General features: G+C 44.0%; 7 protein-coding genes, 1 non-coding gene and 1 pseudogene across 13 annotated transcripts; 6 read left to right on the forward strand and 3 right to left on the reverse strand.

Moving 5' to 3' along the window:
- The first annotated feature begins 8423 nt into the window (after positions 1–8423).
- LOC139394059 (enoyl-[acyl-carrier-protein] reductase, mitochondrial-like) lies at positions 8424–18718 on the forward strand (annotated as a pseudogene).
- Positions 18719–19049: 331 nt separating this feature from the next.
- Positions 19050–24414, reverse strand: LOC139394043 (sphingomyelin phosphodiesterase acid like 3B). The gene is made up of 9 exons (XM_071142118.1): positions 24226–24414; positions 23569–23739; positions 23184–23397; positions 22853–22950; positions 22589–22732; positions 21931–22100; positions 21490–21670; positions 21090–21223; positions 19050–19931 (listed from the first exon to the last, which is right to left on the reverse strand). The coding sequence occupies exons 2-9, from the start codon at positions 23648–23650 to the stop codon at positions 19569–19571; spliced, it is 1386 nt and encodes a 461-aa protein (XP_070998219.1). The 5' UTR covers positions 23651–23739; positions 24226–24414; the 3' UTR covers positions 19050–19568.
- Positions 24415–28754: 4340 nt separating this feature from the next.
- On the forward strand, positions 28755–38591 carry LOC139394107 (replication protein A 32 kDa subunit-A-like). Its single transcript, XM_071142131.1, has 9 exons — positions 28755–28911; positions 29500–29585; positions 29811–29912; positions 30065–30178; positions 30390–30464; positions 35942–36061; positions 37160–37291; positions 37643–37737; positions 38019–38591. The coding sequence occupies exons 1-9, from the start codon at positions 28899–28901 to the stop codon at positions 38104–38106; spliced, it is 825 nt and encodes a 274-aa protein (XP_070998232.1). The 5' UTR covers positions 28755–28898; the 3' UTR covers positions 38107–38591.
- On the reverse strand, positions 37469–54836 carry LOC139394075 (protein THEMIS2-like). 3 transcript variants are annotated; one of them, XM_071142119.1, is made up of 7 exons: positions 54686–54836; positions 54312–54486; positions 43092–43232; positions 42432–42860; positions 40957–42143; positions 39534–39648; positions 38523–39299 (listed from the first exon to the last, which is right to left on the reverse strand). In XM_071142119.1, the coding sequence occupies exons 1-7, from the start codon at positions 54755–54757 to the stop codon at positions 39199–39201; spliced, it is 2220 nt and encodes a 739-aa protein (XP_070998220.1). In that variant the 5' UTR covers positions 54758–54836; the 3' UTR covers positions 38523–39198. The 3 variants fall into 3 exon arrangements, with proteins under 3 accessions (XP_070998221.1, XP_070998220.1, XP_070998222.1); XM_071142120.1 differs by lacking the exon at positions 54686–54836 and having other exon boundaries at positions 37469–39299; positions 54312–54504; XM_071142121.1 differs by lacking the exons at positions 43092–43232; positions 54312–54486; positions 54686–54836 and adding an exon at positions 42976–43064 and having other exon boundaries at positions 38838–39299.
- A 500-nt stretch (positions 54837–55336) lies between these two features.
- On the forward strand, positions 55337–62570 carry LOC139394128 (nuclear inhibitor of protein phosphatase 1-like). The gene is made up of 7 exons (XM_071142164.1): positions 55337–55427; positions 55632–55692; positions 56477–56630; positions 56847–57073; positions 57354–57498; positions 59202–59266; positions 59440–62570. The coding sequence occupies exons 1-7, from the start codon at positions 55375–55377 to the stop codon at positions 59791–59793; spliced, it is 1059 nt and encodes a 352-aa protein (XP_070998265.1). The 5' UTR covers positions 55337–55374; the 3' UTR covers positions 59794–62570.
- On the forward strand, positions 56069–56231 carry LOC139406237 (small Cajal body-specific RNA 1). The gene has a single exon (XR_011633958.1). It is a non-coding gene; the product is annotated as a small Cajal body-specific RNA 1 (non-coding RNA).
- A 2423-nt stretch (positions 62571–64993) lies between the features above and the next one.
- Positions 64994–74749, reverse strand: LOC139394113 (cytochrome P450 4B1-like). 2 transcript variants are annotated; one of them, XM_071142144.1, is made up of 12 exons: positions 74411–74749; positions 74094–74238; positions 73933–73977; positions 73349–73476; positions 72976–73106; positions 72462–72616; positions 71909–72015; positions 69945–70135; positions 68895–69028; positions 66760–66824; positions 66191–66273; positions 64994–65568 (listed from the first exon to the last, which is right to left on the reverse strand). In XM_071142144.1, exons 1-12 carry the CDS (start codon positions 74600–74602, stop codon positions 65391–65393), a joined length of 1554 nt encoding a protein of 517 aa, XP_070998245.1. In that variant the 5' UTR covers positions 74603–74749; the 3' UTR covers positions 64994–65390. The 2 variants fall into 2 exon arrangements, with proteins under 2 accessions (XP_070998245.1, XP_070998253.1); XM_071142152.1 differs by lacking the exon at positions 73933–73977.
- On the forward strand, positions 67172–80364 carry LOC139394137 (mediator of RNA polymerase II transcription subunit 18-like). 3 transcript variants are annotated; one of them, XM_071142188.1, is made up of 3 exons: positions 67172–67443; positions 78302–78404; positions 79398–80364. In XM_071142188.1, the coding sequence occupies exons 2-3, from the start codon at positions 78332–78334 to the stop codon at positions 79949–79951; spliced, it is 627 nt and encodes a 208-aa protein (XP_070998289.1). In that variant the 5' UTR covers positions 67172–67443; positions 78302–78331; the 3' UTR covers positions 79952–80364. The 3 variants fall into 3 exon arrangements, with proteins under 3 accessions (XP_070998289.1, XP_070998276.1, XP_070998283.1); XM_071142175.1 differs by lacking the exon at positions 67172–67443 and adding an exon at positions 77735–78035; XM_071142182.1 differs by lacking the exon at positions 67172–67443 and adding an exon at positions 77858–78081.
- Positions 80365–90036: 9672 nt separating this feature from the next.
- LOC139405936 (forkhead box protein O6-like) lies at positions 90037–126690 on the forward strand. Its single transcript, XM_071148389.1, has 2 exons — positions 90037–90531; positions 123815–126690. The coding sequence occupies exons 1-2, from the start codon at positions 90037–90039 to the stop codon at positions 125525–125527; spliced, it is 2208 nt and encodes a 735-aa protein (XP_071004490.1). The 3' UTR covers positions 125528–126690.
- The last annotated feature ends 16538 nt before the right edge of the window (positions 126691–143228 follow it).

Genomic DNA, 143228 nt, shown 5'->3' on the forward strand with positions numbered 1-143228 from the left:
ACTAGTTAATAAAAAACATCTGCCAATATTCAATGTGTTTCCTGGTGTAGTTTTTTCTCCCAATGCAACAATATGCACAATGCTGCTCATACTTATAATTTGCATTAAATGGTCGGAAACTGTTCCGCATTCATCCGCCAGAGGCAGGGGCAGTCTACTCTTGTTTATACTCTGACCAGAGTATGTGAGCAGAGCGCAGCTGGAGCGGTGCGACTAGACCAATTATTTCTGGTCCATTTAGCGCTCTCGCTAGATGTTGAATACTACTTTCTCTCTTTATGACCACAGATTGCATTTTTCCTTTCACAAAAGCTGTTCAATAACGCTTTCCATAGGTTTTCTAGTCGTCTTCTTACTTGAGTGGCGGCCAGATAATAGCGGCTGACGGTTCCCACCACTTCCAAATTCGACAAACGAAGTTCCGCACCCAATCATTTTCAACGGGAGCACGCAGAGCAATGTGCAGGGGATTGTGGGAAGATGAGCGGTGTGAACCCTGCTAGCGGAGCGATAGAAAAAGGTCAGCTCTGCTATACTTTTTGCAAATTGCACGCCACAGCTGCGGTTAACCAATCAGGTGAGGAGCAGATGTTTGCTTGAAAATCTTCCTTTCATGAAACATAGTTCCGCCTGTCATTAGTTCCGGGCAAGCAAAATCAGAAAAGATGGAGGACAGCCAGTCATTTTTTAAATATAACTAGACAAGTCAGTTTTGAACCTTTATTTAACTAGGCAAGTCAGTTAAGAACAAATTCTTATTTGCAATGATTGCCTACAGTGGGTTAACTGCCTTGTTCAGGGGCAGAATGACAGATTTTTTTACATTGTCAGTTCAGGGATTTGATCCAGCAACCTTTTGGTTACTGGCACAACACTCTAACCACTAGGCTACCTGCCACCCCAGTTAAGAACAAATTCTTATTTACAATGACGGCCTACACCGGACAACGCTGGGCCAATTGTGCACCGCCCTATGGGACTGCCAATCACAGCCAGTTGTGATACAGCCTGGATTCAAACCAGGGTGTCTGTAGTGACGCCTCTAGCACTGAGATGCAGTGGCTTAGACTGATGCGCCACTCGGGAGCCCACTAGTCATCGCTGTGTCTGGTTTTCCAATTCCATATGATTTTGCTTTACTAGAATACAGAGACAAAATCATAAGGTCAATGGCATGGAGGAGGATTGCAGAGATTGCTGGAGTGGATGGTGTGTGAAGAGAAATTTGCACAACAATATTTGCTTGTGCTGCTAGCTAGCTATGAACATCAAGCAACCTTAACCTCAAAACGGTGATCAAAGCCACCATTTGTGAATGTGTTGAGTAAATTAAATTGTGGAATGTGCCCACCAAAGGACAGAAATCACCAGTAACATACATTATAACATTGTAAATGAAACACTAACCATCAATTGAATTTATGGATTATGGTATCAATTGGATTATGGTATCTTAACATTAGGATTCTTATATATTTTAGGTTATTGCTCATTCATTATACTTGTATCATGACTGATTGTTATATCACTTCCTGTAAAATACATAGGCCTACATGCACATGAATGGGTACTTTGTGTAAAGGAAATTGTGGCTTTGCAAATATATCTGTACCCACCTTCAACACCAATATCTCTGCAATCCTCCTCCATGCCACTGACCTTCTGATTTTGTCTTTTTATTCTAAAATCATTCTCAGAAAATAAACAAGGTATTTTTAATTAGGCTACAAATTGCCAGCTCCTTATTTTCAGGCACAGTGCTGTACCTAGAACACAAGTATTGGATTTGCAGTAAACAATTTTATGTTGGAAAAATCATTTAAAATCAGGTTTATGGTTAGCCTCAAATACATTATCTACGGGTATCATTTTAAATTGAGAACATATAGCTAGCTCATCAATATGCAAATTATGTGTGAGTTTAGCTATTCTCTGCTTCAGATGTGCAATGACAAGAGGCACTTTGATTGCACAGTTATACCATCAAACTGTAGGCCTCTTGGCTTCATTGGTGATGCATGACATTATGATAAGCTGCAAAATGACAGAGTGACAATCAAATAAAACCGATTGGAAAGCTCCCAACTGGATAAAAAGGCCATGTTCATTTGCGAAAGCAACACAGAAACACAGAAACACAGACATATTAGAGACAGATTCCCTTCACACCTTTTCTATTGCAGAATTGTGATCTGTGATGAATTTACATTGACACAAGTTCATTTTGAATCATGTTTTTAAGTTAACAATTAAAACAAGTTCAAACACTTCCCTTCAATTAATGAATCAAAATATATTTCAAAATGTAGAAATAACCTAACTTGTTCGTAAATGTTACACATCTTCATAAGCTATTATAACTAAAGCATAATTTCTGGTGAAAAATAGTCCATACCAGATGTGGCCACCAGAGCTCCATTACCTGATCTGAGCAGACTTCTATTCCAACCCAGCAATAATACCCATTATAGTCAACTCATGAGCTTTGATAAATTGAATCAGGGGTGTTAGTGCTGGGCTGGAACAGAAGCCTGCACACCCAGCATACCTCCAGGAGAAGGATTGGCCTGCTACAGTTGCAATACGTTTGTAGCCTACATTGTGTGTTATATACAACATTTGCTAACATATGTATACATACAACCCATGGCATACAATAATGTGCCAGCGGTCTCTTGGGACATTCACTGGGGCCTCTTCATCTGCAGACAGGCTTTGGCAGCTCTCCATATCTGAGGACGGACATAAAAAATACAGGCTTCAATTCAATTTTTTACCTAAAAAACCTTTAGGCCTAGCTAAAGGTTTTTCTCTTGGCCACCCTGCCCAGCCTGCCAAGAGTGACCAAAATGGTGTTGAGCATCCCCAGCGCTTAAGCGCGGAAGGGAAATTCTCCGTTTCTGGCCTGCTCTCCAGGCACCGTAGCATGAGGGTGAAGCCACAGATTAAGGCCAAACTGGTGTTTCTAAAAATGAATTCAAAGGCACTGTAGACTGAACCTAATATGGGATTTTCGTTTAATTTAGTTATTGATTTTTGATTTTTTTTTGCCCTTTTTCTCCCCAATTTCGTGGTATCCAAATATTTAGTAGCTACTATCTTGTCTCATTGGTCCTCCGATACACAACCCAACCAAGCCGCACTGCTTCTTAACACAGCGCATCCAACCCTGAAGCCAGCCGCACCAATGTGTCCGAGGAAACACCGTGCACCTGGCAACCTTGGTTAGCGCGCACTGCGCCCGCCCGCCACAGGAATCGCTAGTTCACGATGAGACAAGGATATCCCTACCGGCCAAGCCCTCCCTAACCCGGACGATGCTAGGCCAATTGTGCTTCGCCCACAGACCCGCGGTCGCGGCCGGTTACGACAGAGCCTGGGCGGAACCCAGAGTCTCTGATGGCACAGCTGGTGCTGCAGATTTTCGCTTAATTTGTATTTAATTATAATTAAGTCAGCCTATATGCGCAATTTAATTACTATGCTGATTTAATACAATGAAATGTTGTTTAAATGCTGAGCGTTTAATGTCAATGACTCCCTACCAGTCTAGTGTCTCACTCGCAAATTCTTCACAATGTATTTCTTTGTAGGCTATAGCCTTGAAATAATTGAAATAATATAGCCTAAATAATTCATTTCCGTTCCTTCTTAGGCTCCCTGTCTGGCCCCTGACCTATTTAGAGTGTTTATATGCAGTATAATATAACATGTAGCCTATTTGAAATGATGAGAGCTTCTTACATTCACCTTTTCATGTTTATTAAAATACTTTTCATTCCAATCATATAGTTTGGTTTCAATACTTCAAAACCAAATGGTAGGTCCAGGTAGTCACAAAAATAGATAGGTGTTGGTTAAATTGTGATTTTAATGAATGGAACGAATTTGGTGCCACAGTTGTTTTTTTTCCTGTGAGTGGAGCTGTTTTTAGCAGAGCGCTTGGAAAGAATGTGGCGAGTCCTGCGTAAACACCACTCCATATGTATGATGAGCGGGATTTCCCGACCACTCAACCCCTGCTCACATACACTGCTGTAGACTGAGCCTAATAATGCCTTTTTCGTTTAATTTGTATTTCATTCTAAGTAAGTCACAGCCTATATGCCAATTTATAGACTACAGGCCTAATGATTTAATACAATGAAATGTTGTTTAAATGCTGAGCACTTAACGTCCATGACTCCCCACGAGCCTAGTGTGTCCCACTTGAAAATCATTCACAATGTACTTCTTTGTAGGCGAAAGCCTTGAAATAATAGAAATAATATAGCCTAAATAATTCATTTCCATTCCTCTTAGGCTCCCTGTCTGGCTCCTAACCTATTTAGAGTGAATATATTCTGTGTAATATGACATGTAGCCAGAGTTGGGAAGTAATCGGTTACATGTAAGGGATTACAAATAACAGTAACTGTAATCCGTTACTTTACCAGGAAAAATATTGTAATCAGATTACAGATACTTTTAGAAAACTAGATGACTACTTAGAGGATTACTTTTAAACTCATAAAGTATGTTTATTAGTATGTGATTCACATCAATGCGCTATGTAGATATCAATAATAAGTGATATCCCTATCGCCGTAGACTATACCAATGCTGTCATCCTTACCTCCAAGCGTTTATTCAAATTGGATAATCTTTGCATGCCGACAGCAGTCACACCATTGGAAGACATACCTTGGACTGTAGACTACAAAAGCCTATTCCTGTGCTTTTCCCGCGATCGATCAAACACATTTGGTGTGTCATCATAGTGGGCTCTGACTTGTGGTCAGACTCGCTTAGGTGGAACAAACTTAAATTTGCGCCTTTTTTTTGAATGTCATTGAGAATGTTTGCAAAAGTGCACCTGGATGTTCAACAGCGCTACTGGCAAAATATTCTGTGGACTGCTGAAACTACAGTTGAGTTGTTTGAAAGGAACACACAACACTATGTGTGGAGAAAAAAAGGCACAGCACACCAACCTCATAAACTCATCCCAACTGTAAATTATGGTGGAGGGAGCATCATGGTTTGGGGCTACTTTGCTGCCTCAAGGCCTGGACAACTTGCTATCATTGACGGAAAAATTAATTCCCAAGTTTATTAAGACATTTTGCAGGAGAATTGAAGCTCAACAGAAGTTGAGTGATGCAACAGGACAACGACCCAAAACACAGAAGAGTGGCCCAGTCAGTCCTGACATCTACCCAATTGAGATGCTGTGGCATGACCTCAAGAGAGCCGTCCACACCAGACATCCCAATTATATTGCTGAATTGAAAAAGTTTTGTAAAGAGGAATGGTCCAAAATTTCTCCTGGCCGTTGTGCAAGTCTGATCCGCAACTACAGAAAACGTTCGGTTGAGGTTATTGCTGCCAAAGGAGGGTCAACCAGTTATTAAATCCAAGGGTTCACATACTTGGAATTCCGAGTTGGATGACCATTTAAAACGTATTTCCCAGTCAGAGCTCGTTTTTTCTCAGAGTTCCCAGTTGTCTTGAACTCACTGAAGTCTGAGATTTCCCAGTTCTGAGTTTCCAGTTGTTTTGAACGCGACCAATATATTAAAACTTTTCTTTTTTTGCGGTGATGTAGTATCCCCATGACTGACAGAAGGATGAACCAATCATGGCGTAACTAGAGAACATGACCAACCCCTATGCTCCGTATTTTCTGCTTGCTGTCCCACCACAGCAGAAAGCACTGAGCTAGACTGAAACACCTGCATTTTGGACATTGCTTACTCAAGAAAGCAAAAAATAAACCAAGTTTGTATCCGGCTTTATCAACTGAATGATTTTCTTTTTTTACCTTGTTTGCAAACTGATACGTGACATGTATTAATGCCAAAATAACATGAAAAACAGGCAACAAAAAAACATTTTGGGCTCAAAACAGGTGGGTATTTGCCCCACCTGCAGTGAATGACGAGTCGCCATTGAGTAGGTATAGTAGTTAGATAGGGCAGGTTGTGGGATGACATGAAAATATTCTTCAGTTTTAGTCTCTAGAGAGGTAAACAACAAAGACAGAGAGATAATAGGGCTGTCTAATTGTAATAAATTGAAGCCTGTTTTTCAAAGTTCGTACATTTAAAAGCAGGTCAGTGACATAAAGTAGGATTGCAGAGATATTGATGTTGAAGGTGGGTAAAGATATATTTGCAAAGCCACAATTTCCTTTACCCAAAGTACCCATTCATGTGCATGTAGGCCTGTGTATTTTACAGGAAGTGAGCTATAACTATCAGTCATGACACAAGTATAATGAAATAACAATTAGCTAAAATATATGAGAATCCTAATGTTAAGATACCATAATCCAATTGATAGCATATTACATGGTAAATTCATGCTTTCTCTATCATTTACAATGTTATAATGTGTGTTACTGGTGATTTCTGTCCTTTGGTGGGCACATTTCACAATTTCATTTACTCAACACATTCACAAATGGTGGCTTTAATCACAGTTTTGAGGTTAAGGTTGCTTGATGTTCATAGGTAGCTAGCAGCACAAGCAAACAGTGCGCAAATCCCGCTTCACCCAGCATCAACACCAACAGTCGCTGCAATCCTCCTCCATGCCATTGATTTTGTCTCTTTATTCTAAACTCAGCCAAAAAAAAGACACGTCCCTTTTCAGGACCCTGTCTTTCATAGATATTTTGTAAAAATCCAAATAACTTTACAGATCTTCATTATAAAGGGTTTAAATACTGTTTACCATGCTTGTTCAAAGAACCATAAAAAAAATAATGAACATGCCCCTGGTAATGGTCCTTAAGTCACTAACAGCTTACAGATGGTAGGCAATTAAAGTCACAGTTATGAAAACTTAGGACACTAAAGAGGCCTTTCTACTGACTCTGAAAAACACAAAAAGAAAGATGCCCAGGGTCCCTGCTCATCAGCGTGAACGTGCCTTAGGCAGGCTGCAAGGAGGCATGAGGACTGCAGATCTGTCCAGGGCAATAGATTGCAATGTACATACTGTGAGACGCCTAGGACAGGAAGACAAGGAGACAGGACGGACAGCTGATCGACCTCGTAGTGGCAGACCACATGTGTAACAACACCTGCACAGGATCGGTACATCCGAACATCACACCTGTGGAACAGGTACAGGATGGCAACAACAACTGACCAAGTTACACCAGGAACGAACAATCCTTCCATCAGTGCTCAGACTGTCCTCAATAGGCTGAGAGAGGCTGGACTGAGGGCTTGTAGGCCTGTTGTAAGGCAGGTCCTCACCAGACATCACCGGCAACAATGTTGCCTATGGGCACAAACCTACCATCGCTGGACCAGACAGGACTGGCAAAAAGTGCTCTTCACTGATGAGTCGCGGTTTTGTCTCACCAGGGGTGACAGTCAGATTTGCATTTATCGTCAAAGGAATGAGCTTTACACCAAGGCCTGTACTCTGGAGCGGGATTGATTTGGAGGTGGAGGGTCCGCCATGGCCTGGGGCGGTGTGTCACAGCATCATCGTACTGAGCTTGTTGTCATTGCAGGCAATCTCAACGCTGTACGCTACAGGGAAGACATCCTCACATGGTACCCTTCCTGTAGGCTCATCCTAACATGACCCTCCAGCATGACAATGCCACCAGCCATACTGCTCATTCTGTGTGTGATTTCCTGCAAGACAGGAATGTCAGTGTTCTGCCATGGCCAGCGACGAGCCCGGATCTCAATCCCATTGAGCACGTCTGGGACCTGTTGGATCGGAGGGTGAGGGCTAGGGCCATTCCCCCCAGAAATGTCAGGGAACTTGCAGGTGCCTTGGTGGAGGAGTGGGGTAACATCTCACAGCAAGAACGGGCAAATCTGGTGCAGTCCATGAGGAGGAGATGCACTGCAGTACTTAATGCAGCTGGTGGCCACACCAGATACTGACTGTTACTTTTGATTTCGACCTCCCCCTTTGTTCAGGCACACATTATTCAATTTATGTTAGTCACATGTCTGTGGAACTTGTTCAATTTATGTCTCAGTTGTTGAATCATGTTCATACAAATATTTACATATGTTAAGTTTGCTGAAAAAAACGCTGTTAACAGTGAGAGAACGTTTCTTTTTTTGCTGAGTTTAGCAAAGCAAAATCATATAGAATTGGAAAACCAGACATAGCAATGATTTGCTTTCCTCCATCTTTTTTGTTGTGCTTGCTCAGAACTAATGACAGGCTGAACTGTGTTTCATGAGCAATCTTCTACTACTCACCTACTTGGTTAACCGCAGTGGTGGCAACGTGAAATTTGCATAAAGTACAGCAGAGCACCGCTCCTGCTCGTGCTCCTGTTGGAAATAATGGGGGGGCGGAACTTTCTCTGGCGAATTCGGAAGTGGTGGAACACCTACTTGACTCTGACATGCCAAGGGTTAATCCAAGATGGCCAGGGTTGATGCTTTTTATGATTTAAAATGAAGGTGTCAAGTATTGCATGGTTATTATGTAAAATAACCGAGGTGATGAGGCATACAGTATGTAGAACCTTCACCAGTGGATCCACCACTCAACAACAACAGCTATCAAGCGCAAGGGGTAGTATTTGTAGGTATTCAACTGAATCTTCAATCAATGGTTGTATGGCCCTATTGTACAGAAACCACGGGGAGCCTTCTCAAGTTGTTCAGTAAGAATGTTAGCTATGTTAAAATATTGAGTACTATGTACCATTGAGTCTGGATGTAAATGCAATGCTGCCGTGACGTACTGTCATAGTTACAGATGTATCGGAAGAGAGAACCCAGAAGACTTCAAATGTGTCTTGTGTGTTTTACAGGTTGGAGAGCATGGAGCTTCCCTCTGTTGGTGCTAAGAGTGTCATTGTAATGTTGTTGGCAGCCCCCGTCAATCCTTCTCACATAAACATGATCCAAGGTAAAAAAAAGGAAAGAAAAAAACAACACACACTGGTGACACACACAATTACATTTATTGTTTAGTTCCTGTCATGAATGAACTGGATCGAGATCAAATTGATCCTAACCATAGTTGTTTTATATCCAAAGCCAATGTCCGTATTTGGTCCTGCAGGTACCAATGCCATCCTACCTGACCTTCCAGCAGTAGGAGGAAACGAGGGAGTGGCCCAGGTGATCCCAAGAGATGCTGGTTTAGGTGCGTTAATACTTGAATGCTCACAAGATACTACTGAGCTGAAATATCTGTCTAGGTTTACATTCAAGCCCTTCATGCCTTAGAAACCAGGGGCATCATTTATAAACTGTGCAAATCTACTAAATATACCCCAAATGTCACGTTCTGACCTTTATTAACGTTGTTTTGTCGTTATATAGTATGGTCAGGGCCTGAGTTGGGGTGGGCAGTCTATGTTTGTTTTCTATGATTTTGGGATTTCTATGTTTTGACCTAGTATGGTTCTCAATCAGAGGCAGGTGTCATTAGTTGTCTCTGATTGAGAATCATACTTAGGTAGCCTGTGTTTCACCGTTTGTTGGGGGGTGTTTTTTTATTTTTCTTTTTTTTCGTGTCTGTGTTTTTCACCACAGTACTGTTTCGGTTTTGTCATTTCACGTATTCGTTTATTGTTTTTGTATTTCATAGTGTTCAGTGTTGTTGTTATTAAAAACGATATGGACACTTACCACGCCGCATATTGGTCCTCCGATCCTTCTCGCCTCTCCTCTTCAGACGAAGAGGAGAAAAACCATTACACCAAAGCCAGCTTTCATGCAAAAGTTGTCATTTATAAAACCTGAACTTGATGTGAAAATGTGCTCACCTTCCCGCAAACTTTAGACCATGCATACTGACAGTTTATAGCGGTTGAAGTATTGCGTTGCAATTTTGTTAAAATGGGGGATATGAGGGACAGGCTTATTTATAACAATAAACAGGTTAATAACAATATGCAATCATTTGCCGTTAGTGAGAAGAGAGAAAATACATTTTATTTCTTTGTATTTTAAAAAATGAATAAATAGGCATCTATTTCCTAGGCTATTATTTATTTAATTCACATGATCATTGCATAATAAATTCCTCACCTTTTCTGTGATGGTTTTATAATTACGAGGTAGCATAGGCATAAATAGTTAGCATAGGCCTACAACAAGGATAACAGTCGTCCTATCTCTCATTTAATTGGACCCACTTCACAGCAGCAGAATAGACAAGCTAATTTAAGTATTTTGCTCTATGCCATCCGATCGGGAGCACAGTTTATTAACAGTGGAACAGACAGTTGTAGGTTACTTCTGTAGCTTACTTCTGAATACTTTAATTTCACATTTCTTGAGTAGACAATTTTGCATTCATACACATAATCCATTTTTTCATCACCATCAATAAATTCTTCACCTTTTCTGGTCATGATGGGTTCATATTCTCGTAGTAGCCATAGCCTACACAAATTATCATGCGCATCTCTCATTTAATTGGGCCTATTAGATAGGCTATTATTTCAAGTATTTTGCTCTATGTATCAGAAAGGAAGCTGGTTTATAACATACAGTAGAATTGAACAGGTGAACAGAGAGTTGATATTTTGCATTGATGTGTGTATGGCTACCACCATGAGTAGATCATGTTTCAGAATTCGGGCAGAGCAGCATAGGTTTGAGAATGAGTAAATCCAAAACATTGGTCCCTATTAAATTCAGACGGTCTGTTACAGGTCCACAGCAATTTGCAATTGTTGTTGTCTTTCATAAACCTTTTGTCTGTCAGATAGCCTAGGCCTACAGTAAATGTCACTGCAAAAGTTTAACATTCTGCCATCACTTTCGAAGACATTTGATCAAGTTTGCTATTGCTATTTCCTTTAGGAAAATGCATCGGCCTAATTCGAATACTTACAAAGTGTACAGCAAATAAGGGAATTATTGTCACCATAAAAGCTGAATGAAGGGCGTTTTTCAAAGTTTCAGGACGGGTCTGATTTATAACGGAAACATGCGAAAATGGCGTGCGCCAATTAGGCCTGGCTCAACTCCATTTAACACCTTTCATCCCAAAGGTGTTCAATGGTGCCGTTGTTGCTCCTAGACGTTTCCACTTCACAATAAAAAAGCACTTACAGTTGACCAGGGCAGCTCTAGCAGGGCAGAAATTTGGCGAGCTGACTTGTTGGAATGGTGACATCCTATGACGGTGCCCCGTTGAAAGTGACTGAGCTCTTCAGTAAGGCCCTTCTACTACCAATATTTGTATATGGAGATTGCATGGCTGTGTGCTAGATTTTATACACCTGTCAGCAACCGGTGTTGCTGAAATGGCCGAATCCACTAATTTGAAGGGGTGTCCACATACTTTTGTATATAGGGTGTATGATTTATGTTTATATGAAATTGTCTCCTCAATACATTTCACATTACAGTTCAAAGGCTAGCCTGCAAACGTCTTTAGAAAAGGTGAACCGTCTGTTCTACCATTACAATCTGAAGCTCAGTTTATCGTACTATTTACTACTGTGAAGTGTGTCCAGTTAAATGATGGGACAAATGGTCATCTATCCTAACTTGTTGTAGGTCTATAGGCTATTCTGCGAATAGCCTATGAAACCACCGCAGTCAGAAAATGTGAGGAATTTATTCGGCAATGATCATGAAAATTAAATAATAGGATACACAGTATAAGCCTATTTCTAATTATTTTAGCATGCAAAGATATAAATTGGGTTTACGCTCTTCTCACTAACCGCAAATGATTGCATCTTGTTACTATATTTCGCCACCTGTTTTTTTGTTACGAATAAGAGTGTCATCATATTACGCATTTGCACAAGGCTACTACGAGGCTACTCATGCCTTCTTGCAATGCAATACGTCAACCACTAGAAGTATCCATGGTCTAAAGTTTGCAGGAGGATAGGTACATTCTTGCGTGAAGTCCAGTTTTTATAAATGCCAACTTTTACATGAACTGGCATACTTATGTTTTGGGACATATTTTGTGCCCACACAATGTTTATAAATTAGGCCCCAGGGCCTTATTCATTAGGGTGGGGTACAGAGTATTCAAACGTTTTGCAACGGAAAACAAAAACAAGTACTTGGACAAGTTTAGGTGGTCCCTCCCTGTTTCAGTCCGTTTTCTTCTATTCGGTGCCTAATGAATACGACCCCGTCCTTTTCTCCCTCTCTCTGAGCAGGGACGTGGAGGACAGCAGCGGTTATAGCTGAAGACGATGTGATCTCGCTGCCCGATGACATCCCCCTGTTCTCTGCAGCCACACTGGGTGTTAACCCCTGCACTGCCTTTAGGATGCTCTCTGACTTTGAGGAGCTGAAACCAGGTGTGCTAAGTTCACCATTTCAACATGTAGATGCTAAGCTAGCTGTTACCCATTTTTGCCCATTGTACCTTTATCCAATACCCTTTTCACACTACTGCGGCTAAGCCAAGCAGTGCTATATGATTCTGGCCTTGTTACACATCCACTTAAGTTGCTGAAAAGTGTTAGGTTCTGATTTTCAGAGTAAAAACTCAACAGACACTATGAAAGCTTCCCAGCGGATCAATACAGTTGCAATTGACAAAAACCTTTTCACACAAGCACTGATATTTAACCCTTCCTCCGAGTCTCCTACATATCTGTACAAACATTGTGTATTTCCTGCCTACACTGTGATACGGGCCATAAACTTTTATTTCTCCCTTAACGCAGCCTGACCTGATCTCAAACCCCCCCCCCCCCCTTTCATAACTAATCCATGGCTCTCTCTCCCCTTATCAATGTCTGCCACATGAGATCGCTTTAACTACCCTCAGTACATTCCAAACTTAATTGCCCCCACCATATACTTTCCTCCTTCAGTTGGCCAAGGGGCTATTAACACCAGAGGATAATGGTTATGGCACCACTCACTCTATTACAACTAATGATTAATAAGAATTTAAAGTTCATAATTCCAAACCTATCAAAAGGAACATGAAAGTAAAATGTCAGAGCCAGGTTGGCCCAATAAGTGAAAAGGATACAGTCTTTTATACAGAACCTAACCTTCCTTCATCACAGTACACTATATAATATGTGTATTGCACTGCTCTTTGTATGTGAGTTCATTCCAGGTGACACAGTGATCCAGAATGCAGCCAACAGATGTGTGGATCAGGCTGTCATATGAGATTGCTGTTGCAAGGGAGATCCAAACCATCAACGTGGTCAGAGACAGGTAAATCCAAACGGCCAGTTTGTATTCATTAGGGCATGCAACTCAAAAATGAGTTTTTCTTCTGGGTCAAGTCCAGGTAGCCCCTCTATTCCCTCCCCGTTTCAGTCTGATTTCTTTGGTGCCGAGTGAATAGAACCAATGCATACTGCACTAAGCTACATTTCTAAAAGAGAACATCTGAATTAGTGACTGATTAAGAATGTGACCTTTCAGCAGCTGAAGTAAAACAATTTAGGGGGGGGGGGATTCCAGCCCTCATGATACCACTGGGTTATCAGCTGGGAAACTGATATAATGAAAACAGCACTGAGTCTTGTTCTATAACCGGGTTGTTGTAAGTAACCCACTGTCATAATATAGCCCATTACCCTAATAAAGTGATGTCTATGCGTGAGAGAGACTGCTATAGAAACTTCCTTAGAGAGCAGTGATTATTTTAAGCAAGGTTGCGTGTTCAAGAAGGCCCGTGTTGAAGAACGGCATGTACTTGTGTGCCCCTTTTCACAGGCCAGACCTCACACAGCTTATTGACAGGCTGAAGGCCATGGGCGCCAGTCACGTGATCAAAGAGGAGACCCTGAGGCGGCATTGATATCTGATCAAGTAAATAGTCCCCACCCCCACTTTTTCAGAGTTGGAGGGTCGGTGGTGACGTAGGGAGGGATGGCCAAGCAGCCAATCACTGTTCCTGTGGTAAGACTGCTACTTCCTGTAATACTACCCTTTTCTAGCACGTTCCTCTAGGAACTATTTCAACAGACCGTTTTCTCTCTCCCTCTCACAGACATGGTGATATCTTTAAATGCGAATACCTATGGAAACCACTTGTGTGTTGTACGTACTTACAAAAAAAATATTGTCTGTCCTCTTCCCAGAGCGCCCTGATCTTCAAAAATGTGCAAGGGTTCTGGGTCACCCAGTGGAAGATAACCCACTCTCGGGGTGAGCCAGGAGTATTTAGATACAATACATACACACACACAAAATATGTAGGAGTCTGGAGAGACAGGTCTTTGCTCTGCATTCTTCACATTCCATTATGGTAGGTCCAAGCTATGAGTGAGACACATGATACTTTTAATTTTGTCCCTCTGAATGTCCAGTATCAAACATTACTTTCAATAGCCTGCCGGTATGATGCTTTATAACCTGTTATATGGATGAGTTTTTATAATGTCTCTTTTAATAAGGCTTTTAATAAACTCAGCAAAAAAGAAACGTCCCGTTTTCAGGACCCTGTCTTTCAAAGATAATTCCTAAAAATCCAAATAACTTCACAGATCTTCATTGTAAAGGGTTTAAACACTGTTTACCATGTTTGTTTAATGAACAAAAAACAATCAATTAACATGCACCTGTGGAACGGTCGTTAAGACACTAACAATTTACAGGCGGTAGGCAATTAAGGTCACAGTTATGAAAACTTAGGACACTAAAGAGGCCTTTCTACTGACTCTGAAAAACACCAAAATAATGATGCCCAGGGTCCCTGCTCATCTACGTGAACGTGCCTTAGGCATGCTGCAAGGAGGCATGAGGACTGCAGACGTGGCCATTGCAATAAATTGTAATGTTCGTACTGTGAGACGCCTAAGACAGGACAGACAGCTGATCGTCCTCACAGTGGCAGACCATGTCACAATACCTGCACAGGATCGGTACATCTGAACATTATACATGTGGGACAGGTACAGGATGCAACAACAACTGCCCGAGTTACACCAGGAACGCACAATCCATTGCTCAGACTGTCCGCAATAGGCTGAGAGAGGCTGGACCGAGAGAGGCTGGACCCTCCAGCATGACAATGCCACCAGCCATACTGCTCATACTGTGCGTGATTTCCTGCAAGACAGGAATGTCAGTGTTCTGCCATGGCCAGCAAGTAGCCCGGATCTCAATCCTACTGAGCACGTCTGGGACCTGTTGGATCGGAGGGTGAGGGCTAGGGCCATTCCCCCCAGAAATGTCCAGGAACTTGCAGGTGCCTTGGTGGAAGAGTGGGGTAACATCTCACAGCAAGAACTGGCACATCTGGTGCAGTCCATGAGGAGGAGATGCACTGCAGTACTTAATGCAGCTGGTGGCCACACCAGATACTCACTGTTACTTTTGATTTTGACCCACCCCCCCTCCCTTTGTTCAGGGACACATTATTCCATTTCTGTTAGTCACGTGTCTGTGGAACTTGTTCAGTTTATGTCTCAGTTGTTGAATCTTGTTATGTTCATACAAATATTTACACGTTAAGTTTGCTGAAAATAAATGCAGTTGACAGTGAGAGGACATTTCTTTTTTTGCTGAGTTTATGTTATGTCTCTATGTATCTTTCTGTCTCTCCAGATGAGGGGGTCTTACAGGGACTGCTGGATGAGCTCTGCTCCCTGATCCGCCAGGGAAAACTGACCGCACCTGCCTGTTCCGAGGTAGGCCTCCAAGACTTCCGGCAAGCACTGGACACTGCCATGCAGCCGTTCACCTCAGCCAAACAGGTCCTGGTTGTGTGACCCTTCTTTTGACCAGCCCCAGCTGTTCTCAGGGTCATGTTCATTAGGCACCAAACGGAAGAAAATGGACTGAAACAGGAAGGGACTACCTGGTCTAATAAGAAACAGTCTTTTGCACTGGGTGCCCAAATGAATACGACCCTGCATACAAAACGAAGTCCCGGCACGTTCAACGGTTGCAGCCCCAAGGCTGCCGCTTCATCATTGTCGGAAAAACATTGCTCAAGCACACGTATTTTCCGTAGAGGCTCAAAGTCCACTATACAGCTCCAGAATTACTGGCACCCCCGACTGGCAATGCACAAACAATACTATAAACAATATAATTATAGAGAGAAAATCAAAATACCAACATGTGAGAAATACTGTACTTTATTAATGTTTCAATGGAACCAACCAAAATCATAAAATTATTTAAAACAAAATCAATTGAACCAGAATTATTGGCACTCCTCATTTAGTACTTAGTGCAACCACCTCTGGTAAGGATAACAGCATGGAGTCTTTTCCTGTAATGTTTGACAAGGTTAAGGAACACATTTGGAGGGATTTTGGACCATTCCTCTATGCAGATCCTTTCAAGATCCTTCACATTCTTGGGTTTGCGCTTATCAACTGCCCTCTTCCACTCAGCCCACAGGTTTTCGTTTGGATTGAGGTCCGGCGACTGAGATGGCCATGGCAGAACATCGATTTTGTTGACACAGAACCCTTTCTGTGTGAATCTTAAGGTATGTTTCGGGCCATTGTCTTGTTGGAAAGTCCACCAACGGCCAAGTCCCAGCCTTCTGGCAGAGGCAACCAGATTGTCAGCCAAAATGACCTGATACTTGGTGGAATTCATTATGCCATCAATCTTAACCAGTGCCCCTGGACCTCTGGAATTAAAACAGCCCCAAAACATCACTAATCCACCACCATATTTCACCGTGGGTATGAGTTGCCTCTCCTTGTATGCATCTCTGTTTCGACGCCAAACATGCCGATGCTGTATCTGACCAAAACTTTTGATTTGTCTCATCTGACCAGAGCACCTTCTTCCAGTCATAATTTAAAGGATGTTTGGCAAACTCCAAGCACTTGCGTCTGTGTCTTGTGGTCAGAAAGGGCTTTCTTCTGGCAACCCTTCCAAAGAGCCTGTGGTTGTGGAGGAGCCGTCTGATGGTGCTTTTTGAAACCTGGTGACCACAAGACGCCACCAAGGCCTGCAATTCTTTCACAGTGATTCTTGGGGATTTTGTTGCTTCTCTCACTATCCTCCTCCCTATCCTGGGGGGCAAAATGCATTTGCGTTTTGAAGTTTTCAACTATTCCATATCTTTTGCATTTTTTAATAATTGCCCTGACAGTGCTCAGTTGTATATTCAATCTTTTGTGGATCTTCTTGTAGCCATTACCAGATTTATGAAGGTCTACGACCATCTGTCTCTTTTGAACTGCCAGTTCTTTTGTTTTCTTCATGGTGTTGGATGACAGTGGGATATTGCATGTGTGTTACCTCATTTTTATACCCTAGTGAAACAGGAAGTGATGGATATGCTCAATATAGTTCCTTAAGGCTTAGATAAACTTAAATAAGTGGAATTTAATTTGTGGTTTATTTTTGGTAGATGTTAATTACAATAATCTTTAAGGGTGCCATTAATTGCGAAACCTTGATTTGGAGGACATTGATTTTAATTAAATCAATAAATGATTTTGGTTGTTTCCATTGAAACATTAATAAAGTATCGTGTTTCTCACATGTTGGTATTTTGAGTTTATCTCTACAATTATATTGTTTATATTTGTTTAAGCGTTATTTGTGCATTGCCAGTCAGTGGTGCCAGTAATTTTGGAGCCCACTGTATATGTTAATAGCACCACTTTAAGTAATCTTTCCTGACAACAGTTCATGGGAAAAAATTCAGAATGGTCATGGATTCCTTGACAACATTATGTATTGTCTACATGTTTATTTCTCCTGCATGGTAACATTGTTATATCCTGGTCCCAGATCGGTTTGTGCTGTCTTGGCAACTCCTATGGTTATTTTTCAGGCAATAGCTCCAGTGGACATTCCTGCAGTCAGCATGCCAATTGCACACTCCCTCAACACTTGAGACATCTTTGGCATTGTGTTGTGTGACAACTGCACATTTTAGAGTGGCCTTACATTGTCCCCAGCACAAGGTGTACCTGTGTAATGATCATGCTGTTTAATCAGCTTCTTGATATGCCACATCTGTCAGGTGGATGGATTGTCTTGGCACATGGAACATTTCTGGGATCTTTCATTTCAGCAAATTAATCATGGGACTAACACTTCGCACATTGTGTTTTATATTTTTGTTTGGTGTAAATCAAAACTAATTTAACACATTATTTAGTATACGTAAAGACAACATAAAATGAAGAATAGTCTGATAGGTGACAATATTAGCTTAACACTTGTGAATGATGTATTATCAATTGTGAATGATGCCCAGAATGTGCAGGAAGGCAAGAAACAGCACATGCCTTTTTTTTTGCATCTTTTTTTCAAATAATAGTTGCACGCCTCATGTAGCCTAGCCCATAGGCCTATGTGTTTTTACAAGGTTTGTATCACAACTAAAGTGGCCAAATAACTTCTTAATATTAAGCACCTTAATTTGCTTTACAACCGGTGTAGTTGTAAAGCTGGCATACATACGTAGATGGCGTGTGAGTTTCAAGTTTGTGGAAGATAATTTTCACCATTAAAAATGCACCTATATAATAAAGCATTACACACAATCGCATTGATTGACTGCATTTAGGAACATTTGCGCTTATAGCCTACTGTGCACCATGTGCGCATTGCTGCGCTTATAATGTGAAGAAATAGCCTAATAGTTTGTCAACATTTTAAGCTAAACGTTCTAACCTGTTGCATAAGCCTCATTGCTTTTAAAAGTTTTTTTGATGTGAGGGGTTGTATATAGCTGCATGTGCGGACTTCCTTGGAAATATTTGAGAAAATATCCTTTCTATTTTATTCAGCCATGTTCAATTGTATTCTTCATACTAGAAAATAATAAAACATAATGCCACGCAATTCTAAGAAAACCTTGTCTGCTAAATGAACTACAGCCATATTAGTGCCAAACATAAGGACAAAATAGACTACATTTTCTTCATATCATGCTTCTTTAGACGAATAAATAGTGGATTTATTGTGATGGTGTAGGCTATATATATATATATAGATTTAATTGACTTGTGTAGATGTTCCTAAGGTCTGCATCAGTGGCTTGAAGGCTATGCCTGGAAGCCAGGAGATAAATCAATTTATGTTAATTAATGGTCAGTTACCGTGAGACGGCAGTTATTTGCTTGACTATCACCGGCTGACAATTTCATGACCGCCACAGCCCTAGGTCCAACTCGATCTTCAAAAGATTATTAAGTGATTTATTAAAATAGGGACTATATAGAAAGAAATTCAAATGAAACCATTGATCATTCTTGCTACAGTCTACCACAAAGGATGGGCCTCTCTAGAGTATCAAAAAGATTTTCAGGTGGTAGAAATTACACCGATTAACATGAGTTCAAATAAGTCACAAAAAGAGTTTTGAAATCAAAGGTCTTCCTATTAAACAACTTTCTTCTAAATTTTCATAGCATAACGTACTTTAACAAGCGTGGTACATGGCTGAAATTGAGATGCACAGACTGGAAAATACCGCATGCAGTTAATCTGTGAATTCTGATTGCTATATTCAAAAAGAGGCATTCTTGACAGATCTGATGTTAGAAAAGGATACATTCATCTATCTGATTAAATCATTCAAGGTAAATGTCCTTAATCGCAACATTTGGGAGAAGGACTCCATAGATTGGAGCAGCCGTTCAGTCATTTCATTGTAGGCAGCCAGAAGTAATGGGTCCATATTTCTGGTGCACATTGAGATCATTAACAGCTTGCCCAGACAATACTGATCACCACAGAGAGAACTGACAACATGGCAACACCAGTCGATGATGCCCTCTCTTTCTCCAGACAATGCTCGTACCTCTCAAAGTCTACCTCTCTAGCAGCACACACGTGGTCGACTCGGCAGTCACTGTTGCATTCTGTCAGGTCGTAGTTGACTGAGTTGAACTCGTAGTACTTCTGCAGGTAGCAGCGGTCGCTGGCCATGCGCTCTACGGCCTGGTGCATGGAGGCCGGGGAGGCATCAGGCACACGAAAGCTCTCAGTGAAGCGGTACTCTTTCTCCCAGCGTGCCTGGGCCACGTTGGCATGGGTCAGGTTCAGGTAGTAGGTCACCATGTCCTGTGGGTTGAGAGACAGATTGGAGACACTAATACCTTTTTCACACTACCGAGTCTAGTTTCGTGAAGTCAAGTCCGAATTGATTTAAAGTGTGTTTTACATGGGTCACTCAGAACACACATTACATCATTAAAAATAGCAATAGGGAACAGCATTGAAGTAAGGGGAACAATGTGGAAAAGAGAGAAGCCATGGCACCATAGTAGCAGCCTAAGCACAGAGCTGCTGTAAATGTGTAGTCATTTTAACCAGCTGTTTTGGCTAACATTGTGTGTTTATTGCTTATATCTGATGGTTTTTACCCACACATTTTGCAGATGGACTGGCAGGTCAACTCTTTTTGGCTTGGCCAGCTACATTTTAGTCATTCAATTTTAGTAGACACTTTTCCATCCAGAGCGACTTAACGGTGCTCAAGTGCACATGGATGGATTCTTCACCTCTGGGATTCAAACCAGGGTTCTTTCGTTACTGGCCTAACGCTCTAACCGCTAGGCTGCCTGCCACCCCCTGCTAGCTGGCAATTTTTTTTACTTGAATGATGTATCTGGACACTACCAGCTGTTTTTCTTGCACCTGGCTGCTTTTGAAAACATCAATTGAGTAGTCACCTTAATCTTGAGAGGAATAGGAGATGCAGTGGGGGAATGCAGTCAGTGCTGTGACCGACGGCTCGTTGTGGGTGCTACACATTGTGAAGGAGAACTCCAGTGGCTACATGTCCTCTACAAGACAATCACCAGACTCCATCTCCATCAGCCATCTCCCTGACAAATGTCATCTGATCAAGCCATGAACTGACCTTCTCCATTTTGTTTTTTGCTTTTAAAGCGCCTTGACATTTTTTTTATTTTATGAAAAGCGCTGTAGAAGTTTAAGAAATTATTATTATTAAAGCAGAAAATACTCCACAAAGCTGGTAGCAGCAGGGTAGCACATCCAGCACAGTTGTCGACCACATGTGTGCTGCTAGAGAGGAAGACAGGAAAGAGCAATGTGAAAAGAAACTGAAACTGAGCCAGCACAGTATGGTTTGGTTCGGCCCTATAGTGTTAATCAGGCAATAATGGAGGAGGCAGAGTGGTAAGATTTTGTTTCTGAGCAACCATTAAATTGACAGATTTTTGGGGCTTTTAAGAAGAGTCCAGCGGCTCTTACTTTGACTAGAAGAGTTTGGGTGTCATATTCAAAGACGCGGATCCCAGGGTTGTTGGCTCCATCTATAACCCCGGGCAAGGTGGTCTTCCAGGGAGTGACACCAGGGGTAAGGAACATGGTACTGATGGGGGAACCTGGGGAAAGACAGTTGGTGAGATACTATAGATTAGAGGAACAAGTACTGTAAATTGGCAGCACACATACATTTTTCTCTGCATCTAATGTTTGAACAATCATGTTCAAATGTTAAATTAGCCTGGTCCCAGATATGTTTGTGCTCTTGCCAATTCTATTGCAATGTTGGCAAAAGAGCAGAAACAGATGGCCCTGCCTAATGTTGAATGTCTTGAGATGGTGGAACAAAGTTTGTAGTATGTGCCTCTGTTAAATTACACTGTACCTTCTGAGCTGTAGAACATGCGGAAGCTGTCAGTGTGATGATGGCCGAAGAACTGTCCGATAATTAGTGAGTGATGCTTCTGGATCAGTTCTAGGTAACGTTTGTTGAAGTTGGGTCGAAACCAAGGCTTATTCCGCTTCTTCTCAAAGAACCCTGGTGGAACGTGGCCAATGATGTAAACCTAAGAGAGAAATTGGTGTGGGATTGCAATTAAATCATAAAAGGATATCCTCAAAGTCTGTATGCAACATCTGCTTTTACAAGTCTCAGACAGGGCTACCTCTTCATGAGAGCTTGATTCCAAATCACCTCCACTACATACAAAGAAAACAGGAGTATGTTATCTCTATATGTCTAACAGATGATTGGCTTTTACTGGCAGAGTTACTAGGCACTTATCTTCTCTTGCTATTTCTTGCAACATAGAGAGCGTGGTAAGACCTTTTCTTTGTTGTTGGCAGCTTCTGTAAGAACTTGGTCTGCCCAGTTGAACTGGCCGGCTGGATCGTCAATGTTTTCTGTGACCTTGTTCTGGTCATAGTATAGGTTAGTGTTGAGGACTACAATCCTGTAACCTGGTCGGTTCAGCAGGTTCTCTGTATAGTATCCACCTATAAAGAATAAAAGGGAAAGACAATACAACTGTTTGGACTGGAGTTGACTAATTCCATTCCAGACTCCATGAACTGGTTTTCCAGACACAGATTAACACTAGCTCTGAACTAAAACGTTGTTTTAATTCATTATTTCAATTGAGCATGCTTTTTAGTCCAGAAGGCTTAATCTGTGGCCCGGAAACTGGCCCCAAGTGGTATACCCCTACCCATATGCACATACTGTATTACCTCAACTACCTCGTACCTCTGCACATTGACTCAGTACTGATATTCCTTGTATATATATTATTTTTATTTTATTACTATTTCCTTTTTTTATTTAGCAAATATGTGTCTTACCTTTTAACTCTAAACTGTTGTGAATGGCTCATAAGTAAGCATTTCACTGTAAAAATCTATACTTGTTGTATTCAGGGCATGTGACCAATATATATATTTTTACTTTACATGACCAGACCTAGGCAGGATCTGTTGTAGCTTACCTGTGCGGAAGGTTGTTTGAGACTCTGGTTCCAACCAGCCCTGCCACAGCTGTGCTGTCTGTTCATAGATGTTGTTCTGGACTGGGGGTAGCTGGCTCTTCGGATGGTAGTCATGATTCCCCAGCGCTGAGTACACTTTAGTACCTGAAAGGTAACATGAGTTGATCATATGGCTTTCACAAATATATCCAAAAGGAAAACAAAATATATTTCAGTTTGGCCCAGAGTGACTTCCCCCTCAAAAGCAATGGAGGTTAGACAAACTTGGAAAAACAAGCTTTATGATGTGGGTGAGGTTGCTGATAATGGAGAGAACCTCCTCTTCTCCCAGATCCTCATTCGGGACATGCGGCGTGTCATCTCTGTGGGGCAAATGTCAGGTTGTTGTAAGGGGCCTCTTTTAGATAAAGTCAATCACATGTGTAGTTTTATATACAGTACATGGGAGCAATCATCAATGTTCTACATTTGACTTTAAGAAGGTAAATGGAGAAGTAGTTACATTTACACACACACACACACACACACACACACACACACACACACACACACACACACACAAGGGCTACATAAAATAAATGTTAGTTTGTTGTACCCTGTCCAGACGATGAAATCCGGATCTGGCAGAATGTATTTCATTGCATACACTGTGGAGTTAATAAGGTCCCATGGCGCATCGCAGAGGTAGTCTCCAAATTGTCCCGCACTGGGCACAGGACGTTTTCCACTAGAAGCACACACAAGCTCAGGATTTCCGGTGTGTTTATAGGTTGGGTCCCAGTGAATATCCGTGATGTGCCAAAAGTTTCCTGGAAAAGTAAGTGCTGATGACACGCAGGTAGATCGACTACAGCCTTATCGAATGGCTATCTAACAACTAACAACACATAGCTGCATTGTTTTCTATTGTTGATCAGGCTATATTAAATACATTATTTACATTGTTGAATGTATATTGTTAGGCTATTTTATGCACTCACCTGACAGCCCCAGAACTTTCCCGCATGTGAAAAGAAGACAGGACAGGAGGATTGTCCGCATCGCAGCCATAGTGACTGTCATGGGGAAGGTAGACTCACTGGACAGACTTCATAGATTACGCCATAATCTATGAAGTCATGACTCATGTCCCTAGTTGAATAGCCTAGTCTCTAAAATGAAAGATAAGAAACAGATGTGTTTAAGGGCTGGGCTGGTTTAAGTTATACTTATTCATCTCTATATTATATTATGCCTACTAATAGACTGCATATATGGTTCAAAATATTTGTCAAAATAGGCTATAAACTTACATGTATTGTGACCTGTAGCAAATACAATTTGTAACACTAATCAACAACCAAATGTAATGTTTTCTTTTGCAATTTGGTTCCAATAAAATGGAGAGTGTGATGACCCAGCAGTAGAACATGTCCTCTGCAACAGGGACACACCCTTTTCATGCCAATTCGATAAAAAGTGACTTTCGTAGTAGGTTAGGACAGCGTCCGGTTTTGTCATTTGACCGGCAAGGGAGAAGGAAGGCAGAGAGCTCTCTTGTTAGAAATTGAAAAGTGTTGCGGTAGCTTTTGATGAAAAATAACATCAAGACAAAGCAACTGCATTATAAGTGGGATGCATTGTTTAGCGCTACATACCGTGGGGATCGTGCTGATTGTACGTAGATTGTGACAGCCGGTTAAATGGCGTCCCTTGAGAAAGCAAGAACAAGATATATGTCAGGAGAAGTGCAGTATTATCATAAGGAGATGTATACTTGGAATACGGAGGGGGAAAGAGAGGCAGAGGAGGTCTGAGAGAGGGAGGAAGGTGGTGAGCTTGAGTCTGTGAAAAATGGCTGAAAAAAGGGAGATTGTTTGCTAAAGAAGAATGGTAGAACGTGTAAGCAGAGTGCGCTGAAGACAGGAGGAGAAATGGAAGTGATTGAAGGTGAAGTATTGGAGGTGGTAGGTGTGGTGAAGTTCTCAGAGCCCGAAGCTTGCACCGAGGGTCAGGATAAAGATAAGACTGACACTAGGAGTGAAGTTTTTGGAAAAAGGGGACCCTTGCCTTTTGGCTGATCCATTTGTGGTTTCATAGTGGGTGAAAACAGAGATGGGTGCTGTGGAATTGGTGAAGGTAACCAGAAATGGTCTTGTGAGAATTGTGTTTCTGCTGGTCAGAGAGAACAGGCGCTCCGTGTTAAACGAATGGGGACAAGAGATGTGAATTGTTTTGCTGTCAAGCAAAGGGCGTGGTTACTGGGGTAGCTGTAAATGTGATAGTTGACCAATGAAAGGGAAAGATTACCCTTCAATTTTGCTATCCCTAACCCTTTCCTAACCTTAAACTTGGTCTCCTAACCTGCTGCATAAGTTCTCCTATCCTGCTTAGGGTGACCACATTTAAAATATGTTTGATCTTGCGGAAATCCTCCCCACACCACAGCACAGACAATGAAAGCTCTTACAATATTCGATGATGACATTTCTCTGAAACAGGCTATAGGCTACATGTGCACCACCAAGTCAGAACAGTGTATTCTAAGTTATGAGGGGAAAAGGGACCAAATTATTAGGGTGAGGCACAGCTTACTACACAATGTACACGTAGTATTACTTTCTTAGCTACAGTACACATATCTCCCTGGCATATTACATAATTTATGTAGCAGCATACAAGCCATTTTTGGACTCCCCTTGTTGTTCTGTGCCCACTTCAACAGGAAGGTGGCTTGGTGGTCCTTCGTTGGAAAATTCTGTCACCAAACGTTGTCATCAAAGTCTGGCATTCTCTGGATTTATGGTGCTTTCAAGACATCTGGGAACTCTGGGGGGGGGGGGGGGGGGGACAAGGTTGAATTATGATGTCAGTTATCTTCAGGTCGGCGCTCTAGAAAGATGCCTGAGTCCCCGACTTGGAATTCCGAGTTGGATGACCGTTCAGTTGTCTTGAACTCACTGAAGTCTGAGATTTCACAGTTCCGAGTTTCCAGTGGTTTTGAATGCGGCAGAAGTTCATAATGGTAAATAAGTATTTTGCAATGTTTTCCCAAAATTCTGACACAAATTTACATTCAAAGAACAAGTGAGACAGATTCTCACCTTCTTTTTCACAGAAAACGCAGATATCATCAATAGCCACAAATTTGGATATCATAGAATTACATGGATATATCTTATGTAAAATTTTACTTCCTTAACTTTGTTTGGTATACAATATTTGTAAGGCCTTAACCATGCATTTTTCCAGACAATGTCAGGAATAAGCATGTTCCAGAAAAACTTTCCTCTCGGTGTCTGTTGGTTTTGTGAATTAAGAATTTGTCTGATATATTTATTACAACAAGATATCTCAAGTAAGCCCACACCTTCCAATCCCAGTTCTGGATCAACTTTGTGATCATTACCAAAGCTAAGATGAGTTTTCATTAATGTAGTTAGACCACTGGGAACGGCTTTGATCACAGAAATAAACTCTCTGAAAGGTATTGGAAATTCTTTCAATGTTAATGTTATAAATTGTTCATATGTGAGAACATTTCCCTTGTTGTCGAAAACATCAAGAACAAAGTCAATATTCCTCTCATGCCAGCTGGGGTAGGACACTGACTTATTCCTTACAGTTATGCCTGAATTATTCCACAAAAGAGCTTTATGTGGGGAAAAATTGTGCAGGAAACATTTTCCAGGCCATTAAAGCATGTTAGTGAAACCTAGCCAATTTAGCAGGTAATCTTTCAGGAATATAATTACATTTCAGTAAAAATTGAAGACCTCCCAACTTATTAAACACATTATTTGGAATGAAATACCATATTGAATCAGTATTGATCAAACATCTTTCCAACCAGTTTATCTTGAAAGTTTATTTATGTCAACAAAATCCAACACTTCTAGACCGCCTTCAGCTCTTTTGTTTTTTGGCAGAAGTATTCCTAAATATTTAACACAGTCCTTTACAGGAATATTTTATATTTCTTTATCATCAGATTCAAATAAACATACGATTTCACATTTAGAAACATTCAGCATTAATCCTGATGCAATAGAAAATGCAGTTATAGCATTAAGGGCATGGGCGACCTGGTCTTTGTCTCTTAAGAAAAGAGTAGTATCATCAGCCAGTTGGGAAATTTTAATTTCTTTGTTAAAAATGGTTAAGCCATCCAAATTTGCATTATTCAGAATATATAGAGATAGAAGTTCCACAACCAAAATTAATATAAATGGCGAAATTGGGCATCCCTGTCATACACTTCTGTTGATACTGACTATTTTGGAAGTATTAAGGTTTAGTAACATCATTATTTATATCCTTGTAAATATCTTTGCGAATTACTTTGATAAAATTTTCACCAAATCCAAAAAGTTTAAGAGGCCTAAAGAGAAATGAATGTTCAATTGTGTCAAAGGCTTTACAGATGTCCAAAAATAAGACAATCGCATCTGAGTCAATTGCATCTGAATAATCTATAAGGTCCAAGACTAAACGAATGTTAGAGTTTATGTGATGGCCCTTCGTAAATCGTGTTTGAGTCTCATTTATAATGGTATCTATTCCTTTCTTTAATCTTTTGGCACCCCCAATTGTCAATGAGAGAAGGGTCTTTATCGGGCTTCGGAATCAATGAAATAAGGCCCTGTTTCATAGTGGAGACCATTTCCCTACTTTTAATGCAATATTGAAACATATTAAAAATCGGGGTTTCTAGTAACTCCCAAAACTGTCTATAGAATTCAACTGACAGGCCATCAGGGACAGGTGATTTCCCATTTTTCATTGAATTCAGAGCCTCTCTAATTTCTTCAATTGACACAGGTGAATCGCAAACTGATTGGAAATCATCCTCAGTTACAGGGACATAATTCTGAATGTGGCAAATGTAGCTTTCACAACCATCTTCCTGAAATTGCTGTAAAGGGTTTCATTGTAATGGGATCTTTGCATTAAACATCGTTAATTTTGAGTGCAGTTATAGATTTTATTTTGTAGTTTCTCTTTTCAAGTGCAAAAAAGTAACTAGTGTTTCTTTCCCCCATTTTGCTCTTGAATTTACAAAGGCATCTTTTGCCAGATCCGTGTTAATCTGTTCTAATTCTAGTTGTAAAGATTTGAATACAGACTCCTCTTCTTCAGATAGATTATCTTTCTTTAGAAAACTGTCAAGCTTGATCATCATCTCTTAATGGCTACCACTCTGACTTCGTTAGTCTGAATGCTAGGGGTTTGAGAAATCTTACAAAAAGGAAAGCTTTATTTTTATATTGTTAACGCAGTAACGCAGATTTTGTCCTTCTTCAGGAAACTCATTCGGGTTAAAGTGATTCGAATTTTTGGAAAGCACAATGGGGAGATATGGCCTGTTTCAGCCATGGATCAAATCATTCTGCTGGTGTTTTGACACTTATTGACAAGTTTAAAGGTGACGTTCTAGAATCCACATCTTCACAAGACGGGAGATGGGTCATAGTAACTGTTAAACGTGACAATGCTTTTTTCATAATTTGTAATGTATATGGACATAACTCACATGCTCCTAATAAGACCATTTTTACCCAATTTACCAGGAAAGTACAGAATTTAAGCAACAAATACTGCTTAATGCTTTTCTAATTATTTCAGGGGATTTTAATGAAACACCTGGTGCATCTGCTGATCGTTTTCCTCCTAGAACGAGTCAAAACCCTCAAAATAGCAATGTTATCAGTACATTATGCAAGGATCTCTGTGTTAAGGATCTCTGTGTTGAGGATGCCTGGCGTTATTAAAAAAAAAGGGTTATACCTGGACCAACAAAACTATGTCACGTAAATCTAGAATAGATTTATTCATAATTTCCTATTTTTTTGTTACACTTTGTTATAGATGTAGATCATCAGTTGGCTCCCTTTTCTGATCATCACTTGATTTCCCTGCATTTACAAGCTACTAAAAAATCAGAAGGTACTCGAAGATACTGGAAATTAAACAACACACTTCTTAAAGATACTACTCTCATTGAAAACATAAAATCGTTAGCTAAAGATATTTTTGCAAGAAAAGACTTGGGTCATTGAAGTAGATGGGTGTCCACATACCCGTGTAGTGTATCTCTGGGTATGCTAGTGCGTCTTGCAATCTCGCATGTTCATTAGTGTAGCAACCAAATCTTGTCAGAGAATCTCATTGGACAATGGATTTCGCGGCCTTTCTGTAGGGCGCATGCGTTCTATACTGTCAACGCGCGGAATTGTACAGGGGAAGGAATCGTTGTGAAGACTTTTTATACGTTATTGTCTTGCCACCTGTTTAAACATTATTTTATCCTATAACGTAAACTAACGGCACCATGTGGAACCAAGGTGAGTTTGTCTTTGTAGCATTGTTTTCTATGGCTGTCAACAATAGCTCAAAAGCGCTGCATGGTTGTTGTAAATAACGTTAGCTTGCTAGCTAGTTACTGTAGCCAGCTCTCTGTTTTGTTGTGCAAAGTTTGGGTGCCTAGCTAGCTACCGTAGCTGACTTGGCTGTATTTCTTCTGTAAACCACAAGGCGCCTAGCTTTTTGTCGTACAGTAACGAGAAACAACAGTAGCAAACGTTAGCTAGGTAACGTTGACTCTAACTAGTTACTGTAGTGCTTTTGTCAGCTAACTAACGTTAACTTATGTGGCTCGCTAGTTAATAACGTTGTGTGTAGTCTCCATCCATAAGCTACCTGACGTCGTTAGCTAGTAATGCAAGCTTGTTTACATGGTTTTAGTCAGAGAGTGGATTATTGCTGCAGTTGTCTCATTGTCACAACCGGCAGTGATTGTGCGCAGCATTATGGGACTCTCAATTGGTCCAGCGTCGTCTGGGTTTGGCCGGTGTAGGCTGTAATTGTACATTATAATTTGTTCCTAACTGACGTGCCTAGTTAAATTTAAAAAACACTGCCATTTCATGTAGGGGGATCAAACATGGGAGGTGGATACACTCAGTCCCCGGGAGGATTCGCATCACCTGCTGCCTCCCAGGGAGGAGAGAAGAAAGGGGTCTGTATTTGTCACTCACCAACTCCATATATTACACAGTTAGTGAACAGCAAGTGGAAGAGGTCTGTCATCGTAATATTAGTAGCATAACCTATGGGCAACAGTTAAATAGCTAGACAGTAAACATCCCCATGCACTGTTGTCTGCCATTGTTTTATTTTTTGTTGTAGGATAAAGTTGGCTCAATGTGAATTACTCAGACTTACTATGTATGTATGTTTACAGAGACAACGTTCCCAACAGATTGTCCCCTGCACAGTGTCCCAGCTCATGTCTGCTGCCCAAGCAGAGGATGTCTTCAAAGTGGGAGAGGTAGAGGTTGCCCAGGTAACCCAAATTACATCTGTAAATATGAGGATGGTGGTGCGTTTTGATACAGTGACTCATGGAAGATTAAAATTCAAATCAGTCTATGTACAAATAAAATGTGTGAGGAGTGCCTTGGTATCCCATGACAGTATTCTCTTTTTGTGTGCTAGGTTACAATTGTGGGCATCATCAGAACCACTGACAAATCCATGACCAACATCCAGTACAAAGTTGATGACATGACAGGGGCCCCTATGGACGTGAAGCAGTGGGTAGATACAGAGGTAATCCTCATCAGGGCAACTGAGGCTGCTAAGTACTAGGATCAGCAAGGATATACAGTATAGTCAACACTTGCAGTATAATTTCTAAATGTTAAATTAACAGATATTTTGTGACATCATGCTACACTCAAATGGGAGTTCAACTGCTAATCTGCTCACCTATGGTTCTGCCCTCCTATGGTTCTGCCCTGCTGTCTCTCCTCACCCATAGGATCCCAGTGTAGACAGCACTGTCATCCCCCCAGGCACTTACGTCAAGGTCTCTGGCAATTTGCGCTCCTTCCAGGTGAGATCATCATTCCCATACAACTACATACCTTTATCTATAGGTCATATCACAGCCCTGGATGACTGTCATTCGTATTCTATTCACCCAGCTCAATGTATAGGTTTAGGCTATTGCATAATACGCAAATTTGCCCTATACCCATGAGGTTGCTACAACCTAACCTACAAATGGACGTTTCTAGTGTAGGCACACAGGTTGAGAGAAATTGGAGTAATCAAGGTGAGACCGTGACACATTAAATACTGCCTTGCACACTCTTTCCTGCATCTAGCTGATCTGGTGTGTAATCATTTGTCCAAACAGTTATAAAATGTTCTGTTTTGCAACTAAAACAAGTTTCTATAGGACAAATTTGGGTATGTCATCCCCGTTTAGTTCCGTTTGCTTCCGTTTAAGAAACATTTTCTAACAGAAGTGAGTGAATGTACTGCTGATCACTCACACACACGGTTCACTTTCATAACAGCCACATACAGCATCATCACTTTGACCAGGTGCAACAATCTCCTCAAGCCAAACCTTCATACTACAATTGCTACACAGCCTACATCGTTGTCACCATATTAGCTAACGTCATAGTCAACAAAGTAGAACTATTAAAGCCACAATCAATCCCTGTGTACAATCACACAGTACAGTGTACAGCAGTCAGTTTAGCATTTACACTGGCAGGCCCGTGTGGCAATAAATTAATAAAACAGAAAGCTCACCTTGACTTGGAAGAGTTGCAGTGTTGGATAGCCTTAGCCACCTAGCCAACATAAATTGCATTTATCTCTGTCATGTTCTTATGTAGACTAAATCTGCTGCATTAGCTAAGTAAGTGAAAGATAAACTGAGAATTAAAAAATACATAGAAATTGCCGGAGTGTACAAAACATTATGAACCCCTGCTCTTTCGACAACAGACTGACCAGGTGAAAGCTATTATCCCTTATTGACCCAATTTGGGTGGAGTTTCCTCTCTAAACATTACATCTTTATTACTAGGCAGGTAGTTAAGGGATGTGGGCAACAAACTGTTCCTTCTCCCTTAATGTGACCTGACCTCAGCCCTCCATTCCTCACAAAACCACAACTCTACATCAGTGCCTGTATACATGTGATTGCCTTTCCTTTACTCAGTACATTCCAAGCTTAATTGCCTCCACACTCCTACATATAACCATTAACTTCTGTTGAAGAAACCAGGCTATGGCACTCAATATTTCAATATGATAGATACCTGATATTTAAAGTTTAGGAGTCGGAACCCATCAGTACCCTGTTTTGAACAATTAATCCATACTATTCAACATTACATAAACTTGGAAATGACTTATAAATAATAATAAAACATGAACAAAACAAATAAAACATGATTAACCTTCACAGTTAATGATTAAGTTTACAACTCTGAGACTTATGGCCTCTGTTCTATAATCACACTATGCACGCTCTTATTTCCATTTCTTGTCGGGCAACAGAATGACATTCTAGCTGAAGCTGTTGGCTTCCTGACATTTCAGCTGTAGCTTTTGATTTCATCTTCTGGTTCCTGAGAGAGTGATAGCACAAGTCTTTAAAAGCCAAACAACACACAACATAACAATATTAATAATGTGTTAAGATATGCATAATTATATATGCACGGGAAAAAACAAAGTTTAATAACATGACAATTCCCACTCTCTCTTCTGTTGACTCTATGCCTTCAGGATACTTTTGTGCTGGGTTCCACAAAAATGAAGGCCCTAAAAAACCTAATGCTTTCACCCAGTCTTCCCTTTCAGACCACAGGCTTCCAGACCACAGGCTTCCCCTTTCAGACCACAGGCTTCCAGACCACAGGCTTCCCCTTTCAGACCACGGGCTTCCCCTTTTCAGACCACAGGCTTCCCCTTTTCAGACCACGGGCTTCCCCTTTTCAGACCACGGGCTTCCCCTTTTCAGACCACGGGCTTCCCCTTTTCAGACCACGGGCTTCCCCTTTTCAGACCACGGGCTTCCCCTTTTCAGACCACGGGCTTCCCCTTTTCAGACCACGGGCTTCCCCTTTTCAGACCACGGGCTTCCCCTTTTCAGACCACAGGCTTCCCCTTTTCAGACCACAGGCTTCCCCTTTTCAGACCACAGGCTCCCGAGAGGTGTTCCCAAGCCATGTCAATCTCACTTTTCTCCCCTTCTCCTTCTTCCTCCATAGCCACCAGATATACACATGCGGTAGCTTTAATCAACTTCCACCTCTTCTTGAGGTAACTCAGCACTGTATGTACGTTTCAGCGTCAATGCCCTCAGAAAACAATATCCCAACAATGCTACTAAAGTAACCCCTGCTACTGCTAACACTGCCCATCACGCATGCCTCAAAATCCCTCATTTGCGCAATAGTCCAGTTCCATGCTGTTACCATAGTATCCTTCAATTATTGTCCCTACAGCGACTGCCGTGAGAATAACTACTGCCTGGAATCTGTCTCCTGCTCTTCTATTTTCATCCTTCACTGATAGATCTAGGACTGACCCTTTCAGATACTCCCTTCCTATCATCCAACTCATACCCGGTCCCTTAGCCACCAACGTCTCCAATGACGACCTGTGTTCTGCTACTGTCTGTATCTGTGGATAATACTCTCTTGTGCTCAGGATAGATCGGTCCCAATCTTTTGCAAGATATGTCAAGTGTTTTCTGGCTGTTAGAAATGGAGAAGAGATTAGTGACGTTGAAAGGGTATCCTACCTCACAAACTCTGAGTCACAGTTTTCTTAAAAGTTGACAATAGTGTCTAAAATGACATTACTATCTATGTGTAACATTCAATTTAACTTCATATTAGTCTCTATGTAGTGCACAGTTAGCTCATAGGAGAGGGACGACAACTATCTCCTGTAACAATATAAATAGTGGTATCGTCCCCCAGAGACTCACACCAACCTTAATTTATGAGCCTCCACATATCTCCCCCAAGTCACATTCCATAAATCATTCGATCTAACCAATAACACATTAGTCACTACTGTAGTTATAACCATACTAAAACATTCTCAAATCAGTTAGTCAATATACACCCATCCCTCCTCTGGAACAATTATCACTCTTATGTTCCACGACACCTAAAAATATATTGACTTGAACAGGGAAGAGAGAAAATACATGTTTAATAATTTCACACCACCCTTGATGCGACTAAGACTGGGGGAAAGAACCGTCCATCTGTTCTGTTCCCATGAGATGCTAGTCTCCATGTCCATCTCCTTCATTTTCATCTTTGGGTGTTAACACAAGACCCAGACTATGAGCCTTGTATGTAATTAATTGTACCGTATCATCCAGCAATCTATATGTATTGATGCGATTTACATTAAAATTCTGATGACATGGTAAAACAAAAACCCTTTCATCGTTGACTCGAGCTGTCATGTAGTGTTCTCTAATAACCTACCTCTCGGAGGACACTTAAAGATAAGGTTTCTAGTAGAGATGCACAATATAACGGTGAACATATCGGAATCGGCTGATATTAGCTAAAAATGCCAACATTGGTATCGGCCCAATGTCTAGTTTAACGCCAATGTGCAAAACCGATGTCAAAGTTGACGTGCATACCTATATAACTATATGACGTAATGGCGCCACGTAAAATGTTGCACGACACGTGCAACACAGCATTCCTAACCTAACAATGTCTGCTGTGTGGGTCGAGCAGTCATTTGAAAGAGTAAGAACATTTCAGCGAGACAACTCAAAGACGAAATTCATTAACGCCAAGAGAATGGAATTCCTTGCCCTTGACAGTCAACCGTGCTCTGTCGTGAGTGATGTTGGCTTTCGCGACTGGTCGAACACCTGTACACACTACCACGTGCGCTATTTATCAGATGTTGCCCTACCAGAGTTACACAGTAATAGCTTCACGACATACTATGGAACGCAGTTTGGGTCCTTTTAATTTGACACGTAAATTAACAGCTCCCTGGGCTCGAACCAGCAACACAACGACAACAGCCACCCTCGAAGCAACTTTACCCATGCAGAGCAAGGGAAACAACCACTCCAAGGCTCAGAGCGAGCGAGTGACGTTTGAAACGTTATTAGCGTGCGCTAACTAGCCAGCCATTTCACTTCGGTTACACCACCCTCATCTCGGGAGTTGATATGCTTGAAGTAATAAACAGCGCAATGCTTGACGCACAACGAGGAGCTGCTGGCAAAACGCACAAAAGTGCTGTTTGAATGAATGTTTACGCGCCTGCTTCTGCCAACCACCTCTCAGTCAGATACTTAGATACATGTATGCTCAGTCAGATTATACACGCATGACACGCTAGATAATATCTAGGAATATCATCAACCATGTGATTATGATTGATTGTTTTTTATAAGATAAGTTGCTAGCTAGCATTAAACTTATCTTGGCTTACTGCATTCGCATAACAGGCAGTCTCCTTGTGGAGTGCAACAAGAGGCAGGTCGTTTTTGCGTTGGACTAGTTAACTGTAAGGTTGCAAGTTTGGATCCCCTGAGCTGACAAGGTGAAATTTGTCGTTCTGCCCCTGAACGAGGCAGTTAACCCACCGTTCCTAGGCCGTCATTGAAAATAAGAATGTGTTCTTAACTGACTTGCCTAGTAAAAAAATAAAAAATCTGCAAAATCGGTGTCCAAAAATACAGATTTCCGATTGTTATGAAAACTTGAAATCTGCCCTAATTAATCGGCTATTCCGATTAATCGGTCGACCTCTAGTACCAACCTGCTCCGGCTTACCTTCCGGGACTTACCCTATACCATAAAGCTACGACCGGCCGTAATACAATGGGACTACTGAATAAGCTCAGGCTTTCTAGATCCGTATCCTATAATTGGTTCAGCCTATGACTCTCACCTCCCCAAGATTTCAGAATTAGTGATAACAGGTGGAGGAACTGTGCCTACGTTGTATCTGGTGCTGGCTCCTGTTCACTGATTCAGAATCTCTAGTTCAACTGTAAATCGTGACGGACCCTGCTCGCAGCGCCAACTCACGGACGATTAGTAAAGCTTAAACCAAGTTTATTTACCCATTGGGTCATACAGCTGCATAAGACATACATTTAGGTTGGAGTCATTAAACTTGTTTTTCAACCACTCCACAAGAGCAATTTCCAAACGCCTGAATGTACCACGTTCATCTGTACAAACAATAGTACGCAAGTATAAACACCATGGGACCCCGTAGCCGTCATACCGCTCAGGAAGGAGACGCGTTCTGTCTCTTAGAGATGAACGTACTTTGGTGCAAAAAGTGCAAATCAATCCCAGAACAGCGAAGGCCATATATATATATATATATATATATATATATATATATGCCCCAATTTGGGTGGAGTTTCCTCCTCTCTAAACATAACTTCCTGTCTAGTAATAAAGATGTAAAGTGATGCAGACAAAAAATCCTCACACACACATATATATATATAACTGTGGGTGTTTGTGTGTAACTTCCTGTCTTCAATAGAACCACAGGTCCGTGGTGGCGTTCAACGTCCGGCCCCTTCAGGACATGAACGAGATCACCTCCCACATGCTGGAGGTGGTGCAGGCACACATGCTGCTCAGCAAACCACAGACTATTATGGTGAGAACTTCCTTCACACATGACAAAGAGCACCAGGGCCTAAAAAAACAACAACCACCACCTGCCAAATGTGGGTAGATTTTGGCATTGGTAGCTAAGATGCCTATTTCACCAGCCACGTTGGCAGGTGGTCAGGGCTCTACACTTTGAGCGTTTCACTTGCATTTGTTAATAAAAAGTCAAGTATGATCACATTTATAGCAAAATAAATGAAGCAGTAGCTGTTTTCAAAGTATTTCTGCCATTTTGTTTCATAGCTGGTAAATTAATCGCACAAAGTTAAAGAACTACAAATCCTATAGCCTATCCCACCTTGAGCTGCAACACTGCCTGTCTAGGGGCTGTACGTCCATGAAGAGCTACGTGAAAAATTGTTTTTTAGAAGCGCTGTGCACATATATAAAAATTTGTCTAATTTACTTGAATCGGAAGTTTATTTATGTGAGACTTTGTCCTCGAGTTTCTTGGCAATTTATTTTGTTTTGTTTGCAAGCTAGTTTGTTTTTCAATGTTTTGAGTTTCAACTAGTAGGGCAGAGTAGACAATTCTGCAATTAGTCAGACTGAATCTCAGACACATGACTCTCGCATCGCTTTAACCTATTGCCCTTAAAGGGGCAGGTGAACATCTGTGATATTTTGGTTAACATTTGTGATATTTTGGTTAACACTCAGGTCACAAAAAATATGAAATGAAACAATATACCACATTACTTCTTACTAGTAATACATTTTTCGTTTTAGAAACATTACAAAGCATGCTCATCTTTTTTGTGTGTTTTGTTGATGTAATTATAGGCTGGGGGGATATTTTGTCTGGTAAAAAAATGTAGTGTGGTAGACCAAAAAGTACATTTTAGGCCCTGAAAAGCACCACTATGCCTGAATATCTGACTATTTCCCAACTGTCCACTCTGACTACTGTTATACGAGTTTGCCTTGGCCCAACTGCCACATATTTAAATGGAGATGAATGAATCATTAAACTTAGCTTTGAATAAGGCCGTTCAAGCTCAGTAATGCCACAATCACCTGAAGTTTTGTTTTGAGTCTATTCCTGTGTGGCACCACTCACACACAGTTTTGGTTCCCTTTTTAGATGGGCGGAGGAGGGGGAATGAACACTAGCATGGTGCCCATGTCACGGCCGGGAATGGGTGGCAACATGGGAGTTGGATACTCGGGTGCTAACGACATGTCCACTAACGGCCTGAGCCCAAGCCAGAACCAGGTGAGTCTGTAATGGACTGCAGAAAAGTGCTGGAAACTTTAAATAGTTGGTAGGATAAACAATAGGTAGCCTAAACTCACCTACCATACCAATTAGAAAGTAAACCAGCACACCTTACCTGTTACCAGGTGAATGGAGGAAAAAAGTGTACTTTTATTTGAAAAATCCAGCACGCTAGATGATTAGAACATTTATTGGGTCTCATCAGTTATTCTATTTATTGAAAATGCCTTATCAAACATACCATACTGCCATCTATAGGACTGACAGAACAATTGGGAAGTTTTCAAGTTGTTCTGATTGGCACAATATTCTATATGAATGTTTGTTATTCTCATGTCCTCTCATAAGGTGCTGAGCTTGATAAGGAGCTGTCCAGACGCACAGGGTATCAGCACACAGAACTTGAAGCAGAGTCTCAGCGGCATGAGCTTGGCTGTCATCAAGTAAGACATTCCCTTCCCTCCGTCCTCAAATCAGGCTCTGAAGTTCTTGATATGCTTGAATGTGTCCTGTTTGACCACAACAGTGGTCAGCGTTAAGATACAAATATTTTATAGAACAGATGTGCTTTTCTGGGATGAAGAATAAGTAATATATGCAATGTTCAACATTTGCCTACTGAATGTGGCCCAGTGCACTCTCATGTGCGAGGCATAACAGAGTAGACTGCATAATTAAGCATTCTGCATTGGCACCAGTCTTACTGTCTTTTGTCTAATCATAGGCAAGCAGTGGAGTTCCTCAGCAACGAAGGACACATCTTCTCCACCATCGACGAGGATCACTTCAAGTCTACTGACAATGACGACTAAAGCATCTCTCCATTCCCTGTTAGCACTAAGAACATGATCATAGACTTGGGACCATTCTCAACACAGTGTGCGCTATGAGCAGACGATTGTGTATATAAGAATAACGCCCAAAACCCTCTTAGAATTTTAAGATCTCAACACTCCGAAAATAGAACCAGTAGTCATTCATGGAACCATGATTCATACTGAGTAACATCATGGGATGTCTATATAATCTGAGGGTTTCTGTGAAATTAGGCCTTCTTGGTTAGACGGACACATCCTGTTTCAACATCCGTTCTGTTAATTATATTACAGTAAGAGTGGGCGCAGCACAGGCCAATGTTTTTTCTCACAGTGAATGCAATCTGTGACTGATTAGTTCCTGAATCATTGGTATTGGTAGTTGTCATTTAAAAATGGTGAACAGAATGCAATTCCTATTCAGATTTTTTTATGTCTCTGTTTTGTTTTTGTCTCTAGTAAAACATATATTTTCAGAGAAATGTTCCCCAGATATTACTCTTACTTCCCAAATGACTATATAAAGTATCTCTTACAATGTGTGTAACCTTAGAATTCAGCGATATAAGATCATACACTATTGATAACCAAAGCAATGATACATATGCACCAGTAAAGCTTTGTATTGCGAATGAAGATCCCCACTGTTATCACTCCAGCTTTCTGATATTGACCTCCACTCTTTTAACAGGAAGGTCACTGACACTGCCAGACTAGCATCATTGAGTTTTAAAATTAGGGGGGAAATTTAGTTACAAAATACACTGCTACATTATGAAATGTAACTGGACCTTAAACACCAATGGGCTATTACCATAAGCATTTCGGATAATCGGTTGGCAAGTGTTGCTTGTGATTGCAGCAACGTAGAGAAAATGAAAACCAAGTAACAAAATCTTGGTACAATAAGACATGTATCCTGTTTTTGCATAGTCCCATCTCAAAGTATTCACATTTACAGTGGCTGGCTATCAGTCTGCATAGTTCTGACATTCAGTTGTCTTGCACCCCATAGTCTAGTCTATTTTATGCAATGAGACTTGGTTACTTGAAAAGTTGGCCTTTTTAATAGTAGTTCCTCTGGCTGGTTCAGTAAAGTAAAAAACTGTCCTGTGCCGTTTTCAACATGTCGTCCACTTGCTCATAATCATGGTCGCTGCACTCATCTGCTTGCACTTCATATTTCGGTGCTGTTGAAAGACAAGTTCACTTTAGGTTTACCGTATAATCTAGGTTTTGTGTGAAGTGGTCACCCAGCGCAAAAACATTTATCTAAACAAAGAATAAAACTACAGATAACAGTCAAATGTTTTATAAAAAGCTACACCAAATGCAGAACGATGAATGGGACAGTTTTTGGCGTTGACTTTTACTTCCCTGATGTCATAGCTCACAAGTAATTTCTAATGTAGGACATACTGTACCTTTATTGTTGGGCTTGTGACTTATAGACGTGACGTAAGTGTTTGGCTGAGCCTTTCCTGACTTGACACCGGTCATAGGCTTTCTTGGATTCAGCGGAGGGGCATCCATGATAGCCTTCACGACAACAGGAAAAATTAAACTACCGTTATATTAGGAGGTGTACATGCTATGTTGAAAAAACAGGAACCACATACTTGCATGGGGTGAGGTGTCTGCATAATCAAATAACATCTGTACATGATAACTGATGAGACTACAGTAACATATGTTATATAAGACATTGATTGAACAACCCAAGACCCTATTATATAAGGCAGCATTCTAGTCCTAGTCAAATGAAGTCACAACTTATTCTACTTATTTAAAGTGTATTTCACAATATCTCAACACATAACACACGTTTCCCCATGTTCTGTGTTGTTGTGTGTTTGTATGTGTGTGTATTTCAGGAAATAGCTTCCTGGATTCTAAGCAGCTGATTGGTCGACCCCATCGCAGATTTGAGCTCTGACCCCTCCCTCTCGTCAGGGGATACAGCTGTCTCTGAAATTACCAACTCCTTTTCCAGCTTGATAAAATCAAGTGTTCCTTTGTTAGAAGAGAGCTTTTTATGTTCTATGTTGATTGTAGTGGCAGTCATTAAAAGTTTTGTGGATATTATTTTGTAGCCGCTCCTTCCGAGGTATGTATGCCAATAGGATTTAGTGTTTTTGATTTTTGAAATTGTTCACTAAGTATTAGTAATAGTAATTGTCCCTGGGGGAGGGCAACGCACCTTGGGAGTGTTTAGGCAAGAGGCCTGCGGGCATACATAACCAGTAGTATTGAATCTGTCTATGCACACTAGGTAAGACCTGGGCGGACTACCCCCTGTATTTTGGTTAGCGCGCCAGGTGGTGCTAAAGGTTAGGTAAGTAGTGGGAAGGCAGGTAAGGTAGAAGAGGGGACTAACTTTTACTTTCTTTGCTTTGGTTCCATCCAGACCCCTTTCCTCACCTTACCGTGTGTAGGAGTAATAAATTCCCTGTAAACTGTATTTTTCTCTGCTTCTGTCATCCTTCCACACACCTAAGATCACATACTTTTTTCACTCCACGGGGAGAAGAGATGTAGCGGGGTGTTGGGTTCCCTCCAAGAGGCGTAAGTAACAACACTTTACAGATACTTAAAAAAATAAAAATAAAACAGAAACAGCAGACATAGAGACAGTACAGTGACACAAAAAAAACGAGACAATTTCACAGCTAAGACAAGGAATGTGGGGGCTCCAAGGCAGAGTACAAGGGAAATACATGGGATGCAAGACAGTAGGCAGGACATGTAGGACAGTAAACGAGTCCAGCAAGACAGGAGTGACAACAGGAGATGAGCAGCGCTATATCCTGCCTAGAAAGTACATAAGGTCTGAAAGGAAGAGCTTACCGGAGGCAGAGGAGCAGGGGGCCTGTGAGTCTTTTTGCTATTAAGACTTAGACCACTCAACAGGGAAATGGTGCCACTTTTGGGTGGATGGCAGGGGGTGTCTGGTTGTGAGGATGAAGGGGTTGCCTTTGAAGACTTTGATGGCTTTGATCTTGACGATGGCTTTGGTGGACGTGGTGGTGGGGGCTCATCTGATGCGGTGAGCTTTCGAAATTCGCAATAGAATGAGTCTGTCACCTCTGTAACTGTCTCCAGGTGATATTCTTGGGCCAAAGGCAAGGGGTCATTAGTAAAGGACAAAGACATGTTAAGCCAGTGAGTGGGTATCTCAAAGCACCTCTCTGGATTTCCTGGAAGGCTGGCCTGTATCATGGGCTGTATAGTAGTAGCCTCCAGCCTCAGGGATGAGAACCCCACCAGAGGATCTGTCTCCAGCTCTGCGTCACGGCTCGCCACCTTAACGTCCAACGGCAGAGCGAAGGCCTTGCACAAGTCCATCAGGCTGTACTTCTTGTTGTCCGTGAGCTTCTCCACAAAGTGGCTCTGCATGCACAGGGGTAAGTGGACAACCTCGCTCTCCTCCTCTTCATCCACCTCCTCGTCTTCGTCCACTTCTTGGAGACGTCTACATACAAGGACCTCCATGGTCTGGTTATTCTTCTCCTGGCTAGTTCTTCCACCAGGCAGCTTCACCTTCTCGCAGCGCAGCACCTCCAGCTGCTCGCCCACACTGAGCGCCAGAAAACCCTCCTCATCCAGCTCCTCACTGTGCTGCGTCACCCTGACCTTGAGAAACAGTGCCCGGGTCGAGGCGGCGTACAGCTCGTACACTGACTCAAACTCCCGCGGCCTCCGTCTCAGGCGTCCCCCGTAGCGCTGCGACACTAGGAAGTACTGGCGGGCATTGCGCCCCTTGATACCCGAAGCCAGAACCATGGCTGAGGAACCACGCTTGTGAAGGACTAGAGGATGGCCTTTGTGTAGTTCAGCCAGCCAGGTACAGCGGAACAGAGGCTGGCCCTCATGGTGCTCCAGTATTTCAGCCGTGGTGGGGAAGGCCTCATCTGGCTGGGCAAATACCTCGGACAGAGTGAGTGGGGTCACAAATGTCAAGTCTTGGGATTGCGTCGTCACGTCGACTACATCCACCTCCAAGCTGGAGGGGAACTTGACTATGTTCTTCCTCACTGTGAGAAAATTTGAGAAATTATGTTGAAGGGTGTAGACCCACACAGTAAAGTACTACATTTGATGATGAGCAGAACACAAAAACTAAGCTGTATGTTCAAAATGTACAATCCTGTAGTGCAATGATTTGTGAAAAAGAAATGCAGGCTACAGCTTGCCAATAGCTTTAATGATGTGCTCCTCAGCCAACACATCTCTCACTTCTAGATTATAACATGATATCTCAGTGTTTTTTCATTAGCTAAGTAAGTATGCCATTGGTTGACTCAGAACCAGGTTCTACTCACAGTGCATGATGGCCTGGACCTGGTATATGGGGCTGAAGACTAGTGATCCCCCGTGCTTGGTCTTCTTGCTGAAGCGAAAGCGCCGGCTACAGAGGTGGGGCGAGGATATGATCTCCTGGAGGGTGTAGGTCTGGTCACTCTCACACTCATAGAACTCCCCACGGCGGGAGAAGGGGACAAGCACTTCAGCCAACGCCCCCTGCTGGCCTCTGAGTTGACAGCGGACGCAGCTCTCCTCACCCCCGTCTTGCTGCTCGATGTACAGCATGGTCACGGCCATCCCGGCACCAAGGGTGAAATTCTCAAAAGTCAGCTCACATCGGCTGGTGAAGGTGAAGGGAAAGCAGGTGTCCAGGCCTACAGGCCTCAGACTCACCATCTCCTCCACTGTGTTGTATGGCATCTCCTCTGGAACCAGCTTGAACAGATCTGAGAGGGAGAGTCCACAATGAGCCCATGAATAACACAGCATTGATCAAGGGACTTTATTAGAATTTATTAAACATATTACCATGGTTAATAAAGAATTGGGGGGTTCACTTACATAGAATCACTAGAACTGCTATTCTTGGTAGAGTCGATCATCTTTGCTTGATGGACCAAAGGTTTTTCTATTTCTAGCCCTGGCTAAGTGCATTTGTTGAAAACCGTAAGCCTCACCTGCATGGTTGAGGGGCAGCTGAAACTTCTCATTGTTGCTGATGTCCTCACAGCTGACAGACAGAAGCTCGATGTCGATGACCTTCACCAGGTCCCCCGTGGATAGGCACACCTCGTTTCCCGACAGCTCATAAACAGACCCTATAAAGCATCAACACACCACAATTTCAGCTCTGATGACAATGCATATTTGCAGCAACATACATGTACAGTACTTGTTGATTTATATATTTTTTTATCAGAGGTGATTACTCAATAATACTGTCCAATTACAAAGCATTCCTGAACTGATGGAAAAATATCTTAATATATGCAGTACACAGTATTAACTTCTCTGTTCTAGGAACATGAGACTTTGTACACTCATTTTTTCCTCATTTCCTTATTTGTCTGATGCAACATTTCAAGGTAATCTACTGACTGACCGTCCATCCATATAACCAAGCATATGATCTATTAACCTTTGAACATGTGATATTACATACACTCCTCTATGTATTTATTTAGACTGAAGCAAAATGTTTCATGAGGCGACAGTACAGTGCCACCTTTTGTTTGAGGGTATTTTCATACATATCTGTTTTACTGTTTAGAAAGGAAAGCACTTTATATATCTAGTCCTCCCATTTGAAGGTGTCATACAGTATTTAGACATTCACTTATATGAGTATTGAAGTACTCAAACATGTGGTATTTTAATCCTACATTCCTAGCACGCAATAACTACATCAAGCTTGTGACTCTACAAACTTGTTGGATGCATTTGCCATTTATTTTCGTTGTGTTTCAGATGATGTTGTGCCCAATAGAAGTCAAATGAAAGTTTATTGGTCACCTACACAGTTTTCCAGATGTTATTGCAGGTGCAGTGAAACAGTGCAGCAATATCAAGCAATATAATAACAATACGCACATAATCAAAAAGCAAAATAAAATGACAAGGAATTAAGACATCAGAGCAGTTTTCAGAGTCCGGAATATAAATATATACACCATCGTTCAAAAGTTTGGGGTCACTTAGAAATGTAATTATTTTTGAAAGAAAAGCACTTTTTTGTCCATTTAAAATAGCATCAAATGAATCAGAAATACAGTTTAGACATTGGTAATGTTGTAAATGACAATTAATGGAATATCTACATAGGCGTACAGAGACCCATTACCAGCAACCATCACTCCTGTGTTCCAATGGCACGTTGTGTTAGCTAATCCAAGTTGATCATTTTAAAAGGCTAATTGATCATTATAAATTCTTCTTGCAATTATGTTAGCACAGCTGTTGTGCTAATTAAAGAAGCAATAAATCTGGCCTTCTTTAGACTAGTATCTGGAGCATCAGCATTTGTGTGTTCGATTACAGGCTCAAAATGGCTAGAAACAAATGACTTTCTTCTGAAACTCGTCAGTCTATTTTTTTTCTGAGAAATGAAGGCTATTCTATGCGAGAAATTACCAAGAAACTGAAGATCTCGTACAATGCTGTGTACTACTCCCTTCACAGAACAGCGCAAACTGGCTCTAACCAGAATAGAAAGAGGAGTGGGAGGCCCCGGTGCACAACTGAGCAAGACAAGTACATTAGAGTGTCTAGTTTGAGAAACAGATGCCTCACAAGTAATCAACTGGCAGCTTCATTAAATAGTACCCGCAAAACACCAGTCTCAACATCAACAGTGAAGAGGTGACTCCGGGATGCTGGCCTTCTAAGCAGAGTTGCAAAGAAAAAGCCATATATCAGACTCGCCAATAAAAAGAAAAGATTAAGATGGGCAAAAGAACACAGACACTGGACAGAGGAACTCTGCCTAGAGCGCCAGCATCCCGGAGTCGCCTCTTCACTGTTGACGTTGAGACTGGTGTTTTGCGTGTACTATTTAACGAAGCTGCAAGCTGAGGACTTGTGAGACATCTGTTTCTCAAACTAGGCACTTCTTCTTATTTAATCAGCACAACAGTTTTCAGCTGTGCTAACAAAATTGTAAAAGGGTTTTCTAATGATCAATTAGCCTTTTAAAATGATACACTTGGATTAGCTAATACAATGGGCCATTGGAACACAGGAATGATGGTTGCTGATATTGGGCCTCTATACGATGTGGCTTTCAGCAGGTCAGCCACCAGGGGGAGACTCGTCGAGGCCTGGTAACAGACGATGTATACATCACGAGGCGATGGCTCCATCTGCTGGACGTGCCAGGTCTCGACAGGTTCTCTGGCCAGGTCTAATTGGGGCTGATTGGGAGTTGGTGAGTAATCAAGGGCTGATTGCTCACCAGCTGTGTTAAGGCCCATAAAGCTGCCAGAAGGGCAGCACACAGGGAGAGAGGGGCAAGAAAGTACTCCCGTATAGTTGGGGACGGTTAGAGAGGTAACAGGAGTGAGTGCAGTTTTGATCCTGACAGGATACAGCAAGACCCGGAGCCCAGAAGACGGTATCCCGGGGAGGGTCTCATGGGGGAGACGTATCCTTTTCTTTTTGATTTATAATTTAAATAAACACCCTTGAAACCAAGCTAATCCTACTCTGTCTGTGTCTGATCTGTGCTGATGTCTTGACCAAACCCCCTGGTCTGCCACAAGTGGTCGATAATGCGGGCACCCTGATAACGTGGTCAGATCAAGGTTGACGTTTACACAGCATCAGCATGGACGAGTTGATAGCTCAGTTTGCCCGGGCCCAACAAGCACAACAGGCGGTTCAGGAACGAACACTGGAGGAACAGTGACTACAAAACGTCCGCCTCGTTGAGGAAATCAGGAAGCTACAAGGAGGAGCGTCTCCTGAATCACCTCCCAACCCGTATTTAATCAAGCTAACGGAAGACGATGACATCGAAACATACCTCTGTACGTTTGAATGGACAGCGCTACGGGAAGGATGGCCGAGGTGGGCAAGTCTGCTGGCCCCGTTCCTCTCTGAAAATGCCCAAAAGGCGTATTGGGACCTGAAAGACGAACAGGCAGCTAACTACGACGGACTCAAACGAGAGAGATACTCAGCCGCTACGGGTACAGCCTGGCCCATCGGGCTCAACGGTTCCACGACTGGAGGTTCGTACCTGACGCATCCCCCCGAGCCCAGAGGAGCGACCTACTGCGCGTCACCAGGGCGTGGCTCCTAACCAACATATCCACCCTCTCCATCCTAGACAAAGTGGTCCTGGATCGCTTCCTACGGGTACTACCCCACGACATGAAGAGGGCAGCGAGTCTATGCGTGCTCCAGACCTTGGAGGGCCTCCTGAATGCAGTGGAGACGCATCAGAACACTCAGGCCATGCTGAGTGGGAGCCGGGCCGAGTCGGCGACCCTCGTGCGAGGAGTCGGAAGGACAGCCCCACTGCTGTGGACCCAGAACCGACAGTCGACAGGGCCAAAGGACAGCAAACCCCTGGAGAGACGGCTGGGGTAGGGCCGACCCGCCACCGACAAACCCAGGTAGATGGAGACCAACGAAGGTGTTTTGAGTGTGGCGCCCAGGGACACATTACCTGGAATTGTACGGCTCGAGAGAAGTCGATACCATCAGCAAGCCCCGGAGGCGAGGTGGGTTACGCAGTGAACTATGTCACCTCCTGTTGGGCACACCACGAATCAACTGCACCTATGGTCCCGGTGAAGGTTGACGGACATGACACGGAAGCTCTATTGGACTCCGGAAGTATGGTTACCCTCGGAACCACGAGCCTGCTGAACCAGGAGACCGAACGTGGTAGGGAGATGTCCATTTCCTGTGTTCACGGTGACACAAAGTGGTATCCATCTGTATGGGCCAATATCATGACGCCACAAGGGAGCTGCCAGATGATGGTGGGTGCAGTACCAGAGTTGCCGATACCTCTCCTAGTGGGACAAGATTGTCCGCTGTTCGCGGCCCTGTGGGGGCACGAGCTGAGGAAGAAGGTACGAGCCAGAGCGAGAATAACCCATCGCCTGTGTGGCCCGGAAGCAAACAGTTGACCAACCTGTTTCTACAGGTCCGGAGTCGGAGGGGGTGCCGGAACCCGACCCCCCTGGGGAACCATGGGAGGAAGAGCCCAGCCTCCCCCTCCCCAATTTTGAGGGGCCAGTCGAGATACCTGCGGGGGGCCAACTGAGGGGACAATTAGGGACGGCCCAGTGGGAAGATTCTAACTTGAAAGCCGCCGCAGCCCAAGTGATAGCGGTCGATGGACAGCTACTTCCGGGGGTGAGTGACTGGCGTAACCTCCATTTCCAGATCAAGAATAACCTTTTGTATCAGGTGTCACGCCAACAGGGGGAACTTCGAGAGGTATTGTTGATGCCCCGATGGTACGTGGGAACCGTTCTTCAGCTGGCCCATACCCACCTGTTGGGGGCGCACCTGGGAATGGAGAAGACCGGGAACGGGTCGCCGCCCGGTTCCACTAGCCCGGGATGAGGAGGGCCGTGGAAGACTACTGTCTCACCTGCCCGGAGTGTCAAATGACTGCCCCAAAGGCCCACTTCCGAAACCCACTGGTCCCCCTACCGATCATCGGGGTGTCCATTGATAACATCGCCATGGACATAGTGGGACCCCTGGTAAAAATAGCACGAGGACACAGGTACATCCTGGTAATAGTAGACTATGCCACCCAGTATCCCGAGTTCATTCCCCTACAGGTGGCGGTATCCAAAGGAATCTCCCGGGAGCTGTTCCACCTCTTTAGCCGGGTGGGCATCCCGAACGAGATCCTGACAGACCAAGGTACGGAGATTATGTCCCGCCTAATGAAAGAGTTGAGTGCCCTCCTGCCGATCAAGCAGATCTGGACCTCCGTTTTTCAACCGCAGACGGATGGGCTCGTCGAGCGCTTCAATAAAATGCTCAAGCAAATGCTGCATAAGGTCATTGAGCAGGACGGGAAGAACTGGGACCAGCTACTAACCCACCTAATGTTCTCAATCCGAGAAGTACCCCAGTCCTCCACGGGGTTTTCCCCTTTCGAACTCCTCTATGGTAGGAGGCCACGCGGCCTATTGGACCTCGCCAAGGAGGTGTGGGCAGCCCAACCGACCTCATGATGTCTACAATCGGAGAGCCCAGCCCTGAGAATTCCAGGTTCGAGATAGGGTGTTGGTCTTAATCCCCACGGCCAAAAGTAAGTGCCTGGCAACACGACACAGGCCATACGAGGTGATCAAGAAGCTGGGCCCAGTCAATTACCGCATACGGCTACCGGGAAGATGGAAACCTCAACAGATTTACCACGTGAACCTGTTGAAGAAGTGGCACGAAAGGACAGCATTGGCCGTGTTATGGTCGGGACCCAGGATGCCAACGGTACCAGTGGTGGTCCCGAGCAACGAGGACCTTGATCCGGCCCAGAAGCAAGAGGTCCGGGAGCTTGTCGATCGGAACACGGCGGTGTTCTCCAAGAAGCCAGGCCGCACGACCCTCATTGAACACCACATCCGTACCTGGCCTGGGGAAACGGTACGAAAGAGGCCATATTGGATTCCGGAGGCCCGAAGGAAGGCCGTGAAACAAGAAGTGGAGGCTATGCTGAGGATTGGGGTCGTTGAACAGTCTCACAGTGCATGGTGCAGCCCCATCGTGTTGGTGCCCAAACCGGACGGTAGCCTCCGCTTCTGTAATGATTTCCGGGGTGTGAACGAAATAAGCTTATTCGACGCCTACCCCATGCCAAGGTTGGACGAGCTCATCGACCGATTGGGAAAGGCCCGGTACATCAGCATCCTTGACCTGACCAAAGGATGTTGGCAGGTACCGTTGCCAGCCTCCTCCCGGGAGAAGACGGCGTTCTCGACACCTGACGGTTTGTATCAGTACCGGGTGCTCCCGTTCGGTCGCCATGGAGCCCCGCCCATCTTCCAGAGACTGATGAACAGAGTGCTTTGACCCCACCAGCAGTACGCAGCGGCATATCTGGATGATATCATCATCCACAGCCAGGGTTGGGAAAAGCCTGGCTGTGGAACCCCACAAAATGCAAACTAGGTTTCGAGGAGGTGGAGTACCTGGGGTATTTGATCGGACGGGGGAACGTCAAGCCCCAGGATAAGAAGGTTCACGCGGTACATGACTGGCCCGTTCCACGCTCCAAGACACAGGTCAAGTCCTTCCTGGGACTGGCCGGATACTATAGCCGGTTTATCCCCAAATTTGCGGCTATAGCTTCCCCCCTCACCGATCTAACTAGAGTCCGCCTCCCGAAAACAGTGAGATGGACGGACGAGAGATAAGTGGCGTTCAGCCATCTGAAGGAAGCACTGTGCTCCCATCCGATTCTCATAACGTCGATTTCCAGGTGCCGATGGTGGTCCAGACAGATGCATGTGATACGTGCTGTCTAGGTGCTGTTCTGTCCCAGATACACGATGGGGAGGAGCACCCCATCATGTGGTTAGGTACCCACTTCACCCTGGTCACAGACCATGCTCCCCTGGTCTGGATGGCCAGGGGAAAGGACACAATCGATCGGGTCACCAGGTGGTTCTTGTCCCTTCAACGCTGCTCTTGTTCTGTTGTGCACAGGTCAGGGAAGAAGCATGGAAACGCGGATGCCATATCGAGAAAGGAGACATACGTTTCACTGATGACAGTCCCCTCCCTGATAGAGCTAAGGGGGCCTGTGTGACGTACAGCAGGTCAGCCACCAGGGGGAGACTCGTCGAGGCCTGGTGACAGATGATGTATACATCAACGAGGCGATGGCTCCATCTGCTGGACGTGACAGGTCTCGACAGGTTCTCTGGCCAGGACTAATTGAAGCTGATTGGGAGTTGGTGAGTAATCAAGGGCTGATTGCTCACCAGCTGTGCAAGGCCCATAAAGCTGCCAGAAAGGCAGCACACAGGGAGAGTGGGAGAAGAAAGGACTCCCGTATAGTTGGGGACGGTTAGAGATCCCGACAGGATACAGCAAGACCCGGAGCCCAGAAGACGGTATCCCGGGGCTTGATCCAGAGCCGGAGGACGACAGAATGCTCAGTCAGCCATTGTTTTTAAGCGTGTCTTTGGGACTGCAAGTAGTCTTTGATCATTTGACCGAAGTGACCGTGAAGACGGTTTGGGGCTGAGCAGTTCACTGAGGTTTTGGGGACCAAAGGCATTGAATGTATCAGAGGTGATGCAATACTGGACCTAATCATTACAGACATGAACCAGCTTTACCATAAACCATCCATCCTAACAGCCATTGGCCTCAGTGATCATTAGGCAGTCCAATGGCCTTCAAAAGCCCAACAAACCAGAAGTGAGAACATCGTCCTATCCGACAATCTAACCTGGACAGTTTTGGAAAGTTGATCACAACCCACTCCTGGCAAGAAGTATACAATGCCCTGATGCTACATCCAAGACTGCTGCCTTCTATAACATGGACTGCTGTGTGTAATGACCACCTCCCTGTCCAAACTGTGAAAATGCACCCTACTGACAGACCCTGGATGACAGCAGAGGAGACTGGTAGGAGGAGCTATAGGAGGATAGGCTCATTGTAATGGCTTGAACAGAATATATGGAATGGAGTCAAACACATCAAGCATATGGAAACCATGTTTGACTCCGTTCCGTTTATTCCAAACCATTACAATGAGCCTGCACTCCTATAGCTCCTCCCACCAGCCTCCTCTGGCTGAAATCAAGGCCCCTCTGAAAATGCATATTCCTAGCCATGATCAAAACAACAAATTAGGAATAACAAATGAAATTAACAACTGGTTCTCTCAGGTCAGCCAATCACTAACCTCCCTGGACACAACAGCCTTCCCTGCTTTATTACATTCCCTGCAGCCTCTCCCAGAAATCCAACCCTTGGAGGACAACCTGTGTGTGATCAAAACCAACAAAGCCCCTAGCCCCTACGGTGTGCAACAGCAGATCCTATGAGAATTTGCCTGCGAGTTGAGTCAACCCATCAGTGACATCCTCAAAACATCATTCTATTGAGGTGAATCCCTCTTCCAGTGGAAAGAAGCCACGTTCGTGCTCATCCCCAAGACCCTCCACCAGACAGCCAACCAGCTACTGCCTATATCCCTGACACCACAACTATCAAACGTTCCTGTGACCTTCGCTGCCACCTGGATGAAGGAAGACATAAAACCCAACCTAGACCCCAGACAGTTTGGAAGCAGACCCCAAAAATCATCGACTTACGATCTCGTTAGCCTTTTGGATTATACAAGCAGTCATACATCCCATCCACCATAACCACCTTCATCAACACTTACTTCTCCAAGGCATTTGACAAAATTGACCACACCATCGCCATTGAACGGCTGACCCAACTGGATGTCAGACCTGCCCTCACAGCATGGCTCGTCAGTTTTGTGACCGGACGTAAACAACACTCTGGCAGGAACAGAAGGGAGGTGTGGCTCAAGGAACTCCTCTGGGTCCTCTCATCTTCCTTGCAGTCATAGACGGTGCAGCCCGGGATGTTGAGAGTAGGTGGAAGTACGTTGCTGATTTCAGTCTGGCCAACACATGCACAATGGGAAAAATCTGCACACCAAAGCAGGCCCTGGACAACTTTGACTCATGGGGGGTTCAGGCAAGAAAAATTTCACTGAACTCTGCCAAAGTCAAGGTCCTATCAGTGACCCTCACTAGAAATCCACCTGTCCCATGACCTCTCCAGTTTGAGGGGCAGGGCTGCAAAGGAGCTCAAAGTATCTAATAGTGTGAAGATTCTAGGGTTAACTGTACTGAAGGATTTACAATGGGGTAAGCAGGTTGTTACATTTTTTTGGTGCAATTTGTTACGCTTTGGTGCAATTTTTACAAGTATGTGGTACATTTTCAAAACACATAGTACAAAACTCAAAACAGTGTGGCAGACGGCAGGGAGAGGTGAGGGGAGATTTATTGCAGCCCACTGGCTCCACCCCCAAGCCTTATATGGACTTCCTGCCCCAACGAGGCAAGGCTGTAGTTTGTTAAGCCAGGGAGTGCTTGGGGATATAGGAGGAAGCAGCCTGCACAAAGGAGCAGAGAATAGAGAGAGAATTGTGTGTTATGAAGAGTGGGAGAAGAGAAAACAGTATCAGTGAGATTACCCCGTTTGTGTACCGAATTGGCTGAGGACCTAAGTTTTGGGATTCCCCCGGGAGAACGGAACAGACAACGACTTGTGAACTGGGAAGTAATTGGTGAATTCCCTCTTTCTCTGTGCACAAAAATCCCTAATATCTCCCCTTTGTGCTACTGGTGCATGTTGTGTTATTGAACTTGGTGACTTTGAAACCCCACACCCTTTAGCCTGCTACAACAGATTAGCAAAAAGGCAGTTTCAAAACTCAAAGCACATTTCCAAATGACTGAGTACAACACAATCAGTCACTTTTTCACTAAAATTCAATCAGTGTTTCATCTAGAAATACATGTTCATATTAAGAATTTGCCTTTCGCAATGCTCACATTACTTTTAATATGGTAGTCTTATTTGTTAATATACCTTTCACTATTACTTAATCCAACTGCTCTTATTCAATAATCACTTAACCTTTTTGTAAACCTATACATTTCAAAACATATACAGATTTGGATAACTACAGAATTCCAATGTATGTTTGTAAAATATAAACAAAAAAGTATGATATATACTGAGTGTACAAAACGTTAAGGACACCTGCTCTTTCCACGATCTTGACTGACCAGGTGAATCCAAGTGAAAGCTATGATCCCTTATTGATGTCACTTGTTAAATTCACTTCGTGTGTAGCTGGTAGGGGAGGAGATGGGTTAAAGAATAATTTTTAAGCCTTGAGACAATTGAGATTGTGTATGTGTGCCATTCAGAGGGTGAATCGGCAAGACAAAATGATTCATTGTCTTTAAACGGGGTATGGTAGTAGGTGCCAGGCACACCGGTTTGTGTCAAGAACTGCAATGCTTCTGGGTTTTTCACGCTCAACAGTTTCCCATGTGTATCAACAATGGTCCGAGGACAGACGCTATGCGCTTCAGCACTGGGCAGTCCCGTTTTGTGAGCTTGTGTGGCCTACTACTTTGCAGCTGAGCCGATGTTGCTCATACACGTTTCCACTTCACAATGACAGCATTTACAGTTGCCCAGGGCAGAATTTTGACGAACTGACTTGTTGGAAAGGTAGCATCCTACGATGGTGTCACGGAGCTCTTCAGTATAAGGCCATTCTTCGGCTAATGTTTCAATTTGGTGATTGCATGGCTGTGTGCTCAATTTTATACACCTGTTAGCAACGGGTGTGGCTGAAATAGCCGAAATAGCACTCATTTTAATTGTTGTCCACATACTTTTATGTATATATAGTGTATCTTGCATTTTTTGCTATTGGATTAACTGGTTATTAAAACAACTAAATTGAGAATGTATAATTGTTGTATTTTGATGATTAAACCAATGTTTTCATGATATTTCACAGTAAACTTATATTTTGGATGAATGTTTTTGTGGTGAAAGATGTTTACAAGTGTTACCAGTTTGGAGTTTTGTACTAGTTTTGTACTTGTGAAAATGGCAACAAAGCGATTGAATAGAACTGTGAAGATAATGTTTGTAAGAAGGCAATTGTAGGCCAAAATATAATCTTTTAACTTTGCTAAAATAAAACAATTTTTAATGGTGAGCTTTTCTTTCTATGATGATCACATTTTTTGGTTGCACCTCAACTCACGTTGGTTAAGCGCTCGCCACTTAATTTCACATCAGCCTAGCCGTATGTCAGGCTTGGATTCGCAATATCAAAACGATTCATTCATGATTATCCATAATCATGGTAGCATCCACATTAATATAGAAGTGTTCAGAAACATATGGTACTTTTATTGTAAATAAGACTCAAGTGACACAATACATCACTTACTATTCATTTCTACTGGGCACAACACAATCTGAAACACAACCAAAGAAAACTGCAAATGCATTCTAGGACTATTTAATCAAATACTACACCTTTGACTACTTTAATACACATATCTGTTTTACCGTTTAGAAATTACAGTATCTAGTCTCACCATTTGAAGGTGTCTTATTTGGACAAATGTAATCATATGTATATGAAAATACCCTCAGTTGTAAATACGACAGTCTGTACTGTTGCCTAATTATGAGACTTTTATTCTACTTCTGTTTGTGTATGTCAGAATTGAGTATAAAAAACTGCCACTGACTGTTAATCAGTAAGCTTGTCTGTCTCATTTCAGGCAATGTAAAAATAGGTTTGCCCACACATGGGGTTTATGAAAGAAAGTATGAAAAAGTCCTACCTTGAAAGTATACACCAGAGCAAACCTGTAGAGTCCGTGGCAGACAAGTTTGATCCAAGGATGCAATTAATTCTTGCAGGGACATAACTACTTCAGTGCCTGCCATCACTGCAGTGCAGAACCCGATGTTGGGCTGTCTAGGCTCAACTGTGTTTCCAAGAGAGGTGCCACTGATCTAACAGTTGAAAGCAACGACTGTATGAGGAAGTAGGCAACCAGATATTTTCAAGTAAAGTTAACCCCTGCCCTGTGATACTAGCTTGTGTTGCCAATAAAGATATGTGAACATGGCTTTTACTTCTTTATTGTTTGCTTATTTTATGCAGACATAAACATTTTATTATTTGCCTACAATCAAAAAAGAAACAACTCACCATGTTTCCTATGGGAAATTGATGATTCCTAGCAGTACAGTTTTGCATTGTGGAATTTTTTATTCTATTCATGTTGTTCTCTGTATGTGAATATATTTTTTAATAGATTTCTCAATATCAGCTGTAAAGCAAACTGCCCCTCAGGAATAATAAACATGATCTACTCGATACCATAGCAGTCCAAAGGTCTAATTAAAATACATTCTGCAAACTTGTATGGTCTGTGATAAATGGGAAGCTACATCAACATGCACCAAAATGTAATGTTGCACTGCAACTTCCTACAATTTTCAGTCTATAAATGGAATATAAAACAAGGATGTTGCTCCAGTAGTCTGTTCTTCTGTTCAGTGACTTTTCAATAAAAAAATGTCTATTCTATTGACTATTCTTGAAGTTATTCAATCTGATTCAAGGGAATGCGCGATAATGAAACCTAGGCATAATAACTGTATGCGTTAGTGCGTGTATGTTCATAGTTGCCATTACATTTCAGTAGGTAACCTTTTTTCTAGGGTCGAATCAAGTCATTGTAGATAATGGAATGCATTACTTTCTTTTCGTCCATTTGGGCAGAGACGGGGAGATTTGGCTGTCAACGAATTAACCCGCCCAAAACTACAATTCCCAAACCAAGGGAACATTTTACCCAGCATTCAACGGGTTTGTGAATGGGATAATGCTGCAAGATGGCGACAATTGCAACTGCTACAAACTTACCATCTTTTGATTGTCCAACATGGTGAGAAAATGCAATTATTCGAGATATTTACGTTATACAAAGACATCAAGTGCATGCAAAACCACAAAACAGCATTACTTTTTTTATTTTGTAGCTGGAAACGTATGTATTCCTTTTAGCCACGTCTTATTAGCTAACACATGCTAGCTAGCTGATACATTTCACTGAATGGTGTGCTTAGCTTTTGGTCCTTGTTCTTTTCAGGGCAGGCAAGCCCCCTCCAGGACTCCATTTGGACGTGATGAAAGGTGACAAAATGGTCGAGGTAAGAGCTTGGGGCTTCACGGGGCAAACATTTGAACTGCCTGTCTGTATTAGCCACACTCAAACAAGGGTAGATATTCTGTATCGTTCCTTAGAATATGCCTAATATCTTGCATAATAGATCATCCATAACGCAACTGATGGGTTTACTTACATTCTGTACTGACCAACTGTACCAGCTTTATCAAAAGCTCTGATAGAGAACCATATGTGGTCCTATGTGATGTAGTTTACCCTTAAATGTCAATAGTCTAGACTGTCTACTTCAATATAGTATACACAATATACAATATAGTCTACTTCAGTCTGTATACTTCAGTATAGGTAGCTAGGTGTCATGGTGTACTTAACTAAATAAACAAATTGATCAAGCATGCATGCACCAGATATGGACCCGACTGTCCTCAGCACCAGTGCACACTGGTGTCTGAGTTCCGTGATTGTTGGGTTTTAAGAAAGGTGCCACAGAAACAGCAGCCCTGATATTTAAGCTCATGAGTGTGAAGGTGCACTCTTAAGTTATGTCTCAGAGGCACAGTGCTTTAAATTGTTTCTTACAGCTGGAAAGGATTTCATTCAATGTTATCAGTGTTGTTAGCCTGGGTGTCTGTTTCTGATCTCTTGCAGACTCCTTATGAAATTGTCTTGCTAAAACAGCTTGGTGTGAGAATGAGTGATGAGTTGGCAAGAAAGCATAATTATATATGGGACCTGGCTATGATGTTGTGACAGGGCAATACATGTATTTTCTCATATCTGTTCGTTATGATGGTAAATCTTTGTAGAAACTGATCATTGACGAGAAAAAGTACTACTTATTCGGGAGGAACCCGGACATGTGTGACTTCACCATCGACCACCAGTCATGTTCACGCGTGCATGCTGCCCTGGTCTACCACAAGCACCTGAAGAGGGTGTTCCTTATTGATAACAACAGCAGTAAGTGAACTGTCGTGTACATTAGTCTGTAAAATACTGTATCTTACTTCAGCTAGTAACAAAAACTCTAAATGTAACAGTTGCATTGCCTTAGAGGAGTGCACTGTAGAATAAAGGCTATGGAACTATTATGTTTTGTTGACTCTTTACTTCACTTTTTATAAACTACATCCCTACATGATATGTGGACTTGAAGGTTGTAAATTACGTTCTCAGCGCATGGTACCTTCCTGGGACACATCCGCCTGGAGCCCAATAAGCCTCAGCAGGTCCCCATAGACTCCACCATGTCGTTTGGGGCGTCCACGAGAGCCTACACCATCCGGGAGAAACCTCAGAGCCAGCAAGGAACCAATGCCGCCACAGGGGACAGCAAGGCCGGAGAGGACGAGGAGGGGTCTAAGGGCCTCTTAGGATTACCAGAGGAGGAGACCGAGTTAGAGGTGTGTCTCCAGTAGTTGTCTACCAGGGCATTTGTATAGACATGCTGGTAAGGAGGGTGTGTACTATTACCACAGTAGCTATAGATACACTTTGTTAAACAGGACATAGTGAGTTATATTTTGTTCTGTCAGTTTACATTTTTTTTTTTGTTTAGCTCTCGCTGTTTCCAATTCTGTGTGTTTAGACAAGGCTATTCCTATTAAGCACATGAGTCTATTAACTTTGTTTCACTTCTCCTTTCCCAAACATTCATCCATCCCCCTGTCTGGGCTGTGACAGAACCTGACAGAGTTCAACACGGCCCACAACAAGCGCATCTCCACCCTGACCATCGAGGAGGGCAACCTAGAGATCCAGAGACCCAAGAGGAAGAGGCGGAACTCCAGAGTCACCTTCAACGAGGACGATGAGGTCATCAACCCGGGTAAGCTCTCTCCTCAACCCCATTGGCCTAGCACCAGTATCCAAGTATTGGTTCTTTATCTGTAGTTGAGGAAAAAGTGTTTCTGTGCCTGTCTTCATATTTCACAAAGTGTCTAAGAGACATAAAATAAAAAAAATTATGATCTAAAAGAAAATATTAATCCTAGTTGAACACTCTCACTTTGAGATGCTTTGTAAACATGGACCCTAATTTACAGTACCAGTCAAAAGTTTGGACACCTACTCATTCAAGGGCATTCTCTCAACCAGCTTCACCTAGAATGCTTTTCCAACAGTCTTGACGTAGTTCCCACATATGCTGAGCACTTGTTGGCTGCTTTTCCTTCACTCTGCAGTTTAACTCATCCCAAACAATCTCAATTGGGTTGAGGTTGGATGATTGTGGAGGCCAGGTCATCTGATGCAGTACTCTATCACTTTATTTCTTGGTCAAATATCCCTTACACAGCCTGGGGGTGTGTTGTCATTGTCCTGTTGAAAAACAAATAGTCCCAATAAGCGCAAAACAGATAGGATGGCGTATCGCTGCAGGATTCTAAATAAATCACTGACAGTGTCACCAGGAAAGCACTCCCACGCCATCACACCTTCTCCTCTGTGCTTCACGGTGGGAACCACACATACGGAGATAATCCTGGTCTACCACAAGCACCTGAAGAGGGTGTTCCTTATTGATAACAACAGCAGTAAGTTAACTGTCGTGTACATTAGTCTGTAAAATACTGTATCTTACTTCAGCTAGTAACAAAAACTCTAAATGTCTTCTCACAAAGACACGGTGGTTGGAACCAAAAATCTCTCATTTGGACTCACATCAGACCAAATTACATATTTCCTCCTGTCTAATGTCCATTGCTTGTGTTTCTTGGCCCAAACAAGTCTTCTTATTGGTGTCCTTTTAGTAGCAGTTTCTTTACAGCAATTCGACCATGAAGGCATGGTTCATGCAGTCTCCTCTGAACAGTTGATGTTGAGATGTTTTGGGTCTTTCTTTCCTGTGGCGGTCCTCATGAGAGCCAGTTTCATCATAGCACTTGAGGGTTTTTGCGACTGCACTTGAAGAAACTTTCAAAGTTCTTGATATTTTCCGCATTGACTGACCTTCTTGTCTTAAAGTAATGAGAAACTGTCATTTCTTTTTGCTTATTTGAGCAGTTCTTGCCATAATATGGACTTGGTCTTTTACCAAATAGGATGACAAGGTAGGGGTGTATATTGTTTTACAACACAACTGTTTGACTTAAATACATTAAGAAGGAAAGAAATTCTACAAATGTACTTTTAACAAGCCACACCTTTTAATTGAAATGCATTCCAGGTGACTACCTAATGAAGCTGGTTGAGAGAATGCCAAAAGCTGTAATTTAGGCAAAGGGGGTCTATTTGAAGAGTCTCAAATGTAAAGTATATATTTTGATTTGTTTTACACTTTTTTTGGTTACTACAAAATTCCCTGTGTTATTTCGCAGTTTTGATTTCTTCACTATTATTCTACAATGCAGAAAATAGTAAAAAATAAAGAAAAACCATGGAAATGAGTAGGTGTCCAAACTTTTGGCTGGTGCTGTAAGCAATTATATAAACTGAGGTTGTGTGAAAATAAGGAACTTTGTGCCAATCTAAAACCTGTTGCTTCACTCATGTAATGCATGCAGTAACTCAGTGCTTCTTAAAACCTTACAGAGGACATTGATCCCTCTGTGGGGCGCTTCAGGAACATGGTGCAGACTGCTGTCGTCCCTATAAAGGTAAGCCACTAAAATGCATCTATTGCATGAGGTGTCAAGATCCTTTTATACGGTCACATTTCAGTTTAAGGAAGCCTATAATTAAGATAATTGCAATGATATCCCAGAAACAAACACTATATACATAGCCTACAGATGAGTTACTACTCAGTCTTTGGTCGTTTCCACTCTAGAAACAGAAAATGGAGAGGCACGGCTCACTTAGTATGGACGACGTTGTGACGAGGCGCATCCACAACTACACCTTCGGCGGCGGCCTTTACGGGGACCTGCCACCCACCAGCCACGAGGGCCACCACGCCGGGGCCCCAAGCGGAGCCACTATCCTGGGGGGTCTCCCTCTGCCCTTCCCCAACCCTGCCCCAGAGGTGAACCTGGCCCCGGACGCCCCCCAGCCACCTGTCACCCTCAACCCTGTCCCCGTTACAGGCCCCTATCCCTCCGAGGTCCTCAACGAGCCCCGCAAGAAAAAGTATGCTAAAGAGGCATGGCCAGGCAAGAAGCCCACCCCCTCCCTACTAATCTAACCCTCTCCCTACACTATGGCTCTTTCTCAATTCGTCTTTCCTCTGTACTTTACCTCCTCTCTCATGCATTGTAGAAGATCCAAGGTCTCTCCTCTTGGACCTTCTCCAATGTATTTTGAGGCGAGGAGAGAGGACATGAGAAATCCAGGAAAGCCGAATTGGGAAAGAGCCTATGTGGTGGAGGCAGGGCTGACTCTCAGGGTATGGGCGGAGACATCAGGGACCATGACCCGTTGGAGGCGGATCGATTTTTCTTAAGACTGTTTTGTCAATGTTTTCTACGTTACTTCCTCGTTCTCCTAAAGATTATCCAAAAGTCTTCAGTAGTACATTCAATGAAGACAGGAACACCACTCCTTCGGGAGATGAATGTTTGATGTGTTTTACAAATGAAGTCATGTAAAAAAGGCAGTACTTGGCAGACCAAGTCAGTTGGTCAGATAAGAGTAACTTGTGGCATAAATCAGTGTCCCATGGCCGTGATATTTTACCTCTAATTGATAGTCAGGCATCGTGCAGGGAAACAAACACGAAGCGAATGTAACTTAGGAAAACAGCCCTTATGTTGGAAACAAACATCATTATGTTCTCATCCAGATTCACATGGATTTATTTTCCATGCTACAGCACCCAATATTACAGCAGGTTTTTAAAGGACCTGCTCCGTGTTGCCATTTTTGCTATGGGAAAAACATTGCGATACTGGTATCACAGCCTAATCGTTATATGGTTGGTCACTGTGAGTTCCATATTACGATCTCCACTTCCTTCTTTAAGGTCTTAGACTTCAAACAAATATCATCTTTGGACATAGTATTTTTGCTCACTGTAAACATGCATATACAGTGCATTCGGAAAGTATTCAGACCCCTTGATTTTTTTTCCAACATTTTGTTACTTAACAGCCTTATTCTAAAATAGGTGCATTTTTTATATTTTTTTATCCATCTGCACACAATACTCCACGTCGAAGCAAAAACAGTGTTTTAGACATTTTAGCAAGTTATTAAAAATAGAATGCTGAAATATCACATTTACATAATCGCACCTTTGGCAGTGATTACAGCCTCGAGTCTTCTTGAGTATGATGCTACAAGCTTGGCAGACCTTTATTTGGGGAGCTTCTCCCATTCTTCTCTGCAGATCCTCTCAAGCTCTGTCAGGTTGGATGGGGACTGTTGCTACACAGCTATTTTCAGGTCTCTCCAGAGATGTTCAAGTCCGGGCTCTGGCGGGGCCACTCAAGGACATTCAGAGACTTGTCCCGAAGCCACTCCTGCATTGTCTTTGCTGTGTGCTTAGGGTCGTTGTTCTTTTGGAAGGTGAACCTTCACCCCAGACTGAGGTCCTGTACGCTCTGGAGCAGGTTTTCATTAAGGATCTCTCTGTACTTTTCTCCGTTCATCTTTCCCTCGATCCTGACTAGTCTCCCAGTCCCTGCTGCTAAAAGGTATCCCCACAGCATGATGCTGACACCGCCATGCTTCAACGTAGGGATGGTGCCAGGTTTCCTCCAGATGTGACGCTTGGCATTCAGGCCAAATAGTTCAATCTTGTTTTCATCAGACCAGAGAATCTTGTTTCTCATGGTCTTTAGGTGCCCTTTGGCAAACTCTAAGCGGGCTGTCGTGCCTTTTGTGAAGGAGTGGCTTCTGTCTGTCCACTCTACCATAAAGGCCTGATTGGTGAAGTGCTGCAGAGATGGTTGTCCTTTTGGAAGATTCTCCCATCTCCACAGAGGATCTCTGGAGCTCCTTCAGTGACCATTGGGTTCTTGGCCACTTCCCTGACCAAGGCCCTTCTCCCCCGATTGCTCAGTTTGGCCAGGTGGCCAGCTCTACATGTACCTGAGCTCAACTTTGAGTCTCATTGCAAGGGGTCTGTATACTTAAGTAAATAAGTTATTCCTATATATTTTTTAAATATATAGATTTGCAAAAATTACTTGTTTTCGCAGAAAAAGTCAAGGGGTCTGAACTTTCTGAATGGACTGTACAGTTATTTTTTACATCTGTTAAACTTGTAATGTGAACTGTTTTATACAAGATGGATTATTATAGGAATTGACAAAAGTAGATCAGAGTTTCTGAAAAAAGATATGTCCATTTTCCTAAAGACTGAATAGGACTATAGGTTTATATTTTTACAGTGCTATCAAGATGAGTGCAGCGAGGAGAGAATTTAATGTTTACTCAGTTTACGTTCACAATCAATCTCAGTAATAAACAGTTAATAGACTGCGCAGAGTATATTTAAATACTATCTTCCCATTATAAAAAAAGATTGCAGCAACTCTGCCTGAATGTTAGTGAGTCCTGAAGTCCTCTAGATTTTACATATCGCAATGTAAATTGGCCTGATCTGAGCCACCAATAAAATGGATTGGTCACATGAGTTAAGACTAAGGTTCTCAGTTGGTGCAATTTGATGTTGAGTATTGTTTCACAGGCCTTTTGAAATGATTACATTTCAAATGTGGTACACATGGTCCTGCATCAAAGCACCCATAAAATGACTGTCAAAATGTAGCTTCTTGATGTTCAAAGAACTGTGTTTAGTTTTCACACCAGCAGAATACATTCTTATGATGCCCCCTTTACTGATTAATGAAACATGTATGTGGTATTTGAGAACTTGCAAAAGCCATGCTATTTGCATTAACTTTGTACAGATGGACAGACGCGTGTACCCAGACCTTTTGTCCCACTTTCGGATGATGTTGGATTTTTTTATTCACATTATTCACACTGTAAATAAAAACTGAATTTTGTCACAAACATTTTTTTTTTTTGTGCGGTTTACAGAAGTGTCGTTTTTACATGGTAGTAGGCCTATATCTTCAAACACCATGATTCAATTGGGATTTTGTCAGTTAATTTTTAATTCCAAGGATAGTAGCCATCTTAGTATTAAATACCAGTATCTACCAGCACGTTGCATGAATGAATGCCAAGTGTTAAACATATTCCATAGACATAGACCAGGCAGACTCATTTGTGAGGACTTTGAACACAGTCATCAGTGTTGGCCAGAGCATGCCAGTCTGTCGGTTATGTGTTGAAGGCCAGCCGAAACCGCACCTAGTGTTTCTCAATCCATCAACTGGCAGATGCCCATAGTGTGACCCTTCACCCAGTGGCATGGATGCTAACTGTTGGGTGGTGGTTAAGACTTCTTTACATACTCATGTGACACCATAGCAGGTTTGGGGTCAATTCAGAAAGTAAACCAAATTCCTAATTGAAGAGAATTGGAATTTCAGTGTACATCCTGAATTGACTGGAATCGACCCCAACCCTGTACCATAGCATCTTGGGTGTGTTTAGGGATTGGAAAACACATTATTGCAGACAGAAATAGACTGGATAGAGCTGGCACGATTCCCTATTCAGACCATTTCTGTTCTACACAACACATTTCTATCTGAACGTTCTGCAACGTTACATCCTCCTGCACAGGCCCCTGATGTGGCACCATGCATTTCCGACCATCTGTTTTTCAGTTTTGTTCCCCAAATCACCACGACAAGGAAGGAACACATTCATTTCACCACATGGTAGGATTTACCATACAAAATGATAAGTATTGTAAAAGGGATAGTTTACTCAATTACAAAATGACATTGGTTTCATTACCCTGTAAGCAGTCTATGGAGTCTAAGGTATGACAGCAATTTCTGCTTCGGTTGAGTTTCTCTGGCACCATTTTAGCATTTGTGGCACAAATCCCATTCATGGAACTGATATTCAATTTTTTTGTGCTTCATGTCCAAGTCATCCAAAAGTATCTCAAATTGATCGTGAAGCTCAAGCTCACTTCTCGATTATTTGAACGTGTGAAAAATGCTGATATCAGCAGAGGGAACACCCCCCTATCCACATCGATGGAACAGTAGTGGAGAGGGTAGCAAGTTTTAAGTTCCTCGGCATACACATCCCAGACAAACTGAATTGGTCCACTCACACAGACAGCATCGTGAAGAAGGCGCAGCAGCGCCTCTTCAACCTCAGGAGGCTGAAGAAATTCGGCTTGTCACCAAAAGCACTCACAAACTTCTACAGATGCACAATCGAGAGCATCCTGGCGGGCTGTATCACCGCCTGGTATGGCAACTGCACCGCCCTCAACCGTAAGGCTCTCCAGAGGGTAGTGAGGTCTGCACAACGCATCACCGGGGGCAAACTACCTGCCCTCCAGGACACCTACACCACCCGATGTCACAGGAAGGCCATAAAGATCATCAAGGACATCAACCACCCGAGCCACTGCCTGTTCACCCCGCTATCATCCAGAAGGCGAGGTCAGTACAGGTGCATCAAAGCTGGGACCGAGAGACTGAAAAACAGCTTCTATCTCAAGGCCATCAGACTGTTAAACAGCCACCACTAACACTGAGTGGCTGCTGCCAACACACTGACACTGACTCAACTCCAGCCACTTTAATAATGGGAATTGATGGGAAATGATGTAAATATATCACTAGCCACTTTAAACAATGCTACCTTATGTAATGTTACTTACCCTACATTATTCATCTCATATGCATACGTATATACTGTACTCTATATCATCGACTGTATCCTTATGTAATACATGTATCACTAGCCACTTTAAACTATGCCACTTTGTTTACATACTCATCTCATTTGTACATACTGTACTCGATACCATCTACTGTATCTTGCCTATGCTGCTCTGTACCATCACTCATTCATATATCCTTATGTACACATTCTTTATCCCCTTACACTGTGTACAAGACAGTAGTTTTGGAATTGTTAGTTAGATTACTTGTTATTACTGCATTGTCGGAACTAGAAGCACAAGCATTTCGCTACACTCGCATTAACATCTGCTAACCATGTGTATGGGACAAATAACATTTGATTTGATTTGATTTGATATCAGTCCCATGACTTGAATGGGACCGCGTGTGGAAACTGCCAGGCAAACTAAACTAGAGCATGGATTGTTGTCACACCTGCTTACAGGGTAAGGAAACAAATATTACGCTATGTAGATTCACGTGACAGCGAGGGAAGAAGTGTTTAAAGTTGAGGTAGCGTGCTGGAAACACCATACAAACTTGCGAGGTAAGCCATATAGGCAACAACAAAGATAAACCATGTTATAAGAACCTCTTATTGTACTTAAAGGGACAGAGGTACACTCTGTCCCTTTAAGAGAATGCAAATGAATGGATTGTGCCACACGTTTATTTGAAATACTGAGAATAACATTCATCTCAATCCTTTGCCTATTCCTTTTCAAAGGGACATTGACTTACCATAGGCTATATGTCAAAAGGAAAAAACAAACAACATTTAGGCAGTTAGTTGCTGGCAAAATATATTAGTAACATAAATGAGTGTTTTTCATCTTTGTAGAAGACATTCTATAAAGTTCTCCTTACATGGATATTTAAATTTAAATTCTGAATACAGCTTTGAGAAGTTAATATTTGAAAAATATTCCTTAAATCTAACATTTGTTTTATTTCCCATTTCCTGGCGAATTGGCGTGTTAAAAAATAATAATATGAGCATTCCATAAAACAGTAGCCTATGCCGGATAAGACAAGTGCAACTATACATTCCTTATGGTTCAAGATTGACAGGTTTGATTTTCAGATGGATCCCATTGAGTGAGCGGAGCACCAGTCTTGGAATCATTTTTGGTTTCTTCATTGGGTCCTCGGTCAGCTGATATCGCTTAAGTGTCTGTGCCACCACCACTTTCATCTCATTCATGGCAAAGTTCTGCCCAATGCAGTTTCTATAGCGGGAGAAGAGAACACGGACGAACATGGACAACATATTGAGTCAGTGAAGTGTTATTTGTACATTTCACCAATGCCAGTCCTGCACAGTGGGCTATACATTTGAAAGCATTCAGTTGTAGAACTACTATACATTCACCCTGTGTAATAAATAAGTTATGCAGTAAGACTATCAAAGGTTTATAGCTCTTTTAGATAATAAAACATTACCATATCATCAGACAGAAACTACAGCTCTTTGAAGTGAGTTCAGCCTGTGCCTACTCCACAGACCTATAATAACTACTGTTGTATCAGAGGGGGATGGGATCTAGCCTGATCCCAGAGCCGTTTGTGCTATTTTGCTAACTCCTACTTTCATTGTCATGCCAAACAAGACAGTACAAACAGACCTGGGACCATGCTAGACAACATATTTGTCCCACTCTGACACAATTGGGGTTAACATAGTTCGGTTGGATCTAGGTCACAGGCATCAAGGGACCGAAGGGCTCCAAAATCCAGTCAGGTAAATGAGTAGCTCTATGCTTCCATCATAGTCCCAGACTACTAATGTGAGAACCAAACCCTGCTGCCAATGCTGCTCTCTTAAATAGTAGCACTGGTGTGGTAACGAACCTCGGGCCGGCAGAGAAGGGGACAAAGGCATGGGGTGATCTTTTTGCAGAGTTCTCGGGCAGAAATCGGAGTGGGTCGAATGCCTACAAGAATACAAAATAAAATAGAATAGTAAATTGAAACAGTGGGAAAGACTGTGCATAGACAGCTGGTCCCAAATATGTTGTCTTGTTCAGTCACTGCAAACATGACCTTTTGAGTCGACAAGACAGCACAAACAAACCAGGCGTGGTGAGACAAACTGCCACCAGGCTTTTATAAAGGGGCCTTGAAACAGGTTTCAGTTCCCTATTGTGTATACCCTGAATCTTATAGCGATAGATTAGTCAAAATCAGACCCATGGGCTTACTGCTAGATGACAAGGATTTCATTACAAACTAACTCAGCAACAGCCTCATGTTGTTTCCTGTCAATACTGCAGACCTTGTCCTCTGTGACCAGAAACACAGGATTTTATGACGCATGTTCAGCTGCTCAAGCTAGCATTTCTTCTACTGCTAATCATTAATTATATTAACCCAGTTAAATGTTCATGAGAAAATTGTGTTTATAAAGATGGTGTGCATACGTTAGGATCCTCCCAAACGGTCGCGTTCCTATGAATGCCAAAAATGCTGGTTCCAACAAGACAACCTAGAGGGAGTAGAGAGAGATTATATTTCCACAGTGTTAGGGCTTGACATCTGTTTTGTTTCCTATGGAAAGTGTGATAATATTGTCCATGCTGGAAAAGGATCCATCCACTGAGGCAGAAAGAGACACTATCTGGCAGAGGTGTGGACTCGAGTCATATGACTTGGACTCGAGTCAGACTCGAGTCACAAATATGATGACTTGCAATTCGACTTTGACTTTTACACCAATGACTCGTGACTTGACTTGGATGTGAGCCCTATGACTCGACCTGACTTGATACCCTCCCCAAGCCCAAATGTTAAAAATAATCCTATTAAAAAAAGTGTGCAGCGCATTAACTCTTCATTTAATGGATTACAGTTTGAATCGGACAGCAGCCAATCAAATTGTGCCAGCTGAGAAAAAGTTGTGCCTGGCAGTGCAGAGGAACGTCGGCGGGTGAATTCAGATGGAGCTCTTGGAAAGATGATAGCCAAAATTATTATTTTCGGATATAAAGATGACGCTGTATCAACAAAAAATGGATTGCAACTTGCAAAACATGCAGGAAGAAAATTACAGACGGAGGAACAACAACTTCCAACTTTGTTTGACATTTGAAGCTGCACAAAGAACGGTAAGTTGTGGCTAATATAGCCGACAGCTATATATTTTATTACTTTACTAGTGTGTCATGTTGGCTAACGTAAATCAGTGAGCCTCCACACAGTCAGTGCGGGAACGTGATCATTGTACCCAAGATTGAGCTACAACTGGATAGGCAGTTGGTAACCTAAATTCTGCCTGATGTTACTGCTGTTCCTAAAACCCTTGACATACGTTAGCCTACTGTAACCACACAGAGAGAGTGTATGTGTGTGTGTGTTAAGGTTGGGCGATTCTGTACAAGCCTACATCGTCCGATTGCGGCCCATAGAGATCCTCGATAGTCGATCACTATTGGGGGGGGGGGGGGGGGGGTCTTTCTCATGGCTACCCATGTATTTCCATGGAAATATAACGTGTATTTGGAAAGTAATACATACATAGATATTTTTTAAAGCATTCATGATTTGTGTAAATGTAATATACTAACTATTACTCTTGTTAAAAATATGAAATGGTATTACATTTGGTGAAGAGCATATTATGACTCAAAGTTTAGGACTTGCGACTTGACTTGATGGTCTTGACTTGAGACTTACTTATGACTTGTGAAACCATTCAAACATTTTTGTATCTTTATTTAATTAGGCAGATCAGTTAAGAACGCATTCTTATTTTCAATGACAGCCTAGGAACAATGGGTTAACTGCCTTGTTCAGGGATGGAATGACAGATTTTTTCCTTGTCAGCTCGGGGATTCGATCTTTCAGTTACTAGTCCAACACTCTAACCACTAGGCTACCCTGCCACCCCAAAAGAGCAATGACATTGACTTGGTCGCACCTCTGCTATCTGGACAGACTTTTTGTTTTTGTCAGTAATAAACACGATGAGAAGAACATGGTGAGAATGCTCCAACAGCACCAATTCATTTGATATAGAAAATACTAAGGGCCTGTTTCCAGGACAGAGATTAAGCCTAGTCCTGGACTAAAAAACACTTTAAATGGAGGACCTAAAACGAACATTTTACTTAGTCCAGGACTAGGCTTAATGTGTGTCAAAGAAACTGCCACTAGAAATACATAATTGTTTATGAAAAATGAATTAAACAAGTTGCAGTTAGTCTCTACATACTAATCACAATTCTATACGGAGAACTGGCTCTGGAGACAAACAAACGTGAGTTAATATTTAATTTGTTATAGCCGGTGACTGAGGCAAAGGTTACGGAGGACTCCATTGCAACCACTTACAGCCTCATTTTAAGGCACAGAGCCATTGTGCATTTAAAACTATAATTAAAAAAGTCCCCCGTATGGCCTGGGGCGGTGGGTGTAGTGTCGGCGTGGGTTTGGTTCCGACCCCACTGCCTGTGTGACCCACTCTCCTACCACTATCTCGCCTCAGTCCAATAAAACATACAAAAAAAGTCCCCTTCGGTACATCACAATGCAACATTTTTTAAATGTACACATTTACCTTCAGGCACAGTCCTCCCATCGAAGAACGTAATGGGTTTGGTTATCTTCCTGGATATCCCAGGTACAGGAGGGTAGAGGCGGAGGGATTCCTTTATGCACATGGTTGTGTACGGTATTTTACTGAGATCTTCCCTGAAGAATACAGAACATTTTCTTTATATCAATTCTCTTTTAGTAAACATGTGTGGCTCCAATCTAAGAGGAAATACAGACCTGCTTTTCCTTCCTTTACTCTATCTATATCTTAAATAAAGGAATGGCTTTGGTCACTAGTTCCAAACATGGAGCCTATTGGTTGTTGTGTAGCCCTTAGCTGCAATCAATGACCAAAAGCACCCTATTTGGCCTCATGGTGGAATGTTATTAATATTTTTCATAATTTCATAATTAATAAATATTTGTTTTAAATTAGGAAGAAAATCTGGTGTTTCTATGTCTAACCAGTTTGTTATATTTCAGTCTTCTGTGACGTATATAAAGTGTTATATTGGGATGCAAACTTAAAATGTAATACATTTCAACTCTATATCTGACATAGTACAGGTGTCTTAATTTCTTTAAGCCCATAACCATGTGTGTGAGGTGTATACTTTTGTTTCAAAGTAGATTTGTTTAAGACCACCAAGAAACACTCTGTGTGACCCTTTAGAACAGTGCAGTTAATGATCCCCAAAGTAACAAAATAGTAATTTATATATACTGTAGCTGCGGACTGTAAAATAACCAAATAAAACCTTGAAACTTAAATGCATATCTAACATACACCGCACAGCATGATCTCTGAACAATAAATATGGACAAAACAGCCTTCCACTCCATGTCATTCTCCTCCAGCCAAATTAATGCATATCTAACATACAACATGATTAGGACAGTAAATCAGGCCCCGTATTCATAAAGAATTTCAGAGTAGGAGTTCTGATCTAGGATCAGTTTTGTATTTTAAATCATCATGAATAAGAAGGGCGGGGGGGGGGTCAGCATTCCTAGATCAGCATTCCTACTCTGAGGCGCTTTATGAATACGGGCACTGGACAGTAGAACCTACCATTCCATGGTGTCCCTCCCCTCCAGGGCGCTGATGACCTCGTCCCTGCAGATTTGCTGGTGCTCCGGGTTGCAGGCCAGGCTGTACAGGGTCCAGGAGATCCCACTGGCTGTGGTGTCGTGGCCTTCGAACATGAAGGTGTCCACCTCCGCTCGGATAGCCTCATCCGACAGGCCCTGCTGGTCCTCGTCCTGGATTGAAAACCATAAGGAACAATCAGATCCTTGCATTAGAGGTCGACTGATTATGATTTTTCAACACCGATACCGATTATTGGAGGAACAAAAAAGCCGATACCGATTAATCAGATGATTTTTTAAATGTATTTATTTGTAATAATGACAATTACAACAATACTGAATGAACACTTATTTTAACTTAATATAATACATCAATAAAATCAATTTAGCCTCAAATAAATAATGAAACGTGTTCAATTTGGTTTAAATAATGCAAAAACAAAGTGTTGGAGAAGAAAGTAAAAGTGCAATATGTGCTATGTAAGAAAGCTAACAATTAAGTTCCTTGCTCAGAACATGAGAACATATGAAAGCTGGTGGTTCCTTTTAACATGAGTCTTCAATATTCCCACATAAGAAGTTTTAGGTTGTAGTTATTATAGGAATACCATTTGTATTTCATTAACCTTTGACTATTGGATGTTCTTATAGGCACTTTAGTATTGCCAGTGTAACAGTATAGCTTCCGTCCCTCTCCTCGCTCCTCCCTGGGCTCGAACCAGCAACACAACGACAACAGCCACCATCGAAGCTGCGTTACCCATGCAGAGCAAGGGGAACAACCACTCCAAGGCTCAGAGCGAGTGATGTTTGAAACGCTATTAGCGCGCGCTAACTTGCTAGCCATTTCACTTCGGTTACTCCAGCCTCATCTCGGGAGTTGATAGGCTTGAAATCATAAACAGCGCAATGCTTGACGCACAACGAAGAGCTGCTGGCAAAACGCACTAAAGTGCTGTTTGAATGAATGTTTACGCACCTGCTTCTGCCTACCACCGCTCAGTCAGATACTTAGATACTTGTATGCTCAGTCAGATTATATGCAACGCAGGACACGCTAGATAATATCTAGTAATATCATCAACCATGTGTAGTTAACTAGTGATTATGATTGATTGATTGATATTTTTTTATAAGATAAGTTTAACTAGCTAGCAACTTACCTTGGCTTACTGCATTCGCGTAACAGGCAGGCTCCTTGTGGAGTGCAACGAGAGAGAGGCAGGTCATTATTGCATTGGACTAGTTAACTGTAAGGTTGCAAGATTGGGTCCCCCAAGCTGACAAGGTGAAAATCTGTCGTTCTGCCCCTGAACGAGGCAGTTAACCCACCTAGGCCGTCATTGAAAATAAGAATGTGTTCTTAACTGACTTGCCTAGTTAAATAAAGATTACATAAATGTGTAATTATTATTTTTTTTAATAAAAAAAATCTGCAAAATCGCCGTCCACAAATACCGATTTCCGATTGTTATGAAAACTTGAAATTGGCCCTAATTAATCAGCCATTCCGATTAATCGGTCGACCTCTACCTTGCATGTTGTTCCTTGTTTGGCTTCATTTTATGGAAAAGGTATAACTCACACACCTATAGTGTTACTAGCCTGGTTCCAGATCTGTTTGTGCTCTTTTGCTCATTTTCAAGCCAAGCCATGTGTTTGGCATGACAATGACTGACAAGGAGTTGGATAGCACAAACAAACTGGCACTCAGGCTATAGTGTTACCAGTGGCATGGAAAGATTATAATGAATAGAAAATCAACTCCAGCACACTGGCGATCTTGAGGCTACGATGAGTTTCTTTTCGAATTGGCTTCATTCAATGACATACTATACCATCGCCAATGGAGCCGTCTTTACCTAATGACCTGGTTAGATGACTGCATAAATGGCATAATGGTGGATAATAGTTTCGTAGCGTAATAGAGGAGGTGTGACGTACTCGTGCGCAGAGCAGGATATCCAGAAAGTCCAGGTTTCTCTTAGCCTGTATCCTGCCCAGTTCCTTTTCGTCCTTCAAGGCTTCTTTTCGCTTTCGTATGATTTCCTCTACAAGCAGAGGGCATCAATCAAATTTGACATCAAATGTATTTTATAAAGCCCCCTTTTTTTTTTTACATCTCAGATGTCACAAAGTTCGATACAGAAACCCAGCATAAAACCCCAAACAGCAAGCAACGCAGATGTAGAAGCACGGTGGCTAGGGAAAACCTCCCGAGAAACACATCATGGGAGAGCATCAGACATAGCAGCGGCAGCATAGCGCATTCTTATGACATGGTTATAACATGGTTAAGCCTATAGCTGTACATGAATACAAGATGTATAATCTTTGGAAAATGCATACAGGCATACTCCACAAGGTGAATGCATACATGCTGCTTTTCAGGGTATATTTGCTTTGTCAAATTCATACATCTAAATGTTTTCAGGGCTGAGACCTGCTGGCACAGGGGATTAAGATAATCATTTCAACCTTCATTCACAGAACGCACCTGTATGACTGTGTGCAACATTGCATGCTTTCCTGTATTTGTACCCATGTGGGCTAAGTTGGAAGATCCACTCGCTGTGGTAGGGAAAGATCCGGAAGCGGACATTCACCAGATCACTGAGCTCGTACACAGCCTTGATGTACGTGTTGGTTCCACTGAAACGAGAGAAAAACAACAGAAAAGTATAAGTTTCTTCCACTCAATCATTGCTGATAGGCAGGGCCATGCGTTTTTCCTGATCATGTGATCTGGCCCGAAAACCTCTGGGCCCGTATTCACAACAAGTCTCTGAGTAGGAGTGCTGATCTAGGATCAGGTCCCCTCTGTCTTTATATTCGTATTAATTATGATCTAAAAAGGAAAAGTCGTACTCTGAAACTTTAGCGAATACGTGCCCTGGGCCCTAGTTAAAGGACAAGAAAGAAAAGCGTTAGTATTGGGTTGGGGCTTACAATTTATAGAACATTTACGCTGACAAGACAAGATATTCAATAAAAACATTTAACTGACTGACCTTCTTTGCACTGTCTGGCAGTTAGTGTTGGAGCTGAAGGCACACTTCATAATGCTGTCCAGTGTCATGAGGCTCACATGCTCAAATAACTCAAATGACTCGTCGGATTTTGAGTGAGTCTCCCATTTGTCCTGGAACAGAAAGAGTCAACTTGCACAAGATGGACAGTGACATATAGCACATCACTCCCTTATTAAATTACCCCTTTAGCTTGTTCATGCAGAATTTCCCTCCAAATACAGTTGTCAAACTATACAGCATTCTAATACAGTTGGCAGAATATGTGACTTTAACTCTTATGCAATTAGTTTTTTTGTATCCAGAAATTCCCCCCAACCTATACAGTAATTAGGGTAGAGATAGCAAAACGCACCAGCATAGTTTTGGCAGAATCAGCCATCAGTTTGACATAGGGCTTTAAAACATCGTAATGGAAGCCAGGGGTCAACAGTCTTCTGTGGCGGAACCATTTCTGACCTTCAGACACCAGTAAACCATCCCCTAGAGAGAGAGACAGAGAGAGAGAGAAAGAGAGAGAGAGAGAGAGAGAGAGAGAGAGAGAGAGAGAGAGAGAGAGAGAGAGAGAGAGAGAGAGAGAGAGAGAGAGAGAGAGAGAGAGAGAGAGAGAGAGAGAGAGAGAGAGAGAGAGAGAGAGAGAGAGAGCGAGAGAGAGAGAGAGAGAGAGAGAGCGAGAGAGAGAGAGCATATCCTGAGAAACACATATGTTGTACGTTCATGCAAAATAATAGAACTAAAGAATATACATTTTAACCATAGCTGTATAATTGCCTAAGTGGCATGGGTCAGAATGTTATTGAAAACCAGAACTGCACCCAAAGGGATGAACATTAGAAAATGCCTATTCTTAAAATATCTGCAGTTAAATACATAGAATCTAACTTTGTTGGTTCAATATTTGTAGCATATGGGACTTTGGCAAAGACAATGCAACCTTACCTATCCATGGAATTAGAAATCTATATAAAAAGTCATCTTTGGGCTCTATTAAGAAAGAGAGTGAAACAGGGTATTCTATCACGTGGTGAGATTCCATAGATAGACATTACATAGATGCAACTAGTTTAAATAATGTGTCTTGTCGTTCCAAAGAGACCAACCTGTTGATGCCAGGATGGTTTTGACATAATCTGGGTGGTGAATATTGAGGAAGGACACAAATGGACCAAACCACATTTGAAATGCAAGGGGGTACGACTCTCCCCATTTGACAACCTTATACATATCGGTCCCATCTTCTTTAAACTGCAAGACAACCGAGAAAACATGCACTTATAAAATAAAGCAACAAATGCACGAGCAAGACACACCGAAACTTGCCTCTGAAGCTGACGGTACAATGTTCCACGCGGGGGAAACAATTTTGCAGTGCCTCAATGTGCACGTTAAAGAAATTCTCATTTGAACCTAACGTTACCTCTCGGACATGACCGAAAAGCCAGTGTTTTGGTGGTCCTGGGAATGTCTCGAGCGCCCGAATCCATTCATTCCGTTTGACAATAAGTTTAGAGATTTTAAGAATTACATAGACCAAGCTAAATATTGCAACCAAGTGATGAATGCGATAGGAATCCAGCGTCACTTTTTTCAACGTTTCAAATAACTCCATTGCAATGGACGTCTACCTGCCGAGGCTACCATTGACAACTTTACAACACAAGGTGACGGTCTGGTGAGTGACAACTACGAGAAGCAGAAGAGAGTAGGGTGGGTGGTTTGAGGTCATTTACGAGCGGAGTCCCGCCTTCTGGAGATAACACAGCACTGTCTACCAATTCTTTACCTTGATGTATCTAATTCTTGTTTATTTTTAAATACATGATATCTTCAAATATTCAGCTCTGCATATATCAGAATCATGTTTTTTCCCCTGACAGTTATTATGACTGATTATAGCGCTATATTATCAGGAGAACACACAACCCCGGGGAACCCCAAGAATAGGACACTGCTGGACAAAATACAACCAAATGTTGGACATTGGCCATCAACCTCTACTATAATATAACTATAGATGATATACTGTAGTCAGGTAGCACATGTTGACTTCCTGTTAACCCTTTGATTGGCTATCCCTCTCTGAAAAACAACATAAAGGCCAAGATCTAGGGCGAACATTCCGTTTCTAATAGCAATTGCAATGCAATGGAACCAACATTTCCAATGAAGGCTGACAAGCCTAGTGACTAATGACATGTTCTCACATGGTGATAACGCCTTGCAAGAAGCTGCATGCAAACCCGCTGATGGAAAATGGAGATACAGACAAAATTAGTCAAGGGCACCATTTTGTGTCACTGACACCTACACCACAGCCTATGCCATTGGTTCTGAGGAAACATCTGTGAGGGAGGTGTTCGTAAATGTTTATGTAAAGCATTATTTCTTATTTCTGTTTCATACTGAGTCAACTGTTAGATTTGTAACTTCAGCTTAATTTCCTATAGCTTTAAATTACAAACATTAAGTGGCAGTTTTGGCTTAGGCCCGTAGCCTACACATTTTAGAGCAGATTACCTGTGTTTAAAAAAAAATACAATGCTAAAGTAATCTGCCTCATCAGTGTTTGTAATCATGATCGCTACCTCTGCCATAATTATTGTATTTATCGTTTGGGCCTCATTTCCAACATCAGGTAAGTGTCTGAAATTTACAAAAACATTAATATTGCTCAATACTAGAATTCTCACATGTATTGGACTTTATTGAAAATTCACAAGGCTATATATACAGTGTTTAACCTTATTGTACACTGTTATACAGCCAACCAATTAGTATACAGATGTACCACAGAAACTTACAAATAGATGTTTTTCGAATACTCACTGATTTAATTCAATTTCAATATTCAAATGTCTCTTTGGACATGCAAATAAGTTTATTCAAATAGGACATGCATTGAGTGATTTGTTTAGACTATTTATGAAGCTGTATTAACATGTTGTTATTGTTTTCTATAGGCATACGAGACATGTACAACTATTTCAATCATCAATCCACACTTTATAAACAGTTCTTTCATGTAATGCTATTGTGCTTTATTATTGTTTTTATCAATCTGATGTAGGTTCTTCAAGTCCTCTTCGCACACCGCTTGGTAGAAAATTGTTGATACCCTGCATAAGTAATGAAAGTCATCCAGAATCTTTTAGCTGGTTTTACAGTACAAACAATGCAGGTCAGCGCCGCACCCAGCTTTTTCATGAGGATAAAAGTGGCCGACATCGCCTTTCCAAAGATTTATGGCATAGAAAGAGTGTTTCAAGGAATCGTTCACTGGTAATCAGCCCTTTTACAGAGAAGGATCAAGGAATATACTCATGTGAATTGTATAAAAATGACAAGATGACATATGGATTGTCCACTTCAGTTGTTCTTGAAAAAGGTTAGTCAGCCTATTATAATTGGAGATAATTTGCAAGCAGATTGATAGTCTACACTAAATTTGTTTACAGCTCACCCTAACCATCTATCTCTTTATTTAGAATCTCACATGCCAGAAATAACCACTGTGCCAGGCAGTGGCTTTATGCATGAAGTAACAAAGAATGTGATTACCAGCACATATTACGCACTTGACTCCGCTCTGAACAACACCACCAACAAAAGCATAGGTGAGAACCAAAAGTTTTGAGTAGTTCTTAAACCCCAATCTCATTGACCTTCCACAAGTTCTATAACTTCAACAGGATTGACAGATACTTCACTACCAGCATTTTCTGTAGTAACACTACACAACACTGTTGCCTCTTTTACAGACAATGGGCCTACTCCTTCAGGTAACCGAGAAACTCAGTGGCTGGCATCAACAGTAGCTGGAATCTCTGCAGCTGTGTGCCTATTCCTTGTTGTACTGGCACTGTTTATATTATGCCATTTCAAATGGAGAATACTTACAGGCAGGAGAAATATTCCATATTGTTATCTTTGAAGATGAATACAATTTTTTTGGAGATGGTATGCAGTTTGAGGCCCTATCTGTTTTAATGGGATTACTTAAAAAAAAAAAAATGGTGTCTGTTTGTTCAAATGTTTAAGCTTCTGCAAATCAACTTCTCTTTGGTGGCCAGTGGACAAACTTTGTAAGTTATCTTATATAGCCAACATTACTATTATTATTCTTGTTAAAACAATGATGATGATAATTAGTTGCACAGCAGTATGGTATTATGCGCATACATCTATGCATCTCCTTTCAACAGGAGAAAGAACCTACACTTGTTTATTCATCCTTGGTTATCAGGAGACTCCAACCGAGAGATGACATCATAAATGACAATGAGTGTGTGCACAGTCATATCAGGGTCTAGGAACTAAGAATGATACTACTTTGATGAGAGGAGTAATAAATAGCCTAAATCAAGTTTTTTTCCATTGTGCTCAGGCACACAAAATTCCAAAAAGGCCTACTATTGTTATTGGGAATTATTTGCAGGCTTTTGAATGGTTGGTTTTATATAATCACATTATTGCATGACCTTTTGTTTGTACTTCAAATTTGTATTGCACTGTGTCAAGCACTTCTGTACTTTTAACCTTTAAACCACTGTAAAAATAAAAATAAAAAAAGAAAACGAAGAAAGTCTGCTCTATATCTCAAAAAGCATAAAGCCTGTGTATTTAGATATCTATACAAGTAATTTGTGACATAATTTTAAACAAGTTGCTGAAATGTGACATTTTGAACTCATCATCGAGCCACCGAGTTGCTTTCAGAACACTCTACAACATTACCGTTCTTGAATGCCCCATGCTCCAACCCGCTGCGAAATGCGCGGATCTGGGTGACAACCTAGATACTAACTAGCTATTCCTCTCTAGCACACGGGCTCAATCAACTCTGTTCTGTCACTGCTGATAGTGGCATCTGTGTAGCGGTTGCTTTTGAACGTTTGTTTGTGGAGTTTCCTAGCTAGCTAGTTTCAATTTAACCTTATTTAGCTATGAGCTAACGTTAGCCAGGTTGCAAGTTAGCTTGAGTTGGTACAGTGCAGTTTGGGAAGGAAGAAGCAGATACGCGACAGTTTAAGGACAAATATAAGGCAAGTTTAGTGCATTTCGCGTTATTTCTCAGTAACTATCTTATCGGTGAGTTGTAATACTTTCTGGCTGTAGTTTATTTGGCTGGCTAGCTAACTGGCTAGCTAACTTTGTTTGAATAAAATTAGCTACTGTCTGTCTAAACTAGCCTGCTAACTTAGCCAGTCAGGAAAGTTGGATAGGTTAGAGATGCATTCACGAAAAATATATGTTTATAGTCACTGGTAGTCTGTAACACGATGTGTTTTAATTTTTCCCATTGATCTAGTTAACGTTACCTGTCTGACACTGACGTGTGATGGAGGCCCCACCAGTCTCAGTGCTGCCCATTACGGGGGGCACAATCAACATGATGGAGTACCTGCTGCAAGGTGAGTCTGCCTAGGTCGAAATTCTAGCGTCACCATTAGGGCAGGCATACCTATTTGGTATTCTGTATTTGGGTGTCTGAAGTGTGGTTGGTTCTTGAAAAAACATTCGGATCATATTGAATGTAAATATTGTAATGAAACAGGTAGGGAGCAGGTCTCGAACCCTCAACCTTCTAACCCGAAGTCCAGCGTGCTATCGATTGTGCCCCAAAAGCATGCTCATGCGGCAGAGTCGATATCCGCGCTTATAAACCCAGGGTCGTTATACTACCTCCTTTCAAAGAGCGCGTCCTCACGCTAGCTTGCGACTCTACGTCTTATAGGAACGCACTCACTGGCCAAGCACACGCACTGTCGTGCATGCAAGGTCCGATCCCACTTCTGACACCAATGTAATGACACAGGGAGCAGGTCTTGAACCTTCTAGTCCGAAGTCCAGCGAGCTATCGACTGTGTCGCAAAAGCATGCTTGAGTGGCAGAGTAGATATCCGCGCTTATAAACCCTCCTTTCAAAGAGCGCATCCTCACGCTAGCTTGCGACTCTACGTCTTATAGGGACGCACTCACTGGCCAAGCACACGCGCTGTCATGCATGCAAGGTCCGATCCCATTTCTGACATCAATGTAATGACACAGGCAGGGAGCAGGTCTCGAACCTTCAACCTTCTAGTCCGAAGTCCAGCAAACTATCGACTGTCTCGTAAAAGCATGATCGAGTGGGAGAGTAGATATCCACGCTTATAAACCCAGGGTCGTTACAATATGTTAAGGTGAAGACCCCATACCAGCTCCTGTGCTGTGGCTTGGTCAACTCGGGATCAGTTGCAATTCACTAATTGAAAAGTACAGTCTGTTTCCATTGAGGCCTTTTATGTTTTTGAATTGGCATTTCAATTCACTCTAAAAAGTCAAAATGACAAGTTACCCTGCTTTCAAGTTACGCTTGTAAATGTAAATATTGCTGACACTGTTCTGTCATGTCGCCACTCAAGGCAGCGTCTTGGACCAGGCCCTCGAAAGCCTATTGCACCGCCTCCGGGGCCTTTGTGACAACATGGAACCCGAGACGTTCGCCGACCATGAGCTGGTCTACCTCCTGAAGGGCCAGCAGGGCAACCCGTTCCTGCTACGTGCCCGCCGCTCCCTCTCCCACCCAACAGTTCCCTGGCACCTGCGCTACCTGGGCCAGCCGGAGGTGGGTGACAAGTCCCGCCACGCGCTGGTTCGCAACTGTGTGGATGTGGCCACCTCGCACAGCCTGCCCGACTTCCTCAACGAAATGGGCTTCCGCATGGACCACGAGTTCGTAGCCAAGGGCCACATTTTCCGTAGAGGCGTGCTCAAAGTGGTGGTGAGTAAACTGTCACGCATCCTGGTCCCTGGGAATACAGAGAACACTGAGCCGCTGTCACTCTCCTACCTGGTGGAGCTCAGTGTGTTGGCCCCCGCAGGCCAGGATACCATGTCGGAGGACATGCGCAGCTTCGCTGAGCAGCTCAAGCCCCTGGTTCACCTGGAGAAGATTGACCCCAAGAGACACATGTAAGAAGGGGTGTGTTAAGATGAGCCTCTGTTGTCAGTCATGGACAAAGTGGAGTTTTTATTAAAATGTATTTTTTGGGACTTAATTTTGTATGATTCCTATAAGAAAGTGCTTTCCCACAGTCCTTTGTCTCTGTGAAGGAACTCTATATCTCACAATCTTGATGTGTATCTCGTACATTTGGAGAAGGACCATCTGCCATTAGGATGTTAGTAGTGTTTGAAAAGGACTTCACAAGAGGATTGACACAGCCATCATGGACGATGTGACATGAGGCTTTGAATGAGTCAATAAATAACAATATCTATTCAGTGCTGAACAATGGTTTTGTGTGATGCTGATAGTGCTTTGTACTGTGTTGGGTATGTTTCCAGAAATGCACAGCTATAGTGTTTATTAAACATGATTTTTCTCAACTCAACTGTGTTCTCTTGGTTTGCAGCACTCAACAGATGCGGGTGCAGCAGTTCACAACACTGTGGAATGTTCAGACAGGCCAGTTTGTTCTAATCTACATTCATAACATATTCTGACATGTAGAATAATAAATCATTACATTTTAAGTCATTGGGGCTCCCCTAGTGGCGCACCGGTCTAAGGCACTGCATCTCAGTGCTAAATGTCACTACAGACAGACACCCTGGTTCGCTTCCAGTCTGTATCACAACCGGCCGTGATTGGTAGTGCCGTAGGGCGGCAAACAATTGGCCCAGTGTTGTCTGGGTTTGGCCAGGGTAAGCCGTCATTGTAAATAAGAATTTGTAACTGACCTGTGTAGTTTAAAAAAATAGCCACTTACAGGAGCAATTGGGTATGCCTTGCCTAAGGACACATCGACAGATTTTCAACTGGCTCGGGGAATCAAACCAGTGACCTTTCGGTTACTGGCCCAACGCCCATACCTGCCGCCGCATCATTCCAGCTCTATTAATAACAGTTATGTCTGCAACACTCCCCAAAGTTTGTCTTCTACATGTGACCCTGTTGACAGGTGCCATTTCCATCGTTTACCACTAGGGAGCTCTCCTACTCTATATGTAAAAACCCGGCCTTTCTGGTTAGAGCCAGTTATATCTGCACCTCCGATCATCTACACAGGAGCTGTGGTTGCCATGGTAATAATTAGCCACGAGTTCTGCACATCTCATCCCACAACTCTAATTAGCTTTTTCAATTGCTTAATTATACATATACCTGTGAAAGCTTTCCCTTTCTTCTTCTCACAAAAGCATTGATTTCCCTTCCCCTCTCATTTCTCTTAACCCATTAGTACCTCAATGGCAACCTAAGCGGAGGGAGGCTCTTGTATGTACAAGACTTGAGGCCTCCGGTTGTATAATCTACAGTTATTTCAAAATGGTCTTGTCTCCATTGTATCATCTCCATTCTTGGCTAGAGATCAGTTTTCCGGTGATGCCCTCCTATATACAGTGCATTCGGAAAGTATTCAGACCCCTTCACTATTTCCACATTTTGTTACGTTACAGCCTTATTCTAAAACTGATTACATTATTTTTTTCCTCAGTGTACACACTACCTCAGCATGACAAAGCGAAAACAGGTTTTTAGAAATGTTTGTACATTTATTAAAACACTTTGTTTCCAGACCCTTTGCTATGAGACTTGAAAGTGAGCTCAGGTCCATCTTTGAGATGATTCTACAATTTGATTTGAGCACCTGTGGTAAATTCAATTGATTGGACATGATTTGGAATGGCACACACCTGTCTATATAAGGTCCCACAGTTGACGATACATGTTAGAGCAAAAACCAAGCCATGAGGACAAAGGAATTGTTCGTAGAGCTCCGAGACCGGATTGTGTTGAGGCACAGATCTGGGGAAGGGGTACAAAACATTTATTCAGTATTGAAGGTCCCCAAGAACACAGTTGCCTCCTCCATTATTAAATGGAAGAAGTTTAGAACCACCAAGACTCTTCCTAGAGCTGGCTGTCCGGCCAAACTGAGCAATCGGGGAGAAGGGCCTTGGTCAGATGGTGACCAAGAACCTAATGGTCACTGACAGAGCTCCAGAGTTCCTCAACCATCTCTGCAGCACCACCATTCAGACCTTTATGGTAGAGTGGCCAGGCGGAAACCACTCCTCAGTAAAAGGCACATGACAGCCCGCTTGGAGTTTTCCGAAAGGCACCTAAAGGACTCTCAGACCATGAGAAACAAGATTCTCTGGTATGATGAAACCAAGATTGAACTATTTGGCCTGATTGCTAAGCGTCACGTCTGGAGGAAACCTGGCTTCACTGAAGCAATGGAGCATGGTGGTAGCAGAATCATCCTGTGGGGATGTTTTTCAGCGGCAGGTACTGGGAGACTAGTCAGGATTGAGGGAAAGATGAACAGAGCAATGTACAGAGAGAACCTTGTTGAAAACCTGCTCCAGAGCACTCAGGACCTCAATCTGGGGCAAAGGTTCACCTTCCAACAGGACAACGACCCTAAACACAGCCAACACAACGCAGGAGTGGCTTCAGGATAAGTCTCCGTAATGTCCTTGAGTGGCCCAGCCAGAGCCCGGACTTGAACCCGATTGAACATCTCTGGAGAGACCTGAAAATAGCTGTGCAGCGACACTCCTCATCCAACCTGACAGAGCTTGAAAAGCAGAGAAGAATGGGAGAAACTCGCCAAATACAGGTGTGCCAAGCTTGTAGCGTCATACCCAAAAATGCACGAGGCTGTAATCACTGCCAAAGGTGCTTAAACAAAGTACAGAATAAAGGGTCTGAATACTACAGTATCAGTCAAAAGTTTGTACACTCCGTGTCACCAGCAAAGCACCATCACACCACCTCCATGTTTCACGGTGGGAACCACACATGCGGAGATCATCCGTTCACTGCAGTTGGAACCAAAAATCTCAAATTTGGACTCATCAGACCAAAGGAAAGATTTCCACACGTCTAATGTCCATTGCTCATGTTTCTTGGGCCAAGCAAGTCTCTTCTTCTTGTTGGTATCCTTTAGTAATAGTTTCTTTGCAGCAATTAGACCATGAAGGTCTGATTCATGCAGTCTCCTCTGAACAGTTGATGTGTCTGTTACTTGAACTCTGTGAAGCATTTATTTGGGCTGCAATTTCTGAAGCTGGTTACTCTAATAAACTTATCCTCTGCAGCAGAGGTAACTCTGGGTCTTCCATTCCTGTGGCGGTCCTCATGAGAGACAGTTTCGTCATAGCACTTGAGGTTTTTTGCGACTGCACTTGAAGAAACTATCGAAGTTGTTGACATTTTTCGCATTGACTGACCTTCATGTCTTAAGGTAATGATGGACTGTCGTTTCTCTTTACTTATTTGAGCTATTCTTGCCATAATATGGACTTGGTCTTTTACCAAATAGGGCTATCTTCTGTATACCACCCCTACCTTGTCACAACACGACTGATTGGCTCAAATGCATTAAGAAGGAAAGATATTCCACAAATGAACTTTTAACAAGCCAAACCTGTTAAATGCATTCCAGGTGACGACCTAATGAAGTTGGTTAAGAGATTGCCATGAGTGTGCAAACTTGTCATCAAGGCAACGGGTGGCTACTTTGAAGAATATAAAATATATTTTGAACACTTTTTTGGTTATTATATAATTCCATAAGTGTTATTTCGTAGTGTTGATGTCTTGATTTTGTTTTTTACTTACCCATAGTCAGACGAACTCATGGTTGCCATTTTTTATCTCTGCTGGCAGTTTGCATATCATTAGCTTAGCGCATTTTCTGGAAGTCTCCCGGTACAGTAGCCAGCTGTGGGGAAATAGACATTCTAACTACTCAGAAGCTGGGTGGTTGGTCATGTATAATCTTACAAAGCTAAACATACTGTCGTCATCGATATTTTATAAATGTGTTACTTCTACTGATCGTAAGAAATAAGATTCTATCCACTTCCTTATTCATTCTCCGTTGTCGTATAGAGATTGCAAAGTTGTATCTATCCCATTATGGTGTCTGTGAGCGCACGGGCAGTGCCATTGAGACCGATAATGCAAAAGTAGGTAAGTAGAATAATGACCTAAATTGTGAAATCTCGCAGGGCCCATGTCCCTGCTTCAACTGAGCAGGCAGTTCAATGTCAAGTGACCCTGTGTGTGAAGTGGTGACTGAAAGGAGGGTTTGGGAAGCAGGTGGCTGTCTACTCCTTGACTTATTGGTATGTCAGGGTTGGTGAGCAGTTTGACGTTTTATTGTCATGAATCAGAACTGCGATTTCGGCTAGATGGGCCAGCTGCAAAGTCTAAATTGTCTGGTAAAAATGAATGCAAACAAAAATTGCCTTTTCGGCCGTAATTTAAGGTTAGGGTTAGGCATTAGGGTTAGGGCCTGCCTTACAACATGTCTGTCTCCACTTCCATTTAGTCTGTTTGTAATTATTCAAATACAGCCCTTTTCTGTGCACAGTATTCCATAGTGGCTGATTTATCAATTAAAGTACAAGATTGAGACACAGCCCTTCTTGCCACTTTGACCAACAACCAAAACCAGAGTCATGGCCCTAAGGAGTCTGGTGTTTCTTGTTGCCTATAAAGTGAATTATATATTAAAGAAGCAGATGCCTCTTGCCCAGGGCTGTTTATGTCCAGCCCATCATACACATTCTGCTGGCTTATTTCCACTTAAACTTGTGTTTAGTAGCCTGATCTCTGGTCATGACCCCCCCCCCCCCCTGCCCTGGGTACCTCTCCTCCGCGCTGCCTGGAGAGCCCAGCCAGTCTAATCAGCTGCTTGGCATCGGGCCCTCTCAGCCATTGTGGATCCTGCCAAGCAATGGCTTCTTCTTGTGCTAGTGAGTGATTTAACTCACTGTTGGAGGCAGAGGCCAAGCGATGGAGCCTCAGTTTCTTAGAAAATAGAATACAGAGTTCCTCCTAAAAAACAGATTAGACAAGGAGATACATGTGGTAGCATGACCTCTTGGGTTGCACACAGTCAATAATAATGCTCATCATGCGTAGTCAGTAGTAAAGCGTATCGCAATCTGTGGCTCAGCAGAAGGTTATGGGCATCTCATAGACTACCCTTTTTAAGAAATATGAATCGTATTAATCGAGGATTGTCAGGATAATGTTCTTGCAGATAATGTACCTATATGCCCATTGTAGAGGAGCATGGACATTAGCATGACCTTTCCACTCATCTCCCTCTGCATGACTCTAATAAATGTGAAATCAATGCGTATACCCCAATGCCATGTTCATGTATTTGACAACCAGAACACACATCTATGCCACCTTACCATCTTCTGCCACCCAAAGAAACAGCCTAGTACGGGAGAATCCTCAAGGAGAGTTTTATCATCCAGACAGTGTTTAACTTGTAAATAGGATTAAGCGAGCCAGTATCGCATTAGTTAAACCTCTCACTGTCGGAGCCCTCGAAACAGAGGAGAGAAGCTGTTACCTGCGCTCCACTTTTTTCCCCTCTCCTTTCCATTCTGCTGCATTCCGTCTTAATTATAGCCTCTTGGCTCCACTCATCTCTGTGCCTCTGAGCATTATGTTCATACCAGGTAGGGCCCGTGCCAAGATCTGTGCCACAATAAGCCTGACTCCTTGCCCAGGGCAGGAAGTATTTAAGTCAGCCTAAGTTGGGCCGGTGCCATGTAGGGGGTGAAATCCAGACTTGCCTACTCAGGAACATTCTTGATATTTGCAAAGGAGCCTCTCTCCTTCCTGTGTCATTGGGAGCCCATATGCTTGGTGAGGGAGGCGAACTGTGACTGAAGAGGAGGGAGGCGTTTTCCTAGGACGGACATTGGTCTCCCCAAGGCCTCCTTGTGGCTCCTCCAACTTCCAGTCTTCCACTCATCCCAGTACCACCAGAGCGACAGGGGTACATGGCTCACTTATGTAAAGTTGTGAGGTTACTGGAGGTGGGAGGAGGAATGATGGGTGGAGCTTGGCTGTGGGGAAGTGGGAGGGAACCCTTTTATTTATTTATATTTTTTGTAAGTGAATGAAATTCCACTGAGTGCTTCTTCGGTGTGTCAGTGAAAGAAATGGTTCGTTGTGGTGAATAGGCTTTTCTAAGATCAGCCCCAGAGAACGCCTGCAACCAGCCCTCCTGCCTCGGAATGTCTGGTATGGGGACCAGTGTATAGCAGCCTGCCTGGCTACGTCTCCTGACAGTGACAGGGCCTCCCTCTGTCTCTCCACCTCTTCCTGGCCTTCCCTCTTCTCCCTCCTTAGGTGTGGTCCTCTTCCAAGCCTCTGGATTGGGCGCACTGTATCTCATCACCTCTGATTAGTTTGTTCTTTGTCTGAGTAGGTGTTCTTGTTGTGAGACATGTTATGCAATGCTGGCCAAAACTCTGTAGCTTGGAAATGGTAACTTTTCAGTTTCTGTGAAGAGTGGATGTCCACGCCCCGCAAAAATCTAACTAGCATAGTAAAACAAAAATCCCCATAAAATCTGTCTGTTAAGCTAGAGATACAGTATCCGTTTTTTTTTTGTTGCACGGGCTGCATCTCAATCAACAACATCCGTTGATGCCGGCCTTCTTCATCTGCGGTGAAAGGTGGCGGAGCTACAGGTATTTGTCAGACCAGGAGACATCCTGAAAATCGGTCTTCTCACGAAAAGCGTCCGTCCGAATGCTTTGGCCTACTAACTAATATGACCCCTCTATGGAAAGGTGAGACTCTCACGAACACGTTGGTTGTTTTGCTCTAGGATGCCCACAGACTAGTCTGAAGAAGGGGGGTTCAATAATAATAATTTCTTGATTTTATATATCTCAGATATAGGACAGACACTTCAAAACAAACTTGCTTTTGATTTATTATATTTGTATTATTTATCTCTTTATCCATGTATGAATCTGTTATTCAATGCGGTCCTATGGGCTAACAGCAGTAAGGCCAAATTCAATGTTTAATCAAATGTAATTATTCTTAATTTTTTGTATATCTAAAGGGGCCTTACATTTCTAACTCAAATGGCTAAATGATCCTTGGTGTGACCATCTTAAAACAATTCCTTATGTTAGCTTAGTAGACCCCCCCCCCCCCCCCCCCCCAAGCTTAGACTCTGAGCGGTTAATTCATTATTTAAATGAATATGAATAAAATGATTTTATGTTCAGAGGTTTTCCTCTGTATTAGCAATATAATATTATGACTGTGTTTAACTGAATGTGCAATATTTATTATACTGTGACACACTATGACACATCCTTCCAACTAACGCATGTGCTACATTTGACATGTACAATTTCACAACTGTGACTGCATTTTGTAGACATGACTGTGCAACTTTAAATGTACTTACTGTAGTAGGTGTGCTGGGTGGGGATTTGGTAGACAATCTCAGTTTGTGCTTTAAATAGATGTTTTTGTGGGTTGGGATCTTTGTGGCCACTTATATCACTCAAGGAATATGTGAGCGCGCATAGTTTTTTTTAATGTGTGCGGTCGGTCCCTCAAGTAAACAATGCTATTCGATCCACCATCTAGAATTGTCCTCAGAACAAAAGCTTCTGCCAAAAACCTTAAATCGTGGGTAAAATGATGTAGAACGTTGACAACCCCTTTTACAGAACAAATAAATTAAATGTGAAGTAATTCACAGGTGTGTGTGTGTATGTAGCAATGACTGTGGGTTGGTAGTGTTGGCCTACCTATCTCATAACTGGTGCATGCAGACATTCCGTAATGGCCACGACATTGCCCAACTACTCACCTGATCCTGGGTTGGTTACACTAGACAATGGGCGGCAAGCCAACATGCAGTCTACAGGTCCACACCCTAAACAATTTCAAGATGGAAGATGACATTTTATTCCTGACGAATGACTTTTTAAAATTTTTTTTTACTCAGATATTTAAAAGTCACTGCCCTAATCCTGAATCTCTCCTGTATTATATTGAACACTGTCTTAATGAGCAACCCATGTACAGTCAATTAGATGTGTCCATGTGTGTAATAACTGTCATAGAATTGTAAAGCAAGTTTGATTTATTTGGTGAAAAGTACAGTATATGGGTCAGATATGTTGCACAGCGTTTGGGTATATGTTTTCCATTCCTGTGTGGTTAAAAAATGCATTATGGGTTAGGCAGCCCATTATGTCTATTTTTACTTTTCTGGTTTTATGTAGTTTATAGGGCTAGTGTCTGTTTTTCAAAAACCACTGACCCAAATGTTTTGAGTTAGACAACGAGAATGAACACCAGGGTGTCTGATTTCTCTATTACCCTGACTGTTACATTTTGCAAGTCTGGATTACTCATGATGTAAATACCCCAAGTCTGTGATGACTCTGGTTTTGTTCACCCTCGACTATTACTGGCAATGGCAAATGTGTGACGCAGACGCACCACCAATACAATTATACATTCTCAGTCAAAATAAAGGATACTACGTTGATTACACCATTCATCTGAATTAATCCCTTATGCCATACATTAGGCCAATGGACAACGTGGTCTGAAACACGATAGCCAATCGGCATCTAAGCAACTGAGCAATGCGCCCGCCCAGCTGTCATTTGATACATGAGGAGGCGGCACCATACAGTGAGGCGTGGTCGGAATCCCCTCGGTCAATGTAGCAATCTGGTAGTTATGCACACATGGGTCAAACGCGCTGCCACTGGGAGTCTGACATCCTCAACAGTCATGCCTGCCGTGTAGAAAGAAACAGGCTGCTGTAACGCATCGAAGCTTGACAAATGCGATGTTAGAAAATTATGTGCTAAATTGTGTTATACCCACATTTGTTTTCTAGTGATGGGGGGAATAAAGCAGAGATAATTGAACAGCATGTAGCTATTGCATTTTTTCCTCACTCATCGGATTATAATCTGGGGTTACCTAATCTCTGGTAATCTGAACTAAATCTATCTAATTGTGGTAGAAAACTACACTCCCGCTGTTCTGGTGCACCGCTTTGCGCGTCAGTTGGTCTTGTTGGACACCGTGCCGCAAAAAGGAAATTATCAATTGATTCTCCAAGATTTAAGGACATTAAGTGAAATTAAGGCTAATTGGAATCTGGAGACCAAATGTCGCATTAAAACGCGCAGCAGCTGCTTTTTCCAGAGATTAAGAACATTTAGCATATTTTTCATGTTGAAACATTTATGCCATGGATATTTGTCTACCGTTTCATGACGTGATTGATATTATATGTGAGAGAGTTCGGGCCGGGGTGTTGTAAGCGTGTTCTGGGAGTAATGGGCGTGGCATCTATTCCACACAACAGCGTCAGCACGTCATCAGTTCACATCTACGAAACGAGTTTTATTAAATGAGGACATGTGAGGGGATCTGAGTGTAAGAAAAACAGATTGGAGATCAGATAGGCTACACGTTAGAAATACTAGAGGCGAGCAAGACGTGTGATAAATCATTTGATCAAGTGGACAAGAACAGATTGATGCTGGACTGTGCACTGTCTGGAAGCGTGTCGCTTTTTAAAAGACACATGCGACTCGATTTAAAAAAAAAAAAAAGTATAATTGCAATTGAATTCGGAGTCGTTTGTGTGTGACTGTGAATGGATTTGCATTGGCCAGCCTATTCCGTGAAGACTGGTATATTTAATGTACGATGATCACACATCGTTGCTTGTCTGTGCTGTCTGGACAATCCTGTTGATTTAAACATTATTCCCGTCTATGTTTTGGCGGATTCTTCCGAAGGCTCTCTGCATCTCCATTCTCGTTCTATGAGGTATCATCTGTTGCTGCAGCCGGATTAACTGACATTGTCATGCATTTGGATTGACTCTAGCTGCTGGAGATGTAGGCAATCAGCAATTCATAATTTCCCCAATTTAACATGTTTTATTTCAGGTAAAATGGGAGAACGATTATTGTTACTATTACTGCTACTCTTATCGTTACATGCGGGTTGTGATAGCCTACTGCAGACGAGCCATTCAAAATCGTCCATCTCCACAGCAGCCGGCTTCTCTGAGATTTGATCGTTACTTTATTGAATCAGACTGTAATATCACCGTCACGAGACGGATTTCGGCTTGAAGTAGGTCTAGTATTGGAGACAATACGGGAATAGTGGAGGTATTGTATTTCTTTCTAACTCGGTTATTCCTTCACAACTGAAGATAAATGTTGATGATGGGGGACGACGAATTGGCTCATCAGGTTGATTCGGATTTCGAGCCGCAAAACCGGCCTCGCTCGTGCACTTGGCCACTGCCTTGTCCGGAGGATTTCCCCGAAGTACTGGAGGTCAATGGGGGTCTTCCACTGACCACCATCAAGGTGGAACCAGATGACAATCTAGCCGTTTCAGCGTGCAGAGCGGGGAGAATGGGTGGCACGCCGACGGAGCTGAAGCATCCAGCAGTCGCCCCTGCTCCCATCGGCGCGACGCACCCATGCTTGGCCGGCGCGGCACTTGATGTGACTGGACAATTGCGCAAAGCCAAATCCTCGCGGCGGAACGCATGGGGTAACCAATCGTACGCGGACCTTATCACACGAGCCATTGAAAGCACCCCTGAAAAAAGACTCACGCTATCACAGGTCTACGATTGGATGGTCCGCTATGTTCCCTATTTCAAAGATAAGGGCGACAGTAATAGTTCAGCTGGATGGAAGGTAAGCGCATGTCTACAAATGTTATAATAGGACATACTTTATGTCGATATTAAACACACCAGAAGTCTCAATCAAGACAACATTTGGGTAGGCTATTACTGGGCTATAAACTACATTTTTACACAGATACTGTGTATTACATTGCCACATGTCACACTTTAGTGTTGTTACGCATGAATGGTGCCATGTAATCCCTCTCGTCAATGTCACCGATCAATACATTACTGTAGCCTACCATTGGCAGCTCAATGGAATGGAGGTGGTTAGTGGTTGGAAAAGCACTGTGCATATACCTTCATAATTCCATCTTCGGTTTGGCTACGTGTATACAGTAAATGAGTAACCGCCCCCTTTTCACAGCCTATGATCATGAAAGTGCACACATGGCAAGCATTTTTATATTGGTTCCTTTGGTTTCTCTCCTCTCTCCTTTTTCCTCTCTCTCTCACACTATCTCCATGTGTGTGAGACGGAGAAATAGGCCCTAGACAGAGGCATAGAGCCAATAAAAATCTATTTTCACGACTAATATTTGTTGTACACCTACTCTATACTCTCTTTTTAAAGGTGTCACTTGAGAGACACTTGTAGTTGTAGCCGGTCAGCTGTCCATCGTGTAAATACCCACTGGGCACACACTGGTTGAATCAATGTTGTTTCCACGTCATTTCAATTAAATTACGTAGAACCAACATGGAATAGACGTTGAATTGACGTCTGTGCCCAGGGGTTAGGCTATTCAAAAGGTGCTTTTCTACAGACACGCACACACGCACACACACACAGGCCTGTCTCGCCAGCAGCCTAGAGCTGCCTCTCCTGGATGTCTGCCCATTTCACTGTATCAGCCTCATTATTATACCGTCTCACTCCTATCGCTGTTCTTCATTAACACAAGCTAATGTTAAGAACATAAAAATGAAATCCCAAAGCAACAAGGACAGTTAGAGGCACAAGTTGTCTGTAGCTTGTGAGGTGTGGAAACACTTTGTTGCTTTTATGAATTTTATCTTGCTTCTTTTTGTTCTATATGTTGCTCTGTCTGTATGCTACGTCTTGCTTGTTCTATGTTGCTCTGTCTGTATGCTACGTCTTGCTTGTTCTATGTTGCTCTGTCTGTATGCTATGTCTTGTCTGTCCTATGTTGCTCTGCGTGTGCTCACTGCTCAATGATTGTCTATATTGTAATTGTTTTTAATAACCTAACCAGGGACTGCGGTTAAAAATTAGCCGGCTGGCTAAAACCGCCACTTTTACTGAAACGTTAATTTAATGTGCACTGTCGCTGTAAAAATAAAATAAACTCAAACAAGTGTAGCTCTTGATATTGTTCCTCTCAGAGAGGATATCTTGAGGGCCAGACATGATGAGGTCACAGGTGGGAGCGTTATAAACCCATACCATAACACTTGTCCCTGTAGAATAACCTTTTATGGTTCCAGGTAGAACCTTTTCACACAACGGAGAACACTTTTGGAATCCTTTCTTTCGTAGAGGCACGGTTCCACAGGAACCATTTTGTATGAAAAAGGTTTCATGTAGAGAACCCTTGTCCCTGTAGATCAGAAGAACTCTTTTCGAACCTATATGACATCCACAGCAGTTTGAACCGTGTGTCGTGCGTGCACTGGGATCGACTGTAGTATCCCCTCAGGTTTGCTGTCAATCTGCTGTCAGTAGTTCCTGTTGGTTCCCCTCTCAAGAGGCTGTTTTGAAAGCTACTGTCGTGGTCTCTTTTTCTGTCTGTGTGATCACATCAAATCAAATCTTATTTGTCGCGTACACATGTTTTGCGGATGCAGTGAAATGCTTGTGTTTCCAACTCCGACAGTGAACTTATACTGAACAGAACAATACACACAGATCCAAAAAATGAAGCAATATCAGGACGAGCAATGTCAGAGTCCGGAATATACACTGAGTACACAAAACATTAAGAACACCCGCTATTTCCATAACATAGACAGACCAGGTGAATCCAGGTGAAAGCTATGATCCCTTATTGATATCACCCGTTAAATTCACTTCAATCAGTGTAGATGGAAGTGAGGAGACAGGTTAAAGAAGGATTTTTAAGCCTTGTGACAATTGAGACATGGATTGTGTATGTGTGCCATTCAGAGGGTGAATGGGCAAGACAAAAGATTTAAGTGCCTTTGAACGGGGTATGGTAGTAGTTATGGTAGCACTGGTTTGAGTGTGTCAAGAACTGCAGTGCTACTGGGTTTTTCACACTGAACAGTTTCCTGTGTATATCAAGAATGGTCCACCACCCAAACGACATCCAACCAACTTCACACAACTGTGGGAAGCATTGAGGTCAACATGGGCCAGCATCCCTGTGGAACACTTTCGACACCTTGTAGAGTCCATGCCTGACAAATTTAGTCTGTTCTGAAGGCAAAAAAGGGTGCAATCAATATTAGGAAGGTGTTCCTAATGGTTTGTCCACTCAGTGTACATGTATATATGATGGTGTGTATAGTATACAGTATATAAACTCAGCAAAAAAGAAACGTCCCTCTTTCAAGACCCTGTCTTTCAAAGATAATTTGTAAAAAATCCAAATAACTTCACAGATCTTCATTGTAAAGGGTTTAAACACTGTTTACCATGTTTGTTCAATGAACCATAAACAATTAATGAACATGCACCTGTGGTTTGGTCGTTAAGACACTAACAGCTTACAGACGGTAGGCAATTAAGGTCACAGTTATGAAAACCTAGGACACTAAAGAGGCCTTTCTACTGACTCTGAAAAACACCAAAAGAAAGATGCCCATGGTCCCTCATCTGAGTGAACGTGCATTAGGCTTGCTGCAAGGAGGCATGAGGACTGCATATGTGGCCAGAGTAATAAATTGCAATGTCTGTACTGTGAGACGTCTAAGACAGCGCTACAGGGAGACAGGACGGACAGCTGATCGTCCTCGTAGTGGCAGACCATGTATAACAACACTTGCACAGGATCGGTACATCCGAACATTACACCTGTGGGACAGGTACAGAATGGCAACAACAACTGCCTGAGTTACACCAGGAACGCACAATACCTCAGTCAGTGCTCAGACTGTCCGCAATAGGTGGAGAGAGGCTGGACTGAGGGCTTGTAGGCCTGTTGTAAGGCAGGTCCTCACCAGACATCACTAGCAACAACGTCGACTATGGGCACAAACCCACCGTCACTGGACCAGACAGGACTGGCAAAAAGTGCTCTTCACTGACAAGTTGCGGTTTTGTCTCACATGGGGTGATGGTCAGATTTGCGTTTATCGTTGAAGGAATGAGCGTTGCACCGAGGCCTGTACTCTGGAGTGGGATCGATTTGGAGGTGGAGGGTCCGTCATGGTCTGGGGCGGTGTGTCACAGCATCATCAGACTGAGCTTGTTGTCATTGCAGACAATCTCAATGCTTTTCGTTACTGGGAAGACATCCTCCTCCCTCATGTGGTACTCTTCCTGCAAGCTTATCCTGACATGACCCTCCAGCATGACAATGCCACCACGCACAGTATGAGCAGTATGGCTGATTTCCTGCAAGACAGGAATGTCAGTGTTCTGCCATGCCCAGCGAAGAGCCCGGATCTCAATCCCATTGAGCACGTCTGGGACCTGTTGGATCGGAGGGTGAGGGCTAGGGCCATTCCCCCAGAAATGTCTGGGAACTTGCATGTGCCTTGGTGGAAGAGTGGGATAACGTCTCACAGCAAGAACTGGAAAAATCTGGTGCAGTCCATGAGGAGGAGATGCACTGCAGTACTTAATGCAGCTGGTGGCCACACCAGATACTGACTGTTACTTTAGATTTTATTTTATTTTAACTTAATATAATACAAATAAAATCAATTTAGTCTCAAATAAATAATGAAACATGTTCAATTTGGTTTAAATAATGCAAAAAACTGTGTTGGAGAAGAAAGTAAAAGTGCAATATGTGCCACGTAAAAAAGCTAACGTTTAAGTTCCTTGCTCAGAACATGAGAACATATGAAAGCTGGTGGTTCATTTTAACATAAGTCTTCAATATTCCCAGTTAAGAAGTTTTAGGTTGTAGTTATTATAGGAATTTATAGGACTATTTCTCTCTATACCATTTGTATTTCATATACCTTTGACTATTGGATGTTCTTTTAGGCACTATAGTATTGCCAGCCTAATCTCGGGAGATGATTGGCTTGAAGTCATAAACAGTGCTGTGCTTCAAGCATTGCGAAGAACTGCTGGCAAATGCAGGAAAGTGCTGTTTGAATGAATGCTTACAAGTCTGATGCTGCCTACCACCGCTCAGTCAGACTGTTCTATCAAATATCAAATTATAGACTTAATTATGATATAATAAACACACAGAAATACGAGTCTTAGGTCCTTAATATGGTCAAATCCGGAAACTATCATTTCGAAAACAAAACGTTTATTCTTTCAGTGAAATACGGAACCGTTCCGTATTTTATCGAACGGGTGGCAACCCTAAGTCTAAATATTGCTGTTACATTGCACAACCTTCAATGTTATGTCATAATTATGTAAAATTCTGGCAAATTAATTACGGTCTTTGTTAGGAAGAAATGGTCTTCACACAGTTCGCAACGAGCCAGGCGGCCCAAGCTACTGCATATACCCTGACTCTGCTTGCACTGAACGCAAGAGAAGTGACACAATTTCCCTAGTGAATATCAAATCAAATCAAATGTTATTTGTCACATACACATGGTTAGCAGATGTTAATGCGAGTGTAGCAAAATGCTTGCCTGCTAACATGAATTTCTTTTAACTAAATATTCAGGTTTAAAAAATATACTTGTGTTATGATTTTAAGAAAGGCTTTGATGTTTATGGTTAGGTACATTGGTGCTACGATTGTGCCTTTTTCGCAAATGGGCTTTTGTTAAATCATCACCAGTTTGGCGAAGTAGGCTGTGATTCGATGATAAATTAACAGGCACCGCATTGATTATATGCAACACGGGACAACATAGTTAAATTAGTAATATCATCAACCATGTGTAGTTAACTTGTGATTATGTGAAGATTGATTGTTTTTTATAAGATAAGTTTAATGCTATCTAGCAACTCACCTTGGCTCCTTGCTGCAGTCGCGTAACAGGTAGTCAGCCTGCCACGCAGTCTCCTTGTGGATTGTAATGCAACCGGCCATAATCGGCATCCAAAAATGCCAATTACCGATTGTTATGAAAACTTGAAATTAGCCCTAATTAATTGGCCATGCCGATTAATCGGCCGACCTCTCGTTGACAGTGAGAGGACGTTTCTTTTTTTTTTGCTGAGTTTACATATGAACACATCCCCTGTACATGTAGGCTATGTTGTGACGGTTTTACCCTCACAATTTAACGGTGAGATCCTCCAAAACACGAGAAAATCGTCAGGGCTAGTTTGGTTGCTCACTACCTACTGTGAATAGACATGGTTAGTTTAGGGTATCACACGGGGCATGTTCACCAGGGCACAACGTTGTGGAGCGTGCAGGTGTTACGTAGAACAAACATGCCTCTCTGACATGTAGAATCAGTAATAATGTGGGCTCTATTCATGACATTGCAATGTTCAACAAAGCTAACCTTGGAACACGGTCCAAAAAGCAGCTTTGGAAGGACCACAGTTGGTAATCAACACCAGAACACGTAGACAGAGGATTCAGAACTACACTAATACCACCCCATAAAAGAGTGAAAATCACACGTCAGTTCATCACCTACCAGGCATTCCATGCTTGGCAAGTGTCAGTTTAGTCTTTCACAACCAGGCTCATAATAATGAAACAAACACTTTATTGGTGTTCATGTGAGAAATGCTTGGAGGCCTGGGGTTTTAAGTGTTTCTTTTCCATTTAAACGCGACTTTGTCTTCATGATCTGTGTCTCCCTGTGTGGAGTTCGGTCGTCTTCACATAAACACCTGTTGTAGTCTATGTTTCTAAAATAGCCCTGTGTGTCCCAAATGGCGCTCAATCCCATAAGGGCCCTGGTCAAAAGTAGTGCACTATACAGGGAGTAGGGTGCACTTAAGTAGTCACGAGTTGAGGAGTATGTCGAGTCAGTCCTCTAGTCTGCTTAGCCTTAATCACCAAGCGCCTGACTGACACTTAACTCTTAAGTCCATCCCATTTAAGTGAGCGCTGCTAAGGTGTGTCTGCAGGTGGCTTAGCCCTTGTTATCCCCGCCCTGTACCTCGACGGCAGTGGCACCACCAACAGAACGCTAACCATGCTAACAGACTCTAACCGCTAAGCGACAGCCCAGCTCTATCTTTAGCACTAGTGTCACCCAGTCAGCGAGCCCGACAGTTACGAAACAGGCAAATTAGGGGGTTTGACTCCATGGAAGATTGAGGAAGTCTGAGGGCCAGGGTTATTATGAACCCAGGTTTATTATGAACGGTGCGAGGCGAGAGGCGCGGTCCATCCCAGGTAATGAAGGTGTTTAGGAAAGTTTTTTTAAAGCAAGGCGTAATTGCAGTAATCGCCCTGTCCTGGTTTCATTGAGAGACGTGGTAGGTAATGTAAATATACACTTAGAGGAAGCACTCGCATACCCAGGCCTGAGGAGACAGTGTTTAATGCGACACAACCCCCATCGTCCGTACAGCAGCCAGTAGGTCATAAAAAACGTATGGTATAGTCGATGATCAATTTTAAATGATGGACTGTGCAGGGGTTTAACATCCAGTTGTTGACCAACTGCTTTGATGCAAATACTGTCGCAGACTCACAGCACAGTCCAAATTATGAGTCAGTTGTTTGTAGATGCTATCTCCCTCCCCTCCCCATACACATTCCCATACTTACACAATCATATCAGGCTCCCTAATTATTCGCAATGTGTGTGTGAGAGTTGGATAAGATTGCCCGCGCCGTACGCTACATTCCCATTTCAATCAATAGGCGAACGCGTTTGATGTGGGATCAGTTGTTTGTTTGTTTTTTTGCGGGAGAGAAAAAAAGATAAAAGATGAAAATATTGGTAAGCCTCTGATGAAATGAACTGAAATGGTATGGTTTTCGGGGGAGGGGTCGGCTGAAAGGAGAGGCACAGGCAGACGGCTATTGAAAGAGGTTTGTATGTAGTAATTCTAATCTGGTCCAAAAGCAGGTAGTCTTTTCAGCCTCCAGTTCCTCTCTCGCTCTCTTGGTCTGGAATGGACACTGGATTGCTGACAGTACTAGACAGTCCTGACAACAACCAACAGCTGACTATAAATACCGGCTCTTCTGACTTCTAGGAAGGCTGGAATCTGAGGCCCTGGCCTGAACCTAATCATCTCCTTAGAGGAGGCTACTGTAGTGCGTGGGCTTTGTGGTTCTTTGTGGTGTTGGCCGCGCCCACACGCACATGCACGTGCGCAAACGCACACAGGCGTAGAAAAACGAACACACACACACACACACCTATGAGGGCAAGCACACACAGAACATACACACACATGATGCTGACAACACACAACAAAGGGTCAACAGTGAGTGGTGGTGGTGTGTCTTTGTGGGGGATACTGCAGGGGGAGGGGTTGTCTTAGGCCCCTCTGATTGGTGTGACTGCGTGTCACTGCAGAGAATGATGCACAGCCTTGGCGCTGACTTCCTAATGTCTATAACGGTGTGTTTTAACGGTGCTTGTGTGTGTAATGCCTGCAGGGGCTAATAACTTCATTTGGTTCAAGGGAATCTCCTGTGTTAGGGGCTAATGAAGATGTTGATTGTGTGTGTGTGTTGCCTGCATGTGGAATTAGTTTTTTTCCCTTTGTTTCGAGGATAATATTTCTTAATGACCTCTGTGTGTGTGTGTGTGTGTGTGTGGGGGGGGGGGGGGGGGGGGGGGGGGGGGCTGGTCTCTGAATGTGTGTGGTTCTCTGTGCTACTTAGGGTATATGTGTGTGTGTGTCGCACAGTGTGTGTGTGAGCTGCAGGCAGTCAGATGCCAGGGGATTGGCGTCAGGTTGGAGCGGGTGCGTCAGTCAGACGCTCTAATCTGAAGTGACGAGACTGTTATTTATAACGTGTCTTTAGGTAACGGGCAGTCCAGGCCAAGAGGGCGTAAGGTCAGCAGCTAGCTAGCTGCTTGACAGAAATCAGCCAAAATAGAAAGCGGGGGGGGGGGGGGTGTAACATTTTGTAATGACAGGGTTGTGTTCATTAGTCATCAAATGAAAAGAAATGGACTGAAACAGGGAGGAACTCATTTTTGTTTTCGGTTGCAAAAATAACATTTTTCGTTGCCTGCCCTAATGAACACGACCCAGGTTCTACGCGGACACACGGGCCTTAGCAGAAAGTAGGAGATAAACACTCCAGTTGGGGGAATAAGACTGATACGGCTATCTCTGTGTGTGAGATAGAACATGTGTATGACTTTGTGTGTAAAAGCTTAGCACAGAAAGGAGACTGATAACCCTTGTGTGTGTGTGTGTGTGTGTGTGTGTGTGTGTGTGTGTGTGTGTGTGTGTGTGTGCGCGTGTGCGTGTGCGTGTGCGTGCGCGCGTGCGTGGTGTGTGTGTGTGTGTGTGTGCGCGCGTGCGTGTTGAGGGTGGGTAGTCTGAGGGTGCAAGACTGGAAACCATCCTAGACTTCAGCTGATTCATATTTTATCCTCTCTTTTGGCTCATGGGAATGGTGTAATTTGAGAGAGACGCACGCAATGAGAGCACAGGTGATACAAGCGGGATAGATTTATGATGTCTGATTATGAACACCTTATACAGTGTCTCTCTCTTGTCACACGCTCTCTGTTATGTACATGCATGCCCACTCCAGCCAGGTCACTCCAGATCCAAGGCCATATTTGACATTCGTCCAGGTCCCCAGGATGTCGGGAGATGCCTTCAAAACCATCCACTAGGGGCAATGGTGAGAACTATTATCATCAAGTAGGCTTGCGGCTTGCTAGCGAGCGCCGAGGGTCGCGTGTTCAATCACAGCACTAGGCACTCATTTGTAACAATATCCCAAACCTTAACCCTTACCTTAACCATCGGAATTAATGACAATAATAACAAAAAAACGATTCCTACCCATTTTCGTGATATCCAATTGGTAGTTACAGTCCCATCGCTGCAACTCCCCTAACCCGAACGACGCTGGGTCAGTTGTGCGCCGCATCATGGGTCTCCCGGTTGCGGCCGGCTGAGACACAGCCCGGGTATCGAACCAGGATCTGTAGTGACGCAGCTAGAGCTGCGATGCGGTGCCTTAAACTGCTGCGCCACTCGGGAGGCCCCTTAATGCCTGAACTTAACCGTTGAAATTTGACATTTATCCCTCCCCCCAAGGACAAACGTTGATTACTGAAGACAAACTGTGTCACACACACACACACACACACACACACACACACACACACACACACACACACACACACACACACACACACACACACACACACACACACACACACACACACACAGCTAAACCTAACCTTTAACCTTAATCCCAAACCCTAACCTTAATGGTACGATGATAACTCCCTCTCTTCCCACCAACCTTCAGGCAGTCAGCACAGCAGTTCTAAGGGAAGTGATGGAATGTACACGCAAATGACCAAAGCATTCAAATTCACAAAATGCCAAACAGGCATTAATGTGAAAACAATAGCGTTTTCCCTTTGAAATGACACAATTATATTCCCACTGTCTCTATCTCACAGATATAATACCACACTGTCTGTCTTTATTGACCAATTTCAACATGTTCTCTCGTTCCTTCTCTACGCCTCCCCTCAGATTTATCCTAGCACGGGCCAATTCAGGTTAAATGTCTTACTCGTTAGGAGTCTCCTGCCTCTGCCAGTTACCCAGAGTGCCATAAGCAGCATGTGTTTCCTTACAGCGATCACATCTCTCCCAGACCAGATCTCAACAATAATGACACTGCATGGATTTCCCCTCTCCAGCTGTATCTGTATCATTCAAAATATGTTGGAAATGGCACTCTGTTCCCTATTCAGTGCTCTACTTTTGACCAGGTCCCATAGAGGTCTGATCAAAAGTAGTACACTATGTAGGGCATAGGATGCCATTTGGGACGCAGCTCTAGTTACATAGGGTTACTCACTTGGAGGGCTTCCATGTTGAGACTTACCACACTAAACAACCTTTTCTCGAGTTTTCTCAGGCAAGAGGTTTGTAAAGGCAGTGTTGTGAGTGAGGCTAGGTCTTTAGGACGGGGACTCTGCTCATTTAAAAAATAAAGTGGATCGTCATTCCTGCAGCGTCGCGTCATCACCCTCTGACTGGGCCACCGCACACACTATCCCTTTGCCTTGGAGCACCACCCATGGAGGAACACTGTGTTCTTGGTGGTGAGGCCCGTGGGGTGGGGGTATGATGAGAGGGAAAAGTCATGTAAATGTGGTCGTTCTTTTGTTTTGAAACGAGCTGGACTTGGGGCGGATTGGCTCTTTGGGGAGGTGTGGCGTTGTTTGGTAAGAGTCGAATGCTTTTGGTGACGCCTTTTACAGCTTGGGACTTGGTGTGCCGAGGCACTTTACGAGTTTGGAACGTCCACAGTCAAGGGAAGGAAGGGAGGACGGGGGGGGGGTTCTGTTCTCAGCATTGAGCCAACATTGGATCCTCGGAGAAAGCACACCTCTTTCTACATTTCTCTCTCTACCCTGCCAGGGTTGGATCGACGGGGGGGGGGGGGGGGGGGTTGGTGCCAAAGGCAGAAGGAGGGGGAGCGGATGGGGAAGTAAAGAGGGAAGAGTGGGAGGCCTGCTTCTGTTGCTCTCTCTATAGAGCGACAACTATCCAGCTAACTGACTGGGTGCACAATGAGTTAAAAGGCAGCCGTCCACAACTAGGCCTATATTCCAACGTAGCAACAATTAAAAAAAAAAAAGAGACACTGAGAATGCTAGTCCTTTCGGTGGAGTTGTATTGTGCCCAATAAAAGCTGGATGTGGATGTGGTTGGTCCCCATGGTAAAGGGCTTTATTTTCATCCCAAACCAAATATTTATCCTTCCTTCTTGGCTTGTGTTCGCTCACCAAAAGGCTTTTGTTTTGGAGGATTTGGTGAGTGTGTGTGTGTGTGTGTGTGTGTGTGTGTGTGTGTGTGTGTGTGTGTGTGTGTGTGTGTGTGTGTGTGTGTGAGTGTACGTGAATGTGAAGGCGGTAAGACAACTCATCGCGCTGATATATACGGAGTTCTTTCTAATTTCCTTCTTTTTTTTGCCCGTTTATTTGTGGTTATCGTTGCATTGTATGCGGTTCAGAAAATGTATGCACATTGGTAGCCGTCTCGTTTGTCTGTAGGCGATGAGTCTCAGTGGGAGTGGCTCCGATATGAGCAACGATGTCCTTCAAGTCGATTTCAAGCTCAACATCAGGCTCCCTTCTGCGACACATGCACAGAATACAACGGGTGTAGACTTTACCGTGAAATGCTTACGTACAATCCCTTTTGCTTGGGCCTGGGTTGGTCTGGGAGCTATTCATTTGGATAGGTATGGAGTGAAGCCCGTCTGTTCACATTCGTTCTTGAACATGAAAAATAAGACATTTTATTTGTCGAACACCTTTTCATCACATGGATAAATCACAAAGGCTCATGAAGCAGCTGGTAACATATTGCTACTGTGTTCAATGAAAGGTTGCCGGTGCTTGGGAGTAACTTGGTCTGTCTATGAGTGAGTCGGTGAGCTTGAGTCTGGGGATACATGCGTGGCTCTGTACATGTGTGTCTGTTTGGGTGCATGTCAATGTGTATTATGCAGTGGATGGCTGCTGAAGGGAGGACGGGCTCTTAGTAATTGCCGGAACTGCACAAATGGAATGGCATCAAACACATAGAAACCATGTGTTTTGATATCTTTCCACTTATTCCGCTCCAGCCATTACCGCGAGCCCGTCCTCCCCAATTAAGGTGCCACCAACCTCCTGTGGTATTATGTATATGTGTGCACATACTGTATACCTTTGTGTGTGTGTGTGTGTGCACGTGCGTGTGCGTGTGTGTGTGCGCGTGTGTGTGTGTGTGTGTGTGTGTGTGAGAGGGCTCGCATGCGTCTGCGTGGCTGATGAGCTCAGTGGGAGTTTGGTTCCCGGGGGAACGGCTTCTCATTAATAATTCAGACGAGGCTCATTATCAAGGCAGTACAGATTTCTCCCTGATTTCACCTTAATTGCAGGCAGCCTGCTCCACTCAGGCAAGGCAGCAATCCAAGTCCTAGCACAGCCCTCATATTCACTCTGCCTTCAGTAAACCTGGGTTTAAATACTATTTGAAATCCTTCAAATACTTTGAGCGTTTGAGCTAGTCTGTGTTGAGTGCCAGAGGGGCGATGTTTGGGGTTTTGAAGTTCTGATACTATTCTATCGGTTCCATTGCGTCAGGCAAGCTCAGTCAAGCCCAGCTAAAGTATTTGAAATGATTTGAACCCAGGTTTGACTCTATGCCTCCAGGATTCACCCCAACTCTCTCCCGTTCTCCTCCTTCCTTCATACGGCCACAGCAATGTTGCCTTCTGTATTGCACTGTACACCTCCCCGTACTGTGCACGGGATGTCACAAACCTACTATTTGTACCTACTTACAGATCAGATGAGCAGTTGCTACAGTCGGCCTAGTATCTCGCTACAGCAATGTTTGTGGAATGTCATGTATTGTTATGGTTGCTATAGTGATAAAGGCCTACGGTGTGTTGCTGTTTAGAACGCTGGCGTTGTTTTATGTAAGGCAGCTCGACCATGTGAGTTCCGTTTGAGGCTTTTCCCAGTCTTTATTGTTGTTATGATAAAACTGTCTTGATATTCATTGTACAGTGTGCTGAAATTGGGTTTTTATGTAATGCAACACCATCATGTACATAATGCACTCACTGATGGTTTTCCGTTCCGTCTTTTGTCCTTCTTAATGACGGTGTGGTGCGGAATCCCCATTGAGAACGCAGAATAATGGTTGCGAACCTGTCATATTTGCATATAAATAATCAACCATTTGCTGACATGAGCATGGTGTTACTTTATACCTTTTAAAAAAACGTTTATATTTTATTTTTAAAAAAAGAGATACTGTACACTGGAAGCCATATTTCTCTCAGCGCCGCAAACAAATATCGTCACACAAAATCTAGGTGCTCATATATCGTATATCATAACACAATATGCAGCGATTGATGAGGGCGAGAAAAGGAGAGGGCGAGACGGTGAGGAATGTGGAAGAGCGAGGAGGGGAGAGAGGGAGAGAATAGAAGCTGGGTGGGTGACACTCTATCTCTGGCCAGTTTGAGGTGGCGTGTCCCCGTATACCTGGGCCATCTGTCGGTGTGTGTGTGTCCGTGAGAGAGTGTATGTCTGGGCCTTCTATCAGTGTATCTAAGGTTCCCGCAGCCACATGGCTCGACGGGGAACCACCCTAAAGGGGATGAAGATGGCTGGATCACAAAGGGAAATGTAGTTACCGTTGACAGAACCTTGACATATCGTTGTCTGGTTGATATGAGAGTGAGGAGGAGACCAGGGCTGAGAACAGTTATAGTGTCTGCTTGTTATGCTCATGGTTACTGGCTATTCATGTACACCTCTGTATGTAGCCCACTTCTGCCCATGCAGTTGATGGATTTGGCTGTTGGTGGTCAGCTGCGTCACTCCAGGTACAAGTTGCTTCCAGCAACAGGTCTAGGATCAGCTTATCTGATCCTGGATCAGTATCTAAGCCCAACTTCAGCCTACGGTACTACATTGGGGGGCTCTGTTCACTGGGGGTAGGGGTATAGTTGCCAAAATCCCCAAATGTTTTCAAAGTTCACTGTTTTTTCAGAAATCCTCTTTGAAGGATTTCTGGAATCGGCAGGGAATGAGCTCTGAAGGAATTCTCCAACCTGGAATTCTTCACAAAAAAACAGTGCATTTTAGGGAATTTTCCAACCCTAGTAGGGACTGTAGCAGCAGGGATGGTGAGGGAGGTTAGCGGTGACCAGCAGGCCGGCTAGACATCAGGGGCTGAAATTTGACTGTCCTAACTGGATTTGTGTGTCAGTGGGGATGAATGTAAGGTCAGGATGCGGGGTCTAGTGTTTAGTATTCTGACTGTGTGAGGAGGGCTGAACTCAGAGCCAGCAGATAGCCCGGAATGAACCCAGCACGTATGTCTCCCTCAGTTTCAGTCTCTCTACATGCGTCTCTCTCTGCTTCTGTCTCTCTCTCTTACTATTTTTCTCTCTCCCTCTCTCTTTTGCTCTCTCTTTGTATCTTGGGCTTTTTTTCTCTCTCTGTTTCCATCTCCCTGTGTTTCTCTCTCTAGCTTTTTTCTCCCGCTCTCTTCTTCTGACTCCGTTTCCCTCGTATATTGGGCTTTCCTTCTCTCACACACCCACTTCCTGTCACTCAATCCATTCACTTCTCTCCTCTCTTGCTCAATTTCACACTTTCAGTCACTTTCATTCCTCCTCGCCAAAGTACCCCTTTTTACCACTCATTTCCCCATCCCTCGCTCATTTATTCCCTCTCCTTTCATCCTCTTTTGATGTCCTGTTTCATCTCTCCTTCTTTCTCTCCTTCAGTCATTCTTTTATTACTACAACTAACATGATAAACGCCTCGCTTTTCTTCTCCGTAAATGCCAGTCTTAGAGTTGTGTCTGTCTGACGTCTTCCATTGTGAGTTTGCGGCCTATAGTTGCTATAGTCGCCTGTGACCACATCCAGTCTGATGTATCCGGGAAATAACCATAAAGGGTTCTTTGGCGGTCCCTGTAAGAGAACCTTTATGGTTCTACTAAAGAAGAACCTTTGGTAAAAAGGATTCTACGTGGACCCCAAAAAGGATTCTTCTACAGGGACAGCTGTATAACCTTTTACGGTTCTATCTTTTTAGTACGAGTGTACCAGAGAGCTTCAAGGATTGTTCCAGACTGAGGTCTTGGCAGGACTTGACAGCTACACCTACCAAAAAGTTTTTTGACAATGGGGTGCATCTCAATAGTTTGTCTCCTTCTCTCGTCCCCTTCATTCGGTGGACACATTGAAGCAGGTTTAAACTGTTTGATCTCTCCTATCCTTTGTTTTTTCCGTCAGTACATACAAAAGGAGAGAAGGCTAGGAGACGATGCTACTTCAGACTAATATACCCGGTATGTCAGACAATGCTACTTGAGTCTATTGAGACACGCCCCATGCGTAGAGGTAAGACGCTCAGTCATGTTGCTAACCTAACCTCTCCTTAGTGTCCTGAGGCAGTGAGAGTATGGTAAAGGTCACTGCTTGTTCCGTGTTGTCCTCCTTTCCCTTGTTCACTCCATCGCCTTGCAGAGGACAGGGAAGAGGGGATAGATAGGTCAGGGTTGGTATATGGATCCATGATCTTTTGTCATTTGGGAGAGGATTCAGAAGAGAGAGAGAGAACAGACGTGTGTGTGTGTGTGTGTGTGTGTGTGTGCGTGTGTGTGTGTGTGTGAGAGAGAGAGAGAGAGACAGAGACAGAGAAGGAGAGGGAGATGAGGATGAGTGGATTAGAGCTTCCAAGCAGGACTGGAAGCCAGACTTGGCTGCACTTCAGCTACTCTGCGCACTTCATCTCAAGTGTGCGTCCATTAGTGCACTCCCACTGCACTCAGAAATGCATACAGTCAGACACACATACACAGTTTTGTATTGCTATCCTTGTGGGGACCAAAGAATTGCTTCCCATCTAAAATCCTATTTTCCCTAACCCTAAATTTAACCTTAACCTAACCATAACCTTAACCTTAACCCTATGTCTAACCTTAACCCCAAACCCCTAACCGTAAACCTAACCGTAACCCCTAAACCTAATTTGAATCCTAACCGGCACAATGTCCCCACTTGTCTGAATTTTCCTTGTTTTACTATCCTTATGAGGACTTCTGGTACCCACAAGGATAGTTAAGCAAACACTCATACACACATACACACACACACACACAAGCACACAAGCACACATCCACAAAATCACATATTCACTGTAAAATTCACACAGTATATAGCCTACTTTCGTGCAAATAAAAAAACCACAGGCACACAAAGACCCGTCTTCCCTACACATATACCTCAAGTTCTACTCTGGTCTAGACTCACTGGTCTAGACTCAGTCAATGTATGTCACAGTTACTGTAAAACACACACACAAACACACACACACACACACACACACACACACACACACACACACACACACACACACACACACACACACACACAACCTCTCTTATCCCACCAGATTGCTCAGTACTTCCTGACAAAATAAATAATTAAATGAGAGCAATAACAGCTTCCGAAAAAAGATCCCTCAATTAGAACAGAATGGGTGAATGGGGTGAGGCGGGGGCTGTGTGTGTGGGGGAGTGGTATTTCGGGAACTCAGACACACACTATTACATAAGGGAGACCGTGACCCAAGAAGGTTTTATGCAGTTGTGCGACGTTAATTTGTCCCCCCCTTAGCAATCAGCTTAGCAAAAGTATTTTCTAAAATCCTTACAAGTGATCCATGCAGACGGACCAACTGGGGAGGCAAATAAATCAGTGGTGTAGAAGAGAGGTGTGTGTGTGTGTGTGTGTGTGTGTGTGTGTGTGTGTGTGTGTGTGTGTGTGTGTGTGTGTGTGTGTGTGTGTGTGTGTGTGTGTGTGTGTGTGTGTGAATGTACGTTTGTCATAAGGGAGAGGTTTTTGGGTTGTGTTACTCGTGTGTGTGTGTGTCAATCGGGAGAGCAGGCTAGGATGGTGGCTGGTGGTATGAACTCGTAGGTGGGAAGGTGGGACCTAGAAGGCCTGAGTGACACGCTGACAAGAGAATGGGGAAAGGGGGGTGATCAGATGCCGGCACTCTCGGGCAAGAGAGGGGAAGTGAGGGGGGGATTGACAGCTGAAACATGGTTGAGAGCTTGCAGTGTTGACAGATGTGTGTGTGTGTGTGTATGTTTGGAGGGGAGTGTGTGCAGTCTCAATGTGATTGCCTGTCTTTTGTACATGAGGCGTCTAGGCTGCTTCATCTAGCCACCTTTTCACACTCCCTCGCTAGCCACTCTTATCATTCCATCTTTGTCTCAGTCATCCCTCAAATACACTGTTCAGTCTTGTAGCCTACTTGCCGAAACTCTCTGTCCTCTATCCACCCAGCCCCATTTGCACCTGTGCAGTCACGTGGTTCCCCAAGCAGCGAGTGGGCGTACATGCGTCTAATTTTCTGTCTGCATGTCATCTGAGGCTTGAGTCTGTTTCAGAACGCTATTGGCATCAGGCCAGATTGCATCACTTAGCCTCACTATGCTCCCGTGTTAGCGGGGCTAATGCTGGGCTACGCTAGGCAGCTCTGTGCCGGTCTCGCAAATGTTTCATAGGGACAAATGCAGCATCTCATCATCTGTTTGGGTGTCAAAATGCTAACACTACCACCAACAGATGTACGCTAAGAAATTATTCAACCTGCTAAGCAAGCAAGCCACCATTGCATGGGGGACAATTGGTGCCGTGCTTGTATGAATCCCAGGTAGTGTTCATTATGACATGCTACGGAAAATGTTTCCAAACATTTTGCAACAGAAAACGTAAATGAGTGTTTCTTGTTGTAGAACTCCATGTAGTCCTGACCTGTTTCAGACTATTTTCATCCTTTTGGTACCTAATGAACATGACCCAACTACAGTGCCTTGCGAAAGTATTCGGCCCCCTTGAACTTTGCGACCTAACAAATCAAAAACTTAAAAATTGGGCGTGCAAAATTTTTCAGCCCCCTTAAGTTAATACTTTGTAGCGCCACCTTTTGCTGCGATTACAGCTGTAAGTCGCTTGGGGTATGTCTCTATCAGTTTTGCACATCGAGAGACTGACATTTTTTCCCATTCCTCCTTGCAAAACAGCTCGAGCTCAGTGAGCTTGGATGGAGAGCATTTGTGAACAGCAGTTTTCAGTTCTTTCCACAGATTCTCGATTGGATTCAGGTCTGGACTTTGACTTGGCCATTCTGGCCTGGATATGTTTATTTTTGAACCATTCCATTGTAGATTTTGCTTTATGTTTTGGATCGTTGTCTTGTTGGAAGACAAATCTCCGTCCCAGTCTCAGGTCTTTTGCAGACTCCATCAGGTTTTCTTCCAGAATGGTCCTGTATTTGTTTCCATCCATCTTCCCATCAATTTTAACCATCTTCCCTGTCCCTGCTGAAGAAAAGCAGGCCCAAACCATGATGCTGCCACCACCATGTTTGACAGTGGGGATGGTGTGTTCAGCTGTGTTGCTTTTACGCCAAACATAATGTTTTGCATTGTTGCCAAAAAGTTCAATTTTGGTTTCATCTGACCAGAGCACCTTCTTCCACATGTTTGGTGTGTCTCCCAGGTGGCTTGTGGCAAACTTTAAACAACACTTTTTATGGATATCTTTAAGAAATGGCTTTCTTCTTGCCACTCTTCCATAAAGGCCAGATTTGTGCAATATACGACTGATTGTTGTCCTATGGACAGAGTCTCCCACCTCAGCTGTAGATCTCTGCAGTTCATCCAGAGTGATCATGGGCCTCTTGGCTGCATCTCTGATCAGTCTTCTCCTTGTATGAGCTGAAAGTTTAGAGGGACGGCCAGGTCTTGGTAGATTTGCAGTGGTCTGATACTCCTTCCATTTCAATATTATCGCTTGCACAGTGCTCCTTGGGATGTTTAAAGCTTGGGAAATCTTTTTGTATCCAAATCCGGCTTTAAACTTCTTCACAACAGTATCTCGGACCTGCCTGGTGTGTTCCTTGTTCTTCATGATGCTCTCTACGCTTTAACGGACCTCTGAGACTATCACAGTGCAGGTGCATTTATACGGAGACTTGATTACACACAGGTGGATTGTATTTATCATCATTAGTCATTTAGGTCAACATTGGATCATTCAGAGATCCTCACTGAACTTCTGGAGAGAGTTTGCTGCACTGAAAGTAAAGGGGATGAATAATTTTGCACGCCCAATTTTTCAGTTTTTGATTTGTTAAAAAAGTTTGAAATATCCAATAAATGTCATTCCACTTCATGATTGTGTCCCACTTGTTGTTGATTCTTCACAAAAAAATACAGTTTTATATCTTTATGTTTGAAGCCTGAAATGTGGCAAAAGGTCGCAAAGTTCAAGGGGGCCGAATACTTTCGCAAGGCACTGTATGTAGAAGGATACAGGCAAATGTTTACCATTATCCTAGTAAATGTCATCCATGTTGTTTTCAACATTTAGCGTCGGGCATCTCTGCACTGGGCATAGCCCCAGAGCGAAGGAAGGAGAACATTGGGAAAACATTTGAGGAATGAAAGAGTGCGTAGTAGAGACGTGTGTGTGTGTGTGTGTGCGTGTGCGTGTGTGTCCGTGTGTCGGTCTGTGTCTACGCATGTGTCTGAAGACATAGAGCAGTAGCTACGTAGCGCCGTGGACCAGATTGCAGGCAAGTGACACTGATGGAGAAAGAGGGAAAGAGAGGAAATGAACGCGAAGGCTACAGGGTTGGAGAGCATGGGGAGATTGGAACGAGGGAAGAAAAAAATGACGTGCAAGCAATCAGGAGAAAGTGGGAGCGATAGATTTGGAGCAAGGGAGAGATACAAAGCGATAATGAAGATGAAGTGAATGAACGGTGTGAACGAGGAGGAAAGAGATGTGGAGGGACAGGGGGTGGAGGGGGAGAGAGAGAGAGTGACAGAGGAGATGGGGGGGGGGCTGAGTCTCTGCTTTTACGTTGGGGTGATTACGTGACTGAGAGGAGAGTGCAGCGCCATGTATAATGCTCTCAAGACGGACATTAAGACGCGCTGCCCGACTCAGTCTCTCTCTGCCTTCTTTCTCTCCTGCGTTCCGTTCCTTCTTCTCTCTCTCTCTCTCTCCGTCTCTGCTAATGATCCACGCGTCTTGCCACACAGCCGGGCTGAGTGATACCCACTGACAGTACCACTCAGGCGGAAACTCTGCAGGCCCCTTCTCGGAGAAGCGGCGACACACACACACACACACACACACACACACACACACACACACACACACACACACACACACACACACACACACACACACACACACACACACACACACACATATATACAAGCACATTCAACAGTACTAATAGACATAATGGTGCTTTCATCCCTCTGTAGAGGAGGCAATACAATATATATCCTGTATGCCTTATAGCAACCCGTGTATGACTGTAGTCTGACTCTATAATCCCCATTGGCCTATGCGGTCACCCTGCCACACTCCCCTACACAGCCCCGTATGCCCTCGGGCAGTACGACCCCATACATCCTACTACATCCCCTTACAACCCTGCACAGCCCCATACATATGTCTCAGTGCAGCATAAGCCCATACAGCCCTGTATACCTCCTGTGAACCAGGTCTCATTTTCCTGCCCTAATCCGGCCTGCCTCGTGCAATCCCATACATCTTTACCCAGACCCATAGATAGACCGTACGTCCCTACCCAGACCCATAGATAGACCATACGTCCCTACCCAGACCCATAAATAGACCGTACGTCCCCGTGCAGCATGACCCCATTCATCCATACAGTCTCATACAGCCCCATACAATCTAACATAGACCTATTGAACCCTTATGAACCAGGTCTCATTTCCCCGCTCAAACTGTAATCCGGTAGGCCCGCCCAGACATAACTGCTGCCGAGAGGGAGAGGTTAGGTCAAGAATTAGGTCATAGGCCCAATAGGAGCCCACTCCTCCAATTAGCGAGTGGATTAAGCAGGGGAGTGTGTGCATCTGCGTCAGCACGCTGGCAGCTCCAGCCGCTCCTAATCCAGACACGGCCTCTATGGTAACAGAGGGTCCTGGGAAGACGAAGTAACCCACATTTCTCATTCTTCTGCTCACTAATCCCCTCTCGACTTCACAAACAAAAAAGGTGATACATTCAGGTGCTGCCGATTGCGTCTCGTACACTTTGAGTTGAGGAGAATGCTAGGGTGAGTTAAGGTTCCAATAGTAGTTGAAGTGGTCCTACTTTCAAAACGTTCCTGCACGGTTCACAGTCAATAAGTAGCCTCGAAAATCCACTGAATTGAAATGTTTTCACTTTTGCTTTATTTTTTCCATTTATTTTGTCTCCTCTCAATGAATCGGGGATTGTGCATAAACTTGTGCATAAACTTCTCTACCCGTGCGACCCGTGTCATCAATGTGGGGGTATATCCCAAATCTATTACCCATTTGGTTTTACGAATCCAATCAACAAGGCCGAAATAGTGCATTGGTTTTCTACTGAGAGACTCTCTTGAAGTAACACTGCATCACTTTCAGATACTCTCGGGCTACTACTGTCTGGCCTGTGTGGTTTTCTTTACAGCCCTACAGCTGATACATTCTATATGAAACATTTCTATGTTTACATTCTATATGAGGCATTTCTATGTAAGGGTTTTGGAGGCAACATTACTGCAGTTGCATAAAAAAAAAAGAATGTTCCCCCTTTTCGTGGTATTCAATTGTTAGTAGTTACTATCTTGTCTCATCGCTACAACTCCCGTTCGGGCTTGGGAGAGACAAAGGTCGAAAGCCACACGTCCTTCGAAACACAACCCAACCAAGCCGCACTGCTTCTTAACACAGCGCGCATCCAACCCGGAAGCCAGCCGCACCAATGTGTCGGAGGAAACACCGTGCACCTGGCGACCTTGGTTAGCGCGCACTGCGCCCTGCCCGCCACAGGAGTCACTAGAGCGCAATGAGACAAGGATATCCCTACCGGCCTCACCCGGACAATTGTGCGTCACCCCACAGACCTCCCGGTCGCGGCCGGCTGCGACAGAGCCTGAGCGAGAACCCAGAGTCTCTGGTGGCACAGCTGCGATGCAGTGCCCTAGACCACTGCGCCACCCGGGAGGCCCAGACTATTGCAGTTTTAATGTTGGTAGGTTATTTATACGTTTGCCTGCATGTACAGTATGTTCATTTTGACATGAACGCTGTGTGCATTCATTAAAGCATAAGTGTGTAGTTTGGTGTAGTGCCCTTAAATAGCCCTAGAACTGAAACTTCAGTGTACAGTATAGCTCTGAGGGGTTGTGTGGGTAAGAGGGTTATCAGTCAGCACGCACCAACAGGGAGAGCGCAAGGTAGATGGATGAGAGAGCGGTGGAGAGACATAGATGGAGAGACAGAGAAAGGAAGGAAACAGGGAGAGACAGAGAGAGGAAGGAAACAGAGGGAGAGACAGAGAGAGGAAGGAAACAGAGGGAGAGACAGAGAATGAGAAATGGAGAGGGAGAAAGAAAGATTGAGGGAACAAGAAGAGGAATAGTGGGGATAGTCGTAATGAAGTTTTCAGGAGCCTCTTAAAAGGTCACGGCATGTCTCTACATCCCCCACCAATACCGCACTCCCCCCCCATCGCTATCTATCCCGCCATCAGCCCCCCCCCCCCCCATCTGTGTCCATTAGCCATTCATGAACCCACTCATAGCCACTCATTAGGGAGGGAAGGGGTTTGAAGCGATTGCATTCAGAGGAGAGGAGTCTGTGACCGGAGCATACTGATTAATATTTCAGCGTCTCCCGTGGAGGAGCTGAGAGCAAGTTTTTCCCCGCTTATGTTGTAGAGTAGTGCGTTTCTCTCTCTCTCTCTCTCTCTCTCTCTCTCTCTCTCTCTCTCTCTCTCTCTCTCTCTCTGTTGTAGAGTAGTGCGTTTCTCTCTCTCTCTCTCTCTCTCTCTCTCTCTCTCTCTCTCTCTCTGTTGTAGAGTAGTGCGTTTCTCTCTCTCTCTCTCTCTCTCTCTCTCTGTTGTAGAGTAGTGCGTTTTTCTCTCTCTCTCTCTCTCTCTCTCTCTCTGTGGTTGGCTGCTCTCCCATTCTCTCTCCCACGCGAGTAAGAGATTGAGAGAACGACCCCCCCCCCTCCCCTCTTGTTTTCCTCTCATACACTCACAGACAAATGTACAGACACACACCACCAGACCCTAACTCAAACTGACTTAATTGGGCTCTTTTTGTTTCGGGAAATGGAGGCAGAAGGCAGAGGAGGAGGGGTGAAATCCCTCCCATTCCACTTTTCCTCCTAACTCAGAGGGGTATCTCTCCTTCTCTCATTAGTCTAGACAGTGAGACAAGTTACCCCAGCAGACAGGGTGTTCTGTGCCCTTCACCACCGCCACCCCCCATTGAGAATCAAACTAGGCAATAAAGCTCCTCATTCATACAGTAGGTTGGCACTTCCAATCTTGAGGGTCAAGCAACCATAGAACTAGAATCCATTTCATTTCCATGGAAGCAACATGGTTCATACATTTTCCACCACGAAAGGCACTCTTACTGTATGTGTATGCACTTCAGTGTTAAAGGCAAGGTACCTTGACCTATGAACTCAGCATTATCACTTCGCTATATCACTCTCTGTACTCCGTTTAAGCAATCTCTTGAGGGATGAGTAAGTCCTGAATGAGCACTCTCTTACTCTACAGTATGGGCTTTTGTTTTTGTGAAGGAATGCTGCTATAGTATGTTTCCTTGAGTATGTTGTGTGGTAGGTTCCCATTGAGCCGTTGTACTGTAGGGTTGGATATACAGCTTAGCTGTATGTGAAGTTGAAATCATTCATTGTTTGTTCATTCTCATGGACTGAATTTTCAGGAAGTGGATGGAATGAGCTCACTGGACATTTCCTTTCGTGGGATAGCTGGAGGCAAAGTTCATTCATGTTCATGAGTTGCGTTGGGTGATTGGTTGATACTTCTTGGGTGTGTGATGTCACACAGATGCGCTGCAGAGCTGTCTGTTTAGCTTGGTCGCCGGCCTAAGCAGTAAGCACTGAATGACTTGGGAAACCCAACTTCATTAATTGTGAAATAAATTGAAGACTCACCCATCTATTTTAGTTTCACTGTCTTGTCATTCACAAAAACGAGTCCACTAATTGTTATTTTTACCTTTACACAAACTGTCTGCTGCTTGATATGAGCAAGTTGACCCAAATCTATCAAAGAATAGGAAATCTACGATTAGTTGGTGAGCTAGCTACATTTCAGTAATTTCGCTATCCTCCTAAATGCAGTGGTCAGTGGATAAACTAACTATGAGATGAACATATTTAGGTGAAAACGAACTAGTAGCCAGTTGTTGTTGTCCATGGTGGAAGCATATCTAACCAGCTCCTGAAGCCTATGTGACCTGTCAATGTGCCCGGTGAACTCCCGAGTCTGGACGCAGTCTAGCTAATGTTAGCTAGTTTCATAAGAAAACGGCTGATGTTTTTGGGGTGTGGGAATATTAGATATAACGGTCAGTGAAGTTGGTGGTTACTACTGGTTTTAGATTCGAGGGGAGAGACATTGGCCGTCATTATTTTGTGTTTCAGTATGGGCTCGGAGTGATGTCACACAGAAGGCTCAACCAATCACCCGGCGGCTGTCACTGGATGGCCATATTGGCTCAAAGAGACGGCGGTAACAATTCGTTTACATAAAGGAATATCTCAAGATGGCTCCATGGTTAACAAACGCCGCCATAGTTAAGATCCCCCAACGTTCTCCATTCACACCAAAATTCAAGACCCTCTTTGATCCTCCTTTGTTCTCTTTTCCCTCGTTCCTTCTGTAGCTGCCTTTTCTTGACCTAAGATTCCACATATACACTTACCTTTTTCAATGTCATGTGTACATCATAGGTGGGTGTAGCTTTCTGCATCTCTGAATAAGTGTGTATAGCATGTGATGTATATTGTTGAGGAGCAGTGGTTGGTGTGCTGCACAGGGCGTTTAATGAAGTTCCCCAACACCTCTCCCCTATTAGACGGGTGCCCTCTACCTCTCCCTACTTCACCCCCCCCACCTCTCTCCTTAGCTGCCTTTCCCTCGGGGGATAGTTGGCAGGGAGCAGGCCGGCTGCTATGGCAACAAGGAGCCTCCCTCTCCCACAGGTCTCCTTAGCAACTAGTAGCTTGGCATTGCGGTAATGAGCGTGCCCACTGTGCCAGGCTCTTTGTGTGTGTGTGTGTGTGTGTGTGTGTGTGTGTGTGTGTGTGTGTGTGTGTGTGTGAGAGAGAGAGTGTGTGTGCGTCTATTTTGTTTGCCAGTACATGTGAGAAGATGAACGTGTGAGGGAGAAGCTGTGTGTTATTGCGTGACTGATGCATGTGATATACGTGTAGACATGCCTAAGTTTCGGTCTTCACATCATATGCACCTCACAAGTCATGATGGATACCCTACTGTGTGTGCGTGTGTGCGTGCCTGCCTGCTTAAGATGCATCCGTGCATGTCTGCGTGCGTGTCTTTCTGAATCTTTGGACGCTTCCATCTGATTGCGATGATCATTAGTCTCTGCGCTATGAAATTGCAAGCAATTAAAAGGGGACTATTCTATGAATTTTGCATGCCATAAGGCAACCGCTGCCGAATGAGTTCCCTGCTCTGCTGATATGAAATGAAAGCCCGAGAAATGATGTTTATTAAAGTCTGATCAGAGGTGTGTGCTGACCTTTAGAATGCGGGAAATGAGATTGTTATTATTATGAAGGAGATTATGTTGTAGAGTGAGAGGAGGAGAGAATCGCATCCGCATTGATTCCATTGTTGCATCATCTGTTTCTTTGTGGCAGAGGGTGGTTTCAATATAATCAAATCCACACTCCGCCTGTGGGCCGTTAAAAGACCTGACTCAAGCACACACACACACACACACACACACACACACACACACACACACACACACACACACACACACACACATACAAACAAACAAAAAGCTGTAAAAGCCTCTCTCCAGAAACGTGCATGATGGCAGGCCCAGTGGAAAATGTGCGTCTGATGGATCCCCAGACTTTAGTCGAAGTGTGAGCTGTGAGCAGGCCCCACAGGTGGCCCAACCACTACACCTGTTTTGTGAACCCTCACAGGGGAAAGCGAAGCCGAACTCCCATAGCCCCTGTGGAAAACCATACCCTCTTGCACGTGCCCACCTTGTGCCCTCCCTGGCTCAGGTCTTACCCACGTTTGGCGTGGGCGTCAGACGTGATTACGAGCCCAGGCGGAGGCTTTCGTCGCGTGGGTGTCATAGATGTCGTGTCCCCCTCACGCGGACCAACTGGAAAGCCGCCAAGACCGCCCTGGCATGCCGTGGTGGATTTTCCGATCCCCTATCCTGGTCTCAGATGGTCTGCTAATCTGTTAGCGGCTATTTTTAGCCGCCAAAGCTCGTGCAGCCCTTGATCCACAGTTCCACACCCGACCGCTAACCATCCCCCTTGGTGCTTATAGAAGTATACAGGCAGTGATTTGCCAGGGACTGGCTGCAATTAGAACACAGCCAAGCAGGAATCCCCCATCAATTCCATTACACCATCTCCCCACAGACTTCCTGACTGTGGGCACCATGGCACATGGCAGCTCAAACTCTCAATTGACTTTCCCTCTTTCCCCTTTGGAATGGCACTGAGGGGTGTGTGGGATGATATAGCAATTCTGAAATTGATTTGCATTGTCGTAAGAGGGGGAACATGCCTTAGTAAGGCTCTAATGGCAATGGTTCTCCAGGCTATGTCTTAGGTACAGATAGTAGCCAATGGTCTGCCATGTAGCTCAGCCTGGTTCCTAACCTCGGTTTCTGACAGGGCTTGCCGTGACTACACAACTAGATCTACTTGATAATTCCGTGCCTATGGACATACATTGGACCATGGCAATGAGGATGGCATTATACATGACAACTTTTTTTTGTCATCAGCCGACGATCTTCTCCAGAGCGACTTATAGGAGCAATTAGGGTTAAGTGCCTTGCTCAAGGGCACATCACCAGATTTTTCACCTAGGCCTTTCGGTTACTGGCCCAACGCTCTTAACCGTAAGGCTACCAGCCGCCCCTGTGGCATGTGGCGGCTAAGTTAGTTTCTCAACTCCTAGTAAGAGGTCTTCGTTTTTTGAATCGTTCCAATTTGGGCACAGTCCAGGAATCAGGCTCGTCCATCTGCCCATCTGTCTCTCCTTAAAGTAGGCTCTCCTCCTCTAAAGGGATTTGAATTATCGTCTGACTTTGGGCTTCCTTCGCAGGCAACAAGATCTGTGTTCCTGTCTGTACCTGTGCCACTTGGGATAGCGTGCTGTATCTGCTTTGTTCCGTATAGAGCCATATTTTATCTATCATTAGGCCCTTCCGTACCCTTGAAGCCCTCCCATCCCTCCACTCCACCCCACCCCTGCAGACAGAGAAGGCTGAATGCACCAACCCCCCGATTCCCATTAATCTATGCGCCTCTAAATTCTTTATTTCCCTTCAAAGGGGGACAAGCCGAGCTGTGACATCAATCACGGGAAACGAATATTTAGCCAGTGCTAATTTCCATCAATAGCCTGGAGACAGGCTTAGCTGACAAAACTCATTCCTTTGCCTGAACAAAACTGCTTGTGTTTGAGCCTCCACCCCCCCCCCCCTTCTGCAGAGGCACAAACAGGCATCACAATAAACACAGCCAGAGCCTCTCCTGGTCCCCCTTGATTTGTGCTTATCTAATGAATGGTGTGCTATGAAGAGATACCCATAGACAGCAGAGGAGCATAATGGCTGCTTTCTGTATGAAATGGGATTGATAAACACCGAATGAGTACATGGCGAATGGCGGTAAACAGCTTCCAGACAGACGCTCGTCTTTGCAGAACGAACATGCCAGTCATCCAACCCTTTTAAGTTATTTGAACCGGGTGAGTGGTTTCTTTTGGCGTTCCCATGCGAGCCCTCTTGTCTTTGGGCTCGTCACTCGGTTCAATTTGAATGAGTACACCCTCTCTACACAAGACGGGCCCTGTACAGTTTGACCTGTTTCTTCTATCCCCTCTTGTGAGTATGTGGGGGGTAGAGGGGCCCCATTTTGAGGGCAGCCCATTGTGTGGCTCTGAGGGTTCTCACACATTGGGCTCTATACTATACCTACCATTCCCACCCCCTTACCCCCCTCTATCCCAGCTGCCCGCCTTGCCAGTCAAGCCAACCCAGACGGTCTATTGCCCCACCACCCCGCTCACCACAGTCTTAATGGCAGATTGCTACCCTGGGAGTGGCGGCACAAGGGACACACATTGGCATTGCGCCAGGCTGGGCAACTGGGCGCGTTCACCCTACTCACACTAACTCACACGGGGGTTCCCTCGAGCAAGAGCATTGGAAAGGAGCCATAATCACCTTCACAAGGAGAGTCCAATAGAATATCTTCCTACAGACAGGCAGACCTTGATGTGTCTAAAGCCAAGCCTTAGCATTGAAGGCTATTAAGTTGAATCGATTCGCCAAGTCGAACTGCCTACTCCAGATTCCAAAAATCAAACTCAGTGGGTGTGTGGAGGGAGGACTGAGCAGGAATCAATGTGAATGGCCAGAACGCTGAGGGGCAAATTAAAGGGTTTGAAAGAGAATTATTTACCATGACCAGGGCCCGTTTTGTTTTTGTTCATTCTCGGAACATGAACAAAAGCTCGGTCGATCCAAAACAGGAAGTCTTGTAGTCTCTATTGGATTGACTTTGAACAAGTACCCCGGTCTTGGAAAAAGGAAAAATCCCTTTCTGCTGCTCTAAGGCCACCTGTGTCGGAAAGAGAGTGAACGTGTCCGATTTGAGCGGGTTAATGGGTCTTAAACTTAATCTGCGGGCAAAGAGGCTGTGGTAGAGTGGCTTGGTACAGAGCGAATGAAGAAGACGTAAGTCAGGTATCAGGATCGTGGGCTCTAATGAGAGTTGATCTCAAGCCGATTGTTTCTCTGGGGCCATCGGAGTGCCACACCATAGAAATAGAATTACTAGAAAGGGCAATTCCCATTCAAGTCAATGTTACTTATGTGAAGGGTGAACCGGCTGCCGTATTGAATGTAGCCATGAGTGTGCTGTGAACTTGATGTGGTCTGAGGGGCTTTACCATTCTAGTAATTATATTTATATGTGCTACACAGTCTTCCACGGGCTACAATTGTTCTATAAATCGGACAGATGCCCTTTTCACAAATAACAGTGCAAGGCTACTGAAAACCCGTTGTTGTTGTTTAAAAACCCACTGTGATATATACATTTCCATAGAAGTTTGATTTGACAACAGCAAGTCTGTTTACTTAAGTTGGATGGGATCAGGCAATACATTTGTGTCTTAGCCTTCCACAATATGTATTGTATCAATGGGCCTGATTTCAATAGGAGATCGGACCAAGGGTTGCAATGTGTGTTCCGTGTCATTGTGTGTTTTTGTGTGCTTCCCTTCATTTGTCTGGTCCTGAAAGCCAGGGGGCTGAAGAAACATTTGATGAATATTTAATAGAGAATAATGTTTTCAATTTTATTCTGTTGTAAGCCTGTGGGGAGAAGTATGGAAAAAACCACCCTCAAGGACAAACTCAGAGTGAGGCATTCCGCTTAGCTCTGTCAGATAGGAAATTGAAAGGGTGGTTGTATTTACATGGCCTTGTAGATCATGGCCTTTCTTCTCATTGTCTTACATGGACAGGTTGCTTAACAAAGGAATCTCCGTAGTCTGCCCCCTCATCCTCCTCCTCCCATTGGATCATACGATGCACACGATGACCTGACAGTGGACGGTGTGAGACGCCCAGCTGGGAGTGCCCCTGAATCAACTCCAGGATTAGCTCGGGATTGTCTGGGATTACTCAGGATGGAGCGGGATTAGCACCGGCTGCCTGCGACTGCCTGTTTTAGGGGCGTGAGTGAGTGGGGCATGGGCCGGCCATATTTCCCCTGACTCAGGCCGAGATTGGGCGAGAGGCCAGGGCTAGGCTACACCAACACAGGGAGGGACACCTGTAACCTGGCAGGGCTATTCTCAGTCCCTAAACCCACACCCAAACAGGATGACTACTACTGAGAAACCCCGGGTTTGAAAACAAAACAGAAAGGCTGGCAGACAGGAAGCAAACAGCTAGCTGACTACGCCATCATGGCCAACTTACCCACGCGATGGCTGTGTCCCAAATGGCACCGCAGTCCCTATATAGTGCTCCACTTTTGAACAGAGCCCTATGGCCCCTGGTCAAAAGTAGTGCATTATATAGAGCATAGGGAGCCAGTTGGGCACACAGCCAATCCCTTAAATCTCTCTTAAGCAGGTGGATTCAGGATTCATCAGATAAAGAGGGCATGGGGATGATGTTCAAATCCCTCTCCCAAGTCTATAGCGGGGGACTTTTTTTGATCCTACATGCTACGTTTGGAACAGATCAGATATCATACGCGGTAGCGGCTTCAACCGGTCTGGTCCCATTGAAGGAGGTTCATTTTCATTCGGCCTTCAATCAACCTGTCATCTAACCTGTTGGACAGCATTTGTCATGATCTGATAAGGTAATGTTCTGGTGTGGGAGAGACAGGTATACCTTTTTTACACTAGCAAGCCGGACCGAACTTTGCTGAGCCAAGCTGTTTGAGCTGGTTGGGTATCCTCCATAGTTGCTTGAACTGTGCCGAAAAGATCCATGTGAAAAGAAAATATGTGAGCCAACACAGTACAGTTCCGGTCGGCACGGTAGTGTGAAAAGGGTAGTAGTCGGCGCAGGCACGTAGTCGCCCGCCCCTAACCGCCGACCGGGCATCCCCGACGGACTGGCATGGCCCAGATGCAAGAAACACTGCTTTGAGTTAGAGAGAGAGCTGCAGCATCAAACAACCATCTCCCCAATCCCCCCCCCCCCTACCCTTACTCTGCCTCCCTGCTCTACCCACCACAATATCATATACTCCCTCTCCTGCACGTTTACCAACAGTTGCCATGGTTACCCAATGCTCGAGGTGTCACAGCGAGACAACCGAAGGGAGGCATTCACAGATCACCTGCATTCAGTCAGTCGCCGCTTTTCAGTTGGTGCTCCACAATTTGATTTGTGTGTACTCAGACTGTGCCATTCGCCCGTGAATACAAATGATGTGCGACACAATGGACGTTGTACCTCAATCTGAAACAATGGAATATAGTGCTATAGTGCCAATGTAAGGCTTAGCCACACTATGTGCTTTGGTTTCATTTTGCCGTTCAAGTTTCAGAATAACGCCTACAGCAAAAGCAGAACAGAACAACTATTGTCAGTCAATATTTATCAGTGTTCACTTGGCCTTCACTTGGCCTTGAAGAAAAAGTCTAGTCTGTTTTTGGAATGAGAAAGTGAATGAACAGAGTCATCTATTGAGAGTTTGTCACTGAATTTGAGTGTTCCAAAAAAGAAATGTGGAGAAAGAAATGGACAGAAAATGTGAAATCTTTCTCTCAGCGGTAAATAATGACTGCAGTATATTAACAAACACAGGAGACGTGGAGAGAGGGAGGAAAGAGGATGAAAAGAAAGGAGAGAAGCAACAAGTTTGCAGACCGCTTAGAGAAGAGGAGGCTATAAAGGAGAGAGAGAGAGAGAGAGAGAGAGAGAGAGAGAGAGAGAGAGAGAGAGAGAGAGAGAGAGAGAGAGAGAGAGAGAGAGAGAGAGAGAGAGAGAGAGAGAGAGAGAGAGAGAGAGAGAGAGAGAGGGGAGAGAGAGAGAGAGGGGTGGGGAGAGAGAGAGAGAGGGGTGGGGAGAGAGAGAGAGAGGGGTGGGGAGAGAGAGAGAGAGAGAGAGGGTGGGGGGAGAGAGAGAGGTGGGGAGAGAGAGGGGGGGGGGAGAGAGAGGGGGGGGGAGAGAGAGAGAGAGAGAGAGGGTGGGGGGAGAGAGAGAGAGAGAGAGAGGGTGGGGGGAGAGAGAGAGAGAGGGTGGGGGGAGAGAGAGAGAGGGTGGGGGGAGAGAGAGAGAGAGGGTGGGGGGAGAGAGAGAGAGAGAGAGGGGGGGAGAGAGAGAGAGAGAGGGGAGAAGGTGGAGAGAAAGAGACGGTTATAGAGAGACGGAATGAGAATAAGGCGATAGAGAGAGTCTGTGTGGGTAGGAGGTAGTTGGTGGGCTCCATCCGTTATCCCTGGTAGCTCCTAGCTCAATCTCCCGATCCATCTCCACATGGTTGGTGCTGGGCCAGAGTGGCAGCCACATCAAACACAATCCCCAGCCAGGCACATCGAACCAGGGATTAGTTTACATCTACCAGGCAGAGGAGAAGAAGTGGTGAGGAAAGAGACAGAGGGAAGGAGGGAGGAATACCCTCCACTTCACATGAGATAAAGTGGACGTAGTGTCTTCAGTTCAGACAATCTTTGGCACTCTCACCTGATAGATTATACAAAGAGTCTGGCTCACTCCAGTTTAGACTACAGAGTGAAGAATAGATTTTCACGAGTCCTACTGTTTGGTAAAGGCACAAGTAGCTAGTTTGTAGACGCCATGATGGTGAATAGGCAGGAGAGTTACAGAGAGACTGAGTTAGCCAGCTAACCTAATCATTCTGAAAAAAACGTTAAAATTTTTTTGAAAGATAACCTTGAAATGGACATGGTCTAAGTTGACTCGACAACCAGAAACACATGTTTTAGTTTCGATGTCTTAATGACTCAGAAATGGGTAGTTATTATCGGGTTGCTTATCAAAGTTAGCCGGCTAACTCATTTATCCGGCTTTGTAGTATACCCCTGTGGACTACCTACCAGGCAATTGATTTATGGGCCCATTTTTTTTCTAAAGTCATCTATCTGGATTTCGCCTATCGGATAGGATTAAATTGATAAAAACAGAATGGACTATTAATTGACTCTACGCATTTAATCATATCCGGTAGTTGAAATTCGGACAGATAACTTCAAGACAAACTGGGCCCTGGTGTCTACGGTTTAGAGGGCCGACAAGGTACTAGCAAGTCTTTTGTGGCCCCAGGATGGGGAGTGTAGAGCCGCTCTATGAGCATAAACACAAACTGTCTGGTACGTATTGATCAGCGAAGCTCTTCTTGGAAGGGGAATCCACACACTCCCCAGTGGCATCAATGTGTGTGAGATAAACCTTTAAACAGTCATCAGTATGGAGCAGCAGGCTTCGGATCAGATTGGCAGGTTGCACGTCGTCAAAGTCGCTGGCACTCTAGTTTCCTCTCCGACAGACAGTTGTTTCAAATGTAAATGGTCATATGCATACTTGATTCAGCTGATGTCTACAGTTGAGGAGTTCTGGGACACGCACAAAGGCGGCCAGTACTCGTAGGCCTGAAAGTCACACGCTGTCGTCACCCAGAGCTAAAGTGTGACGTTAGGTGGCAGCGGTGGGATCCAGTGTGTTAATAAACGGTGAAAATTCTTACCGTACATAATACGATGAACAACGTAACGTGCACTCTAAATCAATCTCTCTCTCTCTCTCGCCCCCTCTCTCACTCTCTCTCTCGCCCCCTTTCTCGCTCTCTCTTGCCCCCCCCCCCTCTCTCTCCCCCCCCTCTCTATATATATCTCTATCTATGTCTGCAGAACTCCATCCGACACAACCTGTCCCTCCACACGCGCTTCATCCGGGTGCAGAACGAAGGCACGGGTAAGTCCTCCTGGTGGATGCTCAACCCTGAGGGGGGCAAGATGGGCAAGGCCCCTCGCCGGCGAACCGTCTCCATGGACAACAGCACCAAGTACCTGAAGAGCAAGGGCCGGGTCAGCCGCAAGAGGGTGGGCAGGCCGGGGATTGGTTCTGGGGCTCAAGTGGGGCTCCAGGCTTCCCCTGAGCAGGGTAGCCCACCGGGGAAGGTTCTCCCAGGCAACATAGGGGGAGCTGGGGGTGTGGAAGGAGAGTTTGACGCCTGGACGGAGCTCCACTCCCGGGCTAGTTCGTCTACTTCCACCCTGAGCGGGCGCCTCTCGCCCATCCTGGCCGAGGTCGAGCTGGAGGAGTCAGAGGAAGGCGGGCTCTCCTGCTCGGCCTCGCCCCACCTCTACCCCTCCCCCTCATCCAGCGCCCGTTCCCCGGCCATGGGGGCCGCGGGAGGCCACTGTCCAACCGTGGAGCAATTGCCCCAGCTGGCTAATCTCACGGGGGCGATCTGCCTGGAGGAGAGGCTCCTGGAGGAAGGCTACCACCATCATCATCCTCACCCAGCGGCAGGCCACAAACTTCCCCCGGTCTATCATTACAACCCTGGGGTTAAAGGTCAGGGTTCGTACTGCGGCGCGGTCTACAGCCAGGCTGGGATGGGCATGCTGCACCACCACTCACCCATGCAGACCATCCAGGAGAATAAGCCTGCTAGCTTCGGCGGTACCATGCGGGCCTACTCAGGGACCAACGCCCTGCAGAGCCTGCTGACAGGAGGCCCCGGAGTTCCACAGCAGTACTGTGCCAAGGACATAATACTGGGCCAGGAGAGAGATGACCACCCCATGATGGGGCCCTCCACGAACGGAGTGAGCTCCACCCGTCACAGCCATCACTCCGGACACAACGGACATGCAGCACACAGTCACAATGGCAGCCACACAAACCACAACTCTGCTCACACCCACAACGGCCACAACGGTACTCAGAGTCGTAACCTCAACCCTGTGACCAACCACAACCACAACTCTCCTCATCTTGGCCACAACCTCAGTCAGAACCACAGCAACCACACAACGCACACACCGACTCAAGCCCCAGCCCCAGCCCTGGCCCCACGCATCAGCAGTGGCCACCTCCAGCCCTACAGCCACAAAGCCCCCTATCTTTACAGCCCCCCGTCCCACGCCCACCTCCCCGCTTCCACCACCCTGCCACCCAACCCGGCCGGCATGCTGGGGATGCCTCAGGACTCCTGCCACCTGGCCACCGCCCCCCACCCCTCGCACCCCTGCCACAACACTTACCCCAGCCCCCAACACCAAGGAATGGGCAGTGGACTGTACCACCACCAACGGGGCATGGTGGGAGGTGGCACAGGAGGCAGCTACCATGGTAGCTCATACCACCAGCCTCACCCCCACGAGAGACTACCAGCTGATCTGGACCTGGATATCTTCCACGGGAGCTTGGACTGCGACGTGGAGTCCATCCTCCTCCACGATATCATGGACTCCGGAGAGGAAATGGACTTCAACTTTGACAGCTCCTTGGCCCAGGGGGTGGGGTTCGGAATGGGGATGGGGGTGGGGGTGGGCATGAGTGGACTGGCAGGTCCTCAGCAAGCCCACAACAACCAGAGCTGGGTGCCCGGCTGAGACGTTTCCCGGAGTGCTTCCGGGCAGGCCTCAGAAAAGACTCCACTACCCAGAGTGCTGCAGGCCAGCCCTCACCGCCCCTCAGATAGACAGACTCCACCCCCTCCCACTAACATGTTGGGGAGCACTGTGCTTGACTGTGTCATTCCTGGACTGAAAACAGAGGAGATGGGACAAACACTGTCACTCACTTCCCATACCTTTCTGTGTTGTGTTATAAAAAGCCCCTGTCCCTCCCTGCCCGGACTCCCTCTGGATATTGTAGCTCATGTCACATTGGTTTTTCTCACATCAGCTGTATACTGTGATGACAATCTCAACTGTGTTGTTTCCCAACCTTGTTCCTTTCTCATCTACTATCATGAGACCTGAACTCACCAAGCACTTTAAAAAAAGTGGGTCAGACTCCACAGCTCACTCACAAACAGACCTGGGTTCAAATACTATTCAAAATCCTTTCCATCACTTTATCTGGGCTTGATTGAGTTTGCCTGGTGCAATGGAACCAATAGAATTGTCGCAAAAGTGCAAACCCCGCCTATCTTGCGCTCCAGGCAGACTACAGCAAAAGCTGAACGGATTTTAAATATCTCAAATGGTATTTGGACCCAGGACTGCTCACGTAGAAGGCAAATTCATGCAGAGTTTGGCTGTTTGCAAGGCGGGTACGGTATTTGACATATCATTTTGCTGAACAAATAAAGAAAGTGCAAGAATCAGAATCTGTAGATACATTTGTGGCATAGATGTATAATGGGGGTTGCTATGCTGCTACGTTTACTGCCAGTGGGAAGCAGGGAAAATGTCAGCAAAGATTTCTGATTGATTGCTTATTTGGTCTCTTTGTCGTTGGCTCGTATTAGTCAAATTCTACATTTTGGGAAAGACTCTTACAACAACCTGTGCCTCCTCACTGACCTAATTGAAAACTATAATCTGGTGCTTTACTTGACTGTGCAAGTCAAAATGTATGTTATATTAGTCAGTTGCATTCTGTCATTATGTCAATTGATTTAATCTTTGGAATATTCAGAAGAGAAAATTTGAAATGGCGTATCACCTTGCCTCAACCAGGGTTTATTTTTTCTTTGTGGCGCCAGCTTTTTTTCTTTAGCTTTTTTCATTTTCTTTCTTTAACCTCTCTCTCTCTCTCCTTTCTTTAATCTCTCTCTCTCTCCTTTCTTTAACCTATCTCTCTCTCCTTTCTTTAATCTCTCTCTCTCTCTCCTTTCTTTAACCTATCTCTCTCTCCTTTCTTTAATCTCTCTCTCTCTCTCCTTTCTTTAACCTATCTCTCTCTCCTTTCTTTAATCTCTCTCTCTCTCTCCTTTCTTTAACCTCTCTCTCTCTCCTTTCTTTAACCTCTCTCTCTCTCCTTTCTTTAACCTCTCTCTCTCTCCTTTCTTTAACCTCTCTCTCTCTCCTTTCTTTAACCTCTCTCTCTCTCCTTTCTTTAACCTCTCTCTCTCTCCTTTCTTTAACCTCTCTCTCTCTCCTTTCTTTAATCTCTCTCTCTCCTTTCTTTAATCTCTCTCTCTCTCCTTTCTTTAACCTCTCTCTCTCTCCTTTCTTTAACCTCTCTCTCTCTCCTTTCTTTAACCTCTCTCTCTCTCCTTTCTTTAACCTATCTCTCTCTCCTTTCTTTAACCCCTCTCTCTCTCCTTTCTTTAACCTCTCTCTCTCTCCTTTCTTTAATCTCTCTCTCTCTCTCCTTTCTTTAACCTCTCTCTCTCCTTTCTTTAACCTCTCTCTCTCTCCTTTCTTTAACCTCTCTCTCTCTCTCTCTCCTTTCTTTAACCTCTATCTCTCCTTTCTTTAACCTCTCTCTCTCTCCTTTCTTTAATCTCTCTCTCTCTCCTTTCTTTAACCTCTCTCTCTCTCCTTTCTTTAACCTCTCTCTCTCTCCTTTCTTTAACCTCTCTCTCTCTCCTTTCTTTAACCTATCTCTCTCTCCTTTCTTTAACCCCTCTCTCTCTCCTTTCTTTAACCTCTCTCTCTCTCCTTTCTTTAATCTCTCTCTCTCTCTCCTTTCTTTAACCTCTCTCTCTCCTTTCTTTAACCTCTCTCTCTCTCCTTTCTTTAACCTCTCTCTCTCTCTCCTTTCTTTAACCTCTATCTCTCCTTTCTTTAACCTCTCTCTCTCTCCTTTCTTTAACCTCTCTCTCTCTCCTTTCTTTAACCTCTCTCTCTCTCTCTCTCTCTCCTTTCTTTAACCTCTCTCTCTCTCTCTCTCCTTTCTGTAACCTCTCTCTCTCTCTCTCTCCTTTCTTTAACCTCTCTCTCTCTCTCCTTTCTTTAACCTCTCTCTCTCTCTCTCTCCTTTCTTTAACCTATCTCTCTCTCTTCTTTCTTTAACCTCTATCTCTCTCACTCCTTTCTTTAACCTCTCTCTCTCCTTTCTTGAACCTCTCTCTCTCCTTTCTTTAATCTCTCGCTCTCTCTCCTTTCTTTAACCCCTCTCTCTCTCTCTCTCTCCTTTCTTTAACCTCTCTCTCTCTCTCTCTCTCTCTCTCTCTCTCTCTCCTTTCTTTAACCTCTCTCTCTCCTTTCTTTAACCTCTCTCTCTCTCTCTCTCTCTCTCTCTCTCTCTTTTCTTTAACCTATCTCTCTCTCTCCTTTCTTTAACCTCTCTCTCTCTCTCTCCTTTCTTTAAACTATCTCTCTCTCCTTTCTTTAAGCTCTCTCTCTCCTTTCTTGAACCTCTCTCTCTCTATCCTTTCTTTAATCTCTCGCTCTCTCTCCTTTCTTTAACCTCCTCTCTCTCTCTCTCTCTCTCTCCTTTCTTTAACCTCTCTCTCTCTCTCCTTTCTTTAAACTCTCTCTCACTCCTTTCTTTAACCTCTCTCTCTCTCTCTACTTTAATCTCTCGCTCTCTCTCCTTTCTTTAACCTCTCTCTCTCTCTCCTTTCTTTAACCCCTCTCTCTCTCTCTCTCTCCTTTCTTTAACCTCTCTCTCTCTCCTTTCTTTAACCTCTCTCTCTCCTTTCTTTAACCTCTCTCTCTCTCTCTCTCTCTCTCTCTCTCCTTTCTTTAACCTATCTCTCTCTCTCCTTTCTTTAACCTCTCTCTCTCTCTCTCCTTTCTTTAAACTATCTCTCTCTCCTTTCTTTAAGCTCTCTCCTTTCTTGAACCTCTCTCTCTCTATCCTTTCTTTAATCTCTCGCTCTCTCTCCTTTCTTTAACCTCCTCTCTCTCTCTCTCTCTCTCCTTTCTTTAACCTCTCTCTCTCTCTCCTTTCTTTAAACTCTCTCTCACTCCTTTCTTTAACCTCTCTCTCTCTCTCTACTTTCTTTAATCTCTCGCTCTCTCTCCTTTCTTTAACCTCTCTCTCTCTCTCCTTTCTTTAACCTCTCTCTCTCTCTCCTTTCTTTAACCTCTCTCTTCCCCTCTCTCTCTCTCTCTCTCCTTTCTTTAACCTCTCCCTCTCCTTTCTTTAACCTCTCTCTCTCTCTCTCTCTCCTTTCTTTAACCTCTCTCTCTCTCTCCTTTCTTTAACCTCTCTCTCTCTCTCCTTTCTTTAACCTCTCTCTCTCTCTCCTTTCTTTAACCTCTCTCTCTCTCTCTCATTTCTTTAACCTCTCTCTCTCTCTCCTTTCTTTAACCTCTCTCTCTCCTTTCTTTAACCTATCTCTCTCTCTCCTTTCTTTAACCTCTCTCTCTCTCCCCTCTTTAACCTCTCCCTCTCTCTCTCCTTTCTTTAACCTCTCTCTTCCACTCTCTCTCTCTGTCTCTCTCTCTCTCTCTCTCTCTCTCTCTCTCTCTTCTCTGCCAAAGGAGACAGAGTGATCATCCCTCAGACCGACCCATTAAACTGGGTCTTGATTGAAATTCAGCATCTTGCTTTTAATCTCCAAAGTGATGCTGCGGCCATGCATCATTATCGGGAATCTAAACGCAACAGCCTCCCATCCCTCTCTCTCTCTCTCTCTCTCTCTCTCTCTCTCTCTCTCTCTCTCTCTCTCTCTCTCTCATCCCTTTCTCTCTCACCCCCGCAGTTGTCGCTAACGTAATGTGCTGACTGATAGCCGTGATTAACGCCTAGTCATCCTGGCCCGAGGGAGACAACGCCGTCCGTTTTTGTCGGTTTGTCTGTTCGGAAAGGGCACTGGTAGGAAAAAGAACACCACACAAAATAAGTAAACACAGGTTGATAGTAGGTCAAAAGACGAGAATCACATGATCATGTCCCTTTCCCCAGTCCTTTTTGGGCGTGTGTGTCTTAAACGGGTAGTGTGTTTGTGTCGTAAGTCATCCGCTTCGTCATCGTCATCTGTATTTTGTGTTCCCTTGCACACGTTATGAGGTTGTCTGACTGTGTTTTGGGCCCGGTGGGAGTTCTCTGGCATAAGGTACTGTACATATAGGCGGAGAGGGGTAGAAAAGACGGCGAAAACAATCAGCCAATCAGATTGGCATTCATCTCTGTCAGACAGGGTTGTTGTTCCTTCCTACCTTCCTTCCCCTCGTCTCCACATTCAGCGTGTTTCCCTTTTTTGTCGTCGTTCTCTCTTGTTGTCGTTGTAACGTTGACGTTCTGAAGGGACATACAGGGTGGATACGGCATGGTAATGTGTGAAGGCAGATATCGGGATTGTGACCCCCGCCCCCTCCACACCCTATACTCTAGGCTACACCCGTCCCTATGAATTGGACCACGGTGTCTGTGTATATGTGGGGAGTCTACTTACTGTAGCTCTAGCCACCACATTCTAGTTCCACACAAAGCCTCGAGACAGGAGAGAGCCATGGGTCATGTTCATTAGGGCACACGCAGAACACCGTTGCGAACTGTCTTAAAGCGCTTTGCAACGGAAACCCAAAAATGAGTGTTTGTTATTAGACAAAGTCCAGGTTGTCCCGCTCCGATTCAGTCAGTTTTTATTCGTTTGATGCCTAAAGAACATGAACCAGCTCTCCCGTCTCCCTCAGCAGACACGCTCTGCTGTGGACTGTACTGAGTACTTCTAACAGGAATGTCCTAAAATGTACACCGTACCGGGATTTCCTAACATGTACACCGTACAAGGGACATATCATTACAGCCAGAGGGCAAGTATGGCACGGACTATCAGGCCCTATCCTCAAGATCAACATCCTTATTCTAGGATGTCGTCTCTTGTTCAATCTCAGTCTGTGAAGTATGTGTGGAAGGTCTTGGCGAAATGTTATAGCCTGCGCTAAAAAGGTTTAGTGACGCCCCGATATTGGAAAATAGAGCTATATATAATATAACATTTTATTATACACATATTTATTTATGAAAGAGGTGGGTCTTTGTCACCCCTGAGTGTGGTAGTTTGTGAGCCAACTCCCATTTCCCTCCCATTTGTTTGGTCTTTGTTTCCGCGTCACACTTTCTTTATAGTTGTAAGGATTTTATTTTGTACAAAAATCTATATATTGAGGATATTGTATAATAGTTTTTAAACTCAAAAAGGAATTATTAATTTTGTCGTCTTTCTTTTTTTAAGAGAATGTATCTTATCTGGTGACTGTTAAATAAATGACATGAAAAGAAAGCATCTGTTTCTTGCTCTGTTTCTTGCTCTACGCTTGTGTGGTTCCGTGCGAGGATTTGCCACAATTGTGTGATGACATTTCCATTGTAATCCCCTCATTCGTGAGTTGTCTTGTGCTGGTGTGTTCTTCATTCCTTGTTCTTTCATATATCTGTGTGAGTGACTGCGTGTGTTGTGTTGCATATGCATTTGTTCTTTCATTTGATATTACCCAAGGATAATCTGTCCAACAAGGTTCTCTTTTTGTACATACAGCACACACAGACTCACTTTGCTTCAAAAGTGTGTGTTTGTGAACGAGTTTTCTTTCTTTAAAATAGTGTATGCATATGTTGATGGGTGTCCGTATATATGTGCGTAAGGGAAATGGTGAGTGTGTTTGTGCGTCCCTGTGTATGTGTGCCCTTGGGTGTGTATGCGTGTTCTTGTATGTTAGTGTGTCTCCTTCTGTATGTGCGAAAGCAAAAACTGTGCTGTGTGTGAGAGAGAGATGTGGGGGGGGGGGGGGGGGGGGTAATGAGGGGGTGAGTGTCATCGCCGCTGTAGGTTGGTCACAGCTGTCCCAGTCCCTTCCGAGGCGTTTTCACAGGAGGAGAGCGAAATACTGCCAGGCCGCAGGGGAGTCTCCTCCTCCATACATACATACACACACACACACACATGCGCACACACACAGACAGGCGCGCATACACACACACACACATGGACACAGATACACACACACAGAGGCGCATACAGACACACACAGGAGCGCGGGCACACAGGAGCGCCCAAACACTCCTCTCACTGAAATGTTTGCTTTTAATTGACTCCACTCGGCAGAGACTCTCGGGAGGGAGGGAGGGAAAAAGAGGGAGGTGGTGGACCATATGGAGGGAAAAGCCAGAGAAGAGAGAACCAGAGAGAGAAACACAATTTGAAAAAGACCCAATTCTCAATACATAACAGTTATCACTGTACTGAATAATTCAAACAAGCCATTACACATATACTCTACATGATGTCTGCGTAGTTCCGTTCCTCTGGATCGTACGCCAGCACGTGTGATTAAGCAGAAAAGGGGATGGAAGAAGGCATTGCTCTACAAGTCTGGCGGATATCCCCATCCCTCCATTCTGCCACCCCCACCTCGAGAGAGAGAGAGAGAGAGAGAGAGAGAGAGAGAGAGAGAGAGAGAGAGAGAGAGAGAGAGAGAGAGAGAGAGAGAGAGAGAGAGAGAGAGAGAGAGAGAGAGAGAGAGAGAGAGAGAGAGAGAGAGAGAGAGAGAGAGAGAGAGAGAGAGAGAGAGAGAGAGAGAGAGAGAGAGAGAGAGAGAGAGAGAGAGAGACCGAAAGAAAGACAGAGGAGAGAAGAAAAAGCAGACGGCTCAGTCCAGGTGCTGCGCCTCAGGGATGGACCAGTCTTCTGTTGCCTCATTATCGGAGAGAGAGAGAGGCTATACATTCCCGTGCCATTATTCTCCCACTCAAACAGCTCAACGCAGGTCTGCTTCACTGAGCCTGGTGATGGTATAGCATAGAAAAAAACTAACGGGGTGGGCACTGCCAACCAAGACCTATAGGTTAATATAACACTAGAATATAATACTGAAGACGGATCCATTTGATTTAATGCTGATCACATGCATTTCTACTTAGAATCGAGCTTCATTTCATTCTCAATGAGGATGCTAATATAACTGTCATCAGTGCACATTATGCTGCTGTTCAGATGGAATCACCGTCCTGGTCTGTCATAAATTGCCCTATCGACTTAGATCCGTGCTTATCCTTAGGTCACCCCGGTTTAAAATGTGAATATAGAGAGAGGAGAAAGATGAAAACCAGCTATTCCCTTTAGCCTACTAATACTACTGTAGATCTCAGGTCAGACATCCGGTGGGGGTTGGGGGAGGGGGCTACAGAGGTGATGACACAATGAATGTCAAATGAATACCCCTGAGCCCCCTTCTCAAATCTGTATTCCCCCCCCCCCCCCCCCCCTGCTCTATCACACATGGCCTAATCCCACATGGGGAGCTAAGCGTTAAGCGTCGTAGCCTGATTTAGCTAGCGCAGCACTGGCGTACGGGGAACAGGGCCGACTGGCGTCAATAATTACGGGCTGATACTGAGAGAGTAATTAGCGAGGGTGGCTAATGGCGGCAGCTTTGGAACGTTAGGGTTGATCGCTATGAGATAGCGACGCTTCGACTAGCCTCCCATGGGCAAGAGCAGACACACAGGTTCTGAATCAGAGATAGTTCTGATGCTTAAATACTGGGTTATGTGGTTGCTGTAGGGGAGGATTGGATTGGGGCTTGGGGACTGCGGAGCTCAGAGAGAGAGGTCAAATGTAGGCTGTGGTTGGTAGTTCATGTACCATTGGTGAGAGAGAGAGAGACTAACAGAGAGATAATTGAATTGAATGAACTGAATTGAGAAAATGAGAGGAATAGAGAAATACTGTGTGTGTGTGTGTGTGTGTGTGTGTGTGTGTGTGTGTGTGTGTGTGTGTGTGTGTCTGTGTGTGTGTGTGTGTGTGTGTGTGTTAGACAGAGGCTCAGAATTGAGGACAGCCGTAGTGTAGTTAATAGGCCTGCAGTGGAGAGCCCTCTGTGTGTGTGTCTGTGTGTGTGTGTGTGTCTGTGTCTGTGTGTGTGTTAGACAGAGGCTCAGAATCGAGGACAGCCGTAGTGTAGTTAATAGGCCTGCAGTGGAGAGCCCTCTGTGTGTGTGTATGTGTGTGTGTGTGTGTGTGTCTGTGTGTGTGTTAGACAGAGGCTCAGAATCGAGGACAGCCGTAGTGTAGTTAATAGGCCTGCAGTGGAGAGCCCTCTGTGTGTGTGTCTGTGTGTGTGTGTGTCTGTGTGTGTGTTAGACAGAGGCTCAGAATCGAGGACAGCCGTAGTGTAGTTAATAGGCCTGCAGTGGAGAGCCCTCTGTGTGTGTGTATGTGTGTGTGTGTGTGTGTGTGTGTGTCTGTGTGTGTGTTAGACAGAGGCTCAGAATCGAGGACAGCCGTAGTGTAGTTAATAGGCCTGCAGTGGAGAGCCCTCTGTGTGTGTGTCTGTGTGTGTGTGTGTGTCTGTGTGTGTGTTAGACAGAGGCTCAGAATCGAGGACAGCCGTAGTGTAGTTAATAGGCCTGCAGTGGAGAGCCCTCTGTGTGTGTGTCTGTGTGTGTGTGTGTCTGTGTGTGTGTTAGACAGAGGCTCAGAATCGAGGACAGCCGTAGTGTAGTTAATAGGCCTGCAGTGGAGAGCCCTCTGTGTGTGTGTATGTGTGTTGCGTTATCCAGTGTTCAGTCTACCCTGACCCTCAGTAAGCATCACCTGGAACCAATGGACCTCAGAGAGATAGACACGAAAGAGAGAGTGAGAGACAGCGCCTCTCACTCCGAGTAACCTGGAGCAGCACTTCAATCTGGCTGCTAACAAGCGTTCTCTATCTCTTTCTCCTCTCTCTCTCTCTTTTTCTCCTCTCTCTCTCTCTCTCTCTCTCTCTCTCTCTCTCTCTCTCTCTTTCTTCTCTCTCTCTCTCTCTCTCTCACTCTCTTTCTCCTCTCTCTCTCTCTTTCTACTCTCTCTCTCCCTCTCTCTCTCTCTCTCTCTCTCTCTCTCTCTCAGCATCTCTCTCTCTCTTACTCTCTCTCTTTCTCCTTCTCTCTCGCTCTCTCAGCATCTCTCTCTCTTTCTCCTTCTCTCTCTCTCAGCATCTCTCTCTCTCTCAGCCTCTCCCGCTACCTTAATCACCACAGAGTTTGTGTACACAGCAGCGTCCAGATTCCCAGAGAAGTCGCCTTGCAAGAAAGTGACTGATTAAAACCCAGGAGAGAGGAAGAGAGAGAGAGAGTTCATCCCTCCCTCTGGAGAGAGAAGCTGCAGCTTATCAAGGACCAGCTGGGGACGAGCCGCCAACAACCGTCGACAAACGATACCAAGTCTGCTTCCACATGCAGTGTGGAGTCATGGACCACTGTAGTAGTAAGAAAGTGACTGTTAAAAATAACAAAATAGAAGTGTGCCATTGTTGAACTCAAATGAAAGATAGCGGTGTGTGTGGAAATAGACTTGGGATGTGCCCAAATGGCTGCCTATGTAGTGCGCTACTTTTGACCAGGGCTTGGATGACAACTGTGCTTCGTGCGGCCTTGGTTCACTGTATGAATGAGTGTTGATATGAAGCAGTGTTCATACTGAATCAGGGCAGAGCAGAGTGGTGAGCACGGGAACCGATGCATCTATAGCTGTCGCCATGACTTTGCCACTGGTGAGGTTTCTGTGGTGGTAGAGGTGGAGAGGGAGAAAGGGTGGTGGAATTTGAAGGGCAGATTTTTACGTCAGCCTTTTAGGGATACCTTAACAGGCAGTTACAGTGGTGTGTGTGTAGGGTGGGCAGCGTGTGTGTGTGTGTTGGGGGTATCGGTGGTGGGGAAGAGGACGGTGTTGTGTTGGTGAGGCCATCTATCACAATATTGAGAGGCAATGAGGCAGCATCGGACACACTCAAACTCACTGACGCACACACACACACCCTGCTATATCTCGTCTCACGCAGGCTCTTGCAATTCCCCCTCGCAGGCGGCTGTGGCGTCGGTTCGTCTTCGCTGAGAGGAGAGAGAGTCTAGACTGAGGCGATAGACATCTCATTAGAATCTCCTACAGCTCCACCGGCTAGCAGTCTGTCTTCCCTCTTACTGCCAGGAGAGAGTGTGTGTGTGTTCTGTGTGTGTGTGTGTGTGTGTGTGTGTGTGTGTGCGTGCGCGTGCGTGCGTGCGTGCGTACATGCAAGAAAGAGAGAGAGAGAGGGAGAGATGGAGAGATGGAGAGAGAGAAAATGAAACAATGATAATAGCAATAATAGTCTTGATCCTCCCACAGGCGAACAGCTCTCTCTCTCTCTCTCTCTCTCTCTCTCTCTCTCTCTCTCTCTCTCTCTCTCTCTCACCACTGTTTCACTGAATGAATTCCGAACTCATTAGTGCTACAGCTCTTCTCCTCCCCACCTTCTGAGACTGGCCTCAGATCTGTTTCTCGTGTCTCTCAATGCCAGGGTATTTAATATGTGCCTGTATCAACTGTTCTTAGATCTCTTGCCATATACCTTTTAGTCTGTTACAATCTCTGCACGCTTAGGGCTCTATTTTCGCCTGGCTCTAAGGAGGTGCAAGAGTCAAACGCATGTTAGTTTGCAATTTGGTCATGTAAAAACTGGCGCACGGGCATTTTCCATATTAAAGCAATGCAACTAGAACAATGTGGACTGCAAACATGTTCAACATATTTAAGTAAATATCAGGCAGGCTATTTAACGAACTAGGCTATAACGGACTAACATTCCAATTGGAGTTGATGACAATGCAATACATAAAAGACCATAAATAAAACGACATATTTAGCTATGGAGCGCAATCTGATTGGCCAGTGAGGGGCCAAGCCTCGACACCCACAACTTGTTTTTTCATCAAATAAATGGCGCCACTGCCAGCTATGGCACCAATAATTCCAGTTGTGAAAATAGCACCAATATTTCTGACACACCCCTGAACCTATAATGGTACCACTAGCGCGAAGATTTACCATTGCGTTAGTTTTGTTAAAATAGAGCCCTTATAAAACAAAACGTGCTACACAGAAGCAGAAAGAGCTCATCAGATGAAAAAGGTCCCATGTAGAACCCTAGATCTCCACAAAGAACCATTTGAGAACCCTTTTTCTAAGTGTGTGCATGTACCACCCTTGTCCTCAGATCAGAATCGCTTCTCCCTCTCCTTTCCCAGCCAAGGCCATTTACACTTTGCTTATATCAGCACCCGCACGCACACAGTATCCCTCCCTCACACTTACCCCTCTGACCCCTCTCTCTCTCCCCAAGCCCAAGCCGTGAGTTAGTAATCCTAGCCCCAGGCTAGCCCCCGAGCGCTCTGCTAAAGAAGTAGTGCTGTCTGTGTGAGGCCTTGACCCTGTAGGTTAGAGCCAGCCAGCCACCCACGCTCACTCTCTCTCTCTCTGACTTCGGACCCTCACTCTCTCTACCTCTCTCTCTCTCCCTCTCTCTCTCACCAAGAACCCCCCAGAGCACTCTCGCTCTCTCCCTTTAGTGGTAATTGCTCAGTGAGAGAAAAGAGAAAATCCAACAGCCACTCTCAAGGTCATCTCGCCGTGTGTGTATGTGTGTGTGTGTGTGTGTGTGGAGGAGACGAGTGTCTGAGGGGAGGCGAGATAGACTCACTGCCAGATGTTATAGCGTGACCCGCTCTCTAGAGAACCAATCACGGGATCCCTCTGGGCCTGACCTCTAACGCCACATTCTGTGCTAAATGGTTATTGGTTAGCCTGTCAGCTCTCTCTCTATCCCATCCATTCTCAGTGACAAGTAATCATACACCTTGACTTATTTGATATTTTGTTGTGTTACAGCCTGAATTCAACATGGATTAAATTTTTTAAAACGTATTGTGACAAAGTGAAAACATGTTTTTAAAACATTTTGAAAATGTATTGAAAATGTAATCTCATTTACATAAGTGAACATTTACATAACTATTCACACTCCTGAGTCAATACTTTGTAGAAGCACCTCTAGTGGTTAGAGCATTGGGCCAGTAACCCAAAGGTTGCTGGATCGAATCCCCGAGCTGACAAGGTAAAAATCTGTCATTCTGCCCCTGAGCAAGGCAGTTAACCCACAGTTCCCCGGGCGCCGTGGATGTTGATTATGGCAGCTCCCCGCACCTCTCTGATTCAGAGGGGTTGGGTTAAATGAAGAAGACACATTTCAGTTGAAGGCATTCAGTTGTACAACTGACTAGGTATCCCCCTTTCCCTTTCCGTTTGCAGTGATTACAGCTGTGAGTCTTTCTGGGAAGACTCGAAAACCTTTTCACACCTGGATTGTGCAACAGTTGCCCATTATTATTTTCAAAATTCTTCAAGCTGTGTCAATTTGGTTGTTGATCATTGCTACCTCTTTAGGTATCCCAAAAACATTTGAAAATGATTTGATTTAATATTTAATTTGGTATTTATTACTATAGCCCATAGAAACACATTAAATAACACATTAACAAATGGCAAAAAAGTTCATCATAAGGAATAAGGATTTGAAGTATCTGTCCTATATCTAGGATATGTTCTGTAAAAAAGACTCAGGATATATATATTTCTTTCTTTATTATTTATATAAATATACATATACAAAAATAACATAAAGGGTTAAATATGTGTAAAAAAAATCAGATAAATATATATACATATATATATATATATAGTGCCTTGCGAAAGTATTCGGCCCCCTTGAACTTTGCGACCTTTTGCCACATTTCAGGCTTCAAACATGAAGATATAAAACTGTATTTTTTTGTGAAGAATCAACAACAAGTGGGACACAATCATGAAGTGGAACGACATTTATTGGATATTTCAAACTTTTTTAACAAATCAAAAACTGAAAAATTGGGCGTACAAAATTATTCAGCCCCTTTACTTTCAGTGCAGCAAACTCTCTCCAGAAGTTCAGTGAGGATCTCTGAATGATCCAATGTTGACCTAAATGACTAATGATGATAAATACAATCCACCTGTGTGTAATCAAGTCTCCGTATAAATGCACCTGCACTGTGATAGTCTCAGAGGTCCGTTAAAAGCGCAGAGAGCATCATGAAGAACAAGGAACACACCAGGCAGGTCCGAGATACTGTTGTGAAGAAGTTTAAAGCCGGATTTGGATACAAAAAGATTTCCCAAGCTTTAAACATCCCAAGGAGCACTGTGCAAGCGATAATATTGAAATGGAAGGAGTATCAGACCACTGCAAATCTACCAAGACCTGGCCGTCCCTCTAAACTTTCAGCTCATACAAGGAGAAGACTGATCAGAGATGCAGCCAAAAGGCCCATGATCACTCTGGATGAACTGCAGAGATCTACAGCTGAGGTGGGAGACTCTGTCCATAGGACAACAATCAGTCGTATATTGCACAAATCTGGCCTTTATGGAAGAGTAGCAAGAAGAAAGCCATTTCTTAAAGATATCCATAAAAAGTGTTGTTTAAAGTTTGCCACAAGCCACCTGGGAGACACACCAAACATGTGGAAGAAGGTGCTCTGGTCAGATGAAACCAAAATGGAACTTTTTGGCAACAATGCAAAACGTTATGTTTGGCGTAAAAGCAACACAGCTGAACACACCATCCCCACTGTCAAACATGGTGGTGGCAGCATCATGGTTTGGGCCTGCTTTTCTTCAGCAGGGACAGGGAAGATGGTTAAAATTGATGGGAAGATGGATGGAGCCAAATACAGGACCATTCTGGAAGAAAACCTGATGGAGTCTGCAAAAGACCTGAGACTGGGACGGAGATTTGTCTTCCAACAAGACAATGATCCAAAACATAAAGCAAAATCTACAATGGAATGGTTCAAAAATAAACACATCCAGGTGTTAGAATGGCCAAGTCAAAGTCCAGACCTGAATCCAATCGAGAATCTGTGGAAAGAACTGAAAACTGCTGTTCACAAATGCTCTCCATCCAACCTCACTGAGCTCGAGCTGTTTTGCAAGGAGGAATGGGAAAAAATGTCAGTCTCTCGATGTGCAAAACTGATAGAGACATACCCCAAGCGACTTACAGCTGTAATCGCAGCAAAAGGTGGCGCTACAAAGTATTAACTTAAGAGGGCTGAATAATTTTGCACGCCCAATTTTTCAGTTTTTGATTTGTTAAAAAAGTTTGAAATATCCAATAAATGTCGTTCCACTTCATGATTGTGTCCCACTTGTTGTTGATTCTTCACAAAAAAATACAGTTTTATATCTTTATGTTTGAAGCCTGAAATTTTTACACATATTTAACTTTTTATTTTTGTTGGCACAAAACTATCTCCATACTTCCATTAATTTGTATGGGTTACATTTCGACGAGTCCCGCACCTGTGGGCGTCATAGAGCAAAATGGAAAACACCATTGTGTTTGTGAGAGTCTCTCCCTTCTATAGAGTGGTCATCTGCTACAGACGTTTTCGCGAGAAGACCAATTTTCGGCATGTCTCCAATTCTGACAAACAGCGCTGTAGCTCTGCCACTTTTCACCACAGTTTTGGAAGGGTGACATAGATTGATGCAGTGGATTGAGACTCAGCCCATTAAAAAATAGATATCTCTAGCTTAAACTGACGGATTTTGATGTCCTTAGATTGACGCAGCGGTGAGTCAATAGGCTCTAGGGGGTTAATATGTTTAAAGAATAAATTAAAAAATAATGAATAACTTACACTACGGGTCAAAAGTTTTAGAACACCTACTCATTCAAGGGTTTTTCTTTATTTTTACTATTTTCTACATTGTAGAATAATAGTGAAGACATCAGAACTATGAAATAACACATGAAATCATGTAGTAAACAAAAAAGTGTAAAACAAATCTAAATATATTTTATATTTGAGATTCTTCAAATAGCCACCCTTTGCCTTGATGACAGCTTTGCACACTCTTGGCATTCTCTCAGCCAGCTACACCTGGAATGCTTTTCCAACACTCTTGAAGGAGTTCCCACATATGCTGAGCACTTGTTGGCTGCTTTTCCTTCACTCTGCGGTCCGACTCATCCCAAACCATCTCAATTGGGTTAGGTCAGAGGATTGTGGAGGCCAGGTCAGGGGATTGTGGAGGCCAGGTCATCTGATGCAGCACTCCATCACTCTCCTTCTTGGTAAAATAGCCTTTACACAGCCTGGAGGAGTGTTGGGTAATTGTCCTGTTGAAAAACAAATGATAGTCCCACTTAGCCCAAACCAGATGGGATGGCGTATCGCTGCAGAGTGCTGTGGTAGCCATGCTGGTTAAGTGTGCCTTGAAATCTAAACAAATCGCAGACAGTGTCACCAGCAAAGCACCCCCACACCATAACACCTCTTCCTTCATGCTTTACGGTGGGAAATGCACATGCGGAGATCAACCGTTCACCCACACCGCGTCTCACAAAGACACAGCGGTTGGAACCAAAAATCTCCAATTTGCACTCCAGACCAAAGGACAAATTTCCACCTGTCTAATGTCTATTGCTTTTGTTTCTTGGCCCAAGCAAGTGTCTTCTTCTTATTGGTGACCTTTAGTAGTGATTTCTTTGCAGCAATTTGACCATGAAGGCCCGATTCACGCAGTCGCCTCTGAACAGTTGATGTTGAGATATGTCAGTTACTTGAACTCTGTGAAGCATTTATTTGGGCTGCAATTTCTGAGGCTGGTAACTCTAATGAACTTATCCTCTGCAGCAGAGGTAACTCTGGGTCTTCTATTCCTGTGGTGGTCCTCATGAGAGTCAGTTTCATCATAGCGCTTGATGGTATTTGCGATTGCACTTGAAGAAATGTTCACATTTCTTGAAATTTTCCGTATTGACTGACTTTTCTGTCTTTAAAGTAATGATGGACTATCGTTTCTCTTTGCTTATTTGAGCTGTTGTTTCCATAATATGGACTTGGTCTTTTACCAAATAGGGCTATCTTCTGTATACCACCCCTACCTTGTCATAACACAACTTATTGGCTCAAACACATTAAGAAGGAAAGAAATTCCACAAATTATCTTTGAAGAAGGAACAAATCTCAAATAAATCCACTTTAAATTCAGGTTTAAATTCAGGTTGGGGACTGCCGGTAATGATTGAGCGACTCTCTCTCTCTCTCTCTCTCTCTCACACCACTGTTTCACCCTTAATTAATTTCTCACTCATTAGTGCTGCAGCCCACAGCCCGTCTCTTCTCCATACACCCCCCTACACATACCCTCCCTCCCTCCCTCCCTCCCTCCCTCCCTCCCTCCCTCCCTCCCTCCCTCCCTCCCTCCCTCCATCCCTCCCTCTGTCATACAGTACAGAGGAGTCTCTCTTCTCCTTCCCAAACAAGCCTCCAGGGAGAGGCAGTCCCATACCTAAGCAGCTGTGTTTCCCAGCTGGGAGGCTCTCTCCTTAGGTGCCCCACCACCATCTGTCCAGCTGGGACTGGAGACAGCTCACCTCCTGGAGATGTACAGTAGTGTACCAGCACCCTAACTACTGATACAGGGTCAGAGATGTCTACACCCACAGACCACCTAATGGTTAAGATTAGAGGAAATCTGATTTTTAGATCTGTAGTCAAGGCAGGGGTGGAAAGTATGGAGTAGTAGAAGACGGCCCCTAACAATGGCCCCTAACCACTGACTGACACAGGGTAAGATATTTCTTCATCTACCAACCACATTTTGGTTAAGGTTAAAGGTAATCTTACCCTAGATAAGTGGTTAATGACAACATCTACCACGAGGAAGCCTGATCCCAGATCTGTTTATGCTGTCTTGCCATCTCCTGGTTCCTCCTGGTTCATTGTCATGCCAAACATGACAACTACACAGCACAAACTGATCTGGTAACAGGGTTAAAGTTGTGGGTGGTTGAGTTGGGTGGCTTTTGGAGGCAGGGCCCAGAGTGGTCCATCCATCCAGGCTGGGGTCCCTGGTTCTTGTGTTGTGGGACCAAGGGGGAACCAGTGTGAGCCTGTGAGGACCAAGGGGGGTTGTGTGGGGAAAGCCCAGCCCAGGAGGAGACAGCCAGCCCAAGCCAGCCAGCCTTCTCCTCAGCCCTCTGCGATCACTGACACTAATTGAGGGGCCATGAATTATAGATGAATTCTGTGGTGGCCCATGCAGCACTCTCTCTCTCTCTTCATTTCTCCATCTCTCTCTCGCTCTATACCTCTCCTTCTTACACTATTACTTCCCTCTCTTGGACCCTACCTTACTCTGCCTGCTTCATTGACTCTATCAGACAGCAGACACAGCGTTGGCATGCACATGTATGCTGCAGTGCACTATGGACCTCCAGTTGGGGGTTATGCGTTTCCGAGAGGGTCAGACAGAGATGTTTGGGGGCAAAGGTGTAGCTGGTCAGAGAGAGAGAGAGAGAGCGAGAGAGAGAGAGAGAAAGAGGTGTGTGTGTGTGTGTGTGTGTGTGTGTGTGTGTGTGTGTGTGTGTGTGTGTGTGTGTGTGTGTGTGTGTGTGTGTGTGTGTTGGAGTGTGAGTGTGTAGAATGTGCATAGTGTGATTGTGTCAGTGTGCATAATGGCAAAAATTAAAATACAATTGAAGGGTCAATGCAGATAGTCCGTGTGGCCAATATGTCAGCTATTTAGCAGTCTTATGGCTTGGAGATTGAAGCTGTTCATGA

The sequence above is a fragment of the Oncorhynchus clarkii genome, chromosome 3 (assembly GCF_045791955.1).
Source record: "Oncorhynchus clarkii lewisi isolate Uvic-CL-2024 chromosome 3, UVic_Ocla_1.0, whole genome shotgun sequence".
NCBI lineage: Eukaryota > Metazoa > Chordata > Actinopteri > Salmoniformes > Salmonidae > Oncorhynchus > Oncorhynchus clarkii.

Bases quoted from the DNA above. Each gene is read 5' to 3' on its own strand.
- LOC139394043 (XM_071142118.1), bottom strand. From the start codon at position 23,650: ATGACAGTCACTATGGCTGCGATGCGGACAATCCTCCTGTCCTGTCTT. The intron at 22,951-23,183 runs GTACAACAAACT...TTTGCCCCACAG, and splicing joins GATTTCATCGTCTGGACAGG to AGATGACACGCCGCATGTCC. The intron at 19,932-21,089 runs GTAAGAGCCGCT...CTCAACCCACAG, and splicing joins CCCAAACTCTTCTAGTCAAA to GACATGGTGACCTACTACCT.
- LOC139394107 (XM_071142131.1), top strand. The intron at 29,913-30,064 runs GTAACCCAAATT...TTTGTGTGCTAG, and splicing joins GAGAGGTAGAGGTTGCCCAG to GTTACAATTGTGGGCATCAT. The intron at 36,062-37,159 runs GTGAGAACTTCC...TTCCCTTTTTAG, and splicing joins GCAAACCACAGACTATTATG to ATGGGCGGAGGAGGGGGAAT.
- LOC139394075 (XM_071142119.1), bottom strand. From the start codon at position 54,757: ATGAATAGAATAAAAAATTCCACAATGCAAAACTGTACTGCTAGGAAT. The intron at 54,487-54,685 runs GTGAGTTGTTTC...TTCAACTGTTAG, and splicing joins AATTTCCCATAGGAAACATG to ATCAGTGGCACCTCTCTTGG. The intron at 39,300-39,533 runs GTACAGTATGTC...GTCTTTCAACAG, and splicing joins TCACAAGCCCAACAATAAAG to CACCGAAATATGAAGTGCAA.
- LOC139394128 (XM_071142164.1), top strand. From the start codon at position 55,375: ATGGCGACAATTGCAACTGCTACAAACTTACCATCTTTTGATTGTCCA. The intron at 55,693-56,476 runs GTAAGAGCTTGG...AAATCTTTGTAG, and splicing joins AAGGTGACAAAATGGTCGAG to AAACTGATCATTGACGAGAA. The intron at 59,267-59,439 runs GTAAGCCACTAA...TTTCCACTCTAG, and splicing joins CTGCTGTCGTCCCTATAAAG to AAACAGAAAATGGAGAGGCA.
- LOC139394113 (XM_071142144.1), bottom strand. From the start codon at position 74,602: ATGGAGTTATTTGAAACGTTGAAAAAAGTGACGCTGGATTCCTATCGC. The intron at 72,016-72,461 runs GTGCGTTCTGTG...CTCTGCTTGTAG, and splicing joins TGTTGCACACAGTCATACAG to AGGAAATCATACGAAAGCGA. The intron at 66,825-68,894 runs GTAAATGTGTAC...TACTCCCTCTAG, and splicing joins TGGGAGGACTGTGCCTGAAG to GTTGTCTTGTTGGAACCAGC.
- LOC139394137 (XM_071142188.1), top strand. From the start codon at position 78,332: ATGGAGGCCCCACCAGTCTCAGTGCTGCCCATTACGGGGGGCACAATC. The intron at 78,405-79,397 runs GTGAGTCTGCCT...TCGCCACTCAAG, and splicing joins GATGGAGTACCTGCTGCAAG to GCAGCGTCTTGGACCAGGCC.
- LOC139405936 (XM_071148389.1), top strand. From the start codon at position 90,037: ATGTTGATGATGGGGGACGACGAATTGGCTCATCAGGTTGATTCGGAT. The intron at 90,532-123,814 runs GTAAGCGCATGT...CTATGTCTGCAG, and splicing joins ATAGTTCAGCTGGATGGAAG to AACTCCATCCGACACAACCT.